Source organism: Balaenoptera physalus, assembly GCF_965194825.1.
Source record: "Balaenoptera physalus genome assembly, chromosome: 9".
NCBI classification, from domain to species: Eukaryota; Metazoa; Chordata; class Mammalia; order Artiodactyla; family Balaenopteridae; genus Balaenoptera; species Balaenoptera physalus.
In genome coordinates this window covers 85,264,226-85,408,404 of record NC_138888.1, presented here as the reverse complement: position 1 = coordinate 85,408,404, position 144,179 = coordinate 85,264,226, and positions in this window count along the sequence as shown.

Sequence of the window (144,179 nt, the reverse complement as noted above, 5' to 3'; positions counted from 1 at the left end):
AACTCTCGTCCACAAATATATTGAGGGAAGGCAACGAAGAGGATTGGAAAGCAAGGCAGAATTTAGGAAACAGATTTCAGGAGGGAGATTCGAATCGCCTTTAAAGCACAGGAAAAGCGGCAAAACCTCGACAATGATGCCCTTGGCCAAAAAGGGCGTATGCGTTTTTTCCTGAATATATTCAGGAAAAAACGCATACGCCCTTTTTGGCCAACCAAGCAACTTGGAAAGGCAAATCAGCGCTACAAAGAAGTCTCGCTTCCCATCGGTCAAAAGGGCCATGCTGAATAAAGTGTCAAAACCAGAAATGCAGGACAGGCCATGGAGAACAGGGAGCCTGGCTACGCTGATGGGCGGGATGTAAATTGCCAACAGCCACTCTGGAGAAGTGTACGGTGTGTCCTGAAACATCTAAGAAACTCAGCTTAGATAGCATAGGGCACTTCCACTCATGGGCGTATAAGTTGGGAAAACTAAAAATCAGCAAGACACAGGAACCCCAAAGTTTAGGGCTGCTCTTTTGGTAAGAACCTCCACTTCATTACACCTTAAATATCCCAGGAAAGAGAAAAATGGATAAAGAAGCTGTGGTCCTTATGTACAATGGAATATCACTCAGCCATGAAATCAACGTCATAAGGCTATTAGCAGCATGATGAGTGGATTTAGGTACGACGATTCTAAGTGAAATAAGTCACACAGAAAAAGACACTTATCATAAGATATCACTTATAGAGGGAATGTATAAACCGCTACCCTTGAACTGAATTACAAAACAGAACAGAGTCCCACGTTTAGAAAACACACTATGGCTGCTTAACGGGAAAGGTGAGGTGGGGTGATGCATAAAACAAGCGTTTCAAATTAGGTCAGATACTGTTCCATAAACCCAATATGTAATAGACAAGACCTACTCCTTGATCAGTGAATTGGACTCAACACCCCCTATTCACCGCCCAAGAATATATCTGAGAAGTAAGAATCGTAAATCCTATGTTTTGATATCTCTCTGTAAGTGAGTCAAGTGGGTGTAAAGCGGCAGAAACACAGCAGTGAAAAGCAGCTAAACCCCATTATAAAAATCAATTACTTTTAAAAACCCGTGAAACAAAGACAGTGAAAGAGAGAGAAATTCTTACAAAATTCGTTCAGGGGCTGTGATGCCGCCTGGATTGACCATATCTAGACCCACAGCTGATGGAGACATAAGGGTGGACACTCTTGGGCCTGAGAGGTTTGGTGAGGTTGGGTGAGGAAACGCAGACCCTTTAAAGTAATACTGCGTGATATCCATCCCATGGGTCCCAAATCTCCAGGTTCAAGGGCATCTTCCTACATCGAAAACATGCATGAGAAACCCAGAAGATGGTACACCGTGTGATCGGGAAAGGTTTCCAAAACGCACCTCATTTCTCATCTCCTTGTGCTCGGGTTCGCCATTCCAGCCGCTTTACTACCAATCTCCCTCCTTGGAGAATCAGCACCTTTAACCTCCTGTTCCGTACAGGTTGCAATTTGTCCTGAGGATGAACGGGAAGAGTGGGAACCAATGAGAGACTAGCTCTAGGTGTTGGGACAGGCACAGGTCACTCTACTTTCCAATCAGGAAGAAGAATTAACCACAGGCTCAGCCTGCCGCCCGGGACCAGAATAGGGCCTGAAGCAATCCTGCGCTTTTGCGGCCAGCTCCCAAGAAAGCGAGTTGAAAAATGGAGCTCAGGGGCACTGCAATTCACAAACCTGCAGACTTATAAATGATAACTCTCGTCCACAAATATATTGAGGGAAGGCAACGAAGAGGATTGGAAAGCAAGGCAGAATTGCAGGAAACAGATTTCAGGAGGGAGATTCGAATCGCCTTTAAAGCACGGGAAAAGCGGCAAAACCTCGACAATGATGCCCTTGGCCAAAAAGGGCGTATGCGTTTTTTCCTGAATATATTCAGGAAAAAACGCATACGCCCTTTTTGGCCAACCAAGCAACCTGGAAAGGCAAATCAGCGCTACAAAGAAGTCTCGCTTCCTATCGGTCAAAAGGGCCATGCTGAATAAAGTGTCAAAACCAGAAATGCAGGACAGGCCATGGAGAAACGGGAGCCTGGCTACGCTGATGGGAGGGATGTAAATTGCCAACAGCCACTCTGGAGAAGTGTACGGTGTGTCCTGAAACATCTAAAAAACTCAGCTTAGAGAGCACAGGGCACTTCCACTCATGGGCGTATAAATTGGGAAAACTAAAAATCAGCAAGACACAGGCACCCCAAAGTTTACGGCTGCTCTGTTGACAAGAACCTCCACTTCGTTACACCTTAAATATCCGAGGAAAGAGAAAAATGGATAAAGAAGTTGTGGTCCTTATGTACAATGGAATATCACTCAGCCATGAAATCAACGTCATAAGGCTCGTAGCAGCATGATGAGTGGATTTAGGTACGACGATTCTAAGTGAAATAAGTCACACAGAAAAAGACACTTATCATAAGATATCACTTATAGAGGGAATGTAAAAACCGCTACCCTTGAACTGAATTACAAAACAGAACAGAGTCCCACGTTTAGAAAACACACTATGGCTGCTTAACGGGAAAGGTGCGGTGGGGTCATGCATAAAACAAGGGTTTCAAATTAGCTCAGATACCGTTCCATAAACCCAATATGTAATAGACAAGACCTACTCCTTGCTCAGTGATTTGGACTCAACACCCCCTATTCACCGCCCAAGAATATATCTGACTAGTAAGAATCTTAAAACCTATGTATTGATATCTCTCTGTAAGTGAGTCAAGTGGGTGTAAAGCGGCATAAACACAGCAGTAAAAAGCAGCTAAACCCCATTATAAAAATCAATTACTTTTAAAAACCCGTGAAACAAAGACAGTGAAAGAGAGAGAAATTCTTACAAAATTCGTTCAGGGGCTGTGATGCCGCCTGGATTGACCATATCTAGACCCACAGCTGATGGAGACATAAGGGTGGACACTCTTGGGGCTGAGAGGTTTGGTGAGGTTGGGTGAGGAAACGCAGACCCTTTAAAGTAATACTGCGTGATATCCATCCCATGGGTCCCAAATCTCCAGGTTCAAGGGCATCTTCCTACATCGAAAACATGCATGAGAAACCCAGAAGATGGTACACCGTGTGATCGGGAAAGGTTTCCAAAACGCACCTCATTTCTCATCTCCTTGTGCTCGGGTTCGCCATTCCAGCCGCTTTACTAGCAATCTCCCTCCTTGGAGAATCAGCACCTTTAACCTCCTGTTCCGTACAGGTTGCAATTTGTCCTGAGGATGAACGGGAAGAGTGGGAACCAATGAGAGACTAGCTCTAGGTGTTGGGACAGGCACAGGTCACTCTACTTTCCAATCAGGAAGAAGAATTAACCACAGGCTCAGCCTGCCGCCCGGGACCAGAATAGGGCCTGAAGCAATCCTGCGCTTTTGCGGCCAGCTCCCAAGAAAGCGAGTTGAAAAAGGGAGCTCAGGGGCACTGCAATTCACAAACCTGCAGACTTATAAATGATAACTCTCGTCCACAAATATATTGAGGGAACGCAACGAAGAGGATTGGAAAGCAAGGCAGAATTGCAGGAAACAGATTTCAGGAGGGAGATTCGAATCGCCTTTAAAGCACAGGAAAAGCGGCAAAACCTCGACAATGATGCCCTTGGCCAAAAAGGGCGTATGCGTTTTTTCCTGAATATATTCAGGAAAAAACGCATACGCCCTTTTTGGCCAACCAAGCAACCTGGAAAGGCAAATCAGCGCTACAAAGAAGTCTCGCTTCCTATCGGTCAAAAGGGCCATGCTGAATAAAGTGTCAAAACCAGAAATGCAGGACAGGCCATGGAGAAACGGGAGCCTGGCTACGCTGATGGGAGGGATGTAAATTGCCAACAGCCACTCTGGAGAAGTGTACGGTGTGTCCTGAAACATCTAAAAAACTCAGCTTAGAGAGCACAGGGCACTTCCACTCATGGGCGTATAAATTGGGAAAACTAAAAATCAGCAAGACACAGGCACCCCAAAGTTTACGGCTGCTCTGTTGACAAGAACCTCCACTTCGTTACACCTTAAATATCCGAGGAAAGAGAAAAATGGATAAAGAAGTTGTGGTCCTTATGTACAATGGAATATCACTCAGCCATGAAATCAACGTCATAAGGCTCGTAGCAGCATGATGAGTGGATTTAGGTACGACGATTCTAAGTGAAATAAGTCACACAGAAAAAGACACTTATCATAAGATATCACTTATAGAGGGAATGTAAAAACCGCTACCCTTGAACTGAATTACAAAACAGAACAGAGTCCCACGTTTAGAAAACACACTATGGCTGCTTAACGGGAAAGGTGCGGTGGGGTCATGCATAAAACAAGGGTTTCAAATTAGCTCAGATACCGTTCCATAAACCCAATATGTAATAGACAAAACCTACTCCTTGCTCAGTGATTTGGACTCAACACCCCCTATTCACCGCCCAAGAATATATCTGACTAGTAAGAATCTTAAAACCTATGTATTGATATCTCTCTGTAAGTGAGTCAAGTGGGTGTAAAGCGGCATAAACACAGCAGTAAAAAGCAGCTAAACCCCATTATAAAAATCAATTACTTTTAAAAACCCGTGAAACAAAGACAGTGAAAGAGAGAGAAATTCTTACAAAATTCGTTCAGGGGCTGTGATGCCACCTGGATTGACCATATCTAGACCCACAGCTGATGGAGACATAAGGGTGGACACTCTTGGGGCTGAGAGGTTTGGTGAGGTTGGGTGAGGAAACACAGACCCTTTAAAGTAATACTGCGTGGTACCCATCCCATGGGTCCCAAATCTCCAGGTTCAAGGGCATCTTCCTACATCGAAAACATGCATGAGAAACCCAGAAGATGGTACACCGTGTGATCGGGAAAGGTTTCCAAAACGCACCTCATTTCTCATCTCCTTATGCTCGGGTTCGCCATTCCAGCCGCTTTACTAGCAATCTCCCTCCTTGGAGAATCAGCACTTTTAACCTCCTGTTCTGTACAGGTTGCAATTTGTCCTGAGGATGAACGGGAAGAATGGTAACCAATGAGAGACTAGCACTAGGTGTTTGGACAGACACAGGTCACTCTACTTTCCCATCAGGAAGAAGAATTAACCACAGGCTCAGCCTGCCGCCCGGGACCAGAATAGGGCCTGAAGCAATCCTGCGCTTTTGCGGCCAGCTCCCAAGAAAGCGAGTTGAAAAATGGAGCTCAGGGGCACTGCAATTCACAAACCTGCAGACTTATAAATGATAACTCTCGTCCACAAATATATTGAGGGAAGGCAACGAAGAGGATTGGAAAGCAAGGCAGAATTTAGGAAACAGATTTCAGGAGGGAGATTCGAATCGCCTTTAAAGCACGGGAAAAGCGGCAAAACCTCGACAATGATGCTCTTGGCCAAAAAGGGCGTATGCGTTTTTTCCTGAATATATTCAGGAAAAAACGCATACGCTCTTTTTGGCCAACCAAGCAACTTGGAAAGGCAAATCAGCGCTACAAAGAAGTCTCGCTTCCCATCGGTCAAAAGGGCCATGCTGAATAAAGTGTCAAAACCAGAAATGCAGGACAGGCCATGGAGAACAGGGAGCCTGGCTACGCTGATGGGCGGGATGTAAATTGCCAACAGCCACTCTGGAGAAGTGTACGGTGTGTCCTGAAACATCTAAGAAACTCAGCTTAGATAGCATAGGGCACTTCCACTCATGGGCGTATAAGTTGGGAAAACTAAAAATCAGCAAGACACAGGAACCCCAAAGTTTAGGGCTGCTCTTTTGGCAAGAACCTCCACTTCATTACACCTTAAATATCCCAGGAAAGAGAAAAATGGATAAAGAAGCTGTGGTCCTTATGTACAATGGAATATCACTCAGCCATGAAATCAACGTCATAAGGCTATTAGCAGCATGATGAGTGGATTTAGGTACGACGATTCTAAGTGAAATAAGTCACACAGAAAAAGACACTTATCATAAGATATCACTTATAGAGGGAATGTATAAACCGCTACCCTTGAACTGAATAACAAAACAGAACAGAGTCCCACGTTTAGAAAACACACTATGGCTGCTTAACGGGAAAGGTGAGGTGGGGTGATGCATAAAACAAGCGTTTCAAATTAGGTCAGATACTGTTCCATAAACCCAATATGTAATAGACAAGACCTACTCCTTGATCAGTGAATTGGACTCAACACCCCCTATTCACCGCCCAAGAATATATCTGAGAAGTAAGAATCGTAAAACCTATGTTTTGATATCTCTCTGTAAGTGAGTCAAGTGGGTGTAAAGCGGCAGAAACACAGCAGTGAAAAGCAGCTAAACCCCATTATAAAAATCAATTACTTTTAAAAACCCGTGAAACAAAGACAGTGAAAGAGAGAGAAATTCTTACAAAATTCGTTCAGGGGCTGTGATGCCGCCTGGATTGACCATATCTAGACCCACAGCTGATGGAGACATAAGGGTGGACACTCTTGGGGCTGAGAGGTTTGGTGAGGTTGGGTGAGGAAACGCAGACCCTTTAAAGTAATACTGCGTGATATCCATCCCATGGGTCCCAAATCTCCAGGTTCAAGGGCATCTTCCTACATCGAAAACATGCATGAGAAACCCAGAAGATGGTACACCGTGTGATCGGGAAAGGTTTCCAAAACGCACCTCATTTCTCATCTCCTTGTGCTCGGGTTCGCCATTCCAGCCGCTTTACTAGCAATCTCCCTCCTTGGAGAATCAGCACCTTTAACCTCCTGTTCCGTACAGGTTGCAATTTGTCCTGAGGATGAACGGGAAGAGTGGGAACCAATGAGAGACTAGCTCTAGGTGTTGGGACAGGCACAGGTCACTCTACTTTCCAATCAGGAAGAAGAATTAACCACAGGCTCAGCCTGCCGCCCGGGACCAGAATAGGGCCTGAAGCAATCCTGCGCTTTTGCGGCCAGCTCCCAAGAAAGCGAGTTGAAAAATGGAGCTCAGGGGCACTGCAATTCACAAACCTGCAGACTTATAAATGATAACTCTCGTCCACAAATATATTGAGGGAAGGCAACGAAGAGGATTGGAAAGCAAGGCAGAATTGCAGGAAACAGATTTCAGGAGGGAGATTCGAATCGCCTTTAAAGCACGGGAAAAGCGGCAAAACCTCGACAATGATGCCCTTGGCCAAAAAGGGCGTATGCGTTTTTTCCTGAATATATTCAGGAAAAAACGCATACGCCCTTTTTGGCCAACCAAGCAACCTGGAAAGGCAAATCAGCGCTACAAAGAAGTCTCGCTTCCTATCGGTCAAAAGGGCCATGCTGAATAAAGTGTCAAAACCAGAAATGCAGGACAGGCCATGGAGAAACGGGAGCCTGGCTACGCTGATGGGAGGGATGTAAATTGCCAACAGCCACTCTGGAGAAGTGTACGGTGTGTCCTGAAACATCTAAAAAACTCAGCTTAGAGAGCACAGGGCACTTCCACTCATGGGCGTATAAATTGGGAAAACTAAAAATCAGCAAGACACAGGCACCCCAAAGTTTACGGCTGCTCTGTTGACAAGAACCTCCACTTCGTTACACCTTAAATATCCGAGGAAAGAGAAAAATGGATAAAGAAGTTGTGGTCCTTATGTACAATGGAATATCACTCAGCCATGAAATCAACGTCATAAGGCTCGTAGCAGCATGATGAGTGGATTTAGGTACGACGATTCTAAGTGAAATAAGTCACACAGAAAAAGACACTTATCATAAGATATCACTTATAGAGGGAATGTAAAAACCGCTACCCTTGAACTGAATTACAAAACAGAACAGAGTCCCACGTTTAGAAAACACACTATGGCTGCTTAACGGGAAAGGTGCGGTGGGGTCATGCATAAAACAAGGGTTTCAAATTAGCTCAGATACCGTTCCATAAACCCAATATGTAATAGACAAGACCTACTCCTTGCTCAGTGATTTGGACTCAACACCCCCTATTCACCGCCCAAGAATATATCTGACTAGTAAGAATCTTAAAACCTATGTATTGATATCTCTCTGTAAGTGAGTCAAGTGGGTGTAAAGCGGCATAAACACAGCAGTAAAAAGCAGCTAAACCCCATTATAAAAATCAATTACTTTTAAAAACCCGTGAAACAAAGACAGTGAAAGAGAGAGAAATTCTTACAAAATTCGTTCAGGGGCTGTGATGCCGCCTGGATTGACCATATCTAGACCCACAGCTGATGGAGACATAAGGGTGGACACTCTTGGGGCTGAGAGGTTTGGTGAGGTTGGGTGAGGAAACGCAGACCCTTTAAAGTAATACTGCGTGATATCCATCCCATGGGTCCCAAATCTCCAGGTTCAAGGGCATCTTCCTACATCGAAAACATGCATGAGAAACCCAGAAGATGGTACACCGTGTGATCGGGAAATGTTTCCAAAACGCACCTCATTTCTCATCTCCTTGTGCTCGGGTTCGCCATTCCAGCCGCTTTACTAGCAATCTCCCTCCTTGGAGAATCAGCACCTTTAACCTCCTGTTCCGTACAGGTTGCAATTTGTCCTGAGGATGAACGGGAAGAGTGGGAACCAATGAGAGACTAGCTCTAGGTGTTGGGACAGGCACAGGTCACTCTACTTTCCAATCAGGAAGAAGAATTAACCACAGGCTCAGCCTGCCGCCCGGGACCAGAATAGGGCCTGAAGCAATCCTGCGCTTTTGCGGCCAGCTCCCAAGAAAGCGAGTTGAAAAAGGGAGCTCAGGGGCACTGCAATTCAAAAACCTGCAGACTTATAAATGATAACTCTCGTCCACAAATATATTGAGGGAAGGCAACGAAGAGGATTGGAAAGCAAGGCAGAATTGCAGGAAACAGATTTCAGGAGGGAGATTCGAATCGCCTTTAAAGCACAGGAAAAGCGGCAAAACCTCGACAATGATGCCCTTGGCCAAAAAGGGCGTATGCGTTTTTTCCTGAATATATTCAGGAAAAAACGCATACGCCCTTTTTGGCCAACCAAGCAACCTGGAAAGGCAAATCAGCGCTACAAAGAAGTCTCGCTTCCTATCGGTCAAAAGGGCCATGCTGAATAAAGTGTCAAAACCAGAAATGCAGGACAGGCCATGGAGAAACGGGAGCCTGGCTACGCTGATGGGAGGGATGTAAATTGCCAACAGCCACTCTGGAGAAGTGTACGGTGTGTCCTGAAACATCTAAAAAACTCAGCTTAGAGAGCACAGGGCACTTCCACTCATGGGCGTATAAATTGGGAAAACTAAAAATCAGCAAGACACAGGCACCCCAAAGTTTACGGCTGCTCTGTTGACAAGAACCTCCACTTCGTTACACCTTAAATATCCGAGGAAAGAGAAAAATGGATAAAGAAGTTGTGGTCCTTATGTACAATGGAATATCACTCAGCCATGAAATCAACGTCATAAGGCTCGTAGCAGCATGATGAGTGGATTTAGGTACGACGATTCTAAGTGAAATAAGTCACACAGAAAAAGACACTTATCATAAGATATCACTTATAGAGGGAATGTAAAAACCGCTACCCTTGAACTGAATTACAAAACAGAACAGAGTCCCACGTTTAGAAAACACACTATGGCTGCTTAACGGGAAAGGTGCGGTGGGGTCATGCATAAAACAAGGGTTTCAAATTAGCTCAGATACCGTTCCATAAACCCAATATGTAATAGACAAAACCTACTCCTTGCTCAGTGATTTGGACTCAACACCCCCTATTCACCGCCCAAGAATATATCTGACTAGTAAGAATCTTAAAACCTATGTATTGATATCTCTCTGTAAGTGAGTCAAGTGGGTGTAAAGCGGCATAAACACAGCAGTAAAAAGCAGCTAAACCCCATTATAAAAATCAATTACTTTTAAAAACCCGTGAAACAAAGACAGTGAAAGAGAGAGAAATTCTTACAAAATTCGTTCAGGGGCTGTGATGCCACCTGGATTGACCATATCTAGACCCACAGCTGATGGAGACATAAGGGTGGACACTCTTGGGGCTGAGAGGTTTGGTGAGGTTGGGTGAGGAAACACAGACCCTTTAAAGTAATACTGCGTGGTACCCATCCCATGGGTCCCAAATCTCCAGGTTCAAGGGCATCTTCCTACATCGAAAACATGCATGAGAAACCCAGAAGATGGTACACCGTGTGATCGGGAAAGGTTTCCAAAACGCACCTCATTTCTCATCTCCTTATGCTCGGGTTCGCCATTCCAGCCGCTTTACTAGCAATCTCCCTCCTTGGAGAATCAGCACTTTTAACCTCCTGTTCTGTACAGGTTGCAATTTGTCCTGAGGATGAACGGGAAGAATGGTAACCAATGAGAGACTAGCACTAGGTGTTTGGACAGACACAGGTCACTCTACTTTCCCATCAGGAAGAAGAATTAACCACAGGCTCAGCCTGCCGCCCGGGACCAGAATAGGGCCTGAAGCAATCCTGCGCTTTTGCGGCCAGCTCCCAAGAAAGCGAGTTGAAAAATGGAGCTCAGGGGCACTGCAATTCACAAACCTGCAGACTTATAAATGATAACTCTCGTCCACAAATATATTGAGGGAAGGCAACGAAGAGGATTGGAAAGCAAGGCAGAATTTAGGAAACAGATTTCAGGAGGGAGATTCGAATCGCCTTTAAAGCACGGGAAAAGCGGCAAAACCTCGACAATGATGCTCTTGGCCAAAAAGGGCGTATGCGTTTTTTCCTGAATATATTCAGGAAAAAACGCATACGCTCTTTTTGGCCAACCAAGCAACTTGGAAAGGCAAATCAGCGCTACAAAGAAGTCTCGCTTCCCATCGGTCAAAAGGGCCATGCTGAATAAAGTGTCAAAACCAGAAATGCAGGACAGGCCATGGAGAAAAGGGAGCCTGGCTACGCTGATGGGCGGGATGTAAATTGCCAACAGCCACTCTGGAGAAGTGTACGGTGTGTCCTGAAACATCTAAGAAACTCAGCTTAGATAGCATAGGGCACTTCCACTCATGGGCGTATAAGTTGGGAAAACTAAAAATCAGCAAGACACAGGAACCCCAAAGTTTAGGGCTGCTCTTTTGGCAAGAACCTCCACTTCATTACACCTTAAATATCCCAGGAAAGAAAAAAATGGATAAAGAAGCTGTGGTCCTTATGTACAATGGAATATCACTCAGCCATGAAATCAACGTCATAAGGCTATTAGCAGCATGATGAGTGGATTTAGGTACGACGATTCTAAGTGAAATAAGTCACACAGAAAAAGACACTTATCATAAGATATCACTTATAGAGGGAATGTATAAACCGCTACCCTTGAACTGAATTACAAAACAGAACAGAGTCCCACGTTTAGAAAACACACTATGGCTGCTTAACGGGAAAGGTGAGGTGGGGTGATGCATAAAACAAGCGTTTCAAATTAGGTCAGATACTGTTCCATAAACCCAATATGTAATAGACAAGACCTACTCCTTGATCAGTGAATTGGACTCAACACCCCCTATTCACCGCCCAAGAATATATCTGACAAGTAAGAATCGTAAAACCTATGTTTTGATATCTCTCTGTAAGTGAGTCAAGTGGGTGTAAAGCGGCAGAAACACAGCAGTGAAAAGCAGCTAAACCCCATTATAAAAATCAATTACTTTTAAAAACCCGTGAAACAAAGACAGTGAAAGAGAGAGAAATTCTTACAAAATTCGTTCAGGGGCTGTGATGCCGCCTGGATTGACCATATCTAGACCCACAGCTGATGGAGACATAAGGGTGGACACTCTTGGGGCTGAGAGGTTTGGTGAGGTTGGGTGAGGAAACGCAGACCCTTTAAAGTAATACTGCGTGATATCCATCCCATGGGTCCCAAATCTCCAGGTTCAAGGGCATCTTCCTACATCGAAAACATGCATGAGAAACCCAGAAGATGGTACACCGTGTGATCGGGAAAGGTTTCCAAAACGCACCTCATTTCTCATCTCCTTGTGCTCGGGTTCGCCATTCCAGCCGCTTTACTAGCAATCTCCCTCCTTGGAGAATCAGCACCTTTAAACTCCTGTTCCGTACAGGTTGCAATTTGTCCTGAGGATGAACGGGAAGAGTGGGAACCAATGAGAGACTAGCTCTAGGTGTTGGGACAGGCACAGGTCACTCTACTTTCCAATCAGGAAGAAGAATTAACCACAGGCTCAGCCTGCCGCCCGGGACCAGAATAGGGCCTGAAGCAATCCTGCGCTTTTGCGGCCAGCTCCCAAGAAAGCGAGTTGAAAAATGGAGCTCAGGGGCACTGCAATTCACAAACCTGCAGACTTATAAATGATAACTCTCGTCCACAAATATATTGAGGGAAGGCAACGAAGAGGATTGGAAAGCAAGGCAGAATTGCAGGAAACAGATTTCAGGAGGGAGATTCGAATCGCCTTTAAAGCACAGGAAAAGCGGCAAAACCTCGACAATGATGCCCTTGGCCAAAAAGGGCGTATGCGTTTTTTCCTGAATATATTCAGGAAAAAACGCATACGCCCTTTTTGGCCAACCAAGCAACCTGGAAAGGCAAATCAGCGCTACAAAGAAGTCTCGCTTCCTATCGGTCAAAAGGGCCATGCTGAATAAAGTGTCAAAACCAGAAATGCAGGACAGGCCATGGAGAAACGGGAGTCTGGCTACGCTGATGGGAGGGATGTAAATTGCCAACAGCCACTCTGGAGAAGTGTACGGTGTGTCCTGAAACATCTAAAAAACTCAGCTTAGAGAGCACAGGGCACTTCCACTCATGGGCGTATAAATTGGGAAAACTAAAAATCAGCAAGACACAGGCACCCCAAAGTTTACGGCTGCTCTGTTGACAAGAACCTCCACTTCGTTACACCTTAAATATCCGAGGAAAGAGAAAAATGGATAAAGAAGTTGTGGTCCTTATGTACAATGGAATATCACTCAGCCATGAAATCAACGTCATAAGGCTCGTAGCAGCATGATGAGTGGATTTAGGTACGACGATTCTAAGTGAAATAAGTCACACAGAAAAAGACACTTATCATAAGATATCACTTATAGAGGGAATGTAAAAACCGCTACCCTTGAACTGAATTACAAAACAGAACAGAGTCCCACGTTTAGAAAACACACTATGGCTGCTTAACGGGAAATGTGCGGTGGGGTCATGCATAAAACAAGGGTTTCAAATTAGCTCAGATAGCGTTCCATAAACCCAATATGTAATAGACAAGACCTACTCCTTGCTCAGTGATTTGGACTCAACACCCCCTATTCACCGCCCAAGAATATATCTGACTAGTAAGAATCTGAAAACCTATGTATTGATATCTCTCTGTAAGTGAGTCAAGTGGGTGTAAAGCGGCATAAACACAGCAGTAAAAAGCAGCTAAACCCCATTATAAAAATCAATTACTTTTAAAAACCCGTGAAACAAAGACAGTGAAAGAGAGAGAAATTCTTACAAAATTCGTTCAGGGGCTGTGATGCCGCCTGGATTGACCATATCTAGACCCACAGCTGATGGAGACATAAGGGTGGACACTCTTGGGGCTGAGAGGTTTGGTGAGGTTGGGTGAGGAAACGCAGACCCTTTAAAGTAATACTGCGTGATATCCATCCCATGGGTCCCAAATCTCCAGGTTCAAGGGCATCTTCCTACATCGAAAACATGCATGAGAAACCCAGAAGATGGTACACCGTGTGATCGGGAAAGGTTTCCAAAACGCACCTCATTTCTCATCTCCTTGTGCTCGGGTTCGCCATTCCAGCCGCTTTACTAGCAATCTCCCTCCTTGGAGAATCAGCACCTTTAACCTCCTGTTCCGTACAGGTTGCAATTTGTCCTGAGGATGAACGGGAAGAGTGGGAACCAATGAGAGACTAGCTCTAGGTGTTGGGACAGGCACAGGTCACTCTACTTTCCAATCAGGAAGAAGAATTAACCACAGGCTCAGCCTGCCGCCCGGGACCAGAATAGGGCCTGAAGCAATCCTGCGCTTTTGCGGCCAGCTCCCAAGAAAGCGAGTTGAAAAATGGAGCTCAGGGGCACTGCAATTCACAAACCTGCAGACTTATAAATGATAACTCTCGTCCACAAATATATTGAGGGACGGCAACGAAGAGGATTGGAAAGCAAGGCAGAATTGCAGGAAACAGATTTCAGGAGGGAGATTCGAATCGCCTTTAAAGCACAGGAAAAGCGGCAAAACCTCGACAATGATGCCCTTGGCCAAAAAGGGCGTATGCGTTTTTTCCTGAATATATTCAGGAAAAAACGCATACGCCCTTTTTGGCCAACCAAGCAACCTGGAAAGGCAAATCAGCGCTACAAAGAAGTCTCGCTTCCTATCGGTCAAAAGGGCCATGCTGAATAAAGTGTCAAAACCAGAAATGCAGGACAGGCCATGGAGAAACGGGAGCCTGGCTACGCTGATGGGAGGGATGTAAATTGCCAACAGCCACTCTGGAGAAGTGTACGGTGTGTCCTGAAACATCTAAAAAACTCAGCTTAGAGAGCACAGGGCACTTCCACTCATGGGCGTATAAATTGGGAAAACTAAAAATCAGCAAGACACAGGCACCCCAAAGTTTACGGCTGCTCTGTTGACAAGAACCTCCACTTCGTTACACCTTAAATATCCGAGGAAAGAGAAAAATGGATAAAGAAGTTGTGGTCCTTATGTACAATGGAATATCACTCAGCCATGAAATCAACGTCATAAGGCTCGTAGCAGCATGATGAGTGGATTTAGGTACGACGATTCTAAGTGAAATAAGTCACACAGAAAAAGACACTTATCATAAGATATCACTTATAGAGGGAATGTAAAAACCGCTACCCTTGAACTGAATTACAAAACAGAACAGAGTCCCACGTTTAGAAAACACACTATGGCTGCTTAACGGGAAAGGTGCGGTGGGGTCATGCATAAAACAAGGGTTTCAAATTAGCTCAGATACCGTTCCATAAACCCAATATGTAATAGACAAAACCTACTCCTTGCTCAGTGATTTGGACTCAACACCCCCTATTCACCGCCCAAGAATATATCTGACTAGTAAGAATCTTAAAACCTATGTATTGATATCTCTCTGTAAGTGAGTCAAGTGGGTGTAAAGCGGCATAAACACAGCAGTAAAAAGCAGCTAAACCCCATTATAAAAATCAATTACTTTTAAAAACCCGTGAAACAAAGACAGTGAAAGAGAGAGAAATTCTTACAAAATTCGTTCAGGGGCTGTGATGCCACCTGGATTGACCATATCTAGACCCACAGCTGATGGAGACATAAGGGTGGACACTCTTGGGGCTGAGAGGTTTGGTGAGGTTGGGTGAGGAAACACAGACCCTTTAAAGTAATACTGCGTGGTACCCATCCCATGGGTCCCAAATCTCCAGGTTCAAGGGCATCTTCCTACATCGAAAACATGCATGAGAAACCCAGAAGATGGTACACCGTGTGATCGGGAAAGGTTTCCAAAACGCACCTCACTTCTCATCTCCTTATGCTCGGGTTCGCCATTCCAGCCGCTTTACTAGCAATCTCCCACCTTGGAGAATCAGCACTTTTAACCTCCTGTTCTGTACAGGTTGCAATTTGTCCTGAGGATGAACGGGAAGAATGGTAACCAATGAGAGACTAGCACTAGGTGTTTGGACAGACACAGGTCACTCTACTTTCCCATCAGGAAGAAGAATTAACCACAGGCTCAGCCTGCCACCCGGGACCAGAATAGGGCCTGAAGCAATCCTGCGCTTTTGCGGCCAGCTCCCAAGAAAGCGAGTTGAAAAATGGAGCTCAGGGGCACTGCAATTCACAAACCTGCAGACTTATAAATGATAACTCTCGTCCACAAATATATTGAGGGAAGGCAACGAAGAGGATTGGAAAGCAAGGCAGAATTGCAGGAAACAGATTTCAGGAGGGAGATTCGAATCGCCTTTAAAGCACAGGAAAAGCGGCAAAACCTCGACAATGATGCCCTTGGCCAAAAAGGGCGTATGCGTTTTTTCCTGAATATATTCAGGAAAAAACGCATACGCCCTTTTTGGCCAACCAAGCAACCTGGAAAGGCAAATCAGCGCTACAAAGAAGTCTCGCTTCCTATCGGTCAAAAGGGCCATGCTGAATAAAGTGTCAAAACCAGAAATGCAGGACAGGCCATGGAGAAACGGGAGCCTGGCTACGCTGATGGGAGGGATGTAAATTGCCAACAGCCACTCTGGAGAAGTGTACGGTGTGTCCTGAAACATCTAAAAAACTCAGCTTAGAGAGCACAGGGCACTTCCACTCATGGGCGTATAAATTGGGAAAACTAAAAATCAGCAAGACACAGGCACCCCAAAGTTTACGGCTGCTCTGTTGACAAGAACCTCCACTTCGTTACACCTTAAATATCCGAGGAAAGAGAAAAATGGATAAAGAAGTTGTGGTCCTTATGTACAATGGAATATCACTCAGCCATGAAATCAACGTCATAAGGCTCGTAGCAGCATGATGAGTGGATTTAGGTACGACGATTCTAAGTGAAATAAGTCACACAGAAAAAGACACTTATCATAAGATATCACTTATAGAGGGAATGTAAAAACCGCTACCCTTGAACTGAATTACAAAACAGAACAGAGTCCCACGTTTAGAAAACACACTATGGCTGCTTAACGGGAAAGGTGCGGTGGGGTCATGCATAAAACAAGGGTTTCAAATTAGCTCAGATACCGTTCCATAAACCCAATATGTAATAGACAAAACCTACTCCTTGCTCAGTGATTTGGACTCAACACCCCCTATTCACCGCCCAAGAATATATCTGACTAGTAAGAATCTTAAAACCTATGTATTGATATCTCTCTGTAAGTGAGTCAAGTGGGTGTAAAGCGGCATAAACACAGCAGTAAAAAGCAGCTAAACCCCATTATAAAAATCAATTACTTTTAAAAACCCGTGAAACAAAGACAGTGAAAGAGAGAGAAATTCTTACAAAATTCGTTCAGGGGCTGTGATGCCACCTGGATTGACCATATCTAGACCCACAGCTGATGGAGACATAAGGGTGGACACTCTTGGGGCTGAGAGGTTTGGTGAGGTTGGGTGAGGAAACACAGACCCTTTAAAGTAATACTGCGTGGTACCCATCCCATGGGTCCCAAATCTCCAGGTTCAAGGGCATCTTCCTACATCGAAAACATGCATGAGAAACCCAGAAGATGGTACACCGTGTGATCGGGAAAGGTTTCCAAAACGCACCTCACTTCTCATCTCCTTATGCTCGGGTTCGCCATTCCAGCCGCTTTACTAGCAATCTCCCTCCTTGGAGAATCAGCACTTTTAACCTCCTGTTCTGTACAGGTTGCAATTTGTCCTGAGGATGAACGGGAAGAATGGTAACCAATGAGAGACTAGCACTAGGTGTTTGGACAGACACAGGTCACTCTACTTTCCCATCAGGAAGAAGAATTAACCACAGGCTCAGCCTGCCACCCGGGACCAGAATAGGGCCTGAAGCAATCCTGCGCTTTTGCGGCCAGCTCCCAAGAAAGCGAGTTGAAAAATGGAGCTCAGGGGCACTGCAATTCACAAACCTGCAGACTTATAAATGATAACTCTCGTCCACAAATATATTGAGGGAAGGCAACGAAGAGGATTGGAAAGCAAGGCAGAATTTAGGAAACAGATTTCAGGAGGGAGATTCGAATCGCCTTTAAAGCACAGGAAAAGCGGCAAAACCTCGACAATGATGCCCTTGGCCAAAAAGGGCGTATGCGTTTTTTCCTGAATATATTCAGGAAAAAACGCATACGCCCTTTTTGGCCAACCAAGCAACTTGGAAAGGCAAATCAGCGCTACAAAGAAGTCTCGCTTCCCATCGGTCAAAAGGGCCATGCTGAATAAAGTGTCAAAACCAGAAATGCAGGACAGGCCATGGAGAAAAGGGAGCCTGGCTACGCTGATGGGCGGGATGTAAATTGCCAACAGCCACTCTGGAGAAGTGTACGGTGTGTCCTGAAACATCTAAGAAACTCAGCTTAGATAGCATAGGGCACTTCCACTCATGGGCGTATAAGTTGGGAAAACTAAAAATCAGCAAGACACAGGAACCCCAAAGTTTAGGGCTGCTCTTTTGGCAAGAACCTCCACTTCATTACACCTTAAATATCCCAGGAAAGAGAAAAATGGATAAAGAAGCTGTGGTCCTTATGTACAATGGAATATCACTCAGCCATGAAATCAACGTCATAAGGCTATTAGCAGCATGATGAGTGGATTTAGGTACGACGATTCTAAGTGAAATAAGTCACACAGAAAAAGACACTTATCATAAGATATCACTTATAGAGGGAATGTATAAACCGCTACCCTTGAACTGAATTACAAAACAGAACAGAGTCCCACGTTTAGAAAACACACTATGGCTGCTTAACGGGAAAGGTGAGGTGGGGTGATGCATAAAACAAGCGTTTCAAATTAGGTCAGATACTGTTCCTTAAACCCAATATGTAATAGACAAGACCTACTCCTTGATCAGTGAATTGGACTCAACACCCCCTATTCACCGCCCAAGAATATATCTGACAAGTAAGAATCGTAAAACCTATGTTTTGATATCTCTCTGTAAGTGAGTCAAGTGGGTGTAAAGCGGCAGAAACACAGCAGTGAAAAGCAGCTAAACCCCATTATAAAAATCAATTACTTTTAAAAACCCGTGAAACAAAGACAGTGAAAGAGAGAGAAATTCTTACAAAATTCGTTCAGGGGCTGTGATGCCGCCTGGATTGACCATATCTAGACCCACAGCTGATGGAGACATAAGGGTGGACACTCTTGGGGCTGAGAGGTTTGGTGAGGTTGGGTGAGGAAACGCAGACCCTTTAAAGTAATACTGCGTGATATCCATCCCATGGGTCCCAAATCTCCAGGTTCAAGGGCATCTTCCTACATCGAAAACATGCATGAGAAACCCAGAAGATGGTACACCGTGTGATCGGGAAAGGTTTCCAAAACGCACCTCATTTCTCATCTCCTTGTGCTCGGGTTCGCCATTCCAGCCGCTTTACTAGCAATCTCCCTCCTTGGAGAATCAGCACCTTTAAACTCCTGTTCCGTACAGGTTGCAATTTGTCCTGAGGATGAACGGGAAGAGTGGGAACCAATGAGAGACTAGCTCTAGGTGTTGGGACAGGCACAGGTCACTCTACTTTCCAATCAGGAAGAAGAATTAAACACAGGCTCAGCCTGCCGCCCGGGACCAGAATAGGGCCTGAAGCAATCCTGCGCTTTTGCGGCCAGCTCCCAAGAAAGCGAGTTGAAAAATGGAGCTCAGGGGCACTGCAATTCACAAACCTGCAGACTTATAAATGATAACTCTCGTCCACAAATATATTGAGGGAAGGCAACGAAGAGGATTGGAAAGCAAGGCAGAATTGCAGGAAACAGATTTCAGGAGGGAGATTCGAATCGCCTTTAAAGCACAGGAAAAGCGGCAAAACCTCGACAATGATGCCCTTGGCCAAAAAGGGCGTATGCGTTTTTTCCTGAATATATTCAGGAAAAAACGCATACGCCCTTTTTGGCCAACCAAGCAACCTGGAAAGGCAAATCAGCGCTACAAAGAAGTCTCGCTTCCTATCGGTCAAAAGGGCCATGCTGAATAAAGTGTCAAAACCAGAAATGCAGGACAGGCCATGGAGAAACGGGAGTCTGGCTACGCTGATGGGAGGGATGTAAATTGCCAACAGCCTCTCTGGAGAAGTGTACGGTGTGTCCTGAAACATCTAAAAAACTCAGCTTAGAGAGCACAGGGCACTTCCACTCATGGGCGTATAAATTGGGAAAACTAAAAATCAGCAAGACACAGGCACCCCAAAGTTTACGGCTGCTCTGTTGACAAGAACCTCCACTTCGTTACACCTTAAATATCCGAGGAAAGAGAAAAATGGATAAAGAAGTTGTGGTCCTTATGTACAATGGAATATCACTCAGCCATGAAATCAACGTCATAAGGCTCGTAGCAGCATGATGAGTGGATTTAGGTACGACGATTCTAAGTGAAATAAGTCACACAGAAAAAGACACTTATCATAAGATATCACTTATAGAGGGAATGTAAAAACCGCTACCCTTGAACTGAATTACAAAACAGAACAGAGTCCCACGTTTAGAAAACACACTATGGCTGCTTAACGGGAAAGGTGCGGTGGGGTCATGCATAAAACAAGGGTTTCAAATTAGCTCAGATACCGTTCCATAAACCCAATATGTAATAGACAAGACCTACTCCTTGCTCAGTGATTTGGACTCAACACCCCCTATTCACCGCCCAAGAATATATCTGACTAGTAAGAATCTTAAAACCTATGTATTGATATCTCTCTGTAAGTGAGTCAAGTGGGTGTAAAGCGGCATAAACACAGCAGTAAAAAGCAGCTAAACCCCATTATAAAAATCAATTACTTTTAAAAACCCGTGAAACAAAGACAGTGAAAGAGAGAGAAATTCTTACAAAATTCGTTCAGGGGCTGTGATGCCACCTGGATTGACCATATCTAGACCCACAGCTGATGGAGACATAAGGGTGGACACTCTTGGGGCTGAGAGGTTTGGTGAGGTTGGGTGAGGAAACACAGACCCTTTAAAGTAATACTGCGTGGTACCCATCCCATGGGTCCCAAATCTCCAGGTTCAAGGGCATCTTCCTACATCGAAAACATGCATGAGAAACCCAGAAGATGGTACACCGTGTGATCGGGAAAGGTTTCCAAAACGCACCTCATTTCTCATCTCCTTATGCTCGGGTTCGCCATTCCAGCCGCTTTACTAGCAATCTCCCTACTTGGAGAATCAGCACCTTTAACCTCCTGTTCCGTACAGGTTGCAATTTGTCCTGAGGATGAACGGGAAGAGTGGGAACCAATGAGAGACTAGCTCTAGGTGTTGGGACAGGCAAAGGTCACTCTACTTTCCCATCAGGAAGAAGAATTAACCACAGGCTCAGCCTGCCGCCCGGGACCAGAATAGGGCCTGAAGCAATCCTGCGCTTTTGCGGCCAGCTCCCAAGAAAGCGAGTTGAAAAATGGAGCTCAGGGGCACTGCAATTCACAAACCTGCAGACTTATAAATGATAACTCTCGTCCACAAATATATTGAGGGAAGGCAACGAAGAGGATTGGAAAGCAAGGCAGAATTGCAGGAAACAGATTTCAGGAGGGAGATTCGAATCGCCTTTAAAGCACAGGAAAAGCGGCAAAACCTCGACAATGATGCCCTTGGCCAAAAAGGGCGTATGCGTTTTTTCCTGAATATATTCAGGAAAAAATGCATACGCCCTTTTTGGCCAACCAAGCAACCTGGAAAGGCAAATCAGCGCTACAAAGAAGTCTCGCTTCCTATCGGTCAAAAGGGCCATGCTGAATAAAGTGTCAAAACCAGAAATGCAGGACAGGCCATGGAGAAACGGGAGCCTGGCTACGCTGATGGGAGGGATGTAAATTGCCAACAGCCACTCTGGAGAAGTGTACGGTGTGTCCTGAAACATCTAAAAAACTCAGCTTAGATAGCATAGGGCACTTCCACTCATGGGCGAATAAGGTGGGAAAACTAAAAATCAGCAAGACACAGGAACCCCAAAGTTTAGGGCTGCTCTTTTGGCAAGAACCTCCACTTCATTACACCTTAAATATCCCAGGAAAGAGAAAAATGGATAAAGAAGCTGTGGTCCTTATGTACAATGGAATATCACTCAGCCATGAAATCAACGTCATAAGGCTAGTAGCAGCATGATGAGTGGATTTAGGTACGACGATTCTAAGTGAAATAAGTCACACAGAAAAAGACACTTATCATAAGATATCACTTATAGAGGGAATGTAAAAACCGCTACCCTTGAACTGAATTACAAAACAGAACAGAGTCCCACGTTTAGAAAACACACTATGGCTGCTTAACGGGAAAGGTGCGGTGGGGTCATGCATAAAACAAGGGTTTCAAATTAGCTCAGATACCGTTCCATAAACCCAATATGTAATAGACAAAACCTACTCCTTGCTCAGTGATTTGGACTCAACACCCCCTATTCACCGCCCAAGAATATATCTGACTAGTAAGAATCTTAAAACCTATGTATTGATATCTCTCTGTAAGTGAGTCAAGTGGGTGTAAAGCGGCATAAACACAGCAGTAAAAAGCAGCTAAACCCCATTATAAAAATCAATTACTTTTAAAAACCCGTGAAACAAAGACAGTGAAAGAGAGAGAAATTCTTACAAAATTCGTTCAGGGGCTGTGATGCCACCTGGATTGACCATATCTAGACCCACAGCTGATGGAGACATAAGGGTGGACACTCTTGGGGCTGAGAGGTTTGGTGAGGTTGGGTGAGGAAACACAGACCCTTTAAAGTAATACTGCGTGGTACCCATCCCATGGGTCCCAAATCTCCAGGTTCAAGGGCATCTTCCTACATCGAAAACATGCATGAGAAACCCAGAAGATGGTACACCGTGTGATCGGGAAAGGTTTCCAAAACGCACCTCACTTCTCATCTCCTTATGCTCGGGTTCGCCATTCCAGCCGCTTTACTAGCAATCTCCCTCCTTGGAGAATCAGCACTTTTAACCTCCTGTTCTGTACAGGTTGCAATTTGTCCTGAGGATGAACGGGAAGAATGGTAACCAATGAGAGACTAGCACTAGGTGTTTGGACAGACACAGGTCACTCTACTTTCCCATCAGGAAGAAGAATTAACCACAGGCTCAGCCTGCCACCCGGGACCAGAATAGGGCCTGAAGCAATCCTGCGCTTTTGCGGCCAGCTCCCAAGAAAGCGAGTTGAAAAATGGAGCTCAGGGGCACTGCAATTCACAAACCTGCAGACTTATAAATGATAACTCTCGTCCACAAATATATTGAGGGAAGGCAACGAAGAGGATTGGAAAGCAAGGCAGAATTTAGGAAACAGATTTCAGGAGGGAGATTCGAATCGCCTTTAAAGCACAGGAAAAGCGGCAAAACCTCGACAATGATGCCCTTGGCCAAAAAGGGCGTATGCGTTTTTTCCTGAATATATTCAGGAAAAAACGCATACGCCCTTTTTGGCCAACCAAGCAACTTGGAAAGGCAAATCAGCGCTACAAAGAAGTCTCGCTTCCCATCGGTCAAAAGGGCCATGCTGAATAAAGTGTCAAAACCAGAAATGCAGGACAGGCCATGGAGAAAAGGGAGCCTGGCTACGCTGATGGGCGGGATGTAAATTGCCAACAGCCACTCTGGAGAAGTGTACGGTGTGTCCTGAAACATCTAAGAAACTCAGCTTAGATAGCATAGGGCACTTCCACTCATGGGCGTATAAGTTGGGAAAACTAAAAATCAGCAAGACACAGGAACCCCAAAGTTTAGGGCTGCTCTTTTGGCAAGAACCTCCACTTCATTACACCTTAAATATCCCAGGAAAGAGAAAAATGGATAAAGAAGCTGTGGTCCTTATGTACAATGGAATATCACTCAGCCATGAAATCAACGTCATAAGGCTATTAGCAGCATGATGAGTGGATTTAGGTACGACGATTCTAAGTGAAATAAGTCACACAGAAAAAGACACTTATCATAAGATATCACTTATAGAGGGAATGTATAAACCGCTACCCTTGAACTGAATTACAAAACAGAACAGAGTCCCACGTTTAGAAAACACACTATGGCTGCTTAACGGGAAAGGTGAGGTGGGGTGATGCATAAAACAAGCGTTTCAAATTAGGTCAGATACCGTTCCTTAAACCCAATATGTAATAGACAAGACCTACTCCTTGATCAGTGAATTGGACTCAACACCCCCTATTCACCGCCCAAGAATATATCTGACAAGTAAGAATCGTAAAACCTATGTTTTGATATCTCTCTGTAAGTGAGTCAAGTGGGTGTAAAGCGGCAGAAACACAGCAGTGAAAAGCAGCTAAACCCCATTATAAAAATCAATTACTTTTAAAAACCCGTGAAACAAAGACAGTGAAAGAGAGAGAAATTCTTACAAAATTCGTTCAGGGGCTGTGATGCCGCCTGGATTGACCATATCTAGACCCACAGCTGATGGAGACATAAGGGTGGACACTCTTGGGGCTGAGAGGTTTGGTGAGGTTGGGTGAGGAAACGCAGACCCTTTAAAGTAATACTGCGTGATATCCATCCCATGGGTCCCAAATCTCCAGGTTCAAGGGCATCTTCCTACATCGAAAACATGCATGAGAAACCCAGAAGATGGTACACCGTGTGATCGGGAAAGGTTTCCAAAACGCACCTCATTTCTCATCTCCTTGTGCTCGGGTTCGCCATTCCAGCCGCTTTACTAGCAATCTCCCTCCTTGGAGAATCAGCACCTTTAAACTCCTGTTCCGTACAGGTTGCAATTTGTCCTGAGGATGAACGGGAAGAGTGGGAACCAATGAGAGACTAGCTCTAGGTGTTGGGACAGGCACAGGTCACTCTACATTCCAATCAGGAAGAAGAATTAACCACAGGCTCAGCCTGCCGCCCGGGACCAGAATAGGGCCTGAAGCAATCCTGCGCTTTTGCGGCCAGCTCCCAAGAAAGCGAGTTGAAAAATGGAGCTCAGGGGCACTGCAATTCACAAACCTGCAGACTTATAAATGATAACTCTCGTCCACAAATATATTGAGGGAAGGCAACGAAGAGGATTGGAAAGCAAGGCAGAATTGCAGGAAACAGATTTCAGGAGGGAGATTCGAATCGCCTTTAAAGCACGGAAAAAGCGGCAAAACCTCGACAATGATGCCCTTGGCCAAAAAGGGCGTATGCGTTTTTTCCTGAATATATTCAGGAAAAAACGCATACGCCCTTTTTGGCCAACCAAGCAACCTGGAAAGGCAAATCAGCGCTACAAAGAAGTCTCGCTTCCTATCGGTCAAAAGGGCCATGCTGAATAAAGTGTCAAAACCAGAAATGCAGGACAGGCCATGGAGAAACGGGAGTCTGGCTACGCTGATGGGAGGGATGTAAATTGCCAACAGCCACTCTGGAGAAGTGTACGGTGTGTCCTGAAACATCTAAAAAACTCAGCTTAGAGAGCACAGGGCACTTCCACTCATGGGCGTATAAATTGGGAAAACTAAAAATCAGCAAGACACAGGCACCCCAAAGTTTACGGCTGCTCTGTTGACAAGAACCTCCACTTCGTTACACCTTAAATATCCGAGGAAAGAGAAAAATGGATAAAGAAGTTGTGGTCCTTATGTACAATGGAATATCACTCAGCCATGAAATCAACGTCATAAGGCTCGTAGCAGCATGATGAGTGGATTTAGGTACGACGATTCTAAGTGAAATAAGTCACACAGAAAAAGACACTTATCATAAGATATCACTTATAGAGGGAATGTAAAAACCGCTACCCTTGAACTGAATTACAAAACAGAACAGAGTCCCACGTTTAGAAAACACACTATGGCTGCTTAACGGGAAAGGTGCGGTGGGGTCATGCATAAAACAAGGGTTTCAAATTAGCTCAGATAGCGTTCCATAAACCCAATATGTAATAGACAAGACCTACTCCTTGCTCAGTGATTTGGACTCAACACCCCCTATTCACCGCCCAAGAATATATCTGACTAGTAAGAATCTGAAAACCTATGTATTGATATCTCTCTGTAAGTGAGTCAAGTGGGTGTAAAGCGGCATAAACACAGCAGTAAAAAGCAGCTAAACCCCATTATAAAAATCAATTACTTTTAAAAACCCGTGAAACAAAGACAGTGAAAGAGAGAGAAATTCTTACAAAATTCGTTCAGGGGCTGTGATGCCGCCTGGATTGACCATATCTAGACCCACAGCTGATGGAGACATAAGGGTGGACACTCTTGGGGCTGAGAGGTTTGGTGAGGTTGGGTGAGGAAACGCAGACCCTTTAAAGTAATACTGCGTGATATCCATCCCATGGGTCCCAAATCTCCAGGTTCAAGGGCATCTTCCTACATCGAAAACATGCATGAGAAACCCAGAAGATGGTACACCGTGTGATCGGGAAAGGTTTCCAAAACGCACCTCATTTCTCATCTCCTTGTGCTCGGGTTCGCCATTCCAGCCGCTTTACTAGCAATCTCCCTCCTTGGAGAATCAGCACCTTTAACCTCCTGTTCCGTACAGGTTGCAATTTGTCCTGAGGATGAACGGGAAGAGTGGGAACCAATGAGAGACTAGCTCTAGGTGTTGGGACAGGCACAGGTCACTCTACTTTCCAATCAGGAAGAAGAATTAACCACAGGCTCAGCCTGCCGCCCGGGACCAGAATAGGGCCTGAAGCAATCCTGCGCTTTTGCGGCCAGCTCCCAAGAAAGCGAGTTGAAAAATGGAGCTCAGGGGCACTGCAATTCACAAACCTGCAGACTTATAAATGATAACTCTCGTCCACAAATATATTGAGGGAAGGCAACGAAGAGGATTGGAAAGCAAGGCAGAATTGCAGGAAACAGATTTCAGGAGGGAGATTCGAATCGCCTTTAAAGCACAGGAAAAGCGGCAAAACCTCGACAATGATGCCCTTGGCCAAAAAGGGCGTATGCGTTTTTTCCTGAATATATTCAGGAAAAAACGCATACGCCCTTTTTGGCCAACCAAGCAACCTGGAAAGGCAAATCAGCGCTACAAAGAAGTCTCGCTTCCTATCGGTCAAAAGGGCCATGCTGAATAAAGTGTCAAAACCAGAAATGCAGGACAGGCCATGGAGAAACGGGAGCCTGGCTACGCTGATGGGAGGGATGTAAATTGCCAACAGCCACTCTGGAGAAGTGTACGGTGTGTCCTGAAACATCTAAAAAACTCAGCTTAGAGAGCACAGGGCACTTCCACTCATGGGCGTATAAATTGGGAAAACTAAAAATCAGCAAGACACAGGCACCCCAAAGTTTACGGCTGCTCTGTTGACAAGAACCTCCACTTCGTTACACCTTAAATATCCGAGGAAAGAGAAAAATGGATAAAGAAGTTGTGGTCCTTATGTACAATGGAATATCACTCAGCCATGAAATCAACGTCATAAGGCTCGTAGCAGCATGATGAGTGGATTTAGGTACGACGATTCTAAGTGAAATAAGTCACACAGAAAAAGACACTTATCATAAGATATCACTTATAGAGGGAATGTAAAAACCGCTACCCTTGAACTGAATTACAAAACAGAACAGAGTCCCACGTTTAGAAAACACACTATGGCTGCTTAACGGGAAAGGTGCGGTGGGGTCATGCATAAAACAAGGGTTTCAAATTAGCTCAGATACCGTTCCATAAACCCAATATGTAATAGACAAAACCTACTCCTTGCTCAGTGATTTGGACTCAACACCCCCTATTCACCGCCCAAGAATATATCTGACTAGTAAGAATCTTAAAACCTATGTATTGATATCTCTCTGTAAGTGAGTCAAGTGGGTGTAAAGCGGCATAAACACAGCAGTAAAAAGCAGCTAAACCCCATTATAAAAATCAATTACTTTTAAAAACCCGTGAAACAAAGACAGTGAAAGAGAGAGAAATTCTTACAAAATTCGTTCAGGGGCTGTGATGCCACCTGGATTGACCATATCTAGACCCACAGCTGATGGAGACATAAGGGTGGACACTCTTGGGGCTGAGAGGTTTGGTGAGGTTGGGTGAGGAAACACAGACCCTTTAAAGTAATACTGCGTGGTACCCATCCCATGGGTCCCAAATCTCCAGGTTCAAGGGCATCTTCCTACATCGAAAACATGCATGAGAAACCCAGAAGATGGTACACCGTGTGATCGGGAAAGGTTTCCAAAACGCACCTCACTTCTCATCTCCTTATGCTCGGGTTCGCCATTCCAGCCGCTTTACTAGCAATCTCCCTCCTTGGAGAATCAGCACTTTTAACCTCCTGTTCTGTACAGGTTGCAATTTGTCCTGAGGATGAACGGGAAGAATGGTAACCAATGAGAGACTAGCACTAGGTGTTTGGACAGACACAGGTCACTCTACTTTCCCATCAGGAAGAAGAATTAACCACAGGCTCAGCCTGCCACCCGGGACCAGAATAGGGCCTGAAGCAATCCTGCGCTTTTGCGGCCAGCTCCCAAGAAAGCGAGTTGAAAAATGGAGCTCAGGGGCACTGCAATTCACAAACCTGCAGACTTATAAATGATAACTCTCGTCCACAAATATATTGAGGGAAGGCAACGAAGAGGATTGGAAAGCAAGGCAGAATTTAGGAAACAGATTTCAGGAGGGAGATTCGAATCGCCTTTAAAGCACAGGAAAAGCGGCAAAACCTCGACAATGATGCCCTTGGCCAAAAAGGGCGTATGCGTTTTTTCCTGAATATATTCAGGAAAAAACGCATACGCCCTTTTTGGCCAACCAAGCAACTTGGAAAGGCAAATCAGCGCTACAAAGAAGTCTCGCTTCCCATCGGTCAAAAGGGCCATGCTGAATAAAGTGTCAAAACCAGAAATGCAGGACAGGCCATGGAGAAAAGGGAGCCTGGCTACGCTGATGGGCGGGATGTAAATTGCCAACAGCCACTCTGGAGAAGTGTACGGTGTGTCCTGAAACATCTAAGAAACTCAGCTTAGATAGCATAGGGCACTTCCACTCATGGGCGTATAAGTTGGGAAAACTAAAAATCAGCAAGACACAGGAACCCCAAAGTTTAGGGCTGCTCTTTTGGCAAGAACCTCCACTTCATTACACCTTAAATATCCCAGGAAAGAGAAAAATGGATAAAGAAGCTGTGGTCCTTATGTACAATGGAATATCACTCAGCCATGAAATCAACGTCATAAGGCTATTAGCAGCATGATGAGTGGATTTAGGTACGACGATTCTAAGTGAAATAAGTCACACAGAAAAAGACACTTATCATAAGATATCACTTATAGAGGGAATGTATAAACCGCTACCCTTGAACTGAATTACAAAACAGAACAGAGTCCCACGTTTAGAAAACACACTATGGCTGCTTAACGGGAAAGGTGAGGTGGGGTGATGCATAAAACAAGCGTTTCAAATTAGGTCAGATACTGTTCCTTAAACCCAATATGTAATAGACAAGACCTACTCCTTGATCAGTGAATTGGACTCAACACCCCCTATTCACCGCCCAAGAATATATCTGACAAGTAAGAATCGTAAAACCTATGTTTTGATATCTCTCTGTAAGTGAGTCAAGTGGGTGTAAAGCGGCAGAAACACAGCAGTGAAAAGCAGCTAAACCCCATTATAAAAATCAATTACTTTTAAAAACCCGTGAAACAAAGACAGTGAAAGAGAGAGAAATTCTTACAAAATTCGTTCAGGGGCTGTGATGCCGCCTGGATTGACCATATCTAGACCCACAGCTGATGGAGACATAAGGGTGGACACTCTTGGGGCTGAGAGGTTTGGTGAGGTTGGGTGAGGAAACGCAGACCCTTTAAAGTAATACTGCGTGATATCCATCCCATGGGTCCCAAATCTCCAGGTTCAAGGGCATCTTCCTACATCGAAAACATGCATGAGAAACCCAGAAGATGGTACACCGTGTGATCGGGAAAGGTTTCCAAAACGCACCTCATTTCTCATCTCCTTGTGCTCGGGTTCGCCATTCCAGCCGCTTTACTAGCAATCTCCCTCCTTGGAGAATCAGCACCTTTAAACTCCTGTTCCGTACAGGTTGCAATTTGTCCTGAGGATGAACGGGAAGAGTGGGAACCAATGAGAGACTAGCTCTAGGTGTTGGGACAGGCACAGGTCACTCTACTTTCCAATCAGGAAGAAGAATTAAACACAGGCTCAGCCTGCCGCCCGGGACCAGAATAGGGCCTGAAGCAATCCTGCGCTTTTGCGGCCAGCTCCCAAGAAAGCGAGTTGAAAAATGGAGCTCAGGGGCACTGCAATTCACAAACCTGCAGACTTATAAATGATAACTCTCGTCCACAAATATATTGAGGGAAGGCAACGAAGAGGATTGGAAAGCAAGGCAGAATTGCAGGAAACAGATTTCAGGAGGGAGATTCGAATCGCCTTTAAAGCACAGGAAAAGCGGCAAAACCTCGACAATGATGCCCTTGGCCAAAAAGGGCGTATGCGTTTTTTCCTGAATATATTCAGGAAAAAACGCATACGCCCTTTTTGGCCAACCAAGCAACCTGGAAAGGCAAATCAGCGCTACAAAGAAGTCTCGCTTCCTATCGGTCAAAAGGGCCATGCTGAATAAAGTGTCAAAACCAGAAATGCAGGACAGGCCATGGAGAAACGGGAGTCTGGCTACGCTGATGGGAGGGATGTAAATTGCCAACAGCCTCTCTGGAGAAGTGTACGGTGTGTCCTGAAACATCTAAAAAACTCAGCTTAGAGAGCACAGGGCACTTCCACTCATGGGCGTATAAATTGGGAAAACTAAAAATCAGCAAGACACAGGCACCCCAAAGTTTACGGCTGCTCTGTTGACAAGAACCTCCACTTCGTTACACCTTAAATATCCGAGGAAAGAGAAAAATGGATAAAGAAGTTGTGGTCCTTATGTACAATGGAATATCACTCAGCCATGAAATCAACGTCATAAGGCTCGTAGCAGCATGATGAGTGGATTTAGGTACGACGATTCTAAGTGAAATAAGTCACACAGAAAAAGACACTTATCATAAGATATCACTTATAGAGGGAATGTAAAAACCGCTACCCTTGAACTGAATTACAAAACAGAACAGAGTCCCACGTTTAGAAAACACACTATGGCTGCTTAACGGGAAAGGTGCGGTGGGGTCATGCATAAAACAAGGGTTTCAAATTAGCTCAGATACCGTTCCATAAACCCAATATGTAATAGACAAGACCTACTCCTTGCTCAGTGATTTGGACTCAACACCCCCTATTCACCGCCCAAGAATATATCTGACTAGTAAGAATCTTAAAACCTATGTATTGATATCTCTCTGTAAGTGAGTCAAGTGGGTGTAAAGCGGCATAAACACAGCAGTAAAAAGCAGCTAAACCCCATTATAAAAATCAATTACTTTTAAAAACCCGTGAAACAAAGACAGTGAAAGAGAGAGAAATTCTTACAAAATTCGTTCAGGGGCTGTGATGCCACCTGGATTGACCATATCTAGACCCACAGCTGATGGAGACATAAGGGTGGACACTCTTGGGGCTGAGAGGTTTGGTGAGGTTGGGTGAGGAAACACAGACCCTTTAAAGTAATACTGCGTGGTACCCATCCCATGGGTCCCAAATCTCCAGGTTCAAGGGCATCTTCCTACATCGAAAACATGCATGAGAAACCCAGAAGATGGTACACCGTGTGATCGGGAAAGGTTTCCAAAACGCACCTCATTTCTCATCTCCTTATGCTCGGGTTCGCCATTCCAGCCGCTTTACTAGCAATCTCCCTACTTGGAGAATCAGCACCTTTAACCTCCTGTTCCGTACAGGTTGCAATTTGTCCTGAGGATGAACGGGAAGAGTGGGAACCAATGAGAGACTAGCTCTAGGTGTTGGGACAGGCAAAGGTCACTCTACTTTCCCATCAGGAAGAAGAATTAACCACAGGCTCAGCCTGCCGCCCGGGACCAGAATAGGGCCTGAAGCAATCCTGCGCTTTTGCGGCCAGCTCCCAAGAAAGCGAGTTGAAAAATGGAGCTCAGGGGCACTGCAATTCACAAACCTGCAGACTTATAAATGATAACTCTCGTCCACAAATATATTGAGGGAAGGCAACGAAGAGGATTGGAAAGCAAGGCAGAATTGCAGGAAACAGATTTCAGGAGGGAGATTCGAATCGCCTTTAAAGCACAGGAAAAGCGGCAAAACCTCGACAATGATGCCCTTGGCCAAAAAGGGCGTATGCGTTTTTTCCTGAATATATTCAGGAAAAAATGCATACGCCCTTTTTGGCCAACCAAGCAACCTGGAAAGGCAAATCAGCGCTACAAAGAAGTCTCGCTTCCTACCGGTCAAAAGGGCCATGCTGAATAAAGTGTCAAAACCAGAAATGCAGGACAGGCCATGGAGAAACGGGAGCCTGGCTACGCTGATGGGAGGGATGTAAATTGCCAACAGCCACTCTGGAGAAGTGTACGGTGTGTCCTGAAACATCTAAAAAACTCAGCTTAGATAGCATAGGGCACTTCCACTCATGGGCGAATAAGGTGGGAAAAATAAAAATCAGCAAGACACAGGAACCCCAAAGTTTAGGGCTGCTCTTTTGGCAAGAACCTCCACTTCATTACACCTTAAATATCCCAGGAAAGAGAAAAATGGATAAAGAAGCTGTGGTCCTTATGTACAATGGAATATCACTCAGCCATGAAATCAACGTCATAAGGCTAGTAGCAGCATGATGAGTGGATTTAGGTACGACGATTCTAAGTGAAATAAGTCACACAGAAAAAGACACTTATCATAAGATATCACTTATAGAGGGAATGTAAAAACCGCTACCCTTGAACTGAATTACAAAACAGAACAGAGTCCCACGTTTAGAAAACACACTATGGCTGCTTAACGGGAAAGGTGCGGTGGGGTCATGCATAAAACAATGGTTTCAAATTAGCTCAGATACCGTTCCATAAACCCAATATGTAATAGACAAAACCTACTCCTTGCTCAGTGATTTGGACTCAACACCCCCTATTCACCGCCCAAGAATATATCTGACTAGTAAGAATCTTAAAACCTATGTATTGATATCTCTCTGTAAGTGAGTCAAGTGGGTGTAAAGCGGCATAAACACAGCAGTAAAAAGCAGCTAAACCCCATTATAAAAATCAATTACTTTTAAAAACCCGTGAAACAAAGACAGTGAAAGAGAGAGAAATTCTTACAAAATTCGTTCAGGGGCTGTGATGCCACCTGGATTGACCATATCTAGACCCACAGCTGATGGAGACATAAGGGTGGACACTCTTGGGGCTGAGAGGTTTGGTGAGGTTGGGTGAGGAAACACAGACCCTTTAAAGTAATACTGCGTGGTACCCATCCCATGGGTCCCAAATCTCCAGGTTCAAGGGCATCTTCCTACATCGAAAACATGCATGAGAAACCCAGAAGATGGTACACCGTGTGATCGGGAAAGGTTTCCAAAACGCACCTCATTTCTCATCTCCTTATGCTCGGGTTCGCCATTCCAGCCGCTTTACTAGCAATCTCCCTCCTTGGAGAATCAACACCTTTAACCTCCTGTTCCGTACAGGTTGCAATTTGTCCTGAGGATGAACGGGAAGAGTGGGAACCAATGAGAGACTAGCTCTAGGTGTTGGGACAGGCAAAGGTCACTCTACTTTCCCATCAGGAAGAAGAATTAACCACAGGCTCAGCCTGCCGCCCGGGACCAGAATAGGGCCTGAAGCAATCCTGCGCTTTTGCGGCCAGCTCCCAAGAAAGCGAGTTGAAAAATGGAGCTCAGGGGCACTGCAATTCACAAACCTGCAGACTTATAAATGATAACTCTCGTCCACAAATATATTGAGGGAAGGAAACGAAGAGGATTGGAAAGCAAGGCAGAATTGCAGGAAACAGATTTCAGGAGGGAGATTCGAATCGCCTTTAAAGCACGGGAAAAGCGGCAAAACCTCGACAATGATGCCCTTGGCCAAAAAGGGCGTATGCGTTTTTTCCTGAATATATTCAGGAAAAAACGCATACGCCCTTTTTGGCCAACCAAGCAACCTGGAAAGGCAAATCAGCGCTACAAAGAAGTCTCGCTTCCCATCGGTCAAAAGGGCCATGCTGAATAAAGTGTCAAAACCAGAAATGCAGGACAGGCCATGGAGAAACGGGAGCCTGGCTACGCTGATGGGAGGGATGTAAATTGCCAACAGCCACTCTGGAGAAGTGTACGGTGTGTCCTGAAACATCTAAAAAACTCAGCTTAGAGAGCACAGGGCACTTCCACTCATGGGCGTATAAATTGGGAAAACTAAAAATCAGCAAGACACAGGCACCCCAAAGTTTAGGGCTGCTCTGTTGACAAGAACCTCCACTTCGTTACACCTTAAATATCCCAGGAAAGAGAAAAATGGATAAAGAAGCTGTGGTCCTTATGTACAATGGAATATCACTCAGCCATGAAATCAACGTCATAAGGCTAGTAGCAGCATGATGAGTGGATTTAGGTACGACGAATCTAAGTGAAATAAGTCACACAGAAAAAGACACTTATCATAAGATATCACTTATAGAGGGAATTTATAAACCGCTACCGTTGAACTGAATTACAAAACAGAACAGAGTCCCACGTTTAGAAAACACACTATGGCTGCTTAACGGGAAAGGTGAGGTGGGGTGATGCATAAAACAAGGGTTCCAAATTAGGTCAGATACCGTTCCATAAACCCAATATGTAATAGATAAGACCTACTCCTTGATCAGTGAATTGGACTCAACACCCCCTATTCACCGCCCAAGAATATATCTGACTAGTAAGAATCGTAAAACCTATGTTTTGATATCTCTCTGTAAGTGAGTCAAGTGGGTGTAAAGCGGCAGAAACACAGCAGTGAAAAGCAGCTAAACCCCATTATAAAAATCAATTACTTTTAAAAACCCGTGAAACAAAGACAGTAAAAGAGAGAGAAATTCTTACAAAATTCTTTCAGGGGCTGTGATGCCGCCTGGATTGACCATATCTAGACACACAGCTGATGGAGACATAAGGGTGGACACTCTTGGGGCTGAGAGGTTTGGTGAGGTTGGGTGAGGAAACGCAGACCCTTTAAAGTAATACTGCGTGATATCCATCCCATGGGTCCCAAATCTCCAGGTTCAAGGGCATCTTCCTACATCGAAAACATGCATGAGAAACCCAGAAGATGGTACACCGTGTGATCGGGAAAGGTTTCCAAAACGCACCTCATTTCTCATCTCCTTGTGCTCGGGTTCGCCATTCCAGCCGCTTTACTAGCAATCTCCCTCCTTGGAGAATCAGCACCTTTAACCTCCTGTTCCGTACAGGTTGCAATTTGTCCTGAGGATGAACGGGAAGAGTGGGAACCAATGAGAGACTAGCTCTAGGTGTTGGGACAGGCACAGGTCACTCTACTTTCCCATCAGGAAGAAGAATTAACCACAGGCTCAGCCTGCCGCCCGGGACCAGAATAGGGCCTGAAGCAATCCTGCGCTTTTGCGGCCAGCTCCCAAGAAAGCGAGTTGAAAAATGGAGCTCAGGGGCACTGCAATTCACAAACCTGCAGACTTATAAATGATAACTCTCGTCCACAAATATATTGAGGGAAGGCAACGAAGAGGATTGGAAAGCAAGGCAGAATTGCAGGAAACAGATTTCAGGAGGGAGATTCGAATCGCCTTTAAAGCACAGGAAAAGCGGCAAAACCTCGACAATGATGCCCTTGGCCAAAAAGGGCGTATGCGTTTTTTCCTGAATATATTCAGGAAAAAACGCATACGCCCTTTTTGGCCAACCAAGCAACCTGGAAAGGCAAATCAGCGCTACAAAGAAGTCTCGCTTCCCATCGGTCAAAAGGGCCATGCTGAATAAAGTGTCAAAACCAGAAATGCAGGACAGGCCATGGAGAAACGGGAGCCTGGCTACGCTGATGGGAGGGATGTAAATTGCCAACAGCCACTCTGGAGAAGTGTACGGTGTGTCCTGAAACATCTAAAAAACTCAGCTTAGATAGCATAGGGCACTTCCACTCATGGGCGTATAAGTTGGGAAAACTAAAAATCAGCAAGACACAGGAACCCCAAAGTTTAGGGCTGCTCTTTTGGCAAGAACCTCCACTTCATTACACCTTAAATATCCCAGGAAAGAGAAAAATGGATAAAGAAGCTGTGGTCCTTATGTACAATGGAATATCACTCAGCCATGAAATCAACGTCATAAGGCTAGTAGCAGCATGATGAGTGGATTTAGGTACGACGATTCTAAGTGAAATAAGTCACACAGAAAAAGACACTTATCATAAGATATCACTTACAGAGGGAATGTATAAACCGCTACCCTTGAACTGAATTACAAAACAGAACAGAGTCCCACGTTTAGAAAACACACTATGGCTGCTTAACGGGAAAGGTGAGGTGGGGTGATGCATAAAACAAGGGTTTCAAATTAGGTCAGATACCGTTCCATAAACCCAAAATGTAATAGACAAGACCTACTCCTTGATCAGTGAATTGGACTCAACACCCCCTATTCACCGCCCAAGAATATATCTGACTAGTAAGAATCGTAAAACCTATGTTTTGATATCTCTCTGTAAGTGAGTCAAGTGGGTGTAAAGCGGCAGAAACACAGCAGTGAAAAGCAGCTAAACCCCATTATAAAAATCAATTACTTTTAAAAACCCGTGAAACAAAGACAGTGAAAGAGAGAGAAATTCTTACAAAATTCGTTCAGGGGCTGTGATGCCGCCTGGATTGACCATATCTAGACCCACAGCTGATGGAGACATAAGGGTGGACACTCTTGGGGCTGAGAGGTTTGGTGAGGTTGGGTGAGGAAACGCAGACCCTTTAAAGTAATACTGCGTGATATCCATCCCATGGGTCCCAAATCTCCAGGTTCAAGGGCATCTTCCTACATCGAAAACATGCATGAGAAACCCAGAAGATGGTACACCGTGTGATCGGGAAAGGTTTCCAAAACGCACCTCATTTCTCATCTCCTTGTGCTCGGGTTCGCCATTCCAGCCGCTTTACTAGCAATCTCCCTCCTTGGAGAATCAGCACCTTTAACCTCCTGTTCCGTACAGGTTGCAATTTGTCCTGAGGATGAACGGGAAGAGTGGGAACCAATGAGAGACTAGCTCTAGGTGTTGGGACAGGCACAGGTCACTCTACTTTCCCATCAGGAAGAAGAATTAACCACAGGCTCAGCCTGCCGCCCGGGACCAGAATAGGGCATGAAGCAATCCTGCGCTTTTGCGGCCAGCTCGCAAGAAAGCGAGTTGAAAAATGGAGCTCAGGGGCACTGCAATTCACAAACCTGCAGACTTATAAATGATAACTCTCGTCCACAAATATATTGAGGGAAGGCAACGAAGAGGATTGGAAAGCAAGGCAGAATTGCAGGAAACAGATTTCAGGAGGGAGATTCGAATCGCCTTTAAAGCACAGGAAAAGCGGCAAAACCTCGACAATGATGCCCTTGGCCAAAAAGGGCGTATGCGTTTTTTCCTGAATATATTCAGGAAAAAATGCATACGCCCTTTTTGGCCAACCAAGCCACCTGGAAAGGCAAATCAGCGCTACAAAGAAGTCTCGCTTCCCATCGGTCAAAAGGGCCATGCTGAATAAAGTGTCAAAACCAGAAATGCAGGACAGGCCATGGAGAAACGGGAGCCTGGCTACGCTGATGGGAGGGATGTAAATTGCCAACAGCCACTCTGGAGAAGTGTACGGTGTGTCCTGAAACATCTAAAAAACTCAGCTTAGATAGCATAGGGCACTTCCACTCATGGGCGTATAAGTTGGGAAAACTAAAAATCAGCAAGACACAGGAATCCCAAAGTTTAGGGCTGCTCTTTTGGCAAGAACCTCCACTTCATTACACCTTAAATATCCCAGGAAAGAGAAAAATGGATAAAGAAGCTGTGGTCCTTATGTACAATGGAATATCACTCAGCCATGAAATCAACGTCATAAGGCTAGGAGCAGCATGATGAGTGGATTTAGGTACGACGAATCTAAGTGAAATAAGTCACACAGAAAAAGACACTTATCATAAGATATCACTTATAGAGGGAATTTATAAACCGCTACCCTTGAACTGAATTACAAAACAGAACAGAGTCCCACGTTTAGAAAACACACTATGGCTGCTTAACGGGAAAGGTGAGGTGGGGTGATGCATAAAACAAGGGTTTCAAATTAGGTCAGATACCGTTCCATAAACCCAATATGTAATAGACAAGACCTACTCCTTGATCAGTGAATTGGACTCAACACCCCCTATTCACCGCCCAAGAATATATCTGACTAGTAAGAATCGTAAAACCTATGTTTTGATATCTCTCTGTAAGTGAGTCAAGTGGGTGTAAAGCGGCAGAAACACAGCAGTGAAAAGCAGCTAAACCCCATTATAAAAATCAATTACTTTTAAAAACCCGTGAAACAAAGACAGTGAAAGAGAGAGAAATTCTTACAAAATTCGTTCAGGGGCTGTGATGCCGCCTGGATTGACCATATCTAGACCCACAGCTGATGGAGACATAAGGGTGGACACTCTTGGGGCTGAGAGGTTTGGTGAGGTTGGGTGAGGAAACGCAGACCCTTTAAAGTAATACTGCGTGATATCCATCCCATGGGTCCCAAATCTCCAGGTTCAAGGGCATCTTCCTACATCGAAAACATGCATGAGAAACCCAGAAGATGGTACACCGTGTGATCGGGAAAGGTTTCCAAAACGCACCTCATTTCTCATCTCCTTGTGCTCGGGTTCGCCATTCCAGCCGCTTTACTAGCAATCTCCCTCCTTGGAGAATCAGCACCTTTAACCTCCTGTTCCGTACAGGTTGCAATTTGTCCTGAGGATGAACGGGAAGAGTGGGAACCAATGAGAGACTAGCTCTAGGTGTTGGGACAGGCACAGGTCACTCTACTTTCCCATCAGGAAGAAGAATTAACCACAGGCTCAGCCTGCCGCCCGGGACCAGAATAGGGCATGAAGCAATCCTGCGCTTTTGCGGCCAGCTCGCAAGAAAGCGAGTTGAAAAATGGAGCTCAGGGGCACTGCAATTCACAAACCTGCAGACTTATAAATGATAACTCTCGTCCACAAATATATTGAGGGAAGGCAACGAAGAGGATTGGAAAGCAAGGCAGAATTGCAGGAAACAGATTTCAGGAGGGAGATTCGAATCGCCTTTAAAGCACAGGAAAAGCGGCAAAACCTCGACAATGATGCCCTTGGCCAAAAAGGGCGTATGCGTTTTTTCCTGAATATATTCAGGAAAAAATGCATACGCCCTTTTTGGCCAACCAAGCCACCTGGAAAGGCAAATCAGCGCTACAAAGAAGTCTCGCTTCCCATCGGTCAAAAGGGCCATGCTGAATAAAGTGTCAAAACCAGAAATGCAGGACAGGCCATGGAGAAACGGGAGCCTGGCTACGCTGATGGGAGGGATGTAAATTGCCAACAGCCACTCTGGAGAAGTGTACGGTGTGTCCTGAAACATCTAAAAAACTCAGCTTAGATAGCATAGGGCACTTCCACTCATGGGCGTATAAGTTGGGAAAACTAAAAATCAGCAAGACACAGGAATCCCAAAGTTTAGGGCTGCTCTTTTGGCAAGAACCTCCACTTCATTACACCTTAAATATCCCAGGAAAGAGAAAAATGGATAAAGAAGCTGTGGTCCTTATGTACAATGGAATATCACTCAGCCATGAAATCAACGTCATAAGGCTAGGAGCAGCATGATGAGTGGATTTAGGTACGACGAATCTAAGTGAAATAAGTCACACAGAAAAAGACACTTATCATAAGATATCACTTATAGAGGGAATTTATAAACCGCTACCCTTGAACTGAATTACAAAACAGAACAGAGTCCCACGTTTAGAAAACACACTATGGCTGCTTAACGGGAAAGGTGAGGTGGGGTGATGCATAAAACAAGGGTTTCAAATTAGGTCAGATACCGTTCCATAAACCCAATATGTAATAGATAAGACCTACTCCTTGATCAGTGAATTGGACTCAACACCCCCTATTCACCGCCCAAGAATATATCTGACTAGTAAGAATCGTAAAACCTATGTTTTGATATCTCTCTGTAAGTGAGTCAAGTGGGTGTAAAGCGGCAGAAACACAGCAGTGAAAAGCAGCTAAACCCCATTATAAAAATCAATTACTTTTAAAAACCCGTGAAACAAAGACAGTAAAAGAGAGAGAAATTCTTACAAAATTCTTTCAGGGGCTGTGATGCCGCCTGGATTGACCATATCTAGACACACAGCTGATGGAGACATAAGGGTGGACACTCTTGGGGCTGAGAGGTTTGGTGAGGTTGGGTGAGGAAACGCAGACCCTTTAAAGTAATACTGCGTGATATCCATCCCATGGGTCCCAAATCTCCAGGTTCAAGGGCATCTTCCTACATCGAAAACATGCATGAGAAACCCAGAAGATGGTACACCGTGTGATCGGGAAAGGTTTCCAAAACGCACCTCATTTCTCATCTCCTTGTGCTCGGGTTCGCCATTCCAGCCGCTTTACTAGCAATCTCCCTCCTTGGAGAATCAGCACCTTTAACCTCCTGTTCCGTACAGGTTGCAATTTGTCCTGAGGATGAACGGGAAGAGTGGGAACCAATGAGAGACTAGCTCTAGGTGTTGGGACAGGCACAGGTCACTCTACTTTCCCATCAGGAAGAAGAATTAACCACAGGCTCAGCCTGCCGCCCGGGACCAGAATAGGGCCTGAAGCAATCCTGCGCTTTTGCGGCCAGCTCCCAAGAAAGCGAGTTGAAAAATGGAGCTCAGGGGCACTGCAATTCACAAACCTGCAGACTTATAAATGATAACTCTCGTCCACAAATATATTGAGGGAAGGCAACGAAGAGGATTGGAAAGCAAGGCAGAATTGCAGGAAACAGATTTCAGGAGGGAGATTCGAATCGCCTTTAAAGCACAGGAAAAGCGGCAAAACCTCGACAATGATGCCCTTGGCCAAAAAGGGCGTATGCGTTTTTTCCTGAATATATTCAGGAAAAAACGCATACGCCCTTTTTGGCCAACCAAGCAACCTGGAAAGGCAAATCAGCGCTACAAAGAAGTCTCGCTTCCCATCGGTCAAAAGGGCCATGCTGAATAAAGTGTCAAAACCAGAAATGCAGGACAGGCCATGGAGAAACGGGAGCCTGGCTACGCTGATGGGAGGGATGTAAATTGCCAACAGCCACTCTGGAGAAGTGTACGGTGTGTCCTGAAACATCTAAAAAACTCAGCTTAGATAGCATAGGGCACTTCCACTCATGGGCGTATAAGTTGGGAAAACTAAAAATCAGCAAGACACAGGAACCCCAAAGTTTAGGGCTGCTCTTTTGGCAAGAACCTCCACTTCATTACACCTTAAATATCCCAGGAAAGAGAAAAATGGATAAAGAAGCTGTGGTCCTTATGTACAATGGAATATCACTCAGCCATGAAATCAACGTCATAAGGCTAGTAGCAGCATGATGAGTGGATTTAGGTACGACGATTCTAAGTGAAATAAGTCACACAGAAAAAGACACTTATCATAAGATATCACTTACAGAGGGAATGTATAAACCGCTACCCTTGAACTGAATTACAAAACAGAACAGAGTCCCACGTTTAGAAAACACACTATGGCTGCTTAACGGGAAAGGTGAGGTGGGGTGATGCATAAAACAAGGGTTTCAAATTAGGTCAGATACCGTTCCATAAACCCAAAATGTAATAGACAAGACCTACTCCTTGATCAGTGAATTGGACTCAACACCCCCTATTCACCGCCCAAGAATATATCTGACTAGTAAGAATCGTAAAACCTATGTTTTGATATCTCTCTGTAAGTGAGTCAAGTGGGTGTAAAGCGGCAGAAACACAGCAGTGAAAAGCAGCTAAACCCCATTATAAAAATCAATTACTTTTAAAAACCCGTGAAACAAAGACAGTGAAAGAGAGAGAAATTCTTACAAAATTCGTTCAGGGGCTGTGATGCCGCCTGGATTGACCATATCTAGACCCACAGCTGATGGAGACATAAGGGTGGACACTCTTGGGGCTGAGAGGTTTGGTGAGGTTGGGTGAGGAAACGCAGACCCTTTAAAGTAATACTGCGTGATATCCATCCCATGGGTCCCAAATCTCCAGGTTCAAGGGCATCTTCCTACATCGAAAACATGCATGAGAAACCCAGAAGATGGTACACCGTGTGATCGGGAAAGGTTTCCAAAACGCACCTCATTTCTCATCTCCTTGTGCTCGGGTTCGCCATTCCAGCCGCTTTACTAGCAATCTCCCTCCTTGGAGAATCAGCACCTTTAACCTCCTGTTCCGTACAGGTTGCAATTTGTCCTGAGGATGAACGGGAAGAGTGGGAACCAATGAGAGACTAGCTCTAGGTGTTGGGACAGGCACAGGTCACTCTACTTTCCCATCAGGAAGAAGAATTAACCACAGGCTCAGCCTGCCGCCCGGGACCAGAATAGGGCATGAAGCAATCCTGCGCTTTTGCGGCCAGCTCGCAAGAAAGCGAGTTGAAAAATGGAGCTCAGGGGCACTGCAATTCACAAACCTGCAGACTTATAAATGATAACTCTCGTCCACAAATATATTGAGGGAAGGCAACGAAGAGGATTGGAAAGCAAGGCAGAATTGCAGGAAACAGATTTCAGGAGGGAGATTCGAATCGCCTTTAAAGCACAGGAAAAGCGGCAAAACCTCGACAATGATGCCCTTGGCCAAAAAGGGCGTATGCGTTTTTTCCTGAATATATTCAGGAAAAAATGCATACGCCCTTTTTGGCCAACCAAGCCACCTGGAAAGGCAAATCAGCGCTACAAAGAAGTCTCGCTTCCCATCGGTCAAAAGGGCCATGCTGAATAAAGTGTCAAAACCAGAAATGCAGGACAGGCCATGGAGAAACGGGAGCCTGGCTACGCTGATGGGAGGGATGTAAATTGCCAACAGCCACTCTGGAGAAGTGTACGGTGTGTCCTGAAACATCTAAAAAACTCAGCTTAGATAGCATAGGGCACTTCCACTCATGGGCGTATAAGTTGGGAAAACTAAAAATCAGCAAGACACAGGAATCCCAAAGTTTAGGGCTGCTCTTTTGGCAAGAACCTCCACTTCATTACACCTTAAATATCCCAGGAAAGAGAAAAATGGATAAAGAAGCTGTGGTCCTTATGTACAATGGAATATCACTCAGCCATGAAATCAACGTCATAAGGCTAGGAGCAGCATGATGAGTGGATTTAGGTACGACGAATCTAAGTGAAATAAGTCACACAGAAAAAGACACTTATCATAAGATATCACTTATAGAGGGAATTTATAAACCGCTACCCTTGAACTGAATTACAAAACAGAACAGAGTCCCACGTTTAGAAAACACACTATGGCTGCTTAACGGGAAAGGTGAGGTGGGGTGATGCATAAAACAAGGGTTTCAAATTAGGTCAGATACCGTTCCATAAACCCAATATGTAATAGACAAGACCTACTCCTTGATCAGTGAATTGGACTCAACACCCCCTATTCACCGCCCAAGAATATATCTGACTAGTAAGAATCGTAAAACCTATGTTTTGATATCTCTCTGTAAGTGAGTCAAGTGGGTGTAAAGCGGCAGAAACACAGCAGTGAAAAGCAGCTAAACCCCATTATAAAAATCAATTACTTTTAAAAACCCGTGAAACAAAGACAGTGAAAGAGAGAGAAATTCTTACAAAATTCGTTCAGGGGCTGTGATGCCGCCTGGATTGACCATATCTAGACCCACAGCTGATGGAGACATAAGGGTGGACACTCTTGGGGCTGAGAGGTTTGGTGAGGTTGGGTGAGGAAACGCAGACCCTTTAAAGTAATACTGCGTGATATCCATCCCATGGGTCCCAAATCTCCAGGTTCAAGGGCATCTTCCTACATCGAAAACATGCATGAGAAACCCAGAAGATGGTACACCGTGTGATCGGGAAAGGTTTCCAAAACGCACCTCATTTCTCATCTCCTTGTGCTCGGGTTCGCCATTCCAGCCGCTTTACTAGCAATCTCCCTCCTTGGAGAATCAGCACCTTTAACCTCCTGTTCCGTACAGGTTGCAATTTGTCCTGAGGATGAACGGGAAGAGTGGGAACCAATGAGAGACTAGCTCTAGGTGTTGGGACAGGCACAGGTCACTCTACTTTCCCATCAGGAAGAAGAATTAACCACAGGCTCAGCCTGCCGCCCGGGACCAGAATAGGGCATGAAGCAATCCTGCGCTTTTGCGGCCAGCTCGCAAGAAAGCGAGTTGAAAAATGGAGCTCAGGGGCACTGCAATTCACAAACCTGCAGACTTATAAATGATAACTCTCGTCCACAAATATATTGAGGGAAGGCAACGAAGAGGATTGGAAAGCAAGGCAGAATTGCAGGAAACAGATTTCAGGAGGGAGATTCGAATCGCCTTTAAAGCACAGGAAAAGCGGCAAAACCTCGACAATGATGCCCTTGGCCAAAAAGGGCGTATGCGTTTTTTCCTGAATATATTCAGGAAAAAATGCATACGCCCTTTTTGGCCAACCAAGCCACCTGGAAAGGCAAATCAGCGCTACAAAGAAGTCTCGCTTCCCATCGGTCAAAAGGGCCATGCTGAATAAAGTGTCAAAACCAGAAATGCAGGACAGGCCATGGAGAAACGGGAGCCTGGCTACGCTGATGGGAGGGATGTAAATTGCCAACAGCCACTCTGGAGAAGTGTACGGTGTGTCCTGAAACATCTAAAAAACTCAGCTTAGATAGCATAGGGCACTTCCACTCATGGGCGTATAAGTTGGGAAAACTAAAAATCAGCAAGACACAGGAATCCCAAAGTTTAGGGCTGCTCTTTTGGCAAGAACCTCCACTTCATTACACCTTAAATATCCCAGGAAAGAGAAAAATGGATAAAGAAGCTGTGGTCCTTATGTACAATGGAATATCACTCAGCCATGAAATCAACGTCATAAGGCTAGGAGCAGCATGATGAGTGGATTTAGGTACGACGAATCTAAGTGAAATAAGTCACACAGAAAAAGACACTTATCATAAGATATCACTTATAGAGGGAATTTATAAACCGCTACCCTTGAACTGAATTACAAAACAGAACAGAGTCCCACGTTTAGAAAACACACTATGGCTGCTTAACGGGAAAGGTGAGGTGGGGTGATGCATAAAACAAGGGTTTCAAATTAGGTCAGATACCGTTCCATAAACCCAATATGTAATAGAAAAGACCTACTCCTTGATCAGTGAATTGGACTCAACACCCCCTATTCACCGCCCAAGAATATATCTGACTAGTAAGAATCGTAAAACCTATGTTTTGATATCTCTCTGTAAGTGAGTCAAGTGGGTGTAAAGCGGCAGAAACACAGCAGTGAAAAGCAGCTAAACCCCATTATAAAAATCAATTACTTTTAAAAACCCGTGAAACAAAGACAGTGAAAGAGAGAGAAATTCTTACAAAATTCGTTCAGGGGCTGTGATGCCGCCTGGATTGACCATATCTAGACCCACAGCTGATGGAGACATAAGGGTGGACACTCTTGGGACTGAGAGGTTTGGTCAGGTTGGGTGAGGAAACGCAGACCCTTTAAAGTAATACTGCGTGATATCCATCCCATGGGTCCCAAATCTCCAGGTTCAAGGGCATCTTCCTACATCGAAAACATGCATGAGAAACCCAGAAGATGGTACACCGTGTGATCGGGAAAGGTTTCCAAAACGCACCTCATTTCTCATCTCCTTGTGCTCGGGTTCGCCATTCCAGCCGCTTTACTAGCAATCTCCCTCCTTGGAGAATCAGCACCTTTAACCTCCTGTCCCGTACAGGTTGCAATTTGTCCTGAGGATGAACGGGAAGAGTGGGAACCAATCAGAGACTAGCTCTAGGTGTTGGGACAGGCACAGGTCACTCTACTTTCCCATCAGGAAGAAGAATTAACCACAGGCTCAGCCTGCCGCCCGGGACCAGAATAGGGCCTGAAGCAATCCTGCGCTTTTGCGGCCAGCTCCCAAGAAAGCGAGTTGAAAAATGGAGCTCAGGAGCACTGCAATTCACAAACCTGCAGAGTTATAAATGATAACTCTCGTCCACAAATATATTGAGGGAAGGCAACGAAGAGGATTGGAAAGCAAGGCAGAATTGCAGGAAACAGATTTCAGGAGGGAGATTCGAATCGCGTTTAAAGCACAGGAAAAGCGGCAAAACCTCGACAATGATGCCCTTGGCCAAAAAGGGCGTATGCGTTTTTTCCTGAATATATTCAGGAAAAAACGCATACGCCCTTTTTGGCCAACCAAGCAACCTGGAAAGGCAAATCAGCGCTACAAAGAAGTCTCGCTTCCCATCGGTCAAAAGGGCCATGCTGAATAAAGTGTCAAAATCAGAAATGCAGGACAGGCCATGGAGAAACAGGAGCCTGGCTACGCTGATGGGAGGGATGTAAATTGCCAACAGCCACTCTGGAGAAGTGTACGGTGTGTCCTGAAACATCTAAAAAACTCAGCTTAGAGAGCACAGGGCACTTCCACTCATGGGCGTATAAATTGGGAAAACTAAAAATCAGCAAGACACAGGCACCCCAAAGTTTACGGCTGCTCTGTTGACAAGAACCTCCACTTCGTTACACCTTAAATATCCCAGGAAATAGAAAAATGGATAAAGAAGTTGTGGTCCTTATGTAAAATGGAATATCACTCAGCCATGAAATCAACGTCATAAGGCTAGTAGCAGCATGATGAGTGGATTTAGGTACGACGATTCTAAGTGAAATAAGTCACACAGAAAAAGACACTTATCATAAGATATCACTTATAGAGGGAATGTATAAACCGCTACCCTTGAACTGAATTACAAAACAGAACAGAGTCCCACGTTTAGAAAACACACTATGGCTGCTTAACGGGAAAGGTGAGGTGGGGTGATGCATAAAACAAGGGTTTCAAATTAGGTCAGATACCGTTCCATAAACCCAATATGTAATAGACAAGACCTACTCCTTGATCAGTGAATTGGACTCAACACCCCCTATTCACCGCCCAAGAATATATCTGACTAGTAAGAATCTTAAAACCTATGTTTTGATATCTCTCTGTAAGTGAGTCAAGTGTGTGTAAAGCGGCAGAAACACAGCAGTGAAAAGCAGCTAAACCCCATTATAAAAATCAATTACTTTTAAAAACCCGTGAAACAAAGACAGTGAAAGAGAGAGAAATTCTTACAAAATTCGTTCAGGGGCTGTGATGCCGCCTGGATTGACCATATCTAGACCCACAGCTGATGGAGACATAAGGGTGGACACTCTTGGGGCTGAGAGGTTTGGTGAGGTTGGGTGAGGAAACGCAGACCCTTTAAAGTAATACTGCGTGATATCCATCCCATGGGTCCCAAATCTCCAGGTTCAAGGGCATCTTCCTACATCGAAAACATGCATGAGAAACCCAGAAGATGGTACACCGTGTGATCGGGAAAGGTTTCCAAAACGCACCTCATTTCTCATCTCCTTGTGCTCGGGTTCGCCATTCCAGCCGCTTTACTAGCAATCTCCCTCCTTGGAGAATCAGCACCTTTAACCTCCTGTTCCGTACAGGTTGCAATTTGTCCTGAGGATGAACGGGAAGAGTGGGAACCAATGAGAGACTAGCTCTAGGTGTTGGGACAGGCACAGGTCACTCTACTTTCCCATCAGGAAGAAGAATTAACCACAGGCTCAGCCTGCCGCCCGGGACCACAATAGGGCCTGAAGCAATCCTGCGCTTTTGCGGCCAGCTCCCAAGAAAGCGAGTTGAAAAATGGAGCTCAGGGGCACTGCAATTCACAAACCTGCAGACTTATAAATGATAACTCTCGTCCACAAATATATTGAGGGAAGGCAACGAAGAGGATTGGAAAGCAAGGCAGAATTGCAGGAAACAGATTTCAGGAGGGAGATTCGAATCGCCTTTAAAGCACGGGAAAAGCGGCAAAACCTCGACAATGATGCCCTTGGCCAAAAAGGGCGTATGCGTTTTTTCCTGAATATATTCAGGAAAAAACGCATACGCCCTTTTTGGCCAACCAAGCAACCTGGAAAGGCAAATCAGCGCTACAAAGAAGTCTCGCTTCCCATCGGTCAAAAGGGCCATGCTGAATAAAGTGTCAAAACCAGAAATGCAGGACAGGCCATGGAGAAATGGGAGCCTGGCTACGCTGATGGGAGGGATGTAAATTGCCAACAGCCACTCTGGAGAAGTGTACGGTGTGTCCTGAAACATCTAAAAAACTCAGCTTAGAGAGCACAGGGCACTTCCACTCATGGGCGTATAAATTGGGAAAACTAAAAATCAGCAAGACACAGGCACCCCAAAGTTTACGGCTGCTCTGTTGACAAGAACCTCCACTTCGTTACACCTTAAATATCCCAGGAAAGAGAAAAATGGATAAAGAAGTTGTGGTCCTTATGTACAATGGAATATCACTCAGCCATGAAATCAACGTCATAAGGCTAGTAGCAGCATGATGAGTGGATTTAGGTACGACGATTCTAAGTGAAATAAGTCACACAGAAAAAGACACTTATCATAAGATATCACTTATAGAGGGAATGTATAAACCGCTACCCTTGAACTGAATTACAAAACAGAACAGAGTCCCACGTTTAGAAAACACACTATGGCTGCTTAACGGGAAAGGTGAGGTGGGGTGATGCATAAAACAAGGGTTTCAAATTAGGTCAGATACCGTTCCATAAACCCAATATGTAATAGACAAGACCTACTCCTTGATCAGTGAATTGGACTCAACACCCCCTCTTCACCGCCCAAGAATATATCTGACTAGTAAGAATCTTAAAACCTATGTTTTGATATCTCTCTGTAAGTGAGTCAAGTGTGTGTAAAGCGGCAGAAACACAGCAGTGAAAAGCAGCTAAACCCCATTATAAAAATCAATTACTTTTAAAAACCCGTGAAACAAAGACAGTGAAAGAGAGAGAAATTCTTACAAAATTTGTTCAGGGGCTGTGATGCCGCCTGGATTGACCATATCTAGACCCACAGCTGATGGAGACATAAGGGTGGACACTCTTGGGGCTGAGAGGTTTGGTGAGGTTGGGTGAGGAAACGCAGACCCTTTAAAGTAATACTGCGTGATATCCATCCCATGGGTCCCAAATCTCCAGGTTCAAGGGCATCTTCCTACATCGAAAACATGCATGAGAAACCCAGAAGATGGTACACCGTGTGATCGGGAAAGGTTTCCAAAACGCACCTCATTTCTCATCTCCTTGTGCTCGGGTTCGCCATTCCAGCCGCTTTACTAGCAATCTCCCTCCTTGGAGAATCAGCACCTTTAACCTCCTGTTCCGTACAGGTTGCAATTTGTCCTGAGGATGAACGGGAAGAGTGGGAACCAATGAGAGACTAGCTCTAGGTGTTGGGACAGGCACAGGTCACTCTACTTTCCCATCAGGAAGAAGAATTAACCACAGGCTCAGCCTGCCGCCCGGGACCACAATAGGGCCTGAAGCAATCCTGCGCTTTTGCGGCCAGCTCCCAAGAAAGCGAGTTGAAAAATGGAGCTCAGGGGCACTGCAATTCACAAACCTGCAGACTTATAAATGATAACTCTCGTCCACAAATATATTGAGGGAAGGCAACGAAGAGGATTGGAAAGCAAGGCAGAATTGCAGGAAACAGATTTCAGGAGGGAGATTCGAATCGCCTTTAAAGCACGGGAAAAGCGGCAAAACCTCGACAATGATGCCCTTGGCCAAAAAGGGCGTATGCGTTTTTTCCTGAATATATTCAGGAAAAAACGCATACGCCCTTTTTGGCCAACCAAGCAACCTGGAAAGGCAAATCAGCGCTACAAAGAAGTCTCGCTTCCCATCGGTCAAAAGGGCCATGCTGAATAAAGTGTCAAAACCAGAAATGCAGGACAGGCCATGGAGAAATGGGAGCCTGGCTACGCTGATGGGAGGGATGTAAATTGCCAACAGCCACTCTGGAGAAGTGTACGGTGTGTCCTGAAACATCTAAAAAACTCAGCTTAGAGAGCACAGGGCACTTCCACTCATGGGCGTATAAATTGGGAAAACTAAAAATCAGCAAGACACAGGCACCCCAAAGTTTACGGCTGCTCTGTTGACAAGAACCTCCACTTCGTTACACCTTAAATATCCCAGGAAAGAGAAAAATGGATAAAGAAGTTGTGGTCCTTATGTACAATGGAATATCACTCAGCCATGAAATCAACGTCATAAGGCTAGTAGCAGCATGATGAGTGGATTTAGGTACGACGATTCTAAGTGAAATAAGTCACACAGAAAAAGACACTTATCATAAGATATCACTTATAGAGGGAAAGTATAAACCGCTACCCTTGAACTGAATTACAAAACAGAACAGAGTCCCACGTTTAGAAAACACACTATGGCTGCTTAACGGGAAAGGTGAGGTGGGGTGATGCATAAAACAAGGGTTTCAAATTAGGTCAGATACCGTTCCATAAACCCAATATGTAATAGACAAGACCTACTCCTTGATCAGTGAATTGGACTCAACACCCCCTATTCACCGCCCAAGAATATATCTGACTAGTAAGAATCTTAAAACCTATGTTTTGATATCTCTCTGTAAGTGAGTCAAGTGTGTGTAAAGCGGCAGAAACACAGCAGTGAAAAGCAGCTAAACCCCATTATAAAAATCAATTACTTTTAAAAACCCGTGAAACAAAGACAGTGAAAGAGAGAGAAATTCTTACAAAATTCGTTCAGGGGCTGTGATGCCGCCTGGATTGACCATATCTAGACCCACAGCTGATGGAGACATAAGGGTGGACACTCTTGGGGCTGAGAGGTTTGGTGAGGTTGGGTGAGGAAACGCAGACCCTTTAAAGTAATACTGCGTGATATCCATCCCATGGGTCCCAAATCTCCAGGTTCAAGGGCATCTTCCTACATCGAAAACATGCATGAGAAACCCAGAAGATGGTACACCGTGTGATCGGGAAAGGTTTCCAAAACGCACCTCATTTCTCATCTCCTTGTGCTCGGGTTCGCCATTCCAGCCGCTTTACTAGCAATCTCCCTCCTTGGAGAATCAGCACCTTTAACCTCCTGTTCCGTACAGGTTGCAAATTGTCCTGAGGATGAACGGGAAGAGTGGGAACCAATGAGAGACTAGCTCTAGGTGTTGGGACAGGCACAGGTCACTCTACTTTCCCATCAGGAAGAAGAATTAACCACAGGCTCAGCCTGCCGCCCGGGACCAGAATAGGGCCTGAAGCAATCCTGCGCTTTTGCGGCCAGCTCCCAAGAAAGCGAGTTGAAAAATGGAGCTCAGGGGCACTGCAATTCACAAACCTGCAGACTTATAAATGATAACTCTCGTCCACAAATATATTGAGGGAAGGCAACGAAGAGGATTGGAAAGCAAGGCAGAATTGCAGGAAACAGATTTCAGGAGGGAGATTCGAATCGCCTTTAAAGCACGGGAAAAGCGGCAAAACCTCGACAATGATGCCCTTGGCCAAAAAGGGCGTATGCGTTTTTTCCTGAATATATTCAGGAAAAAACGCATACGCCCTTTTTGGCCAACCAAGCAACCTGGAAAGGCAAATCAGCGCTACAAAGAAGTCTCGCTTCCCATCGGTCAAAAGGGCCATGCTGAATAAAGTGTCAAAACCAGAAATGCAGGACAGGCCATGGAGAAACGGGAGCCTGGCTACGCTGATGGGAGGGATGTAAATTGCCAACAGCCACTCTGGAGAAGTGTACGGTGTGTCCTGAAACATCTAAAAAACTCAGCTTAGAGAGCACAGGGCACTTCCACTCATGGGCGTATAAATTGGGAAAACTAAAAATCAGCAAGACACAGGCACCCCAAAGTTTACGGCTGCTCTGTTGACAAGAACCTCCACTTCGTTACACCTTAAATATCCCAGGAAAGAGAAGAATGGATAAAGAAGTTGTGGTCCTTATGTACAATGGAATATCACTCAGCCATGAAATCAACGTCATAAGGCTAGTAGCAGCATGATGAGTGGATTTAGGTACGACGATTCTAAGTGAAATAAGTCACACAGAAAAAGACACTTATCATAAGATATCACTTATAGAGGGAATGTATAAACCGCTACCCTTGAACTGAATTACAAAACAGAACAGAGTCCCACGTTTAGAAAACACACTATGGCTGCTTAACGGGAAAGGTGAGGTGGGGTGATGCATAAAACAAGGGTTTCAAATTAGGTCAGATACCGTTCCATAAACCCAATATGTAATAGACAAGACCTACTCCTTGATCAGTGAATTGGACTCAACACCCCCTATTCACCGCCCAAGAATATATCTGACTAGTAAGAATCTTAAAACCTATGTTTTGATATCTCTCTGTAAGTGAGTCAAGTGTGTGTAAAGCGGCAGAAACACAGCAGTGAAAAGCAGCTAAACCCCATTATAAAAATCAATTACTTTTAAAAACCCGTGAAACAAAGACAGTGAAAGAGAGAGAAATTCTTACAAAATTCGTTCAGGGGCTGTGATGCCGCCTGGATTGACCATATCTAGACCCACAGCTGATGGAGACATAAGGGTGGACACTCTTGGGGCTGAGAGGTTTGGTGAGGTTGGGTGAGGAAACGCAGACCCTTTAAAGTAATACTGCGTGATATCCATCCCATGGGTCCCAAATCTCCAGGTTCAAGGGCATCTTCCTACATCGAAAACATGCATGAGAAACCCAGAAGATGGTACACCGTGTGATCGGGAAAGGTTTCCAAAACGCACCTCATTTCTCATCTCCTTGTGCTCGGGTTCGCCATTCCAGCCGCTTTACTAGCAATCTCCCTCCTTGGAGAATCAGCACCTTTAACCTCCTGTTCCGTACAGGTTGCAATTTGTCCTGAGGATGAACGGGAAGAGTGGGAACCAATGAGAGACTAGCTCTAGGTGTTGGGACAGGCACAGGTCACTCTACTTTCCCATCAGGAAGAAGAATTAACCACAGGCTCAGCCTGCCGCCCGGGACCAGAATAGGGCCTGAAGCAATCCTGCGCTTTTGCGGCCAGCTCCCAAGAAAGCGAGTTGAAAAATGGAGCTCAGGGGCACTGCAATTCACAAACCTGCAGACTTATAAATGATAACTCTCGTCCACAAATATATTGAGGGAAGGCAACGAAGAGGATTGGAAAGCAAGGCAGAATTGCAGGAAACAGATTTCAGGAGGGAGATTCGAATCGCCTTTAAAGCACGGGAAAAGCGGCAAAACCTCGACAATGATGCCCTTGGCCAAAAAGGGCGTATGCGTTTTTTCCTGAATATATTCAGGAAAAAACGCATACGCCCTTTTTGGCCAACCAAGCAACCTGGAAAGGCAAATCAGCGCTACAAAGAAGTCTCGCTTCCCATCGGTCAAAAGGGCCATGCTGAATAAAGTGTCAAAACCAGAAATGCAGGACAGGCCATGGAGAAACGGGAGCCTGGCTACGCTGATGGGAGGGATGTAAATTGCCAACAGCCACTCTGGAGAAGTGTACGGTGTGTCCTGAAACATCTAAAAAACTCAGCTTAGAGAGCACAGGGCACTTCCACTCATGGGCGTATAAATTGGGAAAACTAAAAATCAACAAGACACAGGCACCCCAAAGTTTAGGGCTGCTCTGTTGACAAGAACCTCCACTTCGTTACACCTTAAATATCTCAGGTAAGAGAAGAATGGATAAAGAAGTTGTGGTCCTTATGTACAATGGAATATCACTCAGCCATGAAATCAACGTCATAAGGCTAGTAGCAGCATGATGAGTGGATTTAGGTACGACGATTCTAAGTGAAATAAGTCACACAGAAAAAGACACTTATCATAAGATATCACTTATAGAGGGAATGTATAAACCGCTACCCTTGAACTGAATTACAAAACAGAACAGAGTCCCACGTTTAGAAAACACACTATGGCTGCTTAACGGGAAAGGTGAGGTGGGGTGATGCATAAAACAAGGGTTTCAAATTAGGTCAGATACCGTTCCATAAACCCAATATGTAATAGACAAGACCTACTCCTTGATCAGTGAATTGGACTCAACACCCCCTATTCACCTCCCAAGAATATATCTGACTAGTAAGAATCTTAAAACCTATGTTTTGATATCTCTCTGTAAGTGAGTCAAGTGTGTGTAAAGCGGCAGAAACACAGCAGTGAAAAGCAGCTAAACCCCATTATAAAAATCAATTACTTTCAAAAACCCGTGAAACAAAGACAGTGAAAGAGAGAGAAATTCTTACAAAATTCGTTCAGGGGCTGTGATGCCGCCTGGATTGACCATATCTAGACCCACAGCTGATGGAGACATAAGGGTGGACACTCTTGGGGCTGAGAGGTTTGGTGAGGTTGGGTGAGGAAACGCAGACCCTTTAAAGTAATACTGCGTGATATCCATCCCATGGGTCCCAAATCTCCAGGTTCAAGGGCATCTTCCTACATCGAAAACATGCATGAGAAACCCAGAAGATGGTACACCGTGTGATCGGGAAAGGTTTCCAAAACGCACCTCATTTCTCATCTCCTTGTGCTCGGGTTCGCCATTCCAGCCACTTTACTAGCAATCTCCCTCCTTGGAGAATCAGCACCTTTAACCTCCTGTTCCGTACAGGTTGCAATTTGTCCTGAGGATGAACGGGAAGAGTGGGAACCAATGAGAGACTAGCTCTAGGTGTTGGGACAGGCACAGGTCACTCTACTTTCCCATCAGGAAGAAGAATTAACCACAGGCTCAGCCTGCCGCCCGGGACCACAATAGGGCCTGAAGCAATCCTGCGCTTTTGCGGCCAGCTCCCAAGAAAGCGAGTTGAAAAATGGAGCTCAGGGGCACTGCAATTCACAAACCTGCAGACTTATAAATGATAACTCTCGTCCACAAATATATTGAGGGAAGGCAACGAAGAGGATTGGAAAGCAAGGCAGAATTGCAGGAAACAGATTTCAGGAGGGAGATTCGAATCGCCTTTAAAGCACGGGAAAAGCGGCAAAACCTCGACAATGATGCCCTTGGCCAAAAAGGGCGTATGCGTTTTTTCCTGAATATATTCAGGAAAAAACGCATACGCCCTTTTTGGCCAACCAAGCAACCTGGAAAGGCAAATCAGCGCTACAAAGAAGTCTCGCTTCCCATCGGTCAAAAGGGCCATGCTGAATAAAGTGTCAAAACCAGAAATGCAGGACAGGCCATGGAGAAATGGGAGCCTGGCTACGCTGATGGGAGGGATGTAAATTGCCAACAGCCACTCTGGAGAAGTGTACGGTGTGTCCTGAAACATCTAAAAAACTCAGCTTAGAGAGCACAGGGCACTTCCACTCATGGGCGTATAAATTGGGAAAACTAAAAATCAGCAAGACACAGGCACCCCAAAGTTTACGGCTGCTCTGTTGACAAGAACCTCCACTTCGTTACACCTTAAATATCCCAGGAAAGAGAAAAATGGATAAAGAAGTTGTGGTCCTTATGTACAATGGAATATCACTCAGCCATGAAATCAACGTCATAAGGCTAGTAGCAGCATGATGAGTGGATTTAGGTACGACGATTCTAAGTGAAATAAGTCACACAGAAAAAGACACTTATCATAAGATATCACTTATAGAGGGAAAGTATAAACCGCTACCCTTGAACTGAATTACAAAACAGAACAGAGTCCCACGTTTAGAAAACACACTATGGCTGCTTAACGGGAAAGGTGAGGTGGGGTGATGCATAAAACAAGGGTTTCAAATTAGGTCAGATACCGTTCCATAAACCCAATATGTAATAGACAAGACCTACTCCTTGATCAGTGAATTGGACTCAACACCCCCTATTCACCGCCCAAGAATATATCTGACTAGTAAGAATCTTAAAACCTATGTTTTGATATCTCTCTGTAAGTGAGTCAAGTGTGTGTAAAGCGGCAGAAACACAGCAGTGAAAAGCAGCTAAACCCCATTATAAAAATCAATTACTTTTAAAAACCCGTGAAACAAAGACAGTGAAAGAGAGAGAAATTCTTACAAAATTCGTTCAGGGGCTGTGATGCCGCCTGGATTGACCATATCTAGACCCACAGCTGATGGAGACATAAGGGTGGACACTCTTGGGGCTGAGAGGTTTGGTGAGGTTGGGTGAGGAAACGCAGACCCTTTAAAGTAATACTGCGTGATATCCATCCCATGGGTCCCAAATCTCCAGGTTCAAGGGCATCTTCCTACATCGAAAACATGCATGAGAAACCCAGAAGATGGTACACCGTGTGATCGGGAAAGGTTTCCAAAACGCACCTCATTTCTCATCTCCTTGTGCTCGGGTTCGCCATTCCAGCCGCTTTACTAGCAATCTCCCTCCTTGGAGAATCAGCACCTTTAACCTCCTGTTCCGTACAGGTTGCAAATTGTCCTGAGGATGAACGGGAAGAGTGGGAACCAATGAGAGACTAGCTCTAGGTGTTGGGACAGGCACAGGTCACTCTACTTTCCCATCAGGAAGAAGAATTAACCACAGGCTCAGCCTGCCGCCCGGGACCAGAATAGGGCCTGAAGCAATCCTGCGCTTTTGCGGCCAGCTCCCAAGAAAGCGAGTTGAAAAATGGAGCTCAGGGGCACTGCAATTCACAAACCTGCAGACTTATAAATGATAACTCTCGTCCACAAATATATTGAGGGAAGGCAACGAAGAGGATTGGAAAGCAAGGCAGAATTGCAGGAAACAGATTTCAGGAGGGAGATTCGAATCGCCTTTAAAGCACGGGAAAAGCGGCAAAACCTCGACAATGATGCCCTTGGCCAAAAAGGGCGTATGCGTTTTTTCCTGAATATATTCAGGAAAAAACGCATACGCCCTTTTTGGCCAACCAAGCAACCTGGAAAGGCAAATCAGCGCTACAAAGAAGTCTCGCTTCCCATCGGTCAAAAGGGCCATGCTGAATAAAGTGTCAAAACCAGAAATGCAGGACAGGCCATGGAGAAACGGGAGCCTGGCTACGCTGATGGGAGGGATGTAAATTGCCAACAGCCACTCTGGAGAAGTGTACGGTGTGTCCTGAAACATCTAAAAAACTCAGCTTAGAGAGCACAGGGCACTTCCACTCATGGGCGTATAAATTGGGAAAACTAAAAATCAGCAAGACACAGGCACCCCAAAGTTTACGGCTGCTCTGTTGACAAGAACCTCCACTTCGTTACACCTTAAATATCCCAGGAAAGAGAAGAATGGATAAAGAAGTTGTGGTCCTTATGTACAATGGAATATCACTCAGCCATGAAATCAACGTCATAAGGCTAGTAGCAGCATGATGAGTGGATTTAGGTACGACGATTCTAAGTGAAATAAGTCACACAGAAAAAGACACTTATCATAAGATATCACTTATAGAGGGAATGTATAAACCGCTACCCTTGAACTGAATTACAAAACAGAACAGAGTCCCACGTTTAGAAAACACACTATGGCTGCTTAACGGGAAAGGTGAGGTGGGGTGATGCATAAAACAAGGGTTTCAAATTAGGTCAGATACCGTTCCATAAACCCAATATGTAATAGACAAGACCTACTCCTTGATCAGTGAATTGGACTCAACACCCCCTATTCACCGCCCAAGAATATATCTGACTAGTAAGAATCTTAAAACCTATGTTTTGATATCTCTCTGTAAGTGAGTCAAGTGTGTGTAAAGCGGCAGAAACACAGCAGTGAAAAGCAGCTAAACCCCATTATAAAAATCAATTACTTTTAAAAACCCGTGAAACAAAGACAGTGAAAGAGAGAGAAATTCTTACAAAATTCGTTCAGGGGCTGTGATGCCGCCTGGATTGACCATATCTAGACCCACAGCTGATGGAGACATAAGGGTGGACACTCTTGGGGCTGAGAGGTTTGGTGAGGTTGGGTGAGGAAACGCAGACCCTTTAAAGTAATACTGCGTGATATCCATCCCATGGGTCCCAAATCTCCAGGTTCAAGGGCATCTTCCTACATCGAAAACATGCATGAGAAACCCAGAAGATGGTACACCGTGTGATCGGGAAAGGTTTCCAAAACGCACCTCATTTCTCATCTCCTTGTGCTCGGGTTCGCCATTCCAGCCGCTTTACTAGCAATCTCCCTCCTTGGAGAATCAGCACCTTTAACCTCCTGTTCCGTACAGGTTGCAATTTGTCCTGAGGATGAACGGGAAGAGTGGGAACCAATGAGAGACTAGCTCTAGGTGTTGGGACAGGCACAGGTCACTCTACTTTCCCATCAGGAAGAAGAATTAACCACAGGCTCAGCCTGCCGCCCGGGACCAGAATAGGGCCTGAAGCAATCCTGCGCTTTTGCGGCCAGCTCCCAAGAAAGCGAGTTGAAAAATGGAGCTCAGGGGCACTGCAATTCACAAACCTGCAGACTTATAAATGATAACTCTCGTCCACAAATATATTGAGGGAAGGCAACGAAGAGGATTGGAAAGCAAGGCAGAATTGCAGGAAACAGATTTCAGGAGGGAGATTCGAATCGCCTTTAAAGCACGGGAAAAGCGGCAAAACCTCGACAATGATGCCCTTGGCCAAAAAGGGCGTATGCGTTTTTTCCTGAATATATTCAGGAAAAAACGCATACGCCCTTTTTGGCCAACCAAGCAACCTGGAAAGGCAAATCAGCGCTACAAAGAAGTCTCGCTTCCCATCGGTCAAAAGGGCCATGCTGAATAAAGTGTCAAAACCAGAAATGCAGGACAGGCCATGGAGAAACGGGAGCCTGGCTACGCTGATGGGAGGGATGTAAATTGCCAACAGCCACTCTGGAGAAGTGTACGGTGTGTCCTGAAACATCTAAAAAACTCAGCTTAGAGAGCACAGGGCACTTCCACTCATGGGCGTATAAATTGGGAAAACTAAAAATCAACAAGACACAGGCACCCCAAAGTTTAGGGCTGCTCTGTTGACAAGAACCTCCACTTCGTTACACCTTAAATATCTCAGGTAAGAGAAGAATGGATAAAGAAGTTGTGGTCCTTATGTACAATGGAATATCACTCAGCCATGAAATCAACGTCATAAGGCTAGTAGCAGCATGATGAGTGGATTTAGGTACGACGATTCTAAGTGAAATAAGTCACACAGAAAAAGACACTTATCATAAGATATCACTTATAGAGGGAATGTATAAACCGCTACCCTTGAACTGAATTACAAAACAGAACAGAGTCCCACGTTTAGAAAACACACTATGGCTGCTTAACGGGAAAGGTGAGGTGGGGTGATGCATAAAACAAGGGTTTCAAATTAGGTCAGATACCGTTCCATAAACCCAATATGTAATAGACAAGACCTACTCCTTGATCAGTGAATTGGACTCAACACCCCCTATTCACCTCCCAAGAATATATCTGACTAGTAAGAATCTTAAAACCTATGTTTTGATATCTCTCTGTAAGTGAGTCAAGTGTGTGTAAAGCGGCAGAAACACAGCAGTGAAAAGCAGCTAAACCCCATTATAAAAATCAATTACTTTTAAAAACCCGTGAAACAAAGACAGTGAAAGAGAGAGAAATTCTTACAAAATTCGTTCAGGGGCTGTGATGCCGCCTGGATTGACCATATCTAGACCCACAGCTGATGGAGACATAAGGGTGGACACTCTTGGGGCTGAGAGGTTTGGTGAGGTTGGGTGAGGAAACGCAGACCCTTTAAAGTAATACTGCGTGATATCCATCCCATGGGTCCCAAATCTCCAGGTTCAAGGGCATCTTCCTACATCGAAAACATGCATGAGAAACCCAGAAGATGGTACACCGTGTGATCGGGAAAGGTTTCCAAAACGCACCTCATTTCTCATCTCCTTGTGCTCGGGTTCGCCATTCCAGCCGCTTTACTAGCCATCTCCCTCCTTGGAGAATCAGCACCTTTAACCTCCTGTTCCGTACAGGTTGCAATTTGTCCTGAGGATGAACGGGAAGAGTGGGAACCAATGAGAGACTAGCTCTAGGTGTTGGGACAGGCACAGGTCACTCTACTTTCCCATCAGGAAGAAGAATTAACCACAGGCTCAGCCTGCCGCCCGGGACCAGAATAGGGCCTGAAGCAATCCTGCGCTTTTGCGGCCAGCTCCCAAGAAAGCGAGTTGAAAAATGGAGCTCAGGGGCACTGCAATTCACAAACCTGCAGACTTATAAATGATAACTCTCGTCCACAAATATATTGAGGGAAGGCAACGAAGAGGATTGGAAAGCAAGGCAGAATTGCAGGAAACAGATTTCAGGAGGGAGATTCGAATCGCCTTTAAAGCACGGGAAAAGCGGCAAAACCTCGACAATGATGCCCTTGGCCAAAAAGGGCGTATGCGTTTTTTCCTGAATATATTCAGGAAAAAACGCATACGCCCTTTTTGGCCAACCAAGCAACCTGGAAAGGCAAATCAGCGCTACAAAGAAGTCTCGCTTCCCATCGGTCAAAAGGGCCATGCTGAATAAAGTGTCAAAACCAGAAATGCAGGACAGGCCATGGAGAAACGGGAGCCTGGCTACGCTGATGGGAGGGATGTAAATTGCCAACAGCCACTCTGGAGAAGTGTACGGTGTGTCCTGAAACATCTAAAAAACTCAGCTTAGAGAGCACAGGGCACTTCCACTCATGGGCGTATAAATTGGGAAAACTAAAAATCAGCAAGACACAGGCACCCCAAAGTTTACGGCTGCTCTGTTGACAAGAACCTCCACTTCGTTACACCTTACATATCCCAGGAAAGAGAAAAATGGATAAAGAAGTTGTGGTCCTTATGTACAATGGAATATCACTCAGCCATGAAATCAACGTCATAAGGCTAGTAGCAGCATGATGAGTGGATTTAGGTACGACGATTCTAAGTGAAATAAGTCACACAGAAAAAGACACTTATCATAAGATATCACTTATAGAGGGAATGTATAAACCGCTACCCTTGAACTGAATTACAAAACAGAACAGAGTCCCACGTTTAGAAAACACACTATGGCTGCTTAACGGGAAAGGTGAGGTGGGGTGATGCATAAAACAAGGGTTTCAAATTAGGTCAGATACCGTTCCATAAACCCAATATGTAATAGACAAGACCTACTCCTTGATCAGTGAATTGGACTCAACACCCACTATTCACCGCCCAAGAATATATCTGACTAGTAAGAATCTTAAAACCTATGTTTTGATATCTCTCTGTAAGTGAGTCAAGTGTGTGTAAAGCGGCAGAAACACAGCAGTGAAAAGCAGCTAAACCCCATTATAAAAATCAATTACTTTTAAAAACCCGTGAAACAAAGACAGTGAAAGAGAGAGAAATTCTTACAAAATTCGTTCAGGGGCTGTGATGCCGCCTGGATTGACCATATCTAGACCCACAGCTGATGGAGACATAAGGGTGGACACTCTTGGGGCTGAGAGGTTTGGTGAGGTTGGGTGAGGAAACGCAGACCCTTTAAAGTAATACTGCGTGATATCCATCCCATGGGTCCCAAATCTCCAGGTTCAAGGGCATCTTCCTACATCGAAAACATGCATGAGAAACCCAGAAGATGGTACACCGTGTGATCGGGAAAGGTTTCCAAAACGCACCTCATTTCTCATCTCCTTGTGCTCGGGTTCGCCATTCCAGCCGCTTTACTAGCCATCTCCCTCCTTGGAGAATCAGCACCTTTAACCTCCTGTTCCGTACAGGTTGCAATTTGTCCTGAGGATGAACGGGAAGAGTGGGAACCAATGAGAGACTAGCTCTAGGTGTTGGGACAGGCACAGGTCACTCTACTTTCCCATCAGGAAGAAGAATTAACCACAGGCTCAGCCTGCCGCCCGGGACCAGAATAGGGCCTGAAGCAATCCTGCGCTTTTGCGGCCAGCTCCCAAGAAAGCGAGTTGAAAAATGGAGCTCAGGGGCACTGCAATTCACAAACCTGCAGACTTATAAATGATAACTCTCGTCCACAAATATATTGAGGGAAGGCAACGAAGAGGATTGGAAAGCAAGGCAGAATTGCAGGAAACAGATTTCAGGAGGGAGATTCGAATCGCCTTTAAAGCACGGGAAAAGCGGCAAAACCTCGACAATGATGCCCTTGGCCAAAAAGGGCGTATGCGTTTTTTCCTGAATATATTCAGGAAAAAACGCATACGCCCTTTTTGGCCAACCAAGCAACCTGGAAAGGCAAATCAGCGCTACAAAGAAGTCTCGCTTCCCATCGGTCAAAAGGGCCATGCTGAATAAAGTGTCAAAACCAGAAATGCAGGACAGGCCATGGAGAAACGGGAGCCTGGCTACGCTGATGGGAGGGATGTAAATTGCCAACAGCCACTCTGGAGAAGTGTACGGTGTGTCCTGAAACATCTAAAAAACTCAGCTTAGAGAGCACAGGGCACTTCCACTCATGGGCGTATAAATTGGGAAAACTAAAAATCAGCAAGACACAGGCACCCCAAAGTTTAGGGCTGCTCTGTTGACAAGAACCTCCACTGAGTTACACCTTAAATATCCCAGGAAAGAGAAAAATGGATAAAGAAGTTGTGGTCCTTATGTACAATGGAATATCACTCAGCCATGAAATCAACGTCATAAGGCTAGTAGCAGCATGATGAGTGGATTTAGGTACGACGATTCTAAGTGAAATAAGTCACACAGAAAAAGACACTTATCATAAGATATCACTTATAGAGGGAATGTATAAACCGCTACCCTTGAACTGAATTACAAAACAGAACAGAGTCCCACGTTTAGAAAACACACTATGGCTGCTTAACGGGAAAGGTGAGGTGGGGTGATGCATAAAACAAGGGTTTCAAATTAGGTCAGATACCGTTCCATAAACCCAATATGTAATAGACAAGACCTACTCCTTGATCAGTGAATTGGACTCAACACCCCCTATTCACCGCCCAAGAATATATCTGACTAGTAAGAATCTTAAAACCTATGTTTTGATATCTCTCTGTAAGGGAGTCAAGTGTGTGTAAAGCGGCAGAAACACAGCAGTGAAAAGCAGCTAAACCCCATTATAAAAATCAATTACTTTTAAAAACCCGTGAAACAAAGACAGTGAAAGAGAGAGAAATTCTTACAAAATTCGTTCAGGGGCTGTGATGCCGCCTGGATTGACCATATCTAGACCCACAGCTGATGGAGACATAAGGGTGGACACTCTTGGGGCTGAGAGGTTTGGTGAGGTTGGGTGAGGAAACGCAGACCCTTTAAAGTAATACTGCGTGATATCCATCCCATGGGTCCCAAATCTCCAGGTTCAAGGGCATCTTCCTACATCGAAAACATGCATGAGAAACCCAGAAGATGGTACACCGTGTGATCGGGAAAGGTTTCCAAAACGCACCTCATTTCTCATCTCCTTGTGCTCGGGTTCGCCATTCCAGCCGCTTTACTAGCAATCTCCCTCCTTGGAGAATCAGCACCTTTAACCTCCTGTTCCGTACAGGTTGCAATTTGTCCTGAGGATGAACGGGAAGAGTGGGAACCAATGAGAGACTAGCTCTAGGTGTTGGGACAGGCACAGGTCACTCTACTTTCCCATCAGGAAGAAGAATTAACCACAGGCTCAGCCTGCCGCCCGGGACCAGAATAGGGCCTGAAGCAATCCTGCGCTTTTGCGGCCAGCTCCCAAGAAAGCGAGTTGAAAAATGGAGCTCAGGGGCACTGCAATTCACAAACCTGCAGACTTATAAATGATAACTCTCGTCCACAAATATATTGAGGGAAGGCAACGAAGAGGATTGGAAAGCAAGGCAGAATTGCAGGAAACAGATTTCAGGAGGGAGATTCGAATCGCCTTTAAAGCACGGGAAAAGCGGCAAAACCTCGACAATGATGCCCTTGGCCAAAAAGGGCGTATGCGTTTTTTCCTGAATATATTCAGGAAAAAACGCATACGCCCTTTTTGGCCAACCAAGCAACCTGGAAAGGCAAATCAGCGCTACAAAGAAGTCTCGCTTCCCATCGGTCAAAAGGGCCATGCTGAATAAAGTGTCAAAACCAGAAATGCAGGACAGGCCATGGAGAAACGGGAGCCTGGCTACGCTGATGGGAGGGATGTAAATTGCCAACAGCCACTCTGGAGAAGTGTACGGTGTGTCCTGAAACATCTAAAAAACTCAGCTTAGAGAGCACAGGGCACTTCCACTCATGGGCGTATAAATTGGGAAAACTAAAAATCAACAAGACACAGGCACCCCAAAGTTTAGGGCTGCTCTGTTGACAAGAACCTCCACTTCGTTACACCTTAAATATCTCAGGTAAGAGAAGAATGGATAAAGAAGTTGTGGTCCTTATGTACAATGGAATATCACTCAGCCATGAAATCAACGTCATAAGGCTAGTAGCAGCATGATGAGTGGATTTAGGTACGACGATTCTAAGTGAAATAAGTCACACAGAAAAAGACACTTATCATAAGATATCACTTATAGAGGGAATGTATAAACCGCTACCCTTGAACTGAATTACAAAACAGAACAGAGTCCCACGTTTAGAAAACACACTATGGCTGCTTAACGGGAAAGGTGAGGTGGGGTGATGCATAAAACAAGGGTTTCAAATTAGGTCAGATACCGTTCCATAAACCCAATATGTAATAGACAAGACCTACTCCTTGATCAGTGAATTGGACTCAACACCCCCTATTCACCTCCCAAGAATATATCTGACTAGTAAGAATCTTAAAACCTATGTTTTGATATCTCTCTGTAAGTGAGTCAAGTGTGTGTAAAGCGGCAGAAACACAGCAGTGAAAAGCAGCTAAACCCCATTATAAAAATCAATTACTTTTAAAAACCCGTGAAACAAAGACAGTGAAAGAGAGAGAAATTCTTACAAAATTCGTTCAGGGGCTGTGATGCCGCCTGGATTGACCATATCTAGACCCACAGCTGATGGAGACATAAGGGTGGACACTCTTGGGGCTGAGAGGTTTGGTGAGGTTGGGTGAGGAAACGCAGACCCTTTAAAGTAATACTGCGTGATATCCATCCCATGGGTCCCAAATCTCCAGGTTCAAGGGCATCTTCCTACATCGAAAACATGCATGAGAAACCCAGAAGATGGTACACCGTGTGATCGGGAAAGGTTTCCAAAACGCACCTCATTTCTCATCTCCTTGTGCTCGGGTTCGCCATTCCAGCCGCTTTACTAGCAATCTCCCTCCTTGGAGAATCAGCACCTTTAACCTCCTGTTCCGTACAGGTTGCAATTTGTCCTGAGGATGAACGGGAAGAGTGGGAACCAATGAGAGACTAGCTCTAGGTGTTGGGACAGGCACAGGTCACTCTACTTTCCCATCAGGAAGAAGAATTAACCACAGGCTCAGCCTGCCGCCCGGGACCAGAATAGGGCCTGAAGCAATCCTGCGCTTTTGCGGCCAGCTCCCAAGAAAGCGAGTTGAAAAATGGAGCTCAGGGGCACTGCAATTCACAAACCTGCAGACTTATAAATGATAACTCTCGTCCACAAATATATTGAGGGAAGGCAACGAAGAGGATTGGAAAGCAAGGCAGAATTGCAGGAAACAGATTTCAGGAGGGAGATTCGAATCGCCTTTAAAGCACGGGAAAAGCGGCAAAACCTCGACAATGATGCCCTTGGCCAAAAAGGGCGTATGCGTTTTTTCCTGAATATATTCAGGAAAAAACGCATACGCCCTTTTTGGCCAACCAAGCAACCTGGAAAGGCAAATCAGCGCTACAAAGAAGTCTCGCTTCCCATCGGTCAAAAGGGCCATGCTGAATAAAGTGTCAAAACCAGAAATGCAGGACAGGCCATGGAGAAACGGGAGCCTGGCTACGCTGATGGGAGGGATGTAAATTGCCAACAGCCACTCTGGAGAAGTGTACGGTGTGTCCTGAAACATCTAAAAAACTCAGCTTAGAGAGCACAGGGCACTTCCACTCATGGGCGTATAAATTGGGAAAACTAAAAATCAGCAAGACACAGGCACCCCAAAGTTTACGGCTGCTCTGTTGACAAGAACCTCCACTTCGTTACACCTTACATATCCCAGGAAAGAGAAAAATGGATAAAGAAGTTGTGGTCCTTATGTACAATGGAATATCACTCAGCCATGAAATCAACGTCATAAGGCTAGTAGCAGCATGATGAGTGGATTTAGGTACGACGATTCTAAGTGAAATAAGTCACACAGAAAAAGACACTTATCATAAGATATCACTTATAGAGGGAATGTATAAACCGCTACCCTTGAACTGAATTACAAAACAGAACAGAGTCCCACGTTTAGAAAACACACTATGGCTGCTTAACGGGAAAGGTGAGGTGGGGTGATGCATAAAACAAGGGTTTCAAATTAGGTCAGATACCGTTCCATAAACCCAATATGTAATAGACAAGACCTACTCCTTGATCAGTGAATTGGACTCAACACCCACTATTCACCGCCCAAGAATATATCTGACTAGTAAGAATCTTAAAACCTATGTTTTGATATCTCTCTGTAAGTGAGTCAAGTGTGTGTAAAGCGGCAGAAACACAGCAGTGAAAAGCAGCTAAACCCCATTATAAAAATCAATTACTTTTAAAAACCCGTGAAACAAAGACAGTGAAAGAGAGAGAAATTCTTACAAAATTCGTTCAGGGGCTGTGATGCCGCCTGGATTGACCATATCTAGACCCACAGCTGATGGAGACATAAGGGTGGACACTCTTGGGGCTGAGAGGTTTGGTGAGGTTGGGTGAGGAAACGCAGACCCTTTAAAGTAATACTGCGTGATATCCATCCCATGGGTCCCAAATCTCCAGGTTCAAGGGCATCTTCCTACATCGAAAACATGCATGAGAAACCCAGAAGATGGTACACCGTGTGATCGGGAAAGGTTTCCAAAACGCACCTCATTTCTCATCTCCTTGTGCTCGGGTTCGCCATTCCAGCCGCTTTACTAGCCATCTCCCTCCTTGGAGAATCAGCACCTTTAACCTCCTGTTCCGTACAGGTTGCAATTTGTCCTGAGGATGAACGGGAAGAGTGGGAACCAATGAGAGACTAGCTCTAGGTGTTGGGACAGGCACAGGTCACTCTACTTTCCCATCAGGAAGAAGAATTAACCACAGGCTCAGCCTGCCGCCCGGGACCAGAATAGGGCCTGAAGCAATCCTGCGCTTTTGCGGCCAGCTCCCAAGAAAGCGAGTTGAAAAATGGAGCTCAGGGGCACTGCAATTCACAAACCTGCAGACTTATAAATGATAACTCTCGTCCACAAATATATTGAGGGAAGGCAACGAAGAGGATTGGAAAGCAAGGCAGAATTGCAGGAAACAGATTTCAGGAGGGAGATTCGAATCGCCTTTAAAGCACGGGAAAAGCGGCAAAACCTCGACAATGATGCCCTTGGCCAAAAAGGGCGTATGCGTTTTTTCCTGAATATATTCAGGAAAAAACGCATACGCCCTTTTTGGCCAACCAAGCAACCTGGAAAGGCAAATCAGCGCTACAAAGAAGTCTCGCTTCCCATCGGTCAAAAGGGCCATGCTGAATAAAGTGTCAAAACCAGAAATGCAGGACAGGCCATGGAGAAACGGGAGCCTGGCTACGCTGATGGGAGGGATGTAAATTGCCAACAGCCACTCTGGAGAAGTGTACGGTGTGTCCTGAAACATCTAAAAAACTCAGCTTAGAGAGCACAGGGCACTTCCACTCATGGGCGTATAAATTGGGAAAACTAAAAATCAGCAAGACACAGGCACCCCAAAGTTTAGGGCTGCTCTGTTGACAAGAACCTCCACTGAGTTACACCTTAAATATCCCAGGAAAGAGAAAAATGGATAAAGAAGTTGTGGTCCTTATGTACAATGGAATATCACTCAGCCATGAAATCAACGTCATAAGGCTAGTAGCAGCATGATGAGTGGATTTAGGTACGACGATTCTAAGTGAAATAAGTCACACAGAAAAAGACACTTATCATAAGATATCACTTATAGAGGGAATGTATAAACCGCTACCCTTGAACTGAATTACAAAACAGAACAGAGTCCCACGTTTAGAAAACACACTATGGCTGCTTAACGGGAAAGGTGAGGTGGGGTGATGCATAAAACAAGGGTTTCAAATTAGGTCAGATACCGTTCCATAAACCCAATATGTAATAGACAAGACCTACTCCTTGATCAGTGAATTGGACTCAACACCCCCTATTCACCGCCCAAGAATATATCTGACTAGTAAGAATCTTAAAACCTATGTTTTGATATCTCTCTGTAAGGGAGTCAAGTGTGTGTAAAGCGGCAGAAACACAGCAGTGAAAAGCAGCTAAACCCCATTATAAAAATCAATTACTTTTAAAAACCCGTGAAACAAAGACAGTGAAAGAGAGAGAAATTCTTACAAAATTCGTTCAGGGGCTGTGATGCCGCCTGGATTGACCATATCTAGACCCACAGCTGATGGAGACATAAGGGTGGACACTCTTGGGGCTGAGAGGTTTGGTGAGGTTGGGTGAGGAAACGCAGACCCTTTAAAGTAATACTGCGTGATATCCATCCCATGGGTCCCAAATCTCCAGGTTCAAGGGCATCTTCCTACATCGAAAACATGCATGAGAAACCCAGAAGATGGTACACCGTGTGATCGGGAAATGTTTCCAAAACGCACCTCATTTCTCATCTCCTTGTGCTCGGGTTCGCCATTCCAGCCGCTTTACTAGCAATCTCCCTCCTTGGAGAATCAGCACCTTTAACCTCCTGTTCCGTACAGGTTGCAATTTGTCCTGAGGATGAACGGGAAGAGTGGGAACCAATGAGAGACTAGCTCTAGGTGTTGGGACAGGCACAGGTCACTCTACTTTCCCATCAGGAAGAAGAATTAACCACAGGCTCAGCCTGCCGCCCGGGACCAGAATAGGGCCTGAAGCAATCCTGCGCTTTTGCGGCCAGCTCCCAAGAAAGCGAGTTGAAAAATGGAGCTCAGGGGCACTGCAATTCACAAACCTGCAGACTTATAAATGATAACTCTCGTCCACAAATATATTGAGGGAAGGCAACGAAGAGGATTGGAAAGCAAGGCAGAATTGCAGGAAACAGATTTCAGGAGGGAGATTCGAATCGCCTTTAAAGCACGGGAAAAGCGGCAAAACCTCGACAATGATGCCCTTGGCCAAAAAGGGCGTATGCGTTTTTTCCTGAATATATTCAGGAAAAAACGCATACGCCCTTTTTGGCCAACCAAGCAACCTGGAAAGGCAAATCAGCGCTACAAAGAAGTCTCGCTTCCCATCGGTCAAAAGGGCCATGCTGAATAAAGTGTCAAAACCAGAAATGCAGGACAGGCCATGGAGAAACGGGAGCCTGGCTACGCTGATGGGAGGGATGTAAATTGCCAACAGCCACTCTGGAGAAGTGTACGGTGTGTCCTGAAACATCTAAAAAACTCAGCTTAGAGAGCACAGGGCACTTCCACTCATGGGCGTATAAATTGGGAAAACTAAAAATCAGCAAGACACAGGCACCCCAAAGTTTAGGGCTGCTCTGTTGACAAGAACCTCCACTTAGTTACACCTTAAATATCCCAGGAAAGAGAAAAATGGATAAAGAAGTTGTGGTCCTTATGTACAATGGAATATCACTCAGCCATGAAATCAACGTCATAAGGCTAGTAGCAGCATGATGAGTGGATTTAGGTACGACGATTCTAAGTGAAATAAGTCACACAGAAAAAGACACTTATCATAAGATATCACTTATAGAGGGAATGTATAAACCGCTACCCTTGAACTGAATTACAAAACAGAACAGAGTCCCACGTTTAGAAAACACACTATGGCTGCTTAACGGGAAAGGTGAGGTGGGGTGATGCATAAAACAAGGGTTTCAAATTAGGTCAGATACCGTTCCATAAACCCAATATGTAATAGACAAGACCTACTCCTTGATCAGTGAATTGGACTCAACACCCCCTATTCACCGCCCAAGAATATATCTGACTAGTAAGAATCTTAAAACCTATGTTTTGATATCTCTCTGTAAGTGAGTCAAGTGTGTGTAAAGCGGCAGAAACACAGCAGTGAAAAGCAGCTAAACCCCATTATAAAAATCAATTACTTTTAAAAACCCGTGAAACAAAGACAGTGAAAGAGAGAGAAATTCTTACAAAATTCGTTCAGGGGCTGTGATGCCACCTGGATTGACCATATCTAGACCCACAGCTGATGGAGACATAAGGGTGGACACTCTTGGGGCTGAGAGGTTTGGTGAGGTTGGGTGAGGAAACACAGACCCTTTAAAGTAATACTGCGTGGTACCCATCCCATGGGTCCCAAATCTCCAGGTTCAAGGGCATCTTCCTACATCGAAAACATGCATGAGAAACCCAGAAGATGGTACACCGTGTGATCGGGAAAGGTTTCCAAAACGCACCTCATTTCTCATCTCCTTATGCTCGGGTTCGCCATTCCAGCCGCTTTACTAGCAATCTCCCTCCTTGGAGAATCAGCACCTTTAACCTCCTGTTCCGTACAGGTTGCAATTTGTCCTGAGGATGAACGGGAAGAGTGGGAACCAATGAGAGACTAGCTCTAGGTGTTGGGACAGGCACAGGTCACTCTACTTTCCCATCAGGAAGAAGAATTAACCACAGGCTCAGCCTGCCGCCTTGGACCAGAATAGGGCCTGAAGCAATCCTGCGCTTTTGCGGCCAGCTCCCAAGAAAGCGAGTTGAAAAATGGAGCTCAGGGGCACTGCAATTCACAAACCTGCAGACTTATAAATGATAACTCTCGTCCACAAATATATTGAGGGAAGGCAACGAAGAGGATTGGAAAGCAAGGCAGAATTGCAGGAAACAGATTTCAGGAGGGAGATTCGAATCGCCTTTAAAGCACGGGAAAAGCGGCAAAACCTCGACAATGATGCCCTTGGCCAAAAAGGGCGTATGCGTTTTTTCCTGAATATATTCAGGAAAAAACGCATACGCCCTTTTTGGCCAACCAAGCAACCTGGAAAGGCAAATCAGCGCTACAAAGAAGTCTCGCTTCCCATCGGTCAAAAGGGCCATGCTGAATAAAGTGTCAAAACCAGAAATGCAGGACAGGCCATGGAGAAACGGGAGCCTGGCTACGCTGATGGGAGGGATGTAAATTGCCAACAGCCACTCTGGAGAAGTGTACGGTGTGTCCTGAAACATCTAAAAAACTCAGCTTAGAGAGCACAGGGCACTTCCACTCATGGGCGTATAAATTGGGAAAACTAAAAATCAGCAAGACACAGGCACCCCAAAGTTTAGGGCTGCTCTGTTGACAAGAACCTCCACTTAGTTACACCTTAAATATCCCAGGAAAGAGAAAAATGGATAAAGAAGTTGTGGTCCTTATGTACAATGGAATATCACTCAGCCATGAAATCAACGTCATAAGGCTAGTAGCAGCATGATGAGTGGATTTAGGTACGACGATTCTAAGTGAAATAAGTCACACAGAAAAAGACACTTATCATAAGATATCACTTATAGAGGGAATGTATAAACCGCTACCCTTGAACTGAATTACAAAACAGAACAGAGTCCCACGTTTAGAAAACACACTATGGCTGCTTAACGGGAAAGGTGAGGTGGGGTGATGCATAAAACAAGGGTTTCAAATTAGGTCAGATACCGTTCCATAAACCCAATATGTAATAGACAAGACCTACTCCTTGATCAGTGAATTGGACTCAACACCCCCTATTCACCGCCCAAGAATATATCTGACTAGTAAGAATCTTAAAACCTATGTTTTGATATCTCTCTGTAAGTGAGTCAAGTGTGTGTAAAGCGGCAGAAACACAGCAGTGAAAAGCAGCTAAACCCCATTATAAAAATCAATTACTTTTAAAAACCCGTGAAACAAAGACAGTGAAAGAGAGAGAAATTCTTACAAAATTCGTTCAGGGGCTGTGATGCCACCTGGATTGACCATATCTAGACCCACAGCTGATGGAGACATAAGGGTGGACACTCTTGGGGCTGAGAGGTTTGGTGAGGTTGGGTGAGGAAACACAGACCCTTTAAAGTAATACTGCGTGGTACCCATCCCATGGGTCCCAAATCTCCAGGTTCAAGGGCATCTTCCTACATCGAAAACATGCATGAGAAACCCAGAAGATGGTACACCGTGTGATCGGGAAAGGTTTCCAAAACGCACCTCATTTCTCATCTCCTTGTGCTCGGGTTCGCCATTCCAGCCGCTTTACTAGCAATCTCCCTCCTTGGAGAATCAGCACCTTTAACCTCCTGTTCCGTACAGGTTGCAATTTGTCCTGAGGATGAACGGGAAGAGTGGGAACCAATGAGAGACTAGCTCTAGGTGTTGGGACAGGCACAGGTCACTCTACTTTCCCATCAGGAAGAAGAATTAACCACAGGCTCAGCCTGCCGCCTTGGACCAGAATAGGGCCTGAAGCAATCCTGCGCTTTTGCGGCCAGCTCCCAAGAAAGCGAGTTGAAAAATGGAGCTCAGGGGCACTGCAATTCACAAACCTGCAGACTTATAAATGATAACTCTCGTCCACAAATATATTGAGGGAAGGCAACGAAGAGGATTGGAAAGCAAGGCAGAATTGCAGGAAACAGATTTCAGGAGGGAGATTCGAATCGCCTTTAAAGCACGGGAAAAGCGGCAAAACCTCGACAATGATGCCCTTGGCCAAAAAGGGCGTATGCGTTTTTTCCTGAATATATTCAGGAAAAAACGCATACGCCCTTTTTGGCCAACCAAGCAACCTGGAAAGGCAAATCAGCGCTACAAAGAAGTCTCGCTTCCCATCGGTCAAAAGGGCCATGCTGAATAAAGTGTCAAAACCAGAAATGCAGGACAGGCCATGGAGAAACGGGAGCCTGGCTACGCTGATGGGAGGGATGTAAATTGCCAACAGCCACTCTGGAGAAGTGTACGGTGTGTCCTGAAACATCTAAAAAACTCAGCTTAGAGAGCACAGGGCACTTCCACTCATGGGCGTATAAATTGGGAAAACTAAAAATCAGCAAGACACAGGCACCCCAAAGTTTACGGCTGCTCTGTTGACAAGAACCTCCACTTCGTTACACCTTAAATATCCCAGGAAAGAGAAAAATGGATAAAGAAGTTGTTGTCCTTATGTACAATGGAATATCACTCAGCCATGAAATCAACGTCATAAGGCTAGTAGCAGCATGATGAGTGGATTTAGGTACGACGATTCTAAGTGAAATAAGTCACACAGAAAAAGACACTTATCATAAGATATCACTTATAGAGGGAATGTATAAACCGCTACCCTTGAACTGAATTACAAAACAGAACAGAGTCCCACGTTTAGAAAACACACTATGGCTGCTTAACGGGAAAGGTGAGGTGGGGTGATGCATAAAACAAGGGTTTCAAATTAGGTCAGATACCGTTCCATAAACCCAATATGTAATAGACAAGACCTACTCCTTGATCAGTGAATTGGACTCAACACCCCCTATTCACCGCCCAAGAATATATCTGACTAGTAAGAATCTTAAAACCTATGTTTTGATATCTCTCTGTAAGTGAGTCAAGTGTGTGTAAAGCGGCAGAAACACAGCAGTGAAAAGCAGCTAAACCCCATTATAAAAATCAATTACTTTTAAAAACCCGTGAAACAAAGACAGTGAAAGAGAGAGAAATTCTTACAAAATTCGTTCAGGGGCTGTGATGCCGCCTGGATTGACCATATCTAGACCCACAGCTGATGGAGACATAAGGGTGGACACTCTTGGGGCTGAGAGGTTTGGTGAGGTTGGGTGAGGAAACGCAGACCCTTTAAAGTAATACTGCGTGATATCCATCCCATGGGTCCCAAATCTCCAGGTTCAAGGGCATCTTCCTACATCGAAAACATGCATGAGAAACCCAGAAGATGGTACACCGTGTGATCGGGAAAGGTTTCCAAAACGCACCTCATTTCTCATCTCCTTGTGCTCGGGTTCGCCATTCCAGCCGCTTTACTAGCAATCTCCCTCCTTGGAGAATCAGCACCTTTAACCTCCTGTTCCGTACAGGTTGCAATTTGTCCTGAGGATGAACGGGAAGAGTGGGAACCAATGAGAGACTAGCTCTAGGTGTTGGGACAGGCACAGGTCACTCTACTTTCCCATCAGGAAGAAGAATTAACCACAGGCTCAGCCTGCCGCCCGGGACCAGAATAGGGCCTGAAGCAATCCTGCGCTTTTGCGGCCAGCTCCCAAGAAAGCGAGTTGAAAAATGGAGCTCAGGGGCACTGCAATTCACAAACCTGCAGACTTATAAATGATAACTCTCGTCCACAAATATATTGAGGGAAGGCAACGAAGAGGATTGGAAAGCAAGGCAGAATTGCAGGAAACAGATTTCAGGAGGGAGATTCGAATCGCCTTTAAAGCACGGGAAAAGCGGCAAAACCTCGACAATGATGCCCTTGGCCAAAAAGGGCGTATGCGTTTTTTCCTGAATATATTCAGGAAAAAACGCATACGCCCTTTTTGGCCAACCAAGCAACCTGGAAAGGCAAATCAGCGCTACAAAGAAGTCTCGCTTCCCATCGGTCAAAAGGGCCATGCTGAATAAAGTGTCAAAACCAGAAATGCAGGACAGGCCATGGAGAAACGGGAGCCTGGCTACGCTGATGGGAGGGATGTAAATTGCCAACAGCCACTCTGGAGAAGTGTACGGTGTGTCCTGAAACATCTAAAAAACTCAGCTTAGAGAGCACAGGGCACTTCCACTCATGGGCGTATAAATTGGGAAAACTAAAAATCAGCAAGACACAGGCACCCCAAAGTTTACGGCTGCTCTGTTGACAAGAACCTCCACTTCGTTACACCTTACATATCCCAGGAAAGAGAAAAATGGATAAAGAAGTTGTGGTCCTTATGTACAATGGAATATCACTCAGCCATGAAATCAACGTCATAAGGCTAGTAGCAGCATGATGAGTGGATTTAGGTACGACGATTCTAAGTGAAATAAGTCACACAGAAAAAGACACTTATCATAAGATATCACTTATAGAGGGAATGTAAAAACCGCTACCCTTGAACTGAATTACAAAACAGAACAGAGTCCCACGTTTAGAAAACACACTATGGCTGCTTAACGGGAAAGGTGAGGTGGGGTGATGCATAAAACAAGGGTTTCAAATTAGGTCAGATACCGTTCCATAAACCCAATATGTAATAGACAAGACCTACTCCTTGATCAGTGAATTGGACTCAACACCCCCTATTCACCGCCCAAGAATATATCTGACTAGTAAGAATCTTAAAACCTATGTTTTGATATCTCTCTGTAAGTGAGTCAAGTGTGTGTAAAGCGGCAGAAACACAGCAGTGAAAAGCAGCTAAACCCCATTATAAAAATCAATTACTTTTAAAAACCCGTGAAACAAAGACAGTGAAAGAGAGAGAAATTCTTACAAAATTCGTTCAGGGGCTGTGATGCCGCCTGGATTGACCATATCTAGACCCACAGCTGATGGAGACATAAGGGTGGACACTCTTGGGGCTGAGAGGTTTGGTGAGGTTGGGTGAGGAAACACAGACCCTTTAAAGTAATACTGCGTGGTACCCATCCCATGGGTCCCAAATCTCCAGGTTCAAGGGCATCTTCCTACATCGAAAACATGCATGAGAAACCCAGAAGATGGTACACCGTGTGATCGGGAAAGGTTTCCAAAACGCACCTCATTTCTCATCTCCTTGTGCTCGGGTTCGCCATTCCAGCCGCTTTACTAGCAATCTCCCTCCTTGGAGAATCAGCACCTTTAACCTCCTGTTCCGTACAGGTTGCAATTTGTCCTGAGGATGAACGGGAAGAGTGGGAACCAATGAGAGACTAGCTCTAGGTGTTGGGACAGGCACAGGTCACTCTACTTTCCCATCAGGAAGAAGAATTAACCACAGGCTCAGCCTGCCGCCTTGGACCAGAATAGGGCCTGAAGCAATCCTGCGCTTTTGCGGCCAGCTCCCAAGAAAGCGAGTTGAAAAATGGAGCTCAGGGGCACTGCAATTCACAAACCTGCAGACTTATAAATGATAACTCTCGTCCACAAATATATTGAGGGAAGGCAACGAAGAGGATTGGAAAGCAAGGCAGAATTGCAGGAAACAGATTTCAGGAGGGAGATTCGAATCGCCTTTAAAGCACGGGAAAAGCGGCAAAACCTCGACAATGATGCCCTTGGCCAAAAAGGGCGTATGCGTTTTTTCCTGAATATATTCAGGAAAAAACGCATACGCCCTTTTTGGCCAACCAAGCAACCTGGAAAGGCAAATCAGCGCTACAAAGAAGTCTCGCTTCCCATCGGTCAAAAGGGCCATGCTGAATAAAGTGTCAAAACCAGAAATGCAGGACAGGCCATGGAGAAACGGGAGCCTGGCTACGCTGATGGGAGGGATGTAAATTGCCAACAGCCACTCTGGAGAAGTGTACGGTGTGTCCTGAAACATCTAAAAAACTCAGCTTAGAGAGCACAGGGCACTTCCACTCATGGGCGTATAAATTGGGAAAACTAAAAATCAGCAAGACACAGGCACCCCAAAGTTTACGGCTGCTCTGTTGACAAGAACCTCCACTTCGTTACACCTTAAATATCCCAGGAAAGAGAAAAATGGATAAAGAAGTTGTTGTCCTTATGTACAATGGAATATCACTCAGCCATGAAATCAACGTCATAAGGCTAGTAGCAGCATGATGAGTGGATTTAGGTACGACGATTCTAAGTGAAATAAGTCACACAGAAAAAGACACTTATCATAAGATATCACTTATAGAGGGAATGTAAAAACCGCTACCCTTGAACTGAATTACAAAACAGAACAGAGTCCCACGTTTAGAAAACACACTATGGCTGCTTAACGGGAAAGGTGAGGTGGGGTGATGCATAAAACAAGGGTTTCAAATTAGGTCAGATACCGTTCCATAAACCCAATATGTAATAGACAAGACCTACTCCTTGATCAGTGAATTGGACTCAACACCCCCTATTCACCGCCCAAGAATATATCTGACTAGTAAGAATCTTAAAACCTATGTTTTGATATCTCTCTGTAAGTGAGTCAAGTGTGTGTAAAGCGGCAGAAACACAGCAGTGAAAAGCAGCTAAACCCCATTATAAAAATCAATTACTTTTAAAAACCCGTGAAACAAAGACAGTGAAAGAGAGAGAAATTCTTACAAAATTCGTTCAGGGGCTGTGATGCCGCCTGGATTGACCATATCTAGACCCACAGCTGATGGAGACATAAGGGTGGACACTCTTGGGGCTGAGAGGTTTGGTGAGGTTGGGTGAGGAAACACAGACCCTTTAAAGTAATACTGCGTGGTACCCATCCCATGGGTCCCAAATCTCCAGGTTCAAGGGCATCTTCCTACATCGAAAACATGCATGAGAAACCCAGAAGATGGTACACCGTGTGATCGGGAAAGGTTTCCAAAACGCACCTCATTTCTCATCTCCTTGTGCTCGGGTTCGCCATTCCAGCCGCTTTACTAGCAATCTCCCTCCTTGGAGAATCAGCACCTTTAACCTCCTGTTCCGTACAGGTTGCAATTTGTCCTGAGGATGAACGGGAAGAGTGGGAACCAATGAGAGACTAGCTCTAGGTGTTGGGACAGGCACAGGTCACTCTACTTTCCCATCAGGAAGAAGAATTAACCACAGGCTCAGCCTGCCGCCCGGGACCAGAATAGGGCCTGAAGCAATCCTGCGCTTTTGCGGCCAGCTCCCAAGAAAGCGAGTTGAAAAATGGAGCTCAGGGGCACTGCAATTCACAAACCTGCAGACTTATAAATGATAACTCTCGTCCACAAATATATTGAGGGAAGGCAACGAAGAGGATTGGAAAGCAAGGCAGAATTGCAGGAAACAGATTTCAGGAGGGAGATTCGAATCGCCTTTAAAGCACGGGAAAAGCGGCAAAACCTCGACAATGATGCCCTTGGCCAAAAAGGGCGTATGCGTTTTTTCCTGAATATATTCAGGAAAAAACGCATACGCCCTTTTTGGCCAACCAAGCAACCTGGAAAGGCAAATCAGCGCTACAAAGAAGTCTCGCTTCCCATCGGTCAAAAGGGCCATGCTGAATAAAGTGTCAAAACCAGAAATGCAGGACAGGCCATGGAGAAACGGGAGCCTGGCTACGCTGATGGGAGGGATGTAAATTGCCAACAGCCACTCTGGAGAAGTGTACGGTGTGTCCTGAAACATCTAAAAAACTCAGCTTAGAGAGCACAGGGCACTTCCACTCATGGGCGTATAAATTGGGAAAACTAAAAATCAGCAAGACACAGGCACCCCAAAGTTTACGGCTGCTCTGTTGACAAGAACCTCCACTTCGTTACACCTTACATATCCCAGGAAAGAGAAAAATGGATAAAGAAGTTGTGGTCCTTATGTACAATGGAATATCACTCAGCCATGAAATCAACGTCATAAGGCTAGTAGCAGCATGATGAGTGGATTTAGGTACGACGATTCTAAGTGAAATAAGTCACACAGAAAAAGACACTTATCATAAGATATCACTTATAGAGGGAATGTAAAAACCGCTACCCTTGAACTGAATTACAAAACAGAACAGAGTCCCACGTTTAGAAAACACACTATGGCTGCTTAACGGGAAAGGTGAGGTGGGGTGATGCATAAAACAAGGGTTTCAAATTAGGTCAGATACCGTTCCATAAACCCAATATGTAATAGACAAGACCTACTCCTTGATCAGTGAATTGGACTCAACACCCCCTATTCACCGCCCAAGAATATATCTGACTAGTAAGAATCTTAAAACCTATGTTTTGATATCTCTCTGTAAGTGAGTCAAGTGTGTGTAAAGCGGCAGAAACACAGCAGTGAAAAGCAGCTAAACCCCATTATAAAAATCAATTACTTTTAAAAACCCGTGAAACAAAGACAGTGAAAGAGAGAGAAATTCTTACAAAATTCGTTCAGGGGCTGTGATGCCGCCTGGATTGACCATATCTAGACCCACAGCTGATGGAGACATAAGGGTGGACACTCTTGGGGCTGAGAGGTTTGGTGAGGTTGGGTGAGGAAACGCAGACCCTTTAAAGTAATACTGCGTGATATCCATCCCATGGGTCCCAAATCTCCAGGTTCAAGGGCATCTTCCTACATCGAAAACATGCATGAGAAACCCAGAAGATGGTACACCGTGTGATCGGGAAAGGTTTCCAAAACGCACCTCATTTCTCATCTCCTTGTGCTCGGGTTCGCCATTCCAGCCGCTTTACTAGCAATCTCCCTCCTTGGAGAATCAGCACCTTTAACCTCCTGTTCCGTACAGGTTGCAATTTGTCCTGAGGATGAACGGGAAGAGTGGGAACCAATGAGAGACTAGCTCTAGGTGTTGGGACAGGCACAGGTCACTCTACTTTCCCATCAGGAAGAAGAATTAACCACAGGCTCAGCCTGCCGCCCGGGACCAGAATAGGGCCTGAAGCAATCCTGCGCTTTTGCGGCCAGCTCCCAAGAAAGCGAGTTGAAAAATGGAGCTCAGGGGCACTGCAATTCACAAACCTGCAGACTTATAAATGATAACTCTCGTCCACAAATATATTGAGGGAAGGCAACGAAGAGGATTGGAAAGCAAGGCAGAATTGCAGGAAACAGATTTCAGGAGGGAGATTCGAATCGCCTTTAAAGCACGGGAAAAGCGGCAAAACCTCGACAATGATGCCCTTGGCCAAAAAGGGCGTATGCGTTTTTTCCTGAATATATTCAGGAAAAAACGCATACGCCCTTTTTGGCCAACCAAGCAACCTGGAAAGGCAAATCAGCGCTACAAAGAAGTCTCGCTTCCCATCGGTCAAAAGGGCCATGCTGAATAAAGTGTCAAAACCAGAAATGCAGGACAGGCCATGGAGAAACGGGAGCCTGGCTACGCTGATGGGAGGGATGTAAATTGCCAACAGCCACTCTGGAGAAGTGTACGGTGTGTCCTGAAACATCTAAAAAACTCAGCTTAGAGAGCACAGGGCACTTCCACTCATGGGCGTATAAATTGGGAAAACTAAAAATCAGCAAGACACAGGCACCCCAAAGTTTACGGCTGCTCTGTTGACAAGAACCTCCACTTCGTTACACCTTAAATATCCCAGGAAAGAGAAAAATGGATAAAGAAGTTGTTGTCCTTATGTACAATGGAATATCACTCAGCCATGAAATCAACGTCATAAGGCTAGTAGCAGCATGATGAGTGGATTTAGGTACGACGATTCTAAGTGAAATAAGTCACACAGAAAAAGACACTTATCATAAGATATCACTTATAGAGGGAATGTATAAACCGCTACCCTTGAACTGAATTACAAAACAGAACAGAGTCCCACGTTTAGAAAACACACTATGGCTGCTTAACGGGAAAGGTGAGGTGGGGTGATGCATAAAACAAGGGTTTCAAATTAGGTCAGATACCGTTCCATAAACCCAATATGTAATAGACAAGACCTACTCCTTGATCAGTGAATTGGACTCAACACCCCCTATTCACCGCCCAAGAATATATCTGACTAGTAAGAATCTTAAAACCTATGTTTTGATATCTCTCTGTAAGTGAGTCAAGTGTGTGTAAAGCGGCAGAAACACAGCAGTGAAAAGCAGCTAAACCCCATTATAAAAATCAATTACTTTTAAAAACCCGTGAAACAAAGACAGTGAAAGAGAGAGAAATTCTTACAAAATTCGTTCAGGGGCTGTGATGCCGCCTGGATTGACCATATCTAGACCCACAGCTGATGGAGACATAAGGGTGGACACTCTTGGGGCTGAGAGGTTTGGTGAGGTTGGGTGAGGAAACGCAGACCCTTTAAAGTAATACTGCGTGATATCCATCCCATGGGTCCCAAATCTCCAGGTTCAAGGGCATCTTCCTACATCGAAAACATGCATGAGAAACCCAGAAGATGGTACACCGTGTGATCGGGAAAGGTTTCCAAAACGCACCTCATTTCTCATCTCCTTGTGCTCGGGTTCGCCATTCCAGCCGCTTTACTAGCAATCTCCCTCCTTGGAGAATCAGCACCTTTAACCTCCTGTTCCGTACAGGTTGCAATTTGTCCTGAGGATGAACGGGAAGAGTGGGAACCAATGAGAGACTAGCTCTAGGTGTTGGGACAGGCACAGGTCACTCTACTTTCCCATCAGGAAGAAGAATTAACCACAGGCTCAGCCTGCCGCCCGGGACCAGAATAGGGCCTGAAGCAATCCTGCGCTTTTGCGGCCAGCTCCCAAGAAAGCGAGTTGAAAAATGGAGCTCAGGGGCACTGCAATTCACAAACCTGCAGACTTATAAATGATAACTCTCGTCCACAAATATATTGAGGGAAGGCAACGAAGAGGATTGGAAAGCAAGGCAGAATTGCAGGAAACAGATTTCAGGAGGGAGATTCGAATCGCCTTTAAAGCACGGGAAAAGCGGCAAAACCTCGACAATGATGCCCTTGGCCAAAAAGGGCGTATGCGTTTTTTCCTGAATATATTCAGGAAAAAACGCATACGCCCTTTTTGGCCAACCAAGCAACCTGGAAAGGCAAATCAGCGCTACAAAGAAGTCTCGCTTCCCATCGGTCAAAAGGGCCATGCTGAATAAAGTGTCAAAACCAGAAATGCAGGACAGGCCATGGAGAAACGGGAGCCTGGCTACGCTGATGGGAGGGATGTAAATTGCCAACAGCCACTCTGGAGAAGTGTACGGTGTGTCCTGAAACATCTAAAAAACTCAGCTTAGAGAGCACAGGGCACTTCCACTCATGGGCGTATAAATTGGGAAAACTAAAAATCAGCAAGACACAGGCACCCCAAAGTTTACGGCTGCTCTGTTGACAAGAACCTCCACTTCGTTACACCTTACATATCCCAGGAAAGAGAAAAATGGATAAAGAAGTTGTGGTCCTTATGTACAATGGAATATCACTCAGCCATGAAATCAACGTCATAAGGCTAGTAGCAGCATGATGAGTGGATTTAGGTACGACGATTCTAAGTGAAATAAGTCACACAGAAAAAGACACTTATCATAAGATATCACTTATAGAGGGAATGTAAAAACCGCTACCCTTGAACTGAATTACAAAACAGAACAGAGTCCCACGTTTAGAAAACACACTATGGCTGCTTAACGGGAAAGGTGAGGTGGGGTGATGCATAAAACAAGGGTTTCAAATTAGGTCAGATACCGTTCCATAAACCCAATATGTAATAGACAAGACCTACTCCTTGATCAGTGAATTGGACTCAACACCCCCTATTCACCGCCCAAGAATATATCTGACTAGTAAGAATCTTAAAACCTATGTTTTGATATCTCTCTGTAAGTGAGTCAAGTGTGTGTAAAGCGGCAGAAACACAGCAGTGAAAAGCAGCTAAACCCCATTATAAAAATCAATTACTTTTAAAAACCCGTGAAACAAAGACAGTGAAAGAGAGAGAAATTCTTACAAAATTCGTTCAGGGGCTGTGATGCCGCCTGGATTGACCATATCTAGACCCACAGCTGATGGAGACATAAGGGTGGACACTCTTGGGGCTGAGAGGTTTGGTGAGGTTGGGTGAGGAAACGCAGACCCTTTAAAGTAATACTGCGTGATATCCATCCCATGGGTCCCAAATCTCCAGGTTCAAGGGCATCTTCCTACATCGAAAACATGCATGAGAAACCCAGAAGATGGTACACCGTGTGATCGGGAAAGGTTTCCAAAACGCACCTCATTTCTCATCTCCTTGTGCTCGGGTTCGCCATTCCAGCCGCTTTACTAGCAATCTCCCTCCTTGGAGAATCAGCACCTTTAACCTCCTGTTCCGTACAGGTTGCAATTTGTCCTGAGGATGAACGGGAAGAGTGGGAACCAATGAGAGACTAGCTCTAGGTGTTGGGACAGGCACAGGTCACTCTACTTTCCCATCAGGAAGAAGAATTAACCACAGGCTCAGCCTGCCGCCCGGGACCAGAATAGGGCCTGAAGCAATCCTGCGCTTTTGCGGCCAGCTCCCAAGAAAGCGAGTTGAAAAATGGAGCTCAGGGGCACTGCAATTCACAAACCTGCAGACTTATAAATGATAACTCTCGTCCACAAATATATTGAGGGAAGGCAACGAAGAGGATTGGAAAGCAAGGCAGAATTGCAGGAAACAGATTTCAGGAGGGAGATTCGAATCGCCTTTAAAGCACGGGAAAAGCGGCAAAACCTCGACAATGATGCCCTTGGCCAAAAAGGGCGTATGCGTTTTTTCCTGAATATATTCAGGAAAAAACGCATACGCCCTTTTTGGCCAACCAAGCAACCTGGAAAGGCAAATCAGCGCTACAAAGAAGTCTCGCTTCCCATCGGTCAAAAGGGCCATGCTGAATAAAGTGTCAAAACCAGAAATGCAGGACAGGCCATGGAGAAACGGGAGCCTGGCTACGCTGATGGGAGGGATGTAAATTGCCAACAGCCACTCTGGAGAAGTGTACGGTGTGTCCTGAAACATCTAAAAAACTCAGCTTAGAGAGCACAGGGCACTTCCACTCATGGGCGTATAAATTGGGAAAACTAAAAATCAGCAAGACACAGGCACCCCAAAGTTTACGGCTGCTCTGTTGACAAGAACCTCCACTTCGTTACACCTTACATATCCCAGGAAAGAGAAAAATGGATAAAGAAGTTGTGGTCCTTATGTACAATGGAATATCACTCAGCCATGAAATCAACGTCATAAGGCTAGTAGCAGCATGATGAGTGGATTTAGGTACGACGATTCTAAGTGAAATAAGTCACACAGAAAAAGACACTTATCATAAGATATCACTTATAGAGGGAATGTAAAAACCGCTACCCTTGAACTGAATTACAAAACAGAACAGAGTCCCACGTTTAGAAAACACACTATGGCTGCTTAACGGGAAAGGTGAGGTGGGGTGATGCATAAAACAAGGGTTTCAAATTAGGTTCAGATACCGTTCCATAAACCCAATATGTAATAGACAAGACCTACTCCTTGATCAGTGAATTGGACTCAACACCCCCTATTCACCGCCCAAGAATATATCTGACTAGTAAGAATCTTAAAACCTATGTTTTGATATCTCTCTGTAAGTGAGTCAAGTGTGTGTAAAGCGGCAGAAACACAGCAGTGAAAAGCAGCTAAACCCCATTATAAAAATCAATTACTTTTAAAAACCCGTGAAACAAAGACAGTGAAAGAGAGAGAAATTCTTACAAAATTCGTTCAGGGGCTGTGATGCCGCCTGGATTGACCATATCTAGACCCACAGCTGATGGAGACATAAGGGTGGACACTCTTGGGGCTGAGAGGTTTGGTGAGGTTGGGTGAGGAAACGCAGACCCTTTAAAGTAATACTGCGTGATATCCATCCCATGGGTCCCAAATCTCCAGGTTAAAGGGCATCTTCCTACATCGAAAACATGCATGAGAAACCCAGAAGATGGTACACCGTGTGATCGGGAAAGGTTTCCAAAACGCACCTCATTTCTCATCTCCTTGTGCTCGGGTTCGCCATTCCAGCCGCTTTACTAGCAATCTCCCTCCTTGGAGAATCAGCACCTTTAACCTCCTGTTCCGTACAGGTTGCAATTTGTCCTGAGGATGAACGGGAAGAGTGGGAACCAATGAGAGACTAGCTCTAGGTGTTGGGACAGGCACAGGTCACTCTACTTTCCCATCAGGAAGAAGAATTAACCACAGGCTCAGCCTGCCGCCCGGGACCAGAATAGGGCCTGAAGCAATCCTGCGCTTTTGCGGCCAGCTCCCAAGAAAGCGAGTTGAAAAATGGAGCTCAGGGGCACTGCAATTCACAAACCTGCAGACTTATAAATGATAACTCTCGTCCACAAATATATTGAGGGAAGGCAACGAAGAGGATTGGAAAGCAAGGCAGAATTGCAGGAAACAGATTTCAGGAGGGAGATTCGAATCGCCTTTAAAGCACGGGAAAAGCGGCAAAACCTCGACAATGATGCCCTTGGCCAAAAAGGGCGTATGCGTTTTTTCCTGAATATATTCAGGAAAAAACGCATACGCCCTTTTTGGCCAACCAAGCAACCTGGAAAGGCAAATCAGCGCTACAAAGAAGTCTCGCTTCCCATCGGTCAAAAGGGCCATGCTGAATAAAGTGTCAAAACCAGAAATGCAGGACAGGCCATGGAGAAACGGGAGCCTCGCTACGCTGATGGGAGGGATGTAAATTGCCAACAGCCACTCTGGAGAAGTGTACGGTGTGTCCTGAAACATCTAAAAAACTCAGCTTAGAGAGCACAGGGCACTTCCACTCATGGGCGTATAAATTGGGAAAACTAAAAATCAGCAAGACACAGGCACCCCAAAGTTTAGGGCTGCTCTGTTGACAAGAACCTCCACTTCGTTACACCTTAAATATCCCAGGAAAGAGAAAAATGGATAAAGAAGTTGTGGTCCTTATGTACAATGGAATATCACTCAGCCATGAAATCAACGTCATAAGGCTAGTAGCAGCATGATAAGTGGATTTAGGTACAACAATTCTAAGTGAAATAAGTCACACAGAAAAAGACACTTATCATAAGATATCACTTATAGAGGGAATGTATAAACCTCTACCCTTGAACTGAATTACAAAACAGAACAGAGTCCCACGTTTAGAAAACGCACTATGGCTGCTTAACGGGAAAGGTGAGGTGGGGTGATGCATAAAACAAGGGTTTCAAATTAGGTCAGATACCGTTCCATAAACCCAATATGTAATAGACAAGACCTACTCCTTGATCAGTGAATTGGACTCAACACCCCCTATTCACCGTCCAAGAATATATCTGAGTAGTAAGAATCTTAAAACCTATGTTTTGATATCTCTCTGTGAGTCAAGTGGGTGTAAAGCGGCAGAAACACAGCAGTGAAAAGCAGCTAAACCCCATTATAAAAATCAATTACTTTTAAAAACCCATGAAACAAAGACAGTGAAAGAGAGAGAAATTCTTACAAAATTCGTTCAGGGGCTGTGATGCCACCTGGATTGACCATATCTAGACCCACAGCTGATGGAGACATAAGGGTGGACACTCTTGGGGCTGAGAGGTTTGGTGAGGTTGGGTGAGGAAACGCAGACCCTTTAAAGTAATACTGCGTGGTTCCCATCCCATGGGTCCCAAATCTCCAGGTTCAAGGGCATCTTCCTACATCGAAAACATGCATCAGAAACCCAGAAGATGGTACACCGTGTGATCGGGAAAGGTTTCCAAAACGCACCTCATTTCTAATCTCCTTGTGCTCGGGTTCGCCATTCCAGCCGCTTTACTAGCAATCTCCCTCCTTGGAGAATCAGCACCTTTAACCTCCTGTTCCGTACAGGTTGCAATTTGTCCTGAGGATGAACGGGAAGAGTGGGAACCAATGAGAGACTAGCTCTAGGTGTTGGGACAGGCACAGGTCACTCTACTTTCCCATCAGGAAGAAGAATTAACCACAGGCTCAGCCTGCCGCCCGGGACCAGAATAGGGCCTGAAGCAATCCTGCGCTTTTGCGGCCAGCTCCCAAGAAAGCGAGTTGAAAAATGGAGCTCAGGGGCACTGCAATTCACAAACCTGCAGACTTATAAATGATAACTCTCGTCCACAAATATATTGAGGGAAGGCAACGAAGAGGATTGGAAAGCAAGGCAGAATTGCAGGAAACAGATTTCAGGAGGGAGATTCGAATCGCCTTTAAAGCACAGGAAAAGCGGCAAAACCTCGACAATGATGCCCTTGGCCAAAAAGGGCGTATGCGTTTTTTCCTGAATATATTCAGGAAAAAACGCATACGCCCTTTTTGGCCAACCAAGCAACCTGGAAAGGCAAATCAGCGCTACAAAGAAGTCTCGCTTCCCATCGGTCAAAAGGGCCATGCTGAATAAAGTGTCAAAACCAGAAATGCAGGACAGGCCATGGAGAAACGGGAGCCTGGCTACGCTGATGGGAGGGATGTAAATTGCCAACAGCCACTCTGGAGAAGTGTACGGTGTGTCCTGAAACATCTAAAAAACTCAGCTTAGAGAGCACAGGGCACTTCCACTCATGGGCGTATAAATTGGGAAAACTAAAAATCAGCAAGACACAGGCACCCCAAAGTTTACGGCTGCTCTGTTGACAAGAACCTCCACTTCGTTACACCTTAAATATCCCAGGAAACAGAAAAATGGATAAAGAAGTTGTGGTCCTTATGTACAATGGAATATCACTCAGCCATGAAATCAACGTCATAAGGCTAGTAGCAGCATGATGAGTGGATTTAGGTACGACGATTCTAAGTGAAATAAGTCACACAGAAAAAGACACTTATCATAAGATATCACTTATAGAGGGAATGTATAAACCACTACCCTTGAACTGAATTACAAAACAGAACAGAGTCCCACGTTTAGAAAACACACTATGGCTGCTTAACGGGAAAGGTGAGGTGGGGTGATGCATAAAACAAGGGTTTCAAATTAGGTCAGATACCGTTCCATAAACCCAATATGTAATAGACAAGACCTACTCCTTGATCAGTGAATTGGACTCAACACCCCCTATTCACCGCCCAAGAATATATCTGACTAGTAAGAATCTTAAAACCTATGTTTTGATATCTCTCTGTAAGTGAGTCAAGTGTGTGTAAAGCGGCAGAAACACAGCAGTGAAAAGCAGCTAAACCCCATTATAAAAATCAATTACTTTTAAAAACCCGTGAAACAAAGACAGTGAAAGAGAGAGAAATTCTTACAAAATTCGTTCAGGGGCTGTGATGCCGCCTGGATTGACCATATCTAGACCCACAGCTGATGGAGACATAAGGGTGGACACTCTTGGGGCTGAGAGGTTTGGTGAGGTTGGGTGAGGAAACGCAGACCCTTTAAAGTAATACTGCGTGGTTCCCATCCCATGGGTCCCAAATCTCCAGGTTCAAGGGCATCTTCCTACATCGAAAACATGCATGAGAAACCCAGAAGATGGTACACCGTGTGATCGGGAAAGGTTTCCAAAACGCACCTCATTTCTCATCTCCTTATGCTCGGGTTCGCCATTCCAGCCGCTTTAGTAGCAATCTCCCTCCTTGGAGAATCAGCACCTTTAACCTCCTGTTCCGTACAGGTTGCAATTTGTCCTGAGGATGAACGGGAAGAGTGGGAACCAATGAGAGACTAGCTCTAGGTGTTGGGACAGGCGCAGGTCACTCTACTTCCCCATCAGGAAGAAGAATTAACCACAGGCTCAGCCTGCCGCCCGGGACCAGAATAGGGCCTGAAGCAATCCTGCGCTTTTGCGGCCAGCTCCCAAGAAGCGAGTTGAAAAATGGAGCTCAGGGGCACTGCAATTCACAAACCTGCAGACTTATAAATGATAACTCTCGTCCACAAATATATTGAGGGAAGGCAACGAAGAGGATTGGAAAGCAAGGCAAAATTGCAGGAAACAGATTTCAGGAGGGAGATTCGAATCGCCTTTAAAGCACAGGAAAAGCGGCAAAACCTCGACAATGATGCCCTTGGCCAAAAAGGGCGTATGCGTTTTTTCCTGAATATATTCAGGAAAAAACGCATACGCCCTTTTTGGCCAACCAAGCAACCTGGAAAGGCAAATCAGCGCTACAAAGAAGTCTCGCTTCCCATCGGTCAAAAGGGCCATGCTGAATAAAGTGTCAAAACCAGAAATGCAGGACAGGCCATGGAGAAACGGGAGCCTGGCTACGCTGATGGGAGGGATGTAAATTGCCAACAGCCACTCTGGAGAAGTGTACGGTGTGTCCTGAAACATCTAAAAAACTCAGCTTAGAGAGCACAGGGCACTTCCACTCATGGGCGTATAAATTGGGAAAACTAAAAATCAGCATGACACAGGCACCCCAAAGTTTACGGCTGCTCTGTTGACAAGAACCTCCACTTCGTTACACCTTAAATATCCCAGGAAAGAGAAAAATGGATAAAGAAGTTGTGGTCCTTATGTACAATGGAATATCACTCAGCCATGAAATCAACGTCATAAGGCTAGTAGCAGCATGATGAGTGGATTTAGGTACGACGATTCTAAGTGAAATAAGTCACACAGAAAAAGACACTTATCATAAGATATCACTTATAGAGGGAATGTATAAACCGCTACCCTTGAACTGAATTACAAAACAGAACAGAGTCCCACGTTTAGAAAACACACTATGGCTGCTTAACGGGAAAGGTGAGGTGGGGTGATGCATAAAACAAGGGTTTCAAATTAGGTCAGATACCGTTCCATAAACCCAATATGTAATAGACAAGACCTACTCCTTGATCAGTGAATTGGACTCAACACCCCCTCTTCACCGCCCAAGAATATATCTGACTAGTAAGAATCTTAAAACCTATGTTTTGATATCTCTCTGTAAGTGAGTCAAGTGGGTGTAAAGCGGCAGAAACACAGCAGTGAAAAGCAGCTAAACCCCATTATAAAAATCAATTACTTTTAAAAACCCGTGAAACAAAGACAGTGAAAGAGAGAGAAATTCTTACAAAATTCGTTCAGGGGCTGTGATGACACCTGGATTGATCATATCTAGACCCACAGCTGATGGAGACATAAGGTTGGACACTCTTGGGTCTGAGAGGTTTGGTGAGGTTGGGTGAGGAAACGCAGACCCTTTAAAGTAATACTGCGTGATATCCATCCCATGGGTCCCAAATCTCCAGGTTCAAGGGCATCTTCCTACATCGAAAACATGCATGAGAAACCCAGAAGATGGTACACCGTGTGATCGGGAAAGGTTTCCAAAACGCACCTCATTTCTCATCTCCTTGTGCTCGGGTTCGCCGTTCCAGCCCCTTTAGTAGCAATCTCCCTCCTTGGAGAATCAGCACCTTTAACCTCCTGTTCCGTACAGCTTGCAATTTGTCCTGAGGATGAACGGGAAGAGAGGGAACCAATGAGAGACTAGCTCTAGGTGTTGGGACAGGCACAGGTCACTCTACTTTCCCATCAGGAAGAAGAATTAACCACGGGCTCAGCCTGCCGCCCGGGACCAGAATAGGGCCTGAAGCAATCCTGCGCTTTTGCGGCCAGCTCCCAAGAAAGCGAGTTGAAAAATGGAGCTCAGGGGCACTGCAATTCACAAACCTGCAGACTTATAAATGATAACTCTCGTCCACAAATATATTGAGGGAAGGCAACGAAGAGGATTGGAAAGCAAGGCAGAATTGCAGGAAACAGATTTCAGGAGGGAGATTCGAATCGCCTTTAAAGCACAGGAAAAGCGGCAAAACCTCGACAATGATGCCCTTGGCCAAAAAGGGCGTATGCGTTTTTTCCTGAATATATTCAGGAAAAAACGCATACGCCCTTTTTGGCCAACCAAGCAACCTGGAAAGGCAAATCAGCGCTACAAAGAAGTCTCGCTTCCCATCGGTCAAAAGGGCCATGCTGAATAAAGTGTCAAAACCAGAAATGCAGGACAGGCCATGGAGAAACGGGAGCCTGGCTACGCTGATGGGAGGGATGTAAATTGCCAACAGCCACTCTGGAGAAGTGTACGGTGTGTCCTGAAACATCTAAAAAACTCAGCTTAGAGAGCACAGGGCACTTCCACTCATGGGCGTATAAATTGGGAAAACTAAAAATCAGCAAGACACAGGCACCCCAAAGTTTACGGCTGCTCTGTTGACAAGAACCTCCACTTCGTTACACCTTAAATATCCCAGGAAATTGAAAAATGGATAAAGAAGTTGTGGTCCTTATGTACAATGGAATATCACTCAGCCATGAAATCAACGTCATAAGGCTAGTAGAAGCATGATAAGTGGATTTAGGTACGACGATTCTAAGTGAAATAAGTCACACAGAAAAAGACACTTATCATAAGATATCACTTATAGAGGGAATGTATAAACCGCTACCCTTGAACTGAATTACAAAACAGAACAGAGTCCCACGTTGAGAAAACACACTATGGCTGCTTAACGGGAAAGGTGAGGTGGGGTGATGCATAAAACAAGGGTTTCAAATTAGGTCAGATACCGTTCCATAAACCCAATATGTAATAGACAAGACCTACTCCTTGATCAGTGAATTGGACTCAACACCCCCTATTCACCGTCCAAGAATATATCTGAGTAGTAAGAATCTTAAAACCTATGTTTTGATATCTCTCTGTGAGTCAAGTGGGTGTAAAGCGGCAGAAACACAGCAGTGAAAAGCAGCTAAACCCCATTATAAAAATCAATTACTTTTAAAAACCCATGAAACAAAGACAGTGAAAGAGAGAGAAATTCTTACAAAATTCGTTCAGGGGCTGTGATGCCACCTGGATTGACCATATCTAGACCCACAGCTGATGGAGACATAAGGGTGGAAACTCTTGGGGCTGAGAGGTTTGGTCAGGTTGGGTGAGGAAACGCAGACCCTTTAAAGTAATACTGCGTGGTTCCCATCCCATGGGTCCCAAATCTCCAGGTTCAAGGGCATCTTCCTACATCGAAAACATGTATGAGAAACCCAGAAGATGGTACACCGTGTGATCGGGAAAGGTTTCCACAACGCACCTCATTTCTCATCTCCTTATGCTCGGGTTCGCCATTCCAGCCGCTTTAGTAGCAATCTCCCTCCTTGGAGAATCAGCACCTTTAACCTCCTGTTCCGTACAGGTTGCAATTTGTCCTGAGGATGAACGGGAAGAGTGGGAACCAATGAGAGACTAGCTCTAGGTGTTGGGACAGGCACAGGTCACTCTACTTCCCCATCAGGAAGAAGAATTAACCACAGGCTCAGCCTGCCGCCCGGGACCAGAATAGGGCCTGAAGCAATCCTGCGCTTTTGCGGCCAGCTCCCAAGAAAGCGAGTTGAAAAATGGAGCTCAGGGGCACTGCAATTCACAAACCTGCAGACTTATAAATGATAACTCTCGTCCACAAATATATTGAGGGAAGGCAACGAAGAGGATTGGAAAGCAAGGCAAAATTGCAGGAAACAGATTTCAGGAGGGAGATTCGAATCGCCTTTAAAGCACAGGAAAAGCGGCAAAACCTCGACAATGATGCCCTTGGCCAAAAAGGGCGTATGCGTTTTTTCCTGAATATATTCAGGAAAAAACGCATACGCCCTTTTTGGCCAACCAAGCAACCTGGAAAGGCAAATCAGCGCTACAAAGAAGTCTCGCTTCCCATCGGTCAAAAGGGCCATGCTGAATAAAGTGTCAAAACCAGAAATGCAGGACAGGCCATGGAGAAATGGGAGCCTGGCTACGCTGATGGGAGGGATGTAAATTGCCAAAAGCCACTCTGGAGAAGTGTACGGTGTGTCCTGAAACATCTAAGAAACTCAGCTTAGAGAGCACAGGGCACTTCCACTCATGGGCGTATAAATTGGGAAAACTAAAAATCAGCAAGACACAGGCACCCCAAAGTTTAGGGCTGCTCTGTTGACAAGAACCTCCACTTCGTTACACCTTAAATATCCCAGGAAAGAGAAAAATGGATAAAGAAGTTGTGGTCCTTATGTACAATGGAATATCACTCAGCCATGAAATCAACGTCATAAGGCTAGTAGCAGCATGATGAGTGGATTTAGGTACGACGATTCTAAGTGAAATAAGTCACACAGAAAAAGACACTTATCATAAGATATCACTTATAGAGGGAATGTATAAACCGCTACCCTTGAACTGAATTACAAAACAGAACAGAGTCCCACGTTTAGAAAACACACTATGGCTGCTTAACGGGAAAGGTGAGGTGGGGTGATGCATAAAACAAGGGTTTCAAATTAGGTCAGATACGGTTCCATAAACCCAATATGTAATAGACAAGACCTACTCCTTGATCAGTGAATTGGACTCAACACCCCCTATTCACCGCCCAAGAATATATCTGACTAGTAAGAATCTTAAAACCTATGTTTTGATATCTCTCTGTAAGTGAGTCAAGTGGGTGTAAAGCGGCAGAAACACAGCAGTGAAAAGCAGCTAAACCCCATTATAAAAATCAATTACTTTTAAAAACCCATGAAACAAAGACAGTGAAAGAGAGAGAAATTCTTACAAAATTCGTTCAGGGGCTGTGATGCCACCTGGATTGACCATATCTAGACCCACAGCTGATGGAGACATAAGGGTGGACACTCTTGGGGCTGAGAGGTTTGGTCAGGTTGGGTGAGGAAACGCAGACCCTTTAAAGTAATACTGCGTGGTTCCCATCCCATGGGTCCCAAATCTCCAGGTTCAAGGGCATCTTCCTACATCGAAAACATGTATGAGAAACCCAGAAGATGGTACACCGTGTGATCGGGAAAGGTTTCCACAACGCACCTCATTTCTCATCTCCTTATGCTCGGGTTCGCCATTCCAGCCACTTTAGTAGCAATCTCCCTCCTTGGAGAATCAGCACCTTTAACCTCCTGTTCCGTACAGGTTGCAATTTGTCCTGAGGATGAACGGGAAGAGTGGGAACCAATGAGAGACTAGCTCTAGGTGTTGGGACAGGCACAGGTCACTCTACTTCCCCATCAGGAAGAAGAATTAACCACAGGCTCAGCCTGCCGCCCGGGACCAGAATAGGGCCTGAAGCAATCCTGCGCTTTTGCGGCCAGCTCCCAAGAAAGCGAGTTGAAAAATGGAGCTCAGGGGCACTGCAATTCACAAACCTGCAGACTTATAAATGATAACTCTCGTCCACAAATATATTGAGGGAAGGCAACGAAGAGGATTGGAAAGCAAGGCAAAATTGCAGGAAACAGATTTCAGGAGGGAGATTCGAATCGCCTTTAAAGCACAGGAAAAGCGGCAAAACCTCGACAATGATGCCCTTGGCCAAAAAGGGCGTATGCGTTTTTTCCTGAATATATTCAGGAAAAAACGCATACGCCCTTTTTGGCCAACCAAGCAACCTGGAAAGGCAAATCAGCGCTACAAAGAAGTCTCGCTTCCCATCGGTCAAAAGGGCCATGCTGAATAAAGTGTCAAAACCAGAAATGCAGGACAGGCCATGGAGAAACGGGAGCCTGGCTACGCTGATGGGAGGGATGTAAATTGCCAACAGCCACTCTGGAGAAGTGTACGGTGTGTCCTGAAACATCTAAAAAACTCAGCTTAGAGAGCACAGGGCACTTCCACTCATGGGCGTATAAATTGGGAAAACTAAAAATCAGCAAGACACAGGCACCCCAAAGTTTAGGGCTGCTCTGTTGACAAGAACCTCCACTTCGTTACACCTTAAATATCCCAGGAAAGAGAAAAATGGATAAAGAAGTTGTGGTCCTTATGTACAATGGAATATCACTCAGCCATGAAATCAACGTCATAAGGCTAGTAGCAGCATGATGAGTGGATTTAGGTACGACGATTCTAAGTGAAATAAGTCACACAGAAAAAGACACTTATCATAAGATATCACTTATAGAGGGAATGTATAAACCGCTACCCTTGAACTGAATTACAAAACAGAACAGAGTCCCACGTTTAGAAAACACACTATGGCTGCTTAACGGGAAAGGTGAGGTGGGGTGATGCATAAAACAAGGGTTTCAAATTAGGTCAGATACCGTTCCATAAACCCAATATGTAATAGACAAGACCTACTCCTTGATCAGTGAATTGGACTCAACACCCCCTATTCACCGCCCAAGAATATATCTGACTAGTAAGAATCTTAAAACCTATGTTTTGATATCTCTCTGTAAGTGAGTCAAGTGGGTGTAAAGCGGCAGAAACACAGCAGTGAAAAGCAGCTAAACCCCATTATAAAAATCAATTACTTTTAAGAACCCGTGAAACAAAGACAGTGAAAGAGAGAGAAATTCTTACAAAATTCGTTCAGGGGCTGTGATGCCACCTGGATTGACCATATCTAGACCCACAGCTGATGGAGACATAAGGGTGGACACTCTTGGGACTGAGAGGTTTGGTCAGGTTGGGTGAGGAAACGCAGACCCTTTAAAGTAATACTGCGTGGTTCCCATCCCATGGGTCCCAAATCTCCAGGTTCAAGGGCATCTTCCTACATCGAAAACATGTATGAGAAACCCAGAAGATGGTACACCGTGTGATCGGGAAAGGTTTCCACAACGCACCTCATTTCTCATCTCCTTATGCTCGGGTTCGCCATTCCAGCCGCTTTAGTAGCAATCTCCCTCCTTGGAGAATCAGCACCTTTAACCTCCTGTTCCGTACAGGTTGCAATTTGTCCTGAGGATGAACGGGAAGAGTGGGAACCAATGAGAGACTAGCTCTAGGTGTTGGGACAGGCACAGGTCACTCTACTTCCCCATCAGGAAGAAGAATTAACCACAGGCTCAGCCTGCCGCCCGGGACCAGAATAGGGCCTGAAGCAATCCTGACCTTTTGCGGCCAGCTCCCAAGAAAGCGAGTTGAAAAATGGAGCTCAGGGGCACTGCAATTCACAAACCTGCAGACTTATAAATGATAACTCTCGTCCACAAATATATTGAGGGAAGGCAACGAAGAGGATTGGAAAGCAAGGCAAAATTGCAGGAAACAGATTTCAGGAGGGAGATTCGAATCGCCTTTAAAGCACAGGAAAAGCGGCAAAACCTCGACAATGATGCCCTTGGCCAAAAAGGGCGTATGCGTTTTTTCCTGAATATATTCAGGAAAAAACGCATACGCCCTTTTTGGCCAACCAAGCAACCTGGAAAGGCAAATCAGCGCTACAAAGAAGTCTCGCTTCCCATCGGTCAAAAGGGCCATGCTGAATAAAGTGTCAAAACCAGAAATGCAGGACAGGCCATGGAGAAACGGGAGCCTGGCTACGCTGATGGGAGGGATGTAAATTGCCAACAGCCACTCTGGAGAAGTGTACGGTGTGTCCTGAAACATCTAAAAAACTCAGCTTAGAGAGCACAGGGCACTTCCACTCATGGGCGTATAAATTGGGAAAACTAAAAATCAGCAAGACACAGGCACCCCAAAGTTTAGGGCTGCTCTGTTGACAAGAACCTCCACTTCGTTACACCTTAAATATCCCAGGAAAGAGAAAAATGGATAAAGAAGTTGTGGTCCTTATGTACAATGGAATATCACTCAGCCATGAAATCAACGTCATAAGGCTAGTAGCAGCATGATGAGTGGATTTAGGTACGACGATTCTAAGTGAAATAAGTCACACAGAAAAAGACACTTATCATAAGATATCACTTATAGAGGGAATGTATAAACCGCTACCCTTGAACTGAATTACAAAACAGAACAGAGTCCCACGTTTAGAAAACACACTATGGCTGCTTAACGGGAAAGGTGAGGTGGGGTGATGCATAAAACAAGGGTTTCAAATTAGGTCAGATACCGTTCCATAAACCCAATATGTAATAGACAAGACCTACTCCTTGATCAGTGAATTGGACTCAACACCCCCTATTCACCGCCCAAGAATATATCTGACTAGTAAGAATCTTAAAACCTATGTTTTGATATCTCTCTGTAAGTGAGTCAAGTGGGTGTAAAGCGGCAGAAACACAGCAGTGAAAAGCAGCTAAACCCCATTATAAAAATCAATTACTTTTAAGAACCCGTGAAACAAAGACAGTGAAAGAGAGAGAAATTCTTACAAAATTCGTTCAGGGGCTGTGATGCCACCTGGATTGACCATATCTAGACCCACAGCTGATGGAGACATAAGGGTGGACACTCTTGGGACTGAGAGGTTTGGTCAGGTTGGGTGAGGAAACGCAGACCCTTTAAAGTAATACTGCGTGGTTCCCATCCCATGGGTCCCAAATCTCCAGGTTCAAGGGCATCTTCCTACATCGAAAACATGTATGAGAAACCCAGAAGATGGTACACCGTGTGATCGGGAAAGGTTTCCACAACGCACCTCATTTCTCATCTCCTTATGCTCGGGTTCGCCATTCCAGCCGCTTTAGTAGCAATCTCCCTCCTTGGAGAATCAGCACCTTTAACCTCCTGTTCCGTACAGGTTGCAATTTGTCCTGAGGATGAACGGGAAGAGTGGGAACCAATGAGAGACTAGCTCTAGGTGTTGGGACAGGCACAGGTCACTCTACTTCCCCATCAGGAAGAAGAATTAACCACAGGCTCAGCCTGCCGCCCGGGACCAGAATAGGGCCTGAAGCAATCCTGACCTTTTGCGGCCAGCTCCCAAGAAAGCGAGTTGAAAAATGGAGCTCAGGGGCACTGCAATTCACAAACCTGCAGACTTATAAATGATAACTCTCGTCCACAAATATATTGAGGGAAGGCAACGAAGAGGATTGGAAAGCAAGGCAAAATTGCAGGAAACAGATTTCAGGAGGGAGATTCGAATCGCCTTTAAAGCACAGGAAAAGCGGCAAAACCTCGACAATGATGCCCTTGGCCAAAAAGGGCGTATGCGTTTTTTCCTGAATATATTCAGGAAAAAACGCATACGCCCTTTTTGGCCAACCAAGCAACCTGGAAAGGCAAATCAGCGCTACAAAGAAGTCTCGCTTCCCATCGGTCAAAAGGGCCATGCTGAATAAAGTGTCAAAACCAGAAATGCAGGACAGGCCATGGAGAAACGGGAGCCTGGCTACGCTGATGGGAGGGATGTAAATTGCCAACAGCCACTCTGCAGAAGTGTACGGTGTGTCCTGAAACATCTAAAAAACTCAGCTTAGAGAGCACAGGGCACTTCCACTCATGGGCGTATAAATTGGGAAAACTAAAAATCAGCAAGACACAGGCACCCCAAAGTTTAGGGCTGCTCTGTTGACAAGAACCTCCACCTCGTTACACCTTAAATATCCCAGGAAAGAGAAAAATGGATAAAGAAGTTGTGGTCCTTATGTAAAATGGAATATCACTCAGCCATGAAATCAACGTCATAAGGCTAGTAGCAGCATGATGAGTGGATTTAGGTACGACGATTCTAAGTGAAATAAGTCACACAGAAAAAGACACTTATCATAAGATATCACTTATAGAGGGAATGTAAAAACCGCTACCCTTGAACTGAATTACAAAACAGAACAGAGTCCCACGTTTAGAAAACACACTATGGCTGCTTAACGGGAAAGGTGAGGTGGGGTGATGCATAAAACAAGGGTTTCAAATTAGGTCAGATACCGTTCCATAAACCCAATATGTAATAGACAAGACCTACTCCTTGATCAGTGAATTGGACTCAACACCCCCTATTCACCGCCCAAGAATATATCTGACTAGTAAGAATCTTAAAACCTATGTTTTGATATCTCTCTGTAAGTGAGTCAAGTGGGTGTAAAGCGGCAGAAACACAGCAGTGAAAAGCAGCTAAACCCCATTATAAAAATCAATTACTTTTAAGAACCCGTGAAACAAAGACAGTGAAAGAGAGAGAAATTCTTACAAAATTCGTTCAGGGGCTGTGATGCCACCTGGATTGACCATATCTAGACCCACAGCTGATGGAGACATAAGGGTGGACACTCTTGGGGCTGAGAGGTTTGGTGAGGTTGGGTGAGGAAACGCAGACCCTTTAAAGTAATACTGCGTGGTTCCCATCCCATGGGTCCCAAATCTCCAGGTTCAAGGGCATCTTCCTACATCGAAAACATGCATGAGAAACCCAGAAGATGGTACACCGTGTGATCGGGAAAGGTTTCCAAAACGCACCTCATTTCTCATCTCCTTATGCTCGGGTTCGCCATTCCAGCCGCTTTAGTAGCAATCTCCCTCCTTGGAGAATCAGCACCTTTAACCTCCTGTTCCGTACAGGTTGCAATTTGTCCTGAGGATGAACGGGAAGAGTGGGAACCAATGAGAGACTAGCTCTAGGTGTTGGGACAGGCACAGGTCACTCTACTTCCCCATCAGGAAGAAGAATTAGCCACAGGCTCAGGCTGCCGCCCGGGACCAGAATAGGGCTTGAAGCAATCCTGCCCTTTTGCGGCCAGCTCCCAAGAAAGCGATTTGAAAAATGGAGCTCAGGGGCACTGCAATTCACAAACCTGCAGACTTATAAATGATAACTCTCGTCCACAAATATATTGAGGGAAGGCAACGAAGAGGATTGGAAAGCAAGGCAGAATTGCAGGAAACAGATTTCAGGAGGGAGATTCGAATCGCCTTTAAAGCACAGGAAAAGCGGCAAAACCTCGACAATGATGCCCTTGGCCAAAAAGGGCGTATGCGTTTTTTCCTGAATATATTCAGGAAAAAACGCATACGCCCTTTTTGGCCAACCAAGCAACCTGGAAAGGCAAATCAGCGCTACAAAGAAGTCTCGCTTCCCATCGGTCAAAAGGGCCATGCTGAATAAAGTGTCAAAACCAGAAATGCAGGACAGGCCATGGAGAAACGGGAGCCTGGCTACGCTGATGGGAGGGATGTAAATTGCCAACAGCCACTCTGGAGAAGTGTACGGTGTGTCCTGAAACATCTAAAAAACTCAGCTTAGAGAGCACAGGGCACTTCCACTCATGGGCGTATAAATTGGGAAAACTAAAAATCAGCAAGACACAGGCACCCCAAAGTTTAGGGCTGCTCTGTTGACAAGAACCTCCACTTCGTTACACCTTAAATATCCCAGGAAAGAGAAAAATGGATAAAGAATTTGTGGTCCTTATGTACAATGGAATATCACTCAGCCATGAAATCAACGTCATAAGGCTAGTAGCAGCATGATGAGTGGATTTAGGTACGACGATTCTAAGTGAAATAAGTCACACAGAAAAAGACACTTATCATAAGATATCACTTATAGAGTGAATGTATAAACCGCTACCCTTGAACTGAATTACAAAACAGAACAGAGTCCCACGTTTAGAAAACACACTATGGCTGCTTAACGGGAAAGGTGAGGTGGGGTGATGCATAAAACAAGGGTTTCAAATTAGGTCAGATACCGTTCCATAAAGCCAATATGTAATAGACAAGACCTACTCCTTGATCAGTGAATTGGACTCAACACCCCCTATTCACCGCCCAAGAATATATCTGACTAGTAAGAATCTTAAAACCTATGTTTTGATATCTCTCTGTAAGTGAGTCAAGTGGGTGTAAAGCGGCAGAAACACAGCAGTGAAAAGCAGCTAAACCCCATTATAAAAATCAATTACTTTTAAGAACCCGTGAAACAAAGACAGTGAAAGAGAGAGAAATTCTTACAAAATTCGTTCAGGGGCTGTGATGCCACCTGGATTGACCATATCTAGACCCACAGCTGATGGAGACATAAGGGTGGACACTCTTGGGGCTGAGAGGTTTGGTGAGGTTGGGTGAGGAAACGCAGACCCTTTAAAGTAATACTGCGTGGTTCCCATCCCATGGGTCCCAAATCTCCAGGTTCAAGGGCATCTTCCTACATCGAAAACATGCATGAGAAACCCAGAAGATGGTACACCGTGTGATCGGGAAAGGTTTCCAAAACGCACCTCATTTCTCATCTCCTTATGCTCGGGTTCGCCATTCCAGCCGCTTTAGTAGCAATCTCCCTCCTTGGAGAATCAGCACCTTTAACCTCCTGTTCCGTACAGGTTGCAATTTGTCCTGAGGATGAACGGGAAGAGTGGGAACCAATGAGAGACTAGCTCTAGGTGTTGGGACAGGAACAGGTCACTCTACTTCCCCATCAGGAAGAAGAATTAGCCACAGGCTCAGGCTGCCGCCCGGGACCAGAATAGGGCCTGAAGCAATCCTGCCCTTTTGCGGCCAGCTCCCAAGAAAGCGAGTTGAAAAATGGAGCTCAGGGGCACTGCAATTCACAAACCTGCAGACTTATAAATGATAACTCTCGTCCACAAATATATTGAGGGAAGGCAACGAAGAGGATTGGAAAGCAAGGCAGAATTGCAGGAAACAGATTTCAGGAGGGAGATTCGAATCGCCTTTAAAGCACAGGAAAAGCGGCAAAACCTCGACAATGATGCCCTTGGCCAAAAAGGGCGTATGCGTTTTTTCCTGAATATATTCAGGAAAAAACGCATACGCCCTTTTTGGCCAACCAAGCAACCTGGAAAGGCAAATCAGCGCTACAAAGAAGTCTCGCTTCCCATCGGTCAAAAGGGCCATGCTGAATAAAGTGTCAAAACCAGAAATGCAGGACAGGCCATGGAGAAACGGGAGCCTGGCTACGCTGATGGGAGGGATGTAAATTGCCAACAGCCACTCTGCAGAAGTGTACGGTGTGTCCTGAAACATCTAAAAAACTCAGCTTAGAGAGCACAGGGCACTTCCACTCATGGGCGTATAAATTGGGAAAACTAAAAATCAGCAAGACACAGGCACCCCAAAGTTTAGGGCTGCTCTGTTGACAAGAACCTCCACTTCGTTACACCTTAAATATCCCAGGAAAGAGAAAAATGGATAAAGAAGTTGTGGTCCTTATGTACAATGGAATATCACTCAGCCATGAAATCAACGTCATAAGGCTAGTAGCAGCATGATGAGTGGATTTAGGTACGACGATTCTAAGTGAAATAAGTCACACAGAAAAAGACACTTATCATAAGATATCACTTATAGAGGGAATGTATAAACCGCTACCCTTGAACTGAATTACAAAACAGAACAGAGTCCCACGTTTAGAAAACACACTATGGCTGCTTAACGGGAAAGGTGAGGTGGGGTGATGCATAAAACAAGGGTTTCAAATTAGGTCAGATACCGTTCCATAAACCCAATATGTAATAGACAAGACCTACTCCTTGATCAGTGAATTGGACTCAACACCCCCTATTCACCGCCCAAGAATATATCTGACTAGTAAGAATCTTAAAACCTATGTTTTGATATCTCTCTGTAAGTGAGTCAAGTGGGTGTAAAGCGGCAGAAACACAGCAGTGAAAAGCAGCTAAACCCCATTATAAAAATCAATTACTTTTAAGAACCCGTGAAACAAAGACAGTGAAAGAGAGAGAAATTCTTACAAAATTCGTTCAGGGGCTGTGATGCCACCTGGATTGACCATATCTAGACCCACAGCTGATGGAGACATAAGGGTGGACACTCTTGGGGCTGAGAGGTTTGGTCAGGTTGGGTGAGGAAATGCAGACCCTTTAAAGTAATACTGCGTGGTTCCCATCCCATGGGTCCCAAATCTCCAGGTTCAAGGGCATCTTCCTACATCGAAAACATGTATGAGAAACCCAGAAGATGGTACACCGTGTGATCGGGAAAGGTTTCCACAACGCACCTCATTTCTCATCTCCTTATGCTCGGGTTCGCCATTCCAGCCGCTTTAGTAGCAATCTCCCTCCTTGGAGAATCAGCACCTTTAACCTCCTGTTCCGTACAGGTTGCAATTTGTCCTGAGGATGAACGGGAAGAGTGGGAACCAATGAGAGACTAGCTCTAGGTGTTGGGACAGGCACAGGTCACTCTACTTCCCCATCAGGAAGAAGAATAAACCACAGGCTCAGCCTGCCGCCCGGGACCAGAATAGGGCCTGAAGCAATCCTGCGCTTTTGCGGCCAGCTCCCAAGAAAGCGAGTTGAAAAATGGAGCTCAGGGGCACTGCAATTCACAAACCTGCAGACTTATAAATGATAACTCTCGTCCACAAATATATTGAGGGAAGGCAACGAAGAGGATTGGAAAGCAAGGCAAAATTGCAGGAAACAGATTTCAGGAGGGAGATTCGAATCGCCTTTAAAGCACAGGAAAAGCGGCAAAACCTCGACAATGATGCCCTTGGCCAAAAAGGGCGTATGCGTTTTTTCCTGAATATATTCAGGAAAAAACGCATACGCCCTTTTTGGCCAACCAAGCAACCTGGAAAGGCAAATCAGCGCTACAAAGAAGTCTCGCTTCCCATCGGTCAAAAGGGCCATGCTGAATAAAGTGTCAAAACCAGAAATGCAGGACAGGCCATGGAGAAACGGGAGCCTGGCTACGCTGATGGGAGGGATGTAAATTGCCAACAGCCACTCTGCAGAAGTGTACGGTGTGTCCTGAAACATCTAAAAAACTCAGCTTAGAGAGCACAGGGCACTTCCACTCATGGGCGTATAAATTGGGAAAACTAAAAATCAGCAAGACACAGGCACCCCAAAGTTTAGGGCTGCTCTGTTGACAAGAACCTCCACTTCGTTACACCTTAAATATCCCAGGAAAGAGAAAAATGGATAAAGAAGTTGTGGTCCTTATGTACAATGGAATATCACTCAGCCATGAAATCAACGTCATAAGGCTAGTAGCAGCATGATGAGTGGATTTAGGTACGACGATTCTAAGTGAAATAAGTCACACAGAAAAAGACACTTATCATAAGATATCACTTATAGAGGGAATGTAAAAACCGCTACCCTTGAACTGAATTACAAAACAGAACAGAGTCCCACGTTTAGAAAACACACTATGGCTGCTTAACGGGAAAGGTGAGGTGGGGTGATGCATAAAACAAGGGTTTCAAATTAGGTCAGATACCGTTCCATAAACCCAATATGTAATAGACAAGACCTACTCCTTGATCAGTGAATTGGACTCAACACCCCCTATTCACCGCCCAAGAATATATCTGACTAGTAAGAATCTTAAAACCTATGTTTTGATATCTCTCTGTAAGTGAGTCAAGTGGGTGTAAAGCGGCAGAAACACAGCAGTGAAAAGCAGCTAAACCCCATTATAAAAATCAATTACTTTTAAGAACCCGTGAAACAAAGACAGTGAAAGAGAGAGAAATTCTTACAAAATTCGTTCAGGGGCTGTGATGCCACCTGGATTGACCATATCTAGACCCACAGCTGATGGAGACATAAGGGTGGACACTCTTGGGGCTGAGAGGTTTGGTGAGGTTGGGTGAGGAAACGCAGACCCTTTAAAGTAATACTGCGTGGTTCCCATCCCATGGGTCCCAAATCTCCAGGTTCAAGGGCATCTTCCTACATCGAAAACATGCATGAGAAACCCAGAAGATGGTACACCGTGTGATCGGGAAAGGTTTCCAAAACGCACCTCATTTCTCATCTCCTTATGCTCGGGTTCGCCATTCCAGCCGCTTTAGTAGCAATCTCCCTCCTTGGAGAATCAGCACCTTTAACCTCCTGTTCCGTACAGGTTGCAATTTGTCCTGAGGATGAACGGGAAGAGTGGGAACCAATGAGAGACTAGCTCTAGGTGTTGGGACAGGCACAGGTCACTCTACTTCCCCATCAGGAAGAAGAATTAGCCACAGGCTCAGGCTGCCGCCCGGGACCAGAATAGGGCTTGAAGCAATCCTGCCCTTTTGCGGCCAGCTCCCAAGAAAGCGATTTGAAAAATGGAGCTCAGGGGCACTGCAATTCACAAACCTGCAGACTTATAAATGATAACACTCATCCACAAATATATTGAGGGAAGGCAACGAAGAGGATTGGAAAGCAAGGCAGAATTGCAGGAAACAGATTTCAGGAGGGAGATTCGAATCGCCTTTAAAGCACAGGAAAAGCGGCAAAACCTCGACAATGATGCCCTTGGCCAAAAAGGGCGTATGCGTTTTTTCCTGAATATATTCAGGAAAAAACGCATACGCCCTTTTTGGCCAACCAAGCAACCTGGAAAGCCAAATCAGCGCTACAAAGAAGTCTCGCTTCCCATCGGTCAAAAGGGCCATGCTGAATAAAGTGTCAAAACCAGAAATGCAGGACAGGCCATGGAGAAACGGGAGCCTGGCTACGCTGATGGGAGGGATGTAAATTGCCAACAGCCACTCTGGAGAAGTGTACGGTGTGTCCTGAAACATCTAAAAAACTCAGCTTAGAGAGCACAGGGCACTTCCACTCATGGGCGTATAAATTGGGAAAACTAAAAATCAGCAAGACACAGGCACCCCAAAGTTTAGGGCTGCTCTGTTGACAAGAACCTCCACTTCGTTACACCTTAAATATCCCAGGAAAGAGAAAAATGGATAAAGAAGTTGTGGTCCTTATGTACAATGGAATATCACTCAGCCATGAAATCAACGTCATAAGGCTAGTAGCAGCATGATGAGTGGATTTAGGTACGACGATTCTAAGTGAAATAAGTCACACAGAAAAAGACACTTATCATAAGATATCACTTATAGAGTGAATGTATAAACCGCTACCCTTGAACTGAATTACAAAACAGAACAGAGTCCCACGTTTAGAAAACACACTATGGCTGCTTAACGGGAAAGGTGAGGTGGGGTGATGCATAAAACAAGGGTTTCAAATTAGGTCAGATACCGTTCCATAAACCCAATATGTAATAGACAAGACCTACTCCTTGATCAGTGAATTGGACTCAACACCCCCTATTCACCGCCCAAGAATATATCTGACTAGTAAGAATCTTAAAACCTATGTTTTGATATCTCTCTGTAAGTGAGTCAAGTGGGTGTAAAGCGGCAGAAACACAGCAGTGAAAAGCAGCTAAACCCCATTATAAAAATCAATTACTTTTAAGAACCCGTGAAACAAAGACAGTGAAAGAGAGAGAAATTCTTACAAAATTCGTTCAGGGGCTGTGATGCCACCTGGATTGACCATATCTAGACCCACAGCTGATGGAGACATAAGGGTGGACACTCTTGGGGCTGAGAGGTTTGGTGAGGTTGGGTGAGGAAACGCAGACCCTTTAAAGTAATACTGCGTGGTTCCCATCCCATGGGTCCCAAATCTCCAGGTTCAAGGGCATCTTCCTACATCGAAAACATGCATGAGAAACCCAGAAGATGGTACACCGTGTGATCGGGAAAGGTTTCCAAAACGCACCTCATTTCTCATCTCCTTATGCTCGGGTTCGCCATTCCAGCCGCTTTAGTAGCAATCTCCCTCCTTGGAGAATCAGCACCTTTAACCTCCTGTTCCGTACAGGTTGCAATTTGTCCTGAGGATGAACGGGAAGAGTGGGAACCAATGAGAGACTAGCTCTAGGTGTTGGGACAGGCACAGGTCACTCTACTTCCCCATCAGGAAGAAGAATTAGCCACAGGCTCAGGCTGCCGCCCGGGACCAGAATAGGGCCTGAAGCAATCCTGCCCTTTTGCGGCCAGCTCCCAAGAAAGCGAGTTGAAAAATGGAGCTCAGGGGCACTGCAATTCACAAACCTGCAGACTTATAAATGATAACTCTCGTCCACAAATATATTGAGGGAAGGCAACGAAGAGGATTGGAAAGCAAGGCAGAATTGCAGGAAACAGATTTCAGGATGGAGATTCGAATCGCCTTTAAAGCACAGGAAAAGCGGCAAAACCTCGACAATGATGCCCTTGGCCAAAAAGGGCGTATGCGTTTTTTCCTGAATATATTCAGGAAAAAACGCATACGCCCTTTTTGGCCAACCAAGCAACCTGGAAAGGCAAATCAGCGCTACAAAGAAGTCTCGCTTCCCATCGGTCAAAAGGGCCATGCTGAATAAAGTGTCAAAACCAGAAATGCAGGACAGGCCATGGAGAAACGGGAGCCTGGCTACGCTGATGGGAGGGATGTAAATTGCCAACAGCCACTCTGGAGAAGTGTACGGTGTGTCCTGAAACATCTAAAAAACTCAGCTTAGAGAGCACAGGGCACTTCCACTCATGGGCGTATAAATTGGGAAAACTAAAAATCAGCAAGACACAGGCACCCCAAAGTTTAGGGCTGCTCTGTTGACAAGAACCTCCACTTCGTTACACCTTAAATATCCCAGGAAAGAGAAAAATGGATAAAGAAGTTGTGGTCCTTATGTACAATGGAATATCACTCAGCCATGAAATCAACGTCATAAGGCTAGTAGCAGCATGATGAGTGGATTTAGGTACGACGATTCTAAGTGAAATAAGTCACACAGAAAAAGACACTTATCATAAGATATCACTTATAGAGGGAATGTATAAACCGCTACCCTTGAACTGAATTACAAAACAGAACAGAGTCCCACGTTTAGAAAACACACTATGGCTGCTTAACGGGAAAGGTGAGGTGGGGTGATGCATAAAACAAGGGTTTCAAATTAGGTCAGATACCGTTCCATAAACCCAATATGTAATAGACAAGACCTACTCCTTGATCAGTGAATTGGACTCAACACCCCCTATTCACCGCCCAAGAATATATCTGACTAGTAAGAATCTTAAAACCTATGTTTTGATATCTCTCTGTAAGTGAGTCAAGTGGGTGTAAAGCGGCAGAAACACAGCAGTGAAAAGCAGCTAAACCCCATTATAAAAATCAATTACTTTTAAGAACCCGTGAAACAAAGACAGTGAAAGAGAGAGAAATTCTTACAAAATTCGTTCAGGGGCTGTGATGCCACCTGGATTGACCATATCTAGACCCACAGCTGATGGAGACATAAGGGTGGACACTCTTGGGGCTGAGAGGTTTGGTGAGGTTGGGTGAGGAAACGCAGACCCTTTAAAGTAATACTGCGTGGTTCCCATCCCATGGGTCCCAAATCTCCAGGTTCAAGGGCATCTTCCTACATCGAAAACATGCATGAGAAACCCAGAAGATGGTACACCGTGTGATCGGGAAAGGTTTCCAAAACGCACCTCATTTCTCATCTCCTTATGCTCGGGTTCGCCATTCCAGCCGCTTTAGTAGCAATCTCCCTCCTTGGAGAATCAGCACCTTTAACCTCCTGTTCCGTACAGGTTGCAATTTGTCCTGAGGATGAACGGGAAGAGTGGGAACCAATGAGAGACTAGCTCTAGGTGTTGGGACAGGCACAGGTCACTCTACTTCCCCATCAGGAAGAAGAATTAGCCACAGGCTCAGGCTGCCGCCCGGGACCAGAATAGGGCCTGAAGCAATCCTGCCCTTTTGCGGCCAGCTCCCAAGAAAGCGAGTTGAAAAATGGAGCTCAGGGGCACTGCAATTCACAAACCTGCAGACTTATAAATGATAACTCTCGTCCACAAATATATTGAGGGAAGGCAACGAAGAGGATTGGAAAGCAAGGCAGAATTGCAGGAAACAGATTTCAGGAGGGAGATTCGAATCGCCTTTAAAGCACAGGAAAAGCGGCAAAACCTCGACAATGATGCCCTTGGCCAAAAAGGGCGTATGCGTTTTTTCCTGAATATATTCAGGAAAAAACGCATACGCCCTTTTTGGCCAACCAAGCAACCTGGAAAGCCAAATCAGCGCTACAAAGAAGTCTCGCTTCCCATCGGTCAAAAGGGCCATGCTGAATAAAGTGTCAAAACCAGAAATGCAGGACAGGCCATGGAGAAACGGGAGCCTGGCTACGCTGATGGGAGGGATGTAAATTGCCAACAGCCACTCTGGAGAAGTGTACGGTGTGTCCTGAAACATCTAAAAAACTCAGCTTAGAGAGCACAGGGCACTTCCACTCATGGGCGTATAAATTGGGAAAACTAAAAATCAGCAAGACACAGGCACCCCAAAGTTTAGGGCTGCTCTGTTGACAAGAACCTCCACTTCGTTACACCTTAAATATCCCAGGAAAGAGAAAAATGGATAAAGAAGTTGTGGTCCTTATGTACAATGGAATATCACTCAGCCATGAAATCAACGTCATAAGGCTAGTAGCAGCATGATGAGTGGATTTAGGTACGACGATTCTAAGTGAAATAAGTCACACAGAAAAAGACACTTATCATAAGATATCACTTATAGAGTGAATGTATAAACCGCTACCCTTGAACTGAATTACAAAACAGAACAGAGTCCCACGTTTAGAAAACACACTATGGCTGCTTAACGGGAAAGGTGAGGTGGGGTGATGCATAAAACAAGGGTTTCAAATTAGGTCAGATACCGTTCCATAAACCCAATATGTAATAGACAAGACCTACTCCTTGATCAGTGAATTGGACTCAACACCCCCTATTCACCGCCCAAGAATATATCTGACTAGTAAGAATCTTAAAACCTATGTTTTGATATCTCTCTGTAAGTGAGTCAAGTGGGTGTAAAGCGGCAGAAACACAGCAGTGAAAAGCAGCTAAACCCCATTATAAAAATCAATTACTTTTAAGAACCCGTGAAACAAAGACAGTGAAAGAGAGAGAAATTCTTACAAAATTCGTTCAGGGGCTGTGATGCCACCTGGATTGACCATATCTAGACCCACAGCTGATGGAGACATAAGGGTGGACACTCTTGGGGCTGAGAGGTTTGGTGAGGTTGGGTGAGGAAACGCAGACCCTTTAAAGTAATACTGCGTGGTTCCCATCCCATGGGTCCCAAATCTCCAGGTTCAAGGGCATCTTCCTACATCGAAAACATGCATGAGAAACCCAGAAGATGGTACACCGTGTGATCGGGAAAGGTTTCCAAAACGCACCTCATTTCTCATCTCCTTATGCTCGGGTTCGCCATTCCAGCCGCTTTAGTAGCAATCTCCCTCCTTGGAGAATCAGCACCTTTAACCTCCTGTTCCGTACAGGTTGCAATTTGTCCTGAGGATGAACGGGAAGAGTGGGAACCAATGAGAGACTAGCTCTAGGTGTTGGGACAGGCACAGGTCACTCTACTTCCCCATCAGGAAGAAGAATTAGCCACAGGCTCAGGCTGCCGCCCGGGACCAGAATAGGGCCTGAAGCAATCCTGCCCTTTTGCGGCCAGCTCCCAAGAAAGCGAGTTGAAAAATGGAGCTCAGGGGCACTGCAATTCACAAACCTGCAGACTTATAAATGATAACTCTCGTCCACAAATATATTGAGGGAAGGCAACGAAGAGGATTGGAAAGCAAGGCAGAATTGCAGGAAACAGATTTCAGGATGGAGATTCGAATCGCCTTTAAAGCACAGGAAAAGCGGCAAAACCTCGACAATGATGCCCTTGGCCAAAAAGGGCGTATGCGTTTTTTCCTGAATATATTCAGGAAAAAACGCATACGCCCTTTTTGGCCAACCAAGCAACCTGGAAAGGCAAATCAGCGCTACAAAGAAGTCTCGCTTCCCATCGGTCAAAAGGGCCATGCTGAATAAAGTGTCAAAACCAGAAATGCAGGACAGGCCATGGAGAAACGGGAGCCTGGCTACGCTGATGGGAGGGATGTAAATTGCCAACAGCCACTCTGGAGAAGTGTACGGTGTGTCCTGAAACATCTAAAAAACTCAGCTTAGAGAGCACAGGGCACTTCCACTCATGGGCGTATAAATTGGGAAAACTAAAAATCAGCAAGACACAGGCACCCCAAAGTTTAGGGCTGCTCTGTTGACAAGAACCTCCACTTCGTTACACCTTAAATATCCCAGGAAAGAGAAAAATGGATAAAGAAGTTGTGGTCCTTATGTACAATGGAATATCACTCAGCCATGAAATCAACGTCATAAGGCTAGTAGCAGCATGATGAGTGGATTTAGGTACGACGATTCTAAGTGAAATAAGTCACACAGAAAAAGACACTTATCATAAGATATCACTTATAGAGGGAATGTATAAACCGCTACCCTTGAACTGAATTACAAAACAGAACAGAGTCCCACGTTTAGAAAACACACTATGGCTGCTTAACGGGAAAGGTGAGGTGGGGTGATGCATAAAACAAGGGTTTCAAATTAGGTCAGATACCGTTCCATAAACCCAATATGTAATAGACAAGACCTACTCCTTGATCAGTGAATTGGACTCAACACCCCCTATTCACCGCCCAAGAATATATCTGACTAGTAAGAATCTTAAAACCTATGTTTTGATATCTCTCTGTAAGTGAGTCAAGTGGGTGTAAAGCGGCAGAAACACAGCAGTGAAAAGCAGCTAAACCCCATTATAAAAATCAATTACTTTTAAGAACCCGTGAAACAAAGACAGTGAAAGAGAGAGAAATTCTTACAAAATTCGTTCAGGGGCTGTGATGCCACCTGGATTGACCATATCTAGACCCACAGCTGATGGAGACATAAGGGTGGACACTCTTGGGGCTGAGAGGTTTGGTGAGGTTGGGTGAGGAAACGCAGACCCTTTAAAGTAATACTGCGTGGTTCCCATCCCATGGGTCCCAAATCTCCAGGTTCAAGGGCATCTTCCTACATCGAAAACATGCATGAGAAACCCAGAAGATGGTACACCGTGTGATCGGGAAAGGTTTCCAAAACGCACCTCATTTCTCATCTCCTTATGCTCGGGTTCGCCATTCCAGCCGCTTTAGTAGCAATCTCCCTCCTTGGAGAATCAGCACCTTTAACCTCCTGTTCCGTACAGGTTGCAATTTGTCCTGAGGATGAACGGGAAGAGTGGGAACCAATGAGAGACTAGCTCTAGGTGTTGGGACAGGCACAGGTCACTCTACTTCCCCATCAGGAAGAAGAATTAGCCACAGGCTCAGGCTGCCGCCCGGGACCAGAATAGGGCCTGAAGCAATCCTGCCCTTTTGCGGCCAGCTCCCAAGAAAGCGAGTTGAAAAATGGAGCTCAGGGGCACTGCAATTCACAAACCTGCAGACTTATAAATGATAACTCTCGTCCACAAATATATTGAGGGAAGGCAACGAAGAGGATTGGAAAGCAAGGCAGAATTGCAGGAAACAGATTTCAGGAGGGAGATTCGAATCGCCTTTAAAGCACAGGAAAAGCGGCAAAACCTCGACAATGATGCCCTTGGCCAAAAAGGGCGTATGCGTTTTTTCCTGAATATATTCAGGAAAAAACGCATACGCCCTTTTTGGCCAACCAAGCAACCTGGAAAGGCAAATCAGCGCTACAAAGAAGTCTCGCTTCCCATCGGTCAAAAGGGCCATGCTGAATAAAGTGTCAAAACCAGAAATGCAGGACAGGCCATGGAGAAACGGGAGCCTGGCTACGCTGATGGGAGGGATGTAAATTGCCAACAGCCACTCTGCAGAAGTGTACGGTGTGTCCTGAAACATCTAAAAAACTCAGCTTAGAGAGCACAGGGCACTTCCACTCATGGGCGTATAAATTGGGAAAACTAAAAATCAGCAAGACACAGGCACCCCAAAGTTTAGGGCTGCTCTGTTGACAAGAACCTCCACTTCGTTACACCTTAAATATCCCAGGAAAGAGAAAAATGGATAAAGAAGTTGTGGTCCTTATGTACAATGGAATATCACTCAGCCATGAAATCAACGTCATAAGGCTAGTAGCAGCATGATGAGTGGATTTAGGTACGACGATTCTAAGTGAAATAAGTCACACAGAAAAAGACACTTATCATAAGATATCACTTATAGAGGGAATGTAAAAACCGCTACCCTTGAACTGAATTACAAAACAGAACAGAGTCCCACGTTTAGAAAACACACTATGGCTGCTTAACGGGAAAGGTGAGGTGGGGTGATGCATAAAACAAGGGTTTCAAATTAGGTCAGATACCGTTCCATAAACCCAATATGTAATAGACAAGACCTACTCCTTGATCAGTGAATTGGACTCAACACCCCCTATTCACCGCCCAAGAATATATCTGACTAGTAAGAATCTTAAAACCTATGTTTTGATATCTCTCTGTAAGTGAGTCAAGTGGGTGTAAAGCGGCAGAAACACAGCAGTGAAAAGCAGCTAAACCCCATTATAAAAATCAATTACTTTTAAGAACCCGTGAAACAAAGACAGTGAAAGAGAGAGAAATTCTTACAAAATTCGTTCAGGGGCTGTGATGCCACCTGGATTGACCATATCTAGACCCACAGCTGATGGAGACATAAGGGTGGACACTCTTGGGGCTGAGAGGTTTGGTGAGGTTGGGTGAGGAAACGCAGACCCTTTAAAGTAATACTGCGTGGTTCCCATCCCATGGGTCCCAAATCTCCAGGTTCAAGGGCATCTTCCTACATCGAAAACATGCATGAGAAACCCAGAAGATGGTACACCGTGTGATCGGGAAAGGTTTCCAAAACGCACCTCATTTCTCATCTCCTTATGCTCGGGTTCGCCATTCCAGCCGCTTTAGTAGCAATCTCCCTCCTTGGAGAATCAGCACCTTTAACCTCCTGTTCCGTACAGGTTGCAATTTGTCCTGAGGATGAACGGGAAGAGTGGGAACCAATGAGAGACTAGCTCTAGGTGTTGGGACAGGCACAGGTCACTCTACTTCCCCATCAGGAAGAAGAATTAGCCACAGGCTCAGGCTGCCGCCCGGGACCAGAATAGGGCTTGAAGCAATCCTGCCCTTTTGCGGCCAGCTCCCAAGAAAGCGATTTGAAAAATGGAGCTCAGGGGCACTGCAATTCACAAACCTGCAGACTTATAAATGATAACTCTCGTCCACAAATATATTGAGGGAAGGCAATGAAGAGGATTGGAAAGCAAGGCAGAATTGCAGGAAACAGATTTCAGGAGGGAGATTCGAATCGCCTTTAAAGCACAGGAAAGGCGGCAAAACCTCGACAATGATGCCCTTGGCCAAAAAGGGCGTATGCGTTTTTTCCTGAATATATTCAGGAAAAAACGCATACGCCCTTTTTGGCCAACCAAGCAACCTGGAAAGGCAAATCAGCGCTACAAAGAAGTCTCGCTTCCCATCGGTCAAAAGGGCCATGCTGAATAAAGTGTCAAAACCAGAAATGCAGGACAGGCCATGGAGAAACGGGAGCCTGGCTACGCTGATGGGAGGGATGTAAATTGCCAACAGCCACTCTGGAGAAGTGTACGGTGTGTCCTGAAACATCTAAAAAACTCAGCTTAGAGAGCACAGGGCACTTCCACTCATGGGCGTATAAATTGGGAAAACTAAAAATCAGCAAGACACAGGCACCCCAAAGTTTAGGGCTGCTCTGTTGACAAGAACCTCCACTTCGTTACACCTTAAATATCCCAGGAAAGAGAAAAATGGATAAAGAAGTTGTGGTCCTTATGTACAATGGAATATCACTCAGCCATGAAATCAACGTCATAAGGCTAGTAGCAGCATGATGAGTGGATTTAGGTACGACGATTCTAAGTGAAATAAGTCACACAGAAAAAGACACTTATCATAAGATATCACTTATAGAGTGAATGTATAAACCGCTACCCTTGAACTGAATTACAAAACAGAACAGAGTCCCACGTTTAGAAAACACACTATGGCTGCTTAACGGGAAAGGTGAGGTGGGGTGATGCATAAAACAAGGGTTTCAAATTAGGTCAGATACCGTTCCATAAACCCAATATGTAATAGACAAGACCTACTCCTTGATCAGTGAATTGGACTCAACACCCCCTATTCACCGCCCAAGAATATATCTGACTAGTAAGAATCTTAAAACCTATGTTTTGATATCTCTCTGTAAGTGAGTCAAGTGGGTGTAAAGCGGCAGAAACACAGCAGTGAAAAGCAGCTAAACCCCATTATAAAAATCAATTACTTTTAAGAACCCGTGAAACAAAGACAGTGAAAGAGAGAGAAATTCTTACAAAATTCGTTCAGGGGCTGTGATGCCACCTGGATTGACCATATCTAGACCCACAGCTGATGGAGACATAAGGGTGGACACTCTTGGGGCTGAGAGGTTTGGTGAGGTTGGGTGAGGAAACGCAGACCCTTTAAAGTAATACTGCGTGGTTCCCATCCCATGGGTCCCAAATCTCCAGGTTCAAGGGCATCTTCCTACATCGAAAACATGCATGAGAAACCCAGAAGATGGTACACCGTGTGATCGGGAAAGGTTTCCAAAACGCACCTCATTTCTCATCTCCTTATGCTCGGGTTCGCCATTCCAGCCGCTTTAGTAGCAATCTCCCTCCTTGGAGAATCAGCACCTTTAACCTCCTGTTCCGTACAGGTTGCAATTTGTCCTGAGGATGAACGGGAAGAGTGGGAACCAATGAGAGACTAGCTCTAGGTGTTGGGACAGGCACAGGTCACTCTACTTCCCCATCAGGAAGAAGAATTAGCCACAGGCTCAGGCTGCCGCCCGGGACCAGAATAGGGCCTGAAGCAATCCTGCCCTTTTGCGGCCAGCTCCCAAGAAAGCGAGTTGAAAAATGGAGCTCAGGGGCACTGCAATTCACAAACCTGCAGACTTATAAATGATAACTCTCGTCCACAAATATATTGAGGGAAGGCAACGAAGAGGATTGGAAAGCAAGGCAGAATTGCAGGAAACAGATTTCAGGAGGGAGATTCGAATCGCCTTTAAAGCACAGGAAAAGCGGCAAAACCTCGACAATGATGCCCTTGGCCAAAAAGGGCGTATGCGTTTTTTCCTGAATATATTCAGGAAAAAACGCATACGCCCTTTTTGGCCAACCAAGCAACCTGGAAAGGCAAATCAGCGCTACAAAGAAGTCTCGCTTCCCATAGGTCAAAAGGGCCATGCTGAATAAAGTGTCAAAACCAGAAATGCAGGACAGGCCATGGAGAAACGGGAGCCTGGCTACGCTGATGGGAGGGATGTAAATGGCCAACAGCCACTCTGGAGAAGTGTACGGTGTGTCCTGAAACATCTAAAAAACTCAGCTTAGAGAGCACAGGGCACTTCCACTCATGGGCGTATAAATTGGGAAAACTAAAAATCAGCAAGACACAGGCACCCCAAAGTTTAGGGCTGCTCTGTTGACAAGAACCTCCACTTCGTTACACCTTAAATATCCCAGGAAAGAGAAAAATGGATAAAGAAGTTGTGGTCCTTATGTACAATGGAATATCACTCAGCCATGAAATCAACGTCATAAGGCTAGTAGCAGCATGATGAGTGGATTTAGGTACGACGATTCTAAGTGAAATAAGTCACACAGAAAAAGACACTTATCATAAGATATCACTTATAGAGGGAATGTAAAAACCGCTACCCTTGAACTGAATTACAAAACAGAACAGAGTCCCACGTTTAGAAAACACACTATGGCTGCTTAACGGGAAAGGTGAGGTGGGGTGATGCATAAAACAAGGGTTTCAAATTAGGTCAGATACCGTTCCATAAACCCAATATGTAATAGACAAGACCTACTCCTTGATCAGTGAATTGGACTCAACACCCCCTATTCACCGCCCAAGAATATATCTGACTAGTAAGAATCTTAAAACCTATGTTTTGATATCTCTCTGTGAGTCAAGTGGGTGTAAAGCGGCAGAAACACAGCAGTGAAAAGCAGCTAAACCCCATTATAAAAATCAATTACTTTTAAGAACCCGTGAAACAAAGACAGTGAAAGAGAGAGAAATTCTTACAAAATTCGTTCAGGGGCTGTGATGCCACCTGGATTGACCATATCTAGACCCACAGCTGATGGAGACATAAGGGTGGACACTCTTGGGGCTGAGAGGTTTGGTGAGGTTGGGTGAGGAAACGCAGACCCTTTAAAGTAATACTGCGTGGTTCCCATCCCATGGGTCCCAAATCTCCAGGTTCAAGGGCATCTTCCTACATCGAAAACATGCATGAGAAACCCAGAAGATGGTACACCGTGTGATCGGGAAAGGTTTCCAAAACGCACCTCATTTCTCATCTCCTTATGCTCGGGTTCGCCATTCCAGCCGCTTTAGTAGCAATCTCCCTCCTTGGAGAATCAGCACCTTTAACCTCCTGTTCCGTACAGGTTGCAATTTGTCCTGAGGATGAACGGGAAGAGTGGGAACCAATGAGAGACTAGCTCTAGGTGTTGGGACAGGCACAGGTCACTCTACTTCCCCATCAGGAAGAAGAATTAGCCACAGGCTCAGGCTGCCGCCCGGGACCAGAATAGGGCCTGAAGCAATCCTGCCCTTTTGCGGCCAGCTCCCAAGAAAGCGATTTGAAAAATGGAGCTCAGGGGCACTGCAATTCACAAACCTGCAGACTTATAAATGATAACTCTCGTCCACAAATATATTGAGGGAAGGCAACGAAGAGGATTGGAAAGCAAGGCAGAATTGCAGGAAACAGATTTCAGGAGGGAGATTCGAATCGCCTTTAAAGCACAGGAAAAGCGGCAAAACCTCGACAATGATGCCCTTGGCCAAAAAGGGCGTATGCGTTTTTTCCTGAATATATTCAGGAAAAAACGCATACGCCCTTTTTGGCCAACCAAGCAACCTGGAAAGGCAAATCAGCGCTACAAAGAAGTCTCGCTTCCCATCGGTCAAAAGGGCCATGCTGAATAAAGTGTCAAAACCAGAAATGCAGGACAGGCCATGGAGAAACGGGAGCCTGGCTACGCTGATGGGAGGGATGTAAATGGCCAACAGCCACTCTGGAGAAGTGTACGGTGTGTCCTGAAACATCTAAAAAACTCAGCTTAGAGAGCACAGGGCACTTCCACTCATGGGCGTATAAATTGGGAAAACTAAAAATCAGCAACACACAGGCACCCCAAAGTTTAGGGCTGCTCTGTTGACAAGAACCTCCACTTCGTTACACCTTAAATATCCCAGGAAAGAGAAAAATGGATAAAGAAGTTGTGGTCCTTATGTACAATGGAATATCACTCAGCCATGAAATCAACGTCATAAGGCTAGTAGCAGCATGATGAGTGGATTTAGGTACGACGATTCTAAGTGAAATAAGTCACACAGAAAAAGACACTTATCATAAGATATCACTTATAGAGTGAATGTATAAACCGCTACCCTTGAACTGAATTACAAAACAGAACAGAGTCCCACGTTTAGAAAACACACTATGGCTGCTTAACGGGAAAGGTGAGGTGGGGTGATGCATAAAACAAGGGTTTCAAATTAGGTCAGATACCGTTCCATAAACCCAATATGTAATAGACAAGACCTACTCCTTGATCAGTGAATTGGACTCAACACCCCCTATTCACCGCCCAAGAATATATCTGACTAGTAAGAATCTTAAAACCTATGTTTTGATATCTCTCTGTAAGTGAGTCAAGTGGGTGTAAAGCAGCAGAAACACAGCAGTGAAAAGCAGCTAAACCCCATTATAAAAATCAATTACTTTTAAGAACCCGTGAAACAAAGACAGTGAAAGAGAGAGAAATTCTTACAAAATTCGTTCAGGGGCTGTGATGCCACCTGGATTGACCATATCTAGACCCACAGCTGATGGAGACATAAGGGTGGACACTCTTGGGGCTGAGAGTTTTGGTGAGGTTGGGTGAGGAAACGCAGACCCTTTAAATTAATACTGCGTGGTTCCCATCCCATGGGTCCCAAATCTCCAGGTTCAAGGGCATCTTCCTACATCGAAAACATGCATGAGAAACCCAGAAGATGGTACACCGTGTGATCGGGAAAGGTTTCCAAAACGCACCTCATTTCTCATCTCCTTATGCTCGGGTTCGCCATTCCAGCCGCTTTAGTAGCAATCTCCCTCCTTGGAGAATCAGCACCTTTAACCTCCTGTTCCGTACAGGTTGCAATTTGTCCTGAGGATGAACGGGAAGAGTGGGAACCAATGAGACACTAGCTCTAGGTGTTGGGACAGGCACAGGTCACTCTACTTCCCCATCAGGAAGAAGAATTAGCCACAGGCTCAGGCTGCCGCCCGGGACCAGAATAGGGCCTGAAGCAATCCTGCCCTTTTGCGGCCAGCTCCCAAGAAAGCGATTTGAAAAATGGAGCTCAGGGGCACTGCAATTCACAAACCTGCAGACTTATAAATGATAACTCTCGTCCACAAATATATTGAGGGAAGGCAACGAAGAGGATTGGAAAGCAAGGCAGAATTGCAGGAAACAGATTTCAGGAGGGAGATTCGAATCGCCTTTAAAGCACAGGAAAAGCGGCAAAACCTCGACAATGATGCCCTTGGCCAAAAAGGGCGTATGCGTTTTTTCCTGAATATATTCAGGAAAAAACGCATACGCCCTTTTTGGCCAACCAAGCAACCTGGAAAGGCAAATCAGCGCTACAAAGAAGTCTCGCTTCCCATCGGTCAAAAGGGCCATGCTGAATAAAGTGTCAAAACCAGAAATGCAGGACAGGCCATGGAGAAACGGGAGCCTGGCTACGCTGATGGGAGGGATGTAAATTGCCAACAGCCACTCTGGAGAAGTGTACGGTGTGTCCTGAAACATCTAAAAAACTCAGCTTAGAGAGCACAGGGCACTTCCACTCATGGGTGTATAAATTGGGAAAACTAAAAATCAGCAAGACACAGGCACCCCAAAGTTTAGGGCTGCTCTGTTCACAAGAACCTCCACTTCGTTACACCTTAAATATCCCAGGAAAGAGAAAAATGGATAAAGAAGTTGTGGTCCTTATGTACAATGGAATATCACTCAGCCATGAAATCAACGTCATAAGGCTAGTAGAAGCATGATAAGTGGATTTAGGTACGACGATTCTAAGTGAAATAAGTCACACAGAAAAAGACACTTATCATAAGATATCACTTATAGAGGGAATGTATAAACCGCTACCCTTGAACTGAATTACAAAACAGAACAGAGTCCCACGTTTAGAAAACACACTATGGCTGCTTAACGGGAAAGGTGAGGTGGGGTGATGCATAAAACAAGGGTTTCAAATTAGGTCAGATACTGTTCCATAAACCCAATATGTAATAGACAAGAACTACTCCTTGATCAGTGAATTGGACTCAACACCCCCTATTCACCGTCCAAGAATATATCTGAGTAGTAAGAATCTTAAAACCTATGTTTTGATATCTCTCTGTGAGTCAAGTGGGTGTAAAGCGGCAGAAACACAGCAGTGAAAAGCAGCTAAACCCCATTATAAAAATCAATTACTTTTAAAAACCCATGAAACAAAGACAGTGAAAGAGAGAGAAATTCTTACAAAATTCGTTCAGGGGCTGTGATGCCACCTGGATTGACCATATCTAGACCCACAGCTGATGGAGACATAAGGGTGGACACTCTTGGGGCTGAGAGGTTTGGTCAGGTTGGGTGAGGAAACGCAGACCCTTTAAAGTAATACTGCGTGGTTCCCATCCCATGGGTCCCAAATCTCCAGGTTCAAGGGCATCTTCCTACATCGAAAACATGTATGAGAAACCCAGAAGATGGTACACCGTGTGATCGGGAAAGGTTTCCACAACGCACCTCATTTCTCATCTCCTTATGCTCGGGTTCGCCATTCCAGCCGCTTTAGTAGCAATCTCCCTCCTTGGAGAATCAGCACCTTTAACCTCCTGTTCCGTACAGGTTGCAATTTGTCCTGAGGATGAACGGGAAGAGTGGGAACCAATGAGAGACTAGCTCTAGGTGTTGGGACAGGCACAGGTCACTCTACTTCCCCATCAGGAAGAAGAATTAACCACAGGCTCAGCCTGCCGCCCGGGACCAGAATAGGGCCTGAAGCAATCCTGCGCTTTTGCGGCCAGCTCCCAAGAAAGCGAGTTGAAAAATGGAGCTCAGGGGCACTGCAATTCACAAACCTGCAGACTTATAAATGATAACTCTCGTCCACAAATATATTGAGGGAAGGCAACGAAGAGGATTGGAAAGCAAGGCAGAATTGCAGGAAACAGATTTCAGGAGGGAGATTCGAATCGCCTTTAAAGCACAGGAAAAGCGGCAAAACCTCGACAATGATGCCCTTGGCCAAAAAGGGCGTATGCGTTTTTTCCTGAATATATTCAGGAAAAAACGCATACGCCCTTTTTGGCCAACCAAGCAACCTGGAAAGGCAAATCAGCGCTACAAAGAAGTCTCGCTTCCCATCGGTCAAAAGGGCCATGCTGAATAAAGTGTCAAAACCAGAAATGCAGGACAGGCCATGGAGAAACGGGAGCCTGGCTACGCTGATGGGAGGGATGTAAATTGCCAACAGCCACTCTGGAGAAGTGTACGGTGTGTCCTGAAACATCTAAAAAACTCAGCTTAGAGAGCACAGGGCACTTCCACTCATGGGCGTATAAATTGGGAAAACTAAAAATCAGCAACACACAGGCACCCCAAAGTTTAGGGCTGCTCTGTTGACAAGAACCTCCACTTCGTTACACCTTAAATATCCCAGGAAAGAGAAAAATGGATAAAGAAGTTGTGGTCCTTATGTACAATGGAATATCACTCAGCCATGAAATCAACGTCATAAGGCTAGTAGCAGCATGATGAGTGGATTTAGGTACGACGATTCTAAGTGAAATAAGTCACACAGAAAAAGACACTTATCATAAGATATCACTTATAGAGTGAATGTATAAACCGCTACCCTTGAACTGAATTACAAAACAGAACAGAGTCCCACGTTTAGAAAACACACTATGGCTGCTTAACGGGAAAGGTGAGGTGGGGTGATGCATAAAACAAGGGTTTCAAATTAGGTCAGATACCGTTCCATAAACCCAATATGTAATAGACAAGACCTACTCCTTGATCAGTGAATTGGACTCAACACCCCCTATTCACCGCCCAAGAATATATCTGACTAGTAAGAATCTTAAAACCTATGTTTTGATATCTCTCTGTAAGTGAGTCAAGTGGGTGTAAAGCGGCAGAAACACAGCAGTGAAAAGCAGCTAAACCCCATTATAAAAATCAATTACTTTTAAAAACCCATGAAACAAAGACAGTGAAAGAGAGAGAAATTCTTACAAAATTCGTTCAGGGGCTGTGATGCCACCTGGATTGACCATATCTAGACCCACAGCTGATGGAGACATAAGGGTGGACACTCTTGGGGCTGAGAGGTTTGGTCAGGTTGGGTGAGGAAACGCAGACCCTTTAAAGTAATACTGCGTGGTTCCCATCCCATGGGTCCCAAATCTCCAGGTTCAAGGGCATCTTCCTACATCGAAAACATGTATGAGAAACCCAGAAGATGGTACACCGTGTGATCGGGAAAGGTTTCCACAACGCACCTCATTTCTCATCTCCTTATGCTCGGGTTCGCCATTCCAGCCGCTTTAGTAGCAATCTCCCTCCTTGGAGAATCAGCACCTTTAACCTCCTGTTCCGTACAGGTTGCAATTTGTCCTGAGGATGAACGGGAAGAGTGGGAACCAATGAGAGACTAGCTCTAGGTGTTGGGACAGGCACAGGTCACTCTACTTCCCCATCAGGAAGAAGAATTAACCACAGGCTCAGCCTGCCGCCCGGGACCAGAATAGGGCCTGAAGCAATCCTGCGCTTTTGCGGCCAGCTCCCAAGAAAGCGAGTTGAAAAATGGAGCTCAGGGGCACTGCAATTCACAAACCTGCAGACTTATAAATGATAACTCTCGTCCACAAATATATTGAGGGAAGGCAACGAAGAGGATTGGAAAGCAAGGCAAAATTGCAGGAAACAGATTTCAGGAGGGAGATTCGAATCGCCTTTAAAGCACAGGAAAAGCGGCAAAACCTCGACAATGATGCCCTTGGCCAAAAAGGGCGTATGCGTTTTTTCCTGAATATATTCAGGAAAAAACGCATACGCCCTTTTTGGCCAACCAAGCAACCTGGAAAGGCAAATCAGCGCTACAAAGAAGTCTCGCTTCCCATCGGTCAAAAGGGCCATGCTGAATAAAGTGTCAAAACCAGAAATGCAGGACAGGCCATGGAGAAACGGGAGCCTGGCTACGCTGATGGGAGGGATGTAAATTGCCAACAGCCACTCTGGAGAAGTGTACGGTGTGTCCTGAAACATCTAAAAAACTCAGCTTAGAGAGCACAGGGCACTTCCACTCATGGGCGTATAAATTGGGAAAACTAAAAATCAGCAAGACACAGGCACCCCAAAGTTTAGGGCTGCTCTGTTGACAAGAACCTCCACTTCGTTACACCTTAAATATCCCAGGAAAGAGAAAAATGGATAAAGAAGTTGTGGTCCTTATGTACAATGGAATATCACTCAGCCATGAAATCAACGTCATAAGGCTAGTAGCAGCATGATGAGTGTATTTAGGTACGACGATTCTAAGTGAAATAAGTCACACAGAAAAAGACACTTATCATAAGATATCACTTATAGAGGGAATGTATAAACCGCTACCCTTGAACTGAATTACAAAACAGAACAGAGTCCCACGTTTAGAAAACACACTATGGCTGCTTAACGGGAAAGGTGAGGTGGGGTGATGCATAAAACAAGGGTTTCAAATTAGGTCAGATACCGTTCCATAAACCCAATATGTAATAGACAAGACCTACTCCTTGATCAGTGAATTGGACTCAACACCCCCTATTCACCGCCCAAGAATATATCTGACTAGTAAGAATCTTAAAACCTATGTTTTGATATCTCTCTGTAAGTGAGTCAAGTGTGTGTAAAGCGGCAGAAACACAGCAGTGAAAAGCAGCTAAACCCCATTATAAAAATCAATTACTTTTAAAAACCCGTGAAACAAAGACAGTGAAAGAGAGAGAAATTCTTACAAAATTCGTTCAGGGGCTGTGATGCCGCCTGGATTGACCATATCTAGACCCACAGCTGATGGAGACATAAGGGTGGACACTCTTGGGGCTGAGAGGTTTGGTGAGGTTGGGTGAGGAAACGCAGACCCTTTAAAGTAATACTGCGTGATATCCATCCCATGGGTCCCAAATCTCCAGGTTCAAGGGCATCTTCCTACATCGAAAACATGCATGAGAAACCCAGAAGATGGTACACCGTGTGATCGGGAAAGGTTTCCAAAACGCACCTCATTTCTCATCTCCTTGTGCTCGGGTTCGCCATTCCAGCCGCTTTACTAGCAATCTCCCTCCTTGGAGAATCAGCACCTTTAACCTCCTGTTCCGTACAGGTTGCAATTTGTCCTGAGGATGAACGGGAAGAGTGGGAACCAATGAGAGACTAGCTCTAGGTGTTGGGACAGGCACAGGTCACTCTACTTTCCCATCAGGAAGAAGAATTAACCACAGGCTCAGCCTGCCGCCCGGGACCAGAATAGGGCCTGAAGCAATCCTGCGCTTTTGCGGCCAGCTCCCAAGAAAGCGAGTTGAAAAATGGAGCTCAGGGGCACTGCAATTCACAAACCTGCAGACTTATAAATGATAACTCTCGTCCACAAATATATTGAGGGAAGGCAACGAAGAGGATTGGAAAGCAAGGCAGAATTGCAGGAAACAGATTTCAGGAGGGAGATTCGAATCGCCTTTAAAGCACGGGAAAAGCGGCAAAACCTCGACAATGATGCCCTTGGCCAAAAAGGGCGTATGCATTTTTTCCTGAATATATTCAGGAAAAAACGCATACGCCCTTTTTGGCCAACCAAGCAACCTGGAAAGGCAAATCAGCGCTACAAAGAAGTCTCGCTTCCCATCGGTCAAAAGGGCCATGCTGAATAAAGTGTCAAAACCAGAAATGCAGGACAGGCCATGGAGAAACGGGAGCCTGGCTACGCTGATGGGAGGGATGTAAATTGCCAACAGCCACTCTGGAGAAGTGTACGGTGTGTCCTGAAACATCTAAAAAACTCAGCTTAGAGAGCACAGGGCACTTCCACTCATGGGCGTATAAATTGGGAAAACTAAAAATCAGCAAGACACAGGCACCCCAAAGTTTACGGCTGCTCTGTTGACAAGAACCTCCACTTCGTTACACCTTAAATATCCCAGGAAAGAGAAAAATGGATAAAGAAGTTGTGGTCCTTATGTACAATGGAATATCACTCAGCCATGAAATCAACGTCATAAGGCTAGTAGCAGCATGATGAGTGGATTTAGGTACGACGATTCTAAGTGAAATAAGTCACACAGAAAAAGACACTTATCATAAGATATCACTTATAGAGGGAATGTATAAACCGCTACCCTTGAACTGAATTACAAAACAGAACAGAGTCCCACGTTTAGAAAACACACTATGGCTGCTTAACGGGAAAGGTGAGGTGGGGTGATGCATAAAACAAGGGTTTCAAATTAGGTCAGATACCGTTCCATAAACCCAATATGTAATAGACAAGACCTACTCCTTGATCAGTGAATTGGACTCAACACCCCCTATTCACCGCCTAAGAATATATCTGACTAGTAAGAATCTTAAAACCTATGTTTTGATATCTCTCTGTAAGTGAGTCAAGTGTGTGTAAAGCGGCAGAAACACAGCAGTGAAAAGCAGCTAAACCCCATTATAAAAATCAATTACTTTTAAAAACCCGTGAAACAAAGATAGTGAAAGAGAGAGAAATTCTTACAAAATTCGTTCAGGGGCTGTGATGCCGCCTGGATTGACCATATCTAGACCCACAGCTGATGGAGACATAAGGGTGGACACTCTTGGGGCTGAGAGGTTTGGTGAGGTTGGGTGAGGAAACGCAGACCCTTTACAGTAATACTGCGTGATATCCATCCCATGGGTCCCAAATCTCCAGGTTCAAGGGCATCTTCCTACATCGAAAACATGCATGAGAAACCCAGAAGATGGTACACCGTGTGATCGGGAAAGGTTTCCAAAACGCACCTCATTTCTCATCTCCTTGTGCTCGGGTTCGCCATTCCAGCCGCTTTTCTAGCCATCTCCCTCCTTGGAGAATCAGCACCTTTAACCTCCTGTTCCGTACAGGTTGCAATTTGTCCTGAGGATGAACGGGAAGAGTGGGAACCAATGAGAGACTAGCTCTAGGTGTTGGGACAGGCACAGGTCACTCTACTTTCCCATCAGGAAGAAGAATTAACCACAGGCTCAGCCTGCCGCCCGGGACCAGAATAGGGCCTGAAGCAATCTTGCGCTTTTGCGGCCAGCTCCCAAGAAAGCGAGTTGAAAAATGGAGCTCAGGGGCACTGCAATTCACAAACCTGCAGACTTATAAATGATAACTCTCGTCCACAAATATATTGAGGGAAGGCAACGAAGTGGATTGGAAAGCAAGGCAGAATTGCAGGAAACAGATTTCAGGAGGGAGATTCGAATCGCCTTTAAAGCACGGGAAAAGCGGCAAAACCTCGACAATGATGCCCTTGGCCAAAAAGGGCGTATGCGTTTTTTCCTGAATATATTCAGGAAAAAACGCATACGCCCTTTTTGGCCAACCAAGCAACCTGGAAAGGCAAATCAGCGCTACAAAGAAGTCTCGCTTCCCATCGGTCAAAAGGGCCATGCTGAATAAAGTGTCAAAACCAGAAATGCAGGACAGTCCATGGAGAAACGGGAGCCTGGCTACGCTGATGGGAGGGATGTAAATTGCCAACAGCCACTCTGGAGAAGTGTACGGTGTGTCCTGAAACATCTAAAAAACTCAGCTTAGAGAGCACAGGGCACTTCCACTCATGGGCGTATAAATTGGGAAAACTAAAAATCAGCAAGACACAGGCACCCCAAAGTTTACGGCTGCTCTGTTGACAAGAACCTCCAGTTCGTTACACCTTAAATATCCCAGGAAAGAGAAAAATGGATAAAGAAGTTGTGGTCCTTATGTACAATGGAATATCACTCAGCCATGAAATCAACGTCATAAGGCTAGTAGCAGCATGATGAGTGGATTTAGGTACGACGATTCTAAGTGAAATAAGTCACACAGAAAAAGACACTTATCATAAGATATCACTTATAGAGGGAATGTATAAACCGCTACCCTTGAACTGAATTACAAAACAGAACAGAGTCCCACGTTTAGAAAACACACTATGGCTGCTTAACGGGAAAGGTGAGGTGGGGTGATGCATAAAACAAGGGTTTCAAATTAGGTCAGATACCGTTCCATAAACCCAATATGTAATAGACAAGACCTACTCCTTGATCAGTGAATTGGACTCAACACCCCCTATTCACCGCCCAAGAATATATCTGACTAGTAAGAATCTTAAAACCTATGTTTTGATATCTCTCTGTAAGTGAGTCAAGTGTGTGTAAAGCGGCAGAAACACAGCAGTGAAAAGCAGCTAAACCCCATTATAAAAATCAATTACTTTTAAAAACCCGTGAAACAAAGACAGTGAAAGAGAGAGAAATTCTTACAAAATTCGTTCAGGGGCTGTGATGCCGCCTGGATTGACCATATCTAGACCCACAGCTGATGGAGACATAAGGGTGGACACTCTTGGGGCTGAGAGGTTTGGTGAGGTTGGGTGAGGAAACGCAGACCCTTTAAAGTAATACTGCGTGATATCCATCCCATGGGTCCCAAATCTCCAGGTTCAAGGGCATCTTCCTACATCGAAAACATGCATGAGAAACCCAGAAGATGGTACACCGTGTGATCGGGAAAGGTTTCCAAAACGCACCTCATTTCTCATCTCCTTGTGCTCGGGTTCGCCATTCCAGCCGCTTTACTAGCAATCTCCCTCCTTGGAGAATCAGCACCTTTAACCTCCTGTTCCGTACAGGTTGCAATTTGTCCTGAGGATGAACGGGAAGAGTGGGAACCAATGAGAGACTAGCTCTAGGTGTTGGGACAGGCACAGGTCACTCTACTTTCCCATCAGGAAGAAGAATTAACCACAGGCTCAGCCTGCCGCCCGGGACCAGAATAGGGCCTGAAGCAATCCTGCGCTTTTGCGGCCAGCTCCCAAGAAAGCGAGTTGAAAAATGGAGCTCAGGGGCACTGCAATTCACAAACCTGCAGACTTATAAATGATAACTCTCGTCCACAAATATATTGAGGGAAGGCAACGAAGAGGATTGGAAAGCAAGGCAGAATTGCAGGAAACAGATTTCAGGAGGGAGATTCGAATCGCCTTTAAAGCACGGGAAAAGCGGCAAAACCTCGACAATGATGCCCTTGGCCAAAAAGGGCGTATGCATTTTTTCCTGAATATATTCAGGAAAAAACGCATACGCCCTTTTTGGCCAACCAAGCAACCTGGAAAGGCAAATCAGCGCTACAAAGAAGTCTCGCTTCCCATCGGTCAAAAGGGCCATGCTGAATAAAGTGTCAAAACCAGAAATGCAGGACAGGCCATGGAGAAACGGGAGCCTGGCTACGCTGATGGGAGGGATGTAAATTGCCAACAGCCACTCTGGAGAAGTGTACGGTGTGTCCTGAAACATCTAAAAAACTCAGCTTAGAGAGCACAGGGCACTTCCACTCATGGGCGTATAAATTGGGAAAACTAAAAATCAGCAAGACACAGGCACCCCAAAGTTTACGGCTGCTCTGTTGACAAGAACCTCCACTTCGTTACACCTTAAATATCCCAGGAAAGAGAAAAATGGATAAAGAAGTTGTGGTCCTTATGTACAATGGAATATCACTCAGCCATGAAATCAACGTCATAAGGCTAGTAGCAGCATGATGAGTGGATTTAGGTACGACGATTCTAAGTGAAATAAGTCACACAGAAAAAGACACTTATCATAAGATATCACTTATAGAGGGAATGTATAAACCGCTACCCTTGAACTGAATTACAAAACAGAACAGAGTCCCACGTTTAGAAAACACACTATGGCTGCTTAACGGGAAAGGTGAGGTGGGGTGATGCATAAAACAAGGGTTTCAAATTAGGTCAGATACCGTTCCATAAACCCAATATGTAATAGACAAGACCTACTCCTTGATCAGTGAATTGGACTCAACACCCCCTATTCACCGCCTAAGAATATATCTGACTAGTAAGAATCTTAAAACCTATGTTTTGATATCTCTCTGTAAGTGAGTCAAGTGTGTGTAAAGCGGCAGAAACACAGCAGTGAAAAGCAGCTAAACCCCATTATAAAAATCAATTACTTTTAAAAACCCGTGAAACAAAGATAGTGAAAGAGAGAGAAATTCTTACAAAATTCGTTCAGGGGCTGTGATGCCGCATGGATTGACCATATCTAGACCCACAGCTGATGGAGACATAAGGGTGGACACTCTTGGGGCTGAGAGGTTTGGTGAGGTTGGGTGAGGAAACGCAGACCCTTTACAGTAATACTGCGTGATATCCATCCCATGGGTCCCAAATCTCCAGGTTCAAGGGCATCTTCCTACATCGAAAACATGCATGAGAAACCCAGAAGATGGTACACCGTGTGATCGGGAAAGGTTTCCAAAACGCACCTCATTTCTCATCTCCTTGTGCTCGGGTTCGCCATTCCAGCCGCTTTTCTAGCCATCTCCCTCCTTGGAGAATCAGCACCTTTAACCTCCTGTTCCGTACAGGTTGCAATTTGTCCTGAGGATGAACGGGAAGAGTGGGAACCAATGAGAGACTAGCTCTAGGTGTTGGGACAGGCACAGGTCACTCTACTTTCCCATCAGGAAGAAGAATTAACCACAGGCTCAGCCTGCCGCCCGGGACCAGAATAGGGCCTGAAGCAATCTTGCGCTTTTGCGGCCAGCTCCCAAGAAAGCGAGTTGAAAAATGGAGCTCAGGGGCACTGCAATTCACAAACCTGCAGACTTATAAATGATAACTCTCGTCCACAAATATATTGAGGGAAGGCAACGAAGTGGATTGGAAAGCAAGGCAGAATTGCAGGAAACAGATTTCAGGAGGGAGATTCGAATCGCCTTTAAAGCACGGGAAAAGCGGCAAAACCTCGACAATGATGCCCTTGGCCAAAAAGGGCGTATGCGTTTTTTCCTGAATATATTCAGGAAAAAACGCATACGCCCTTTTTGGCCAACCAAGCAACCTGGAAAGGCAAATCAGCGCTACAAAGAAGTCTCGCTTCCCATCGGTCAAAAGGGCCATGCTGAATAAAGTGTCAAAACCAGAAATGCAGGACAGTCCATGGAGAAACGGGAGCCTGGCTACGCTGATGGGAGGGATGTAAATTGCCAACAGCCACTCTGGAGAAGTGTACGGTGTGTCCTGAAACATCTAAAAAACTCAGCTTAGAGAGCACAGGGCACTTCCACTCATGGGCGTATAAATTGGGAAAACTAAAAATCAGCAAGACACAGGCACCCCAAAGTTTACGGCTGCTCTGTTGACAAGAACCTCCAGTTCGTTACACCTTAAATATCCCAGGAAAGAGAAAAATGGATAAAGAAGTTGTGGTCCTTATGTACAATGGAATATCACTCAGCCATGAAATCAACGTCATAAGGCTAGTAGCAGCATGATGAGTGGATTTAGGTACGACGATTCTAAGTGAAATAAGTCACACAGAAAAAGACACTTATCATAAGATATCACTTATAGAGGGAATGTATAAACCGCTACCCTTGAACTGAATTACAAAACAGAACAGAGTCCCACGTTTAGAAAACACACTATGGCTGCTTAACGGGAAAGGTGAGGTGGGGTGATGCATAAAACAAGGGTTTCAAATTAGGTCAGATACCGTTCCATAAACCCAATATGTAATAGACAAGACCTACTCCTTGATCAGTGAATTGGACTCAACACCCCCTATTCACCGCCCAAGAATATATCTGACTAGTAAGAATCTTAAAACCTATGTTTTGATATCTCTCTGTAAGTGAGTCAAGTGTGTGTAAAGCGGCAGAAACACAGCAGTGAAAAGCAGCTAAACCCCATTATAAAAATCAATTACTTTTAAAAACCCGTGAAACAAAGACAGTGAAAGAGAGAGAAATTCTTACAAAATTCGTTCAGGGGCTGTGATGCCGCCTGGATTGACCATATCTAGACCCACAGCTGATGGAGACATAAGGGTGGACACTCTTGGGGCTGAGAGGTTTGGTGAGGTTGGGTGAGGAAATGCAGACCCTTTACAGTAATACTGCGTGATATCCATCCCATGGGTCCCAAATCTCCAGGTTCAAGGGCATCTTCCTACATCGAAAACATGCATGAGAAACCCAGAAGATGGTACACCGTGTGATCGGGAAAGGTTTCCAAAACGCACCTCATTTCTCATCTCCTTGTGCTCGGGTTCGCCATTCCAGCCGCTTTACTAGCAATCTCCCTCCTTGGAGAATCAGCACCTTTAACCTCCTGTTCCGTACAGGTTGCAATTTGTCCTGAGGATGAACGGGAAGAGTGGGAAACAATGAGAGACTAGCTCTAGGTGTTGGGACAGGCACAGGTCACTCTACTTTCCCATCAGGAAGAAGAATTAACCACAGGCTCAGCCTGCCGCCCGGGACCAGAATAGGGCCTGAAGCAATCCTGCGCTTTTGCGGCCAGCTCCCAAGAAAGCGAGTTGAAAAATGGAGCTCAGGGGCACTGCAATTCACAAACCTGCAGACTTATAAATGATAACTCTCGTCCACAAATATATTGAGGGAAGGCAACGAAGAGGATTGGAAAGCAAGGCAGAATTGCAGGAAACAGATTTCAGGAGGGAGATTCGAATCGCCTTTAAAGCACGGGAAAAGCGGCAAAACCTCGACAATGATGCCCTTGGCCAAAAAGGGCGTATGCGTTTTTTCCTGAATATATTCAGGAAAAAACGCATACGCCCTTTTTGGCCAACCAAGCAACCTGGAAAGGCAAATCAGCGCTACAAAGAAGTCTCGCTTCCCATCGGTCAAAAGGGCCATGCTGAATAAAGTGTCAAAACCAGAAATGCAGGACAGTCCATGGAGAAACGGGAGCCTGGCTACGCTGATGGGAGGGATGTAAATTGCCAACAGCCACTCTGGAGAAGTGTACGGTGTGTCCTGAAACATCTAAAAAACTCAGCTTAGAGAGCACAGGGCACTTCCACTCATGGGCGTATAAATTGGGAAAACTAAAAATCAGCAAGACACAGGCACCCCAAAGTTTACGGCTGCTCTGTTGACAAGAACCTCCAGTTCGTTACACCTTAAATATCCCAGGAAAGAGAAAAATGGATAAAGAAGTGGTGGTCCTTATGTACAATGGAATATCACTCAGCCATGAAATCAACGTCATAAGGCTAGTAGCAGCATGATGAGTGGATTTAGGTACGACGATTCTAAGTGAAATAAGTCACACAGAAAAAGACACTTATCATAAGATATCACTTATAGAGGGAATGTATAAACCGCTACCCTTGAACTGAATTACAAAACAGAACAGAGTCCCACGTTTAGAAAACACACTATGGCTGCTTAACGGGAAAGGTGAGGTGGGGTGATGCATAAAACAAGGGTTTCAAATTAGGTCAGATACCGTTCCATAAACCCAATATGTAATAGACAAGACCTACTCCTTGATCAGTGAATTGGACTCAACACCCCCTATTCACCGCCCAAGAATATATCTGACTAGTAAGAATCTTAAAACCTATGTTTTGATATCTCTCTGTAAGTGAGTCAAGTGTGTGTAAAGCGGCAGAAACACAGCAGTGAAAAGCAGCTAAACCCCATTATAAAAATCAATTACTTTTAAAAACCCGTGAAACAAAGACAGTGAAAGAGAGAGAAATTCTTACAAAATTCGTTCAGGGGCTGTGATGCCGCCTGGATTGACCATATCTAGACCCACAGCTGATGGAGACATAAGGGTGGACACTCTTGGGGCTGAGAGGTTTGGTGAGGTTGGGTGAGGAAATGCAGACCCTTTACAGTAATACTGCGTGATATCCATCCCATGGGTCCCAAATCTCCAGGTTCAAGGGCATCTTCCTACATCGAAAACATGCATGAGAAACCCAGAAGATGGTACACCGTGTGATCGGGAAAGGTTTCCAAAACGCACCTCATTTCTCATCTCCTTGTGCTCGGGTTCGCCATTCCAGCCGCTTTACTAGCCATCTCCCTCCTTGGAGAATCAGCACCTTTAACCTCCTGTTCCGTACAGGTTGCAATTTGTCCTGAGGATGAACGGGAAGAGTGGGAACCAATGAGAGACTAGCTCTAGGTGTTGGGACAGGCACAGGTCACTCTACTTTCCCATCAGGAAGAAGAATTAACCACAGGCTCAGCCTGCCGCCCGGGACCAGAATAGGGCCTGAAGCAATCCTGCGCTTTTGCGGCCAGCTCCCAAGAAAGCGAGTTGAAAAATGGAGCTCAGGGGCACTGCAATTCACAAACCTGCAGACTTATAAATGATAACTCTCGTCCACAAATATATTGAGGGAAGGCAACGAAGAGGATTGGAAAGCAAGGCAGAATTGCAGGAAACAGATTTCAGGAGGGAGATTCGAATCGCCTTTAAAGCACGGGAAAAGCGGCAAAACCTCGACAATGATGCCCTTGGCCAAAAAGGGCGTATGCGTTTTTTCCTGAATATATTCAGAAAAAAACGCATACGCCCTTTTTGGCCAACCAAGCAACCTGGAAAGGCAAATCAGCGCTACAAAGAAGTCTCGCTTCCCATCGGTCAAAAGGGCCATGCTGAATAAAGTGTCAAAACCAGAAATGCAGGACAGGCCATGGAGAAACGGGAGCCTGGCTACGCTGATGGGAGGGATGTAAATTGCCAACAGCCACTCTGGAGAAGTGTACGGTGTGTCCTGAAACATCTAAAAAACTCAGCTTAGAGAGCACAGGGCACTTCCACTCATGGGCGTATAAATTGGGAAAACTAAAAATCAGCAAGACACAGGCACCCCAAAGTTTACGGCTGCTCTGTTGACAAGAACCTCCACTTAGTTACACCTTAAATATCCCAGGAAAGAGAAAAATGGATAAAGAAGTTGTGGTCCTTATGTACAATGGAATATCACTCAGCCATGAAATCAACGTCATAAGGCTAGTAGCAGCATGATGAGTGGATTTAGGTACGACGATTCTAAGTGAAATAAGTCACACAGAAAAAGACACTTATCATAAGATATCACTTATAGAGGGAATGTATAAACCGCTACCCTTGAACTGAATTACAAAACAGAACAGAGTCCCACGTTTAGAAAACACACTATGGCTGCTTAACGGGAAAGGTGAGGTGGGGTGATGCATAAAACAAGGGTTTCAAATTAGGTCAGATACCGTTCCATAAACCCAATATGTAATAGACAAGACCTACTCCTTGATCAGTGAATTGGACTCAACACCCCCTATTCACCGCCCAAGAATATATCTGACTAGTAAGAATCTTAAAACCTATGTTTTGATATCTCTCTGTAAGGGAGTCAAGTGTGTGTAAAGCGGCAGAAACACAGCAGTGAAAAGCAGCTAAACCCCATTATAAAAATCAATTACTTTTAAAAACCCGTGAAACAAAGACAGTGAAAGAGAGAGAAATTCTTACAAAATTCGTTCAGGGGCTGTGATGCCGCCTGGATTGACCATATCTAGACCCACAGCTGATGGAGACATAAGGGTGGACACTCTTGGGGCTGAGAGGTTTGGTGAGGTTGGGTGAGGAAACGCAGACCCTTTAAAGTAATACTGCGTGATATCCATCCCATGGGTCCCAAATCTCCAGGTTCAAGGGCATCTTCCTACATCGAAAACATGCATGAGAAACCCAGAAGATGGTACACCGTGTGATCGGGAAATGTTTCCAAAACGCACCTCATTTCTCATCTCCTTGTGCTCGGGTTCGCCATTCCAGCCGCTTTACTAGCCATCTCCCTCCTTGGAGAATCAGCACCTTTAACCTCCTGTTCCGTACAGGTTGCAATTTGTCCTGAGGATGAACGGGAAGAGTGGGAACCAATGAGAGACTAGCTCTAGGTGTTGGGACAGGCACAGGTCACTCTACTTTCCCATCAGGAAGAAGAATTAACCACAGGCTCAGCCTGCCGCCCGGGACCAGAATAGGGCCTGAAGCAATCCTGCGCTTTTGCGGCCAGCTCCCAAGAAAGCGAGTTGAAAAATGGAGCTCAGGGGCACTGCAATTCACAAACCTGCAGACTTATAAATGATAACTCTCGTCCACAAATATATTGAGGGAAGGCAACGAAGAGGATTGGAAAGCAAGGCAGAATTGCAGGAAACAGATTTCAGGAGGGAGATTCGAATCGCCTTTAAAGCACGGGAAAAGCGGCAAAACCTCGACAATGATGCCCTTGGCCAAAAAGGGCGTATGCGTTTTTTCCTGAATATATTCAGGAAAAAACGCATACGCCCTTTTTGGCCAACCAAGCAACCTGGAAAGGCAAATCAGCGCTACAAAGAAGTCTCGCTTCCCATCGGTCAAAAGGGCCATGCTGAATAAAGTGTCAAAACCAGAAATGCAGGACAGGCCATGGAGAAACGGGAGCCTGGCTACGCTGATGGGAGGGATGTAAATTGCCAACAGCCACTCTGGAGAAGTGTACGGTGTGTCCTGAAACATCTAAAAAACTCAGCTTAGAGAGCACAGGGCACTTCCACTCATGGGCGTATAAATTGGGAAAACTAAAAATCAACAAGACACAGGCACCCCAAAGTTTAGGGCTGCTCTGTTGACAAGAACCTCCACTTCGTTACACCTTAAATATCTCAGGTAAGAGAAGAATGGATAAAGAAGTTGTGGTCCTTATGTACAATGGAATATCACTCAGCCATGAAATCAACGTCATAAGGCTAGTAGCAGCATGATGAGTGGATTTAGGTACGACGATTCTAAGTGAAATAAGTCACACAGAAAAAGACACTTATCATAAGATATCACTTATAGAGGGAATGTATAAACCGCTACCCTTGAACTGAATTACAAAACAGAACAGAGTCCCACGTTTAGAAAACACACTATGGCTGCTTAACGGGAAAGGTGAGGTGGGGTGATGCATAAAACAAGGGTTTCAAATTAGGTCAGATACCGTTCCATAAACCCAATATGTAATAGACAAGACCTACTCCTTGATCAGTGAATTGGACTCAACACCCCCTATTCACCGCCCAAGAATATATCTGACTAGTAAGAATCTTAAAACCTATGTTTTGATATCTCTCTGTAAGTGAGTCAAGTGTGTGTAAAGCGGCAGAAACACAGCAGTGAAAAGCAGCTAAACCCCATTATAAAAATCAATTACTTTTAAAAACCCGTGAAACAAAGACAGTGAAAGAGAGAGAAATTCTTACAAAATTCGTTCAGGGGCTGTGATGCCGCCTGGATTGACCATATCTAGACCCACAGCTGATGGAGACATAAGGGTGGACACTCTTGGGGCTGAGAGGTTTGGTGAGGTTGGGTGAGGAAACGCAGACCCTTTAAAGTAATACTGCGTGATATCCATTCCATGGGTCCCAAATCTCCAGGTTCAAGGGCATCTTCCTACATCGAAAACATGCATGAGAAACCCAGAAGATGGTACACCGTGTGATCGGGAAAGGTTTCAAAACGCACCTCATTTCTCATCTCCTTGTGCTCGGGTTCGCCATTCCAGCCGCTTTACTAGCAATCTCCCTCCTTGGAGAATCAGCACCTTTAACCTCCTGTTCCGTACAGGTTGCAATTTGTCCTGAGGATGAACGGGAAGAGTGGGAACCAATGAGAGACTAGCTCTAGGTGTTGGGACAGGCACAGGTCACTCTACTTTCCCATCAGGAAGAAGAATTAACCACAGGCTCAGCCTGCCGCCCGGGACCAGAATAGGGCCTGAAGCAATCCTGCGCTTTTGCGGCCAGCTCCCAAGAAAGCGAGTTGAAAAATGGAGCTCAGGGGCACTGCAATTCACAAACCTGCAGACTTATAAATGATAACTCTCGTCCACAAATATATTGAGGGAAGGCAACGAAGAGGATTGGAAAGCAAGGCAGAATTGCAGGAAACAGATTTCAGGAGGGAGATTCGAATCGCCTTTAAAGCACGGGAAAAGCGGCAAAACCTCGACAATGATGCCCTTGGCCAAAAAGGGCGTATGCGTTCTTTCCTGAATATATTCAGGAAAAAACGCATACGCCCTTTTTGGCCAACCAAGCAACCTGGAAAGGCAAATCAGCGCTACAAAGAAGTCTCGCTTCCCATCGGTCAAAAGGGCCATGCTGAATAAAGTGTCAAAACCAGAAATGCAGGACAGGCCATGGAGAAACGGGAGCCTGGCTACGCTGATGGGAGGGATGTAAATTGCCAACAGCCACTCTGGAGAAGTGTACGGTGTGTCCTGAAACATCTAAAAAACTCAGCTTAGAGAGCACAGGGCACTTCCACTCATGGGCGTATAAATTGGGAAAACTAAAAATCAACAAGACACAGGCACCCCAAAGTTTAGGGCTGCTCTGTTGACAAGAACCTCCACTTCGTTACACCTTAAATATCTCAGGTAAGAGAAGAATGGATAAAGAAGTTGTGGTCCTTATGTACAATGGAATATCACTCAGCCATGAAATCAACGTCATAAGGCTAGTAGCAGCATGATGAGTGGATTTAGGTACGACGATTCTAAGTGAAATAAGTCACACAGAAAAAGACACTTATCATAAGATATCACTTATAGAGGGAATGTATAAACCGCTACCCTTGAACTGAATTACAAAACAGAACAGAGTCCCACGTTTAGAAAACACACTATGGCTGCTTAACGGGAAAGGTGAGGTGGGGTGATGCATAAAACAAGGGTTTCAAATTAGGTCAGATACCGTTCCATAAACCCAATATGTAATAGACAAGACCTACTCCTTGATCAGTGAATTGGACTCAACACCCCCTATTCACCGCCCAAGAATATATCTGACTAGTAAGAATCTTAAAACCTATGTTTTGATATCTCTCTGTAAGTGAGTCAAGTGTGTGTAAAGCGGCAGAAACACAGCAGTGAAAAGCAGCTAAACCCCATTATAAAAATCAATTACTTTTAAAAACCCGTGAAACAAAGACAGTGAAAGAGAGAGAAATTCTTACAAAATTCGTTCAGGGGCTGTGATGCCGCCTGGATTGACCATATCTAGACCCACAGCTGATGGAGACATAAGGGTGGACACTCTTGGGGCTGAGAGGTTTGGTGAGGTTGGGTGAGGAAACGCAGACCCTTTAAAGTAATACTGCGTGATATCCATCCCATGGGTCCCAAATCTCCAGGTTCAAGGGCATCTTCCTACATCGAAAACATGCATGAGAAACCCAGAAGATGGTACACCGTGTGATCGGGAAAGGTTTCCAAAACGCACCTCATTTCTCATCTCCTTGTGCTCGGGTTCGCCATTCCAGCCGCTTTACTAGCCATCTCCCTCCTTGGAGAATCAGCACCTTTAACCTCCTGTTCCGTACAGGTTGCAATTTGTCCTGAGGATGAACGGGAAGAGTGGGAACCAATGAGAGACTAGCTCTAGGTGTTGGGACAGGCACAGGTCACTCTACTTTCCCATCAGGAAGAAGAATTAACCACAGGCTCAGCCTGCCGCCCGGGACCAGAATAGGGCCTGAAGCAATCCTGCGCTTTTGCGGCCAGCTCCCAAGAAAGCGAGTTGAAAAATGGAGCTCAGGGGCACTGCAATTCACAAACCTGCAGACTTATAAATGATAACTCTCGTCCACAAATATATTGAGGGAAGGCAACGAAGAGGATTGGAAAGCAAGGCAGAATTGCAGGAAACAGATTTCAGGAGGGAGATTCGAATCGCCTTTAAAGCACGGGAAAAGCGGCAAAACCTCGACAATGATGCCCTTGGCCAAAAAGGGCGTATGCGTTTTTTCCTGAATATATTCAGGAAAAAACGCATACGCCCTTTTTGGCCAACCAAGCAACCTGGAAAGGCAAATCAGCGCTACAAAGAAGTCTCGCTTCCCATCGGTCAAAAGGGCCATGCTGAATAAAGTGTCAAAACCAGAAATGCAGGACAGGCCATGGAGAAACGGGAGCCTGGCTACGCTGATGGGAGGGATGTAAATTGCCAACAGCCACTCTGGAGAAGTGTACGGTGTGTCCTGAAACATCTAAAAAACTCAGCTTAGAGAGCACAGGGCACTTCCACTCATGGGCGTATAAATTGGGAAAACTAAAAATCAACAAGACACAGGCACCCCAAAGTTTAGGGCTGCTCTGTTGACAAGAACCTCCACTTCGTTACACCTTAAATATCTCAGGTAAGAGAAGAATGGATAAAGAAGTTGTGGTCCTTATGTACAATGGAATATCACTCAGCCATGAAATCAACGTCATAAGGCTAGTAGCAGCATGATGAGTGGATTTAGGTACGACGATTCTAAGTGAAATAAGTCACACAGAAAAAGACACTTATCATAAGATATCACTTATAGAGGGAATGTATAAACCGCTACCCTTGAACTGAATTACAAAACAGAACAGAGTCCCACGTTTAGAAAACACACTATGGCTGCTTAACGGGAAAGGTGAGGTGGGGTGATGCATAAAACAAGGGTTTCAAATTAGGTCAGATACCGTTCCATAAACCCAATATGTAATAGACAAGACCTACTCCTTGATCAGTGAATTGGACTCAACACCCCCTATTCACCGCCCAAGAATATATCTGACTAGTAAGAATCTTAAAACCTATGTTTTGATATCTCTCTGTAAGTGAGTCAAGTGTGTGTAAAGCGGCAGAAACACAGCAGTGAAAAGCAGCTAAACCCCATTATAAAAATCAATTACTTTTAAAAACCCGTGAAACAAAGACAGTGAAAGAGAGAGAAATTCTTACAAAATTCGTTCAGGGGCTGTGATGCCGCCTGGATTGACCATATCTAGACCCACAGCTGATGGAGACATAAGGGTGGACACTCTTGGGGCTGAGAGGTTTGGTGAGGTTGGGTGAGGAAACGCAGACCCTTTAAAGTAATACTGCGTGATATCCATCCCATGGGTCCCAAATCTCCAGGTTCAAGGGCATCTTCCTACATCGAAAACATGCATGAGAAACCCAGAAGATGGTACACCGTGTGATCGGGAAAGGTTTCCAAAACGCACCTCATTTCTCATCTCCTTGTGCTCGGGTTCGCCATTCCAGCCGCTTTACTAGCAATCTCCCTCCTTGGAGAATCAGCACCTTTAACCTCCTGTTCCGTACAGGTTGCAATTTGTCCTGAGGATGAACGGGAAGAGTGGGAACCAATGAGAGACTAGCTCTAGGTGTTGGGACAGGCACAGGTCACTCTACTTTCCCATCAGGAAGAAGAATTAACCACAGGCTCAGCCTGCCGCCCGGGACCAGAATAGGGCCTGAAGCAATCCTGCGCTTTTGCGGCCAGCTCCCAAGAAAGCGAGTTGAAAAATGGAGCTCAGGGGCACTGCAATTCACAAACCTGCAGACTTATAAATGATAACTCTCGTCCACAAATATATTGAGGGAAGGCAACGAAGAGGATTGGAAAGCAAGGCAGAATTGCAGGAAACAGATTTCAGGAGGGAGATTCGAATCGCCTTTAAAGCACGGGAAAAGCGGCAAAACCTCGACAATGATGCCCTTGGCCAAAAAGGGCGTATGCGTTCTTTCCTGAATATATTCAGGAAAAAACGCATACGCCCTTTTTGGCCAACCAAGCAACCTGGAAAGGCAAATCAGCGCTACAAAGAAGTCTCGCTTCCCATCGGTCAAAAGGGCCATGCTGAATAAAGTGTCAAAACCAGAAATGCAGGACAGGCCATGGAGAAACGGGAGCCTGGCTACGCTGATGGGAGGGATGTAAATTGCCAACAGCCACTCTGGAGAAGTGTACGGTGTGTCCTGAAACATCTAAAAAACTCAGCTTAGAGAGCACAGGGCACTTCCACTCATGGGCGTATAAATTGGGAAAACTAAAAATCAACAAGACACAGGCACCCCAAAGTTTAGGGCTGCTCTGTTGACAAGAACCTCCACTTCGTTACACCTTAAATATCTCAGGTAAGAGAAGAATGGATAAAGAAGTTGTGGTCCTTATGTACAATGGAATATCACTCAGCCATGAAATCAACGTCATAAGGCTAGTAGCAGCATGATGAGTGGATTTAGGTACGACGATTCTAAGTGAAATAAGTCACACAGAAAAAGACACTTATCATAAGATATCACTTATAGAGGGAATGTATAAACCGCTACCCTTGAACTGAATTACAAAACAGAACAGAGTCCCACGTTTAGAAAACACACTATGGCTGCTTAACGGGAAAGGTGAGGTGGGGTGATGCATAAAACAAGGGTTTCAAATTAGGTCAGATACCGTTCCATAAACCCAATATGTAATAGACAAGACCTACTCCTTGATCAGTGAATTGGACTCAACACCCCCTATTCACCGCCCAAGAATATATCTGACTAGTAAGAAGCTTAAAACCTATGTTTTGATATCTCTCTGTAAGTGAGTCAAGTGTGTGTAAAGCGGCAGAAACACAGCAGTGAAAAGCAGCTAAACCCCATTATAAAAATCAATTACTTTTAAAAACCCGTGAAACAAAGACAGTGAAAGAGAGAGAAATTCTTACAAAATTCGTTCAGGGGCTGTGATGCCGCCTGGATTGACCATATCTAGACCCACAGCTGATGGAGACATAAGGGTGGACACTCTTGGGGCTGAGAGGTTTGGTGAGGTTGGGTGAGGAAACGCAGACCCTTTAAAGTAATACTGCGTGATATCCATCCCATGGGTCCCAAATCTCCAGGTTCAAGGGCATCTTCCTACATCGAAAACATGCATGAGAAACCCAGAAGATGGTACACCGTGTGATCGGGAAAGGTTTCCAAAACGCACCTCATTTCTCATCTCCTTGTGCTCGGGTTCGCCATTCCAGCCGCTTTACTAGCCATCTCCCTCCTTGGAGAATCAGCACCTTTAACCTCCTGTTCCGTACAGGTTGCAATTTGTCCTGAGGATGAACGGGAAGAGTGGGAACCAATGAGAGACTAGCTCTAGGTGTTGGGACAGGCACAGGTCACTCTACTTTCCCATCAGGAAGAAGAATTAACCACAGGCTCAGCCTGCCGCCCGGGACCAGAATAGGGCCTGAAGCAATCCTGCGCTTTTGCGGCCAGCTCCCAAGAAAGCGAGTTGAAAAATGGAGCTCAGGGGCACTGCAATTCACAAACCTGCAGACTTATAAATGATAACTCTCGTCCACAAATATATTGAGGGAAGGCAACGAAGAGGATTGGAAAGCAAGGCAGAATTGCAGGAAACAGATTTCAGGAGGGAGATTCGAATCGCCTTTAAAGCACGGGAAAAGCGGCAAAACCTCGACAATGATGCCCTTGGCCAAAAAGGGCGTATGCGTTTTTTCCTGAATATATTCAGGAAAAAACGCATACGCCCTTTTTGGCCAACCAAGCAACCTGGAAAGGCAAATCAGCGCTACAAAGAAGTCTCGCTTCCCATCGGTCAAAAGGGCCATGCTGAATAAAGTGTCAAAACCAGAAATGCAGGACAGGCCATGGAGAAACGGGAGCCTGGCTACGCTGATGGGAGGGATGTAAATTGCCAACAGCCACTCTGGAGAAGTGTACGGTGTGTCCTGAAACATCTAAAAAACTCAGCTTAGAGAGCACAGGTCACTTCCACTCATGGGCGTATAAATTGGGAAAACTAAAAATCAACAAGACACAGGCACCCCAAAGTTTAGGGCTGCTCTGTTGACAAGAACCTCCACTTCGTTACACCTTAAATATCTCAGGTAAGAGAAGAATGGATAAAGAAGTTGTGGTCCTTATGTACAATGGAATATCACTCAGCCATGAAATCAACGTCATAAGGCTAGTAGCAGCATGATGAGTGGATTTAGGTACGACGATTCTAAGTGAAATAAGTCACACAGAAAAAGACACTTATCATAAGATATCACTTATAGAGGGAATGTATAAACCGCTACCCTTGAACTGAATTACAAAACAGAACAGAGTCCCACGTTTAGAAAACACACTATGGCTGCTTAACGGGAAAGGTGAGGTGGGGTGATGCATAAAACAAGGGTTTCAAATTAGGTCAGATACCGTTCCATAAACCCAATATGTAATAGACAAGACCTACTCCTTGATCAGTGAATTGGACTCAACACCCCCTATTCACCGCCCAAGAATATATCTGACTAGTAAGAATCTTAAAACCTATGTTTTGATATCTCTCTGTAAGTGAGTCAAGTGTGTGTAAAGCGGCAGAAACACAGCAGTGAAAAGCAGCTAAACCCCATTATAAAAATCAATTACTTTTAAAAACCCGTGAAACAAAGACAGTGAAAGAGAGAGAAATTCTTACAAAATTCGTTCAGGGGCTGTGATGCCGCCTGGATTGACCATATCTAGACCCACAGCTGATGGAGACATAAGGGTGGACACTCTTGGGGCTGAGAGGTTTGGTGAGGTTGGGTGAGGAAACGCAGACCCTTTAAAGTAATACTGCGTGATATCCATCCCATGGGTCCCAAATCTCCAGGTTCAAGGGCATCTTCCTACATCGAAAACATGCATGAGAAACCCAGAAGATGGTACACCGTGTGATCGGGAAAGGTTTCCAAAACGCACCTCATTTCTCATCTCCTTGTGCTCGGGTTCGCCATTCCAGCCGCTTTACTAGCCATCTCCCTCCTTGGAGAATCAGCACCTTTAACCTCCTGTTCCGTACAGGTTGCAATTTGTCCTGAGGATGAACGGGAAGAGTGGGAACCAATGAGAGACTAGCTCTAGGTGTTGGGACAGGCACAGGTCACTCTACTTTCCCATCAGGAAGAAGAATTAACCACAGGCTCAGCCTGCCGCCCGGGACCAGAATAGGGCCTGAAGCAATCCTGCGCTTTTGCGGCCAGCTCCCAAGAAAGCGAGTTGAAAAATGGAGCTCAGGGGCACTGCAATTCACAAACCTGCAGACTTATAAATGATAACTCTCGTCCACAAATATATTGAGGGAAGGCAACGAAGAGGATTGGAAAGCAAGGCAGAATTGCAGGAAACAGATTTCAGGAGGGAGATTCGAATCGCCTTTAAAGCACGGGAAAAGCGGCAAAACCTCGACAATGATGCCCTTGGCCAAAAAGGGCGTATGCGTTTTTTCCTGAATATATTCAGGAAAAAACGCATACGCCCTTTTTGGCCAACCAAGCAACCTGGAAAGGCAAATCAGCGCTACAAAGAAGTCTCGCTTCCCATCGGTCAAAAGGGCCATGCTGAATAAAGTGTCAAAACCAGAAATGCAGGACAGGCCATGGAGAAACGGGAGCCTGGCTACGCTGATGGGAGGGATGTAAATTGCCAACAGCCACTCTGGAGAAGTGTACGGTGTGTCCTGAAACATCTAAAAAACTCAGCTTAGAGAGCACAGGTCACTTCCACTCATGGGCGTATAAATTGGGAAAACTAAAAATCAACAAGACACAGGCACCCCAAAGTTTAGGGCTGCTCTGTTGACAAGAACCTCCACTTCGTTACACCTTAAATATCTCAGGTAAGAGAAGAATGGATAAAGAAGTTGTGGTCCTTATGTACAATGGAATATCACTCAGCCATGAAATCAACGTCATAAGGCTAGTAGCAGCATGATGAGTGGATTTAGGTACGACGATTCTAAGTGAAATAAGTCACACAGAAAAAGACACTTATCATAAGATATCACTTATAGAGGGAATGTATAAACCGCTACCCTTGAACTGAATTACAAAACAGAACAGAGTCCCACGTTTAGAAAACACACTATGGCTGCTTAACGGGAAAGGTGAGGTAGGGTGATGCATAAAACAAGGGTTTCAAATTAGGTCAGATACCGTTCCATAAACCCAATATGTAATAGACAAGACCTACTCCTTGATCAGTGAATTGGACTCAACACCCCCTATTCACCTCCCAAGAATATATCTGACTAGTAAGAATCTTAAAACCTATGTTTTGATATCTCTCTGTAAGTGAGTCAAGTGTGTGTAAAGCGGCAGAAACACAGCAGTGAAAAGCAGCTAAACCCCATTATAAAAATCAATTACTTTTAAAAACCCGTGAAACAAAGACAGTGAAAGAGAGAGAAATTCTTACAAAATTCGTTCAGGGGCTGTGATGCCGCCTGGATTGACCATATCTAGACCCACAGCTGATGGAGACATAAGGGTGGACACTCTTGGGGCTGAGAGGTTTGGTGAGGTTGGGTGAGGAAACGCAGACCCTTTAAAGTAATACTGCGTGATATCCATCCCATGGGTCCCAAATCTCCAGGTTCAAGGGCATCTTCCTACATCGAAAACATGCATGAGAAACCCAGAAGATGGTACACCGTGTGATCGGGAAAGGTTTCCAAAACGCACCTCATTTCTCATCTCCTTGTGCTCGGGTTCGCCATTCCAGCCGCTTTACTAGCCATCTCCCTCCTTGGAGAATCAGCACCTTTAACCTCCTGTTCCGTACAGGTTGCAATTTGTCCTGAGGATGAACGGGAAGAGTGGGAACCAATGAGAGACTAGCTCTAGGTGTTGGGACAGGCACAGGTCACTCTACTTTCCCATCAGGAAGAAGAATTAACCACAGGCTCAGCCTGCCGCCC